Here is a 144,179-nt window from a genome sequence, read left to right as displayed (position 1 = left end):
GGTGTGTAGTCGTTTTTATTTTCATTTTCCTGAAGATTAAAGTTATTTTGTATCTTTTTATATGATCATAGTCATCTCAATATCTTCTTCTGTGAAGTATCCACGTCTTTTGTTCCATGTTCAGTTACAAAGAATTTTTATTCTACTGTCGTTAATTGAAGTATTTTATAAATGTCAATTAAATTAAACAGGTTGAAAATGTTGTTTAACTCTTCTAAACACTCACCAAGTTTCTGTCTAATTCCTCTATCAGTTACAGAGAGAAAAGTGTTTAAATTTCTAAATATAATTTCCAAATATGTCTTTCCTTAGTTCTGTCAAATTTGAAGCTCTTTTATACAATGAAGATACATTTAGAGTTTTGACATCTTCTTGATGAATTGAAACTCTTTACTATAAAAAGTTCCTAGTGTTCTGGCATTCAGGAAATGTCTCCTAAAAATCTCCTTTTTTGATTTGAATATACCAGTTCATGTTTCTTTGTATTAGTGTTTTTTAAAAATATCTTTTTCCATCTTCATTTTTTAACTAATCTATAAGTTTAAAGTGTATTAAAGTATACCTGTTTTAAACAGCAGATGTTTGGGCCTTGCTTTTTTTATCCAGTCTGACAGTTTCTGACTTTTTAAAACCATTAATCAATTCACATTTAATAAATTATTAATAATAGTGGATTTAATTCCATCTCCTCAATATTTGTTTTCTAATTGTCCCATGTGTTATTTTTGTCGTTCTTTTATCCTGCCATTTTTGTATTAATGTGTTTTTTTGTTTATTTAACAATTATTTTACCCTCATTAATATTCTTATTTTTTAACTGTATATGTATGTATAGATTGTTGTGATAAGATTATAAAATATTTCTCAGATTATCACAGATGCTCGTGAATTAACACAAGTTCATGCATAACATGAGAAATTTGCAGTAGTATAAGAAGTACACTCTTGTTTACCCTTCTTGTAATTATACCATATTGTTCATTTCACTCTACATGTTATGTTTCATAGGATTTTGTTATTTTGTGCTATACATACCAATTGTTCCTTAAATAAACTGTAAAAATTGTCTTTTATTCTTACTCATATATTTATCATTTGTGATGCTCTTCATTTCTTCCTAAGGTTTACATATTTCTTTAGCTTAAAGAAAAAAATGTAAAGCATTTTTTTTGTAATGTGAATCAGCTGGTGACAAATTCACTCACTCTAATTTATGATTTATCTATGTCATTCATTATTGAAGGATATTTTATTAGGAATGGGCTTTTAGGTTTTTGGTTTGTTAGTTTTCCAGTTCACTAATATTTGCTTTACTGTGTTCATTCTGTTTATAACTTTTGTTTCTGTATTTTTTTAAATTCTAGCATTTCCATTTAGTTCTTATAAATTCTGATTCTCTAGCAAAGTTCATTATTTTTAAAAAATATATTTTGAAAAAATATTAGCGATTGTTTTAATTTTTGTCAAAAATCTAGATTACTTACAATAGATTTGTTTCTATTGTCATTTTTTATGATTCTAAATATTTGCTTCAATATTCTGGTAAATTTAGCAATTTATTTTTTATTAAATGTAAGACTTTGTGTATGATAAATTGTAAAGATGCTTTGGATAAAGTAATTTTCCTTTAGAGAGAATTTTATTTCTTTGGCAGGGAGCTACAAAAGTATTGGAAGATTACTTTGAGGCTATTACTAATTTTTCCTTTACTTACAGGGCATCTTTAATTACCTCAGACCTCTCAATTTAAAGCCTGAAGTGTTTACTTGGGTCCTTCCTACTTGCGGGACTTGAACTCAGTAGTGTCTGACTGCTGAAATTATACTCGATGTTATATCTGATGAGCAAAAGCATTCTGTTTATTTTCTCAGAGGCTGGTCCATTTATGTGAAACGTATTATTTGCCATATGCCTCAGGAAAAATTTACTGAAGAACGTTGGGTTCATTTATCAATGCCCTTTCTTTCCCCCTGGGATTATTGTTTCTGGGATCTTTGCCACCTTTAAAAACTCAAACTCCAGTTTTGTTCCTCCCAAGTCCAGTGAAAGTGCAGAAAATATTATGCAGGGTTTCTTTTTTCCTGTTAGATTTCATTGCCCTTAGGTGTGAAACAGCAAATACTCTAAGGACAAAGAGATGTAGAGAAGTTTGGCTTGGATGAATGTACTACACTTATTGCCAAGATCCTTGCCCCTTAAGTCCTGACTGCCTTTGAAGTGTATTTGAAGTTTTCAAACACTTGTTTTATGTTTTTTTCCAAAATTTATAGGTGTTCTTTGTGGGGAGATCAATCTGAAACCAGTGATGGAGTTCTGTATACAGGCTGCTACCTATGGAGTACTAGCCACAGGGGAACAAACTCTCAATACATTCTTACATATTGAATAAATGAAAGTTGTTTTTTCCAACAAAACCAACAACAAAAATAACTATATTTCTCCATGTTTTATTGCTACAAAACACATATTTTTAATATGTAGTCTTATTTCTGTATTTATGTTAATCTTATATAAATTTTTGCTGCATAACTAATTAAAAAGAGAAAAGAGAGAATATATCCACGTACTCCCAGGTTCCAAGGAACTTACAAACACTTTCTACAATAGTTAATTAAATAACCTGGTTTATACTCTTCTTAATTGTTGTTTTAAAAAATGATGACCCTAGATAATTATGTCTCTATAGTACATTTACACACTTTCAAAGAAAACTGTCAATGAGATAACCATTTATTCTTTGCAGAGTCTTAAAACATTCTTCAATATATGTTTATTAAGTAGGTCTATGGAGAGTTATTTCTATATTTAAATGGACTTTTGGACTATCTATAATAATGTGAGTGTGTGTGTGTATGTGTTTGGATGTAGATAATTTATATTGGATGAGATTATAAAGGTCTGCATTTCTATGAATTTCTCCAATTTTCTATCACTAAAATATGTCAAGAAAATGTATTGGGTGGACAAAACACTTGTGGAAGTTAAACGGTGAGTATATAGATTAAAAAATATATTGCCATATTATTCTTTCTCCTGAACTCACAGAATATTTTGGATGCAGTTTCTGGGAGAATATTACTTCTTACATCAGATATTAGATGCAATAGTTATGGAAATTCTCCCCCTGGATAACTCCTTTCTCGTTCAACACCAAATTACCATTACCATAACAGGTGTGTCAGCTAACCAACATTCTTAAAGCAAATGGGAGTTATGCAATCTTTCACTCACTATCATGCAAGATAAGATGCAATCTCATACACATGCTTGAATTCTAAATCTATTGATGAAGATTGTATTAAAACTTAACAAGAAGAGTCAAGGATTACATTTCCAGGGTGGAATGAATGTGAACTAACAACGTAATGCAACATTAAAAAATAAGTTTAGGGAGACCTTTAAGATGGCAGAGTAGTAAGACGTGGAGATCACCTTCCTCCACACAAATACATCAGAAATACATCTACATGTGGAACAACTCCTACAGAACACCTACTGAACACTGGCAGAAGACCTCAGACTTCCCAAAAGGCAAGAAACTCCCACGTTCCTGGGTAGGGCAAAAGAATAGGGATGGGACCTACACCAGTGGGAGGGAGCTGTGAAGGAGGAAAGGTTTCCACACACTACGAAGCCCCTTCACTGGTGGAGATGGGGGGTGGCGTGGGGAGGCTTCAGAGCCATGGAAGAGAGCACAGCAACAGGAGTGCCAGAGGGCAAAGAGGAAAGATTCCCACACAGAAGATCAGTGCTGACCAGCACTCACCAGCCCGAGAGGCTTGTCTGCTCACCCGCCGGAGCGGGTGGGGGCTGGGGACTGAGGCTTGGGCTTTGGAGGTCAGATCCCAGGGAGAGGACTGGGGTTGGCTGCATGAAGACAGCCTGAAGGGGGCTGGTGTGCCAGAGCTAGCCGGGAGGGAATCCAGGAAAAAGTCTGGACCTGCCTAAGAGGCAAGAGACCATTGTTTCTGGTTGCTCAAGGAGAGGGGATTCAGAGCACCGCCTAAATGAGCTCCAGAGATGGGTGCGAGCTGCAGCTATCAGCATGGACACCAGAGACGGGTATGAGACGCTAAGGCTGCTGCTGCAGCCACCAAGAAGCCTGTGTGCAAGCACAGGTCACTACCCACACTTCCCCTCCTATATCCTGTGCAGCCCGCCACTGCCAGGATCCCATGATCCAGGGACAACTTCTCCGGGAGAACACACGGTGCGCCTGAGGCTGTTGCAAAGTCTTGCTGGCCTCTGCTGCTGCAGGGTCGCCCCGCATTCCGTACCCCTCCCTCCCCCTGGTCTGAGTGAGCCAGAGCCCCCTAATCAGCTGCTACTCTAACCCCATCCTGTCTGATCAAAGAAAAGTCACCCTCAGGCGACCTACATGCAGAGGCAGGGCCAAATACAAAGCTGAATCCCAAGAGCTGTGTGAACAAAGAAGAGAAAGGGAAATTTCTCCCAGAAGCCACAGGAGCAGCAGATTAACTCTCAACAATCAATTGATGTACCCTGCATCTCTGAAGTAACTGAATAGACAATGAATCATCCAAAAATTGAGGTGGGGGACTTTGGGAACAATGGTAGACTTGGGGTTTGCTTTCTACATCTGATTGATTTCTGGTTTTATGTTTATGTTAGTTTAGTACTTAGAGTTTATTATCATTGGTAGATTTGTTTATTGATTTGGTTGCTCTCTTCCTCCTTTTTTTAAATTTATGGATATATATATATATATTTCCTTTTTCTCTTTGTGAGTGTGTATGTGAATTCTTCTTTGTGTGATTTTGTCTGTATAGCCATGGTTCTACCATTTGTCCTAGTTTTCTGGTTTGGTTGCTTTCTTCTTTCTTTCGTTGTTTTTTACTTTTTAAAATGATTTTTACATTTTTATTTTTAATAATTTTTAATATTTATTTTAATAACTTTTTAATTTAAATTAATTTAAGTTTTTCTTTCTTTGTTTTTTTCTCCCTTTTCTTCTGAACTGTGTGGTTGACAGGGTCTAGGTGCTCCAGCTGGGTGTCAGGCCTGTGCCTCTGAGGTGGGAGAGCCGAGTTCAGGACATTGCACCACCAGAGACCTCCCGGGTCCATATAATATCAAATGGCAAAAACTCTCCTAGAGATCTCCAACTGAATGCTAAGACCCAGCCCCACTCAACGACCAGCAAGCTACAGTGCTGGACATCCTGTGCCAAACAACTAGCAAGACAGAAACACAACCCCACCCATTAGCAGAGAGGCTGCCTAAAATCATAATAAGGTCACAGAACCCCAAAACACACCACTGGACGTGGTCCTGCTCATCAGAAAGACAAGATCCAGCCTCAACTACCAGAATACTGGCACTAATCCCCTCCACCAGGAAGCATAAACAACCCACTGAACCAACCTTAGCCACTGGGGGCAGGCACTAAAAACAACGGGAACTACGAACATGCAGCCTGCGAAAAGGAGACCCCAGACACAGTAAATTAATCAAAATGAGAAGACAGAGAAAAACACAGCAGATGAAGGAGGAAGGTAAAAACCCAGCATATTAAACAAATGAAGAAGACAGAGGCAATCTACCTGAAAAAGAATTCAGAGTTGTGAGCGTAAAGATGATCCAAATCTTGGAAATAGAATGGAGAAAATACAAGAAACGTTTGACAAGGACCTAGAAGAACTAAAGAGCCAACAATGATGAACAACACAAAAAAATGAAATTAAAAATTTTCTAGAAGGAATCAATAGCAGAAAAATTGAGACAGAAGAACAGATAAGTGAACTAAAAGATAAAATAGTGTAAATAACTACTTCAGAGAAGAAGAAAGAAGGAAAAGAATGGAGGACAGTCTCAGAGACTTCTGGGAAAATATTAAATGCACCAACATTCAAATAATAGGGGTCCCAGAAGCAGAAGAGAAAAACAAAGTGAATGAGAAAACACTTGAAGAGATTATAGTTGAAAAAATCCCTAATATGGGAAAGGAAATAGTTAATCAAGTCCAGGAAGCACAGAGAGTCTCATACAGGATAAATCCAAGGAGAAAAACACTGAGACACATATTAATCAAACTATCAAAAAATAAATACAAAGAAAAAATATTAAAAACAGTAAGAGAAAAACAACAAATAACATACAAGTGAATCCCATAAGTTTAACAGCTGATCTTCCAGCAGAAACTCTGCAAACCAGAAAGGAGTAGCAGGACATATTTAAAGTGATGAAAGGGAAAAATCTACAACCAAGATTACTCTACCCAGCAAGGATTTCATTCAGATTCGATGGAGAAATTAAAACTTTACAGACAAGGAAAAGCTAAGACAATTCAGCACCACCAAATCAGCTTTACAACAAATGCTAAAGGAACTTCTCTAGGCAGGAAATGCAAGAGAAGGAAAAGACTTACAGTAGCAAACCCAAAAGGATTAGTAAATGGTAATAGGAACATACATATCAATAATTACCTTAAAAGTAAATGGATCAAATGCCCCAACCAAAAGACCTAGACTGGCTAAATGGATACAGAAACAAGACCCATATATATGCTGTTTACAAGAGACCCACTTCAGACCTAGGGACACATACAGACTGAAAGTGAGGGAATGGAAAAAATTATTCCATGCAAAGGGAAATCAAAAGAAAGCTAGAAAAGCAATTCTCATAGACAAAATAGAGTTTAAAATAAAGTCTATTACAAGAGACAAAGAAGGACACTACATAATGATCAAGGGATCAATCCAAGAATAAGATATAATGATTGTAAATGTTTATGCACCCAACATAGGAGCACCTCAATACATAAGGGAATTACTAACAGCCGTAAAAGGGGAAATCAACAGAAACACAATCATAGTAGGGGACATTAAAACTCCACTTTCACCAGTGGACAGATCATCCAAAATGAAACTAAATAAGGAAACACAAGCTTTAAATGACACATTAAACAAGATGGACTTAATTGATATTTATAGGACATTCCATCCAAAAACAACAGAATACACTTTCTTCTCAGCTGCTCATGGAACATTCTCTAGGATAGATCTATCTTTGGTCACAAATCAAACCCTGGTAAATTTAAGAAAATTGAAATCGCATCAAGTATCTTTTCTGACCACAGCGCTATGAGACTGTTTATCAATTACAGGGAAAAATCTGTAAAAATCACAAGCACATGGAGACTAAACAATACACTACTTAATAACTAAAAGATCACAGAAGAAATCAAAGAGGAAATCAAAAAACACCTAGAAATAAATGACAATGAAAACATGACAACCTAAAAACCCATGGGATGCAGCAAAAGCAGTTCTAAGAGGGAAGTTTATAGCAATACAAGCCTACCTCAAGAAACAAGGAACATTGCAAAAAAACAACCTAACCTTACACCTAAAGAAATTAGAAAAAGAACAAAAAAACCCACACTTAGCAGAATGAAAGAAATCATAAAGATCAAATCAGAAATAAATGAATAAGAAATGAAGAAAACAATAGCAAAGATCAATAAAACTAAAAGCTTTTTCTTTGAGAAAATAAAAAAAATTGGTAAACCATTAGTCAGACTCATCAAGAAAAAAAGGGAGAAGACTTAAATCAATAGAATTAGAAATGAAAAAGGAGACGTAACAACCGACAATGCAGAAATACAAAGAATCATGAGAGATTACTACAAGCAACTATATGCCAATAAAGTGGACAACCTGGAAGAAATGGGCAAATTCTTAGAAAAGCACAACGTTCTGAGACTGAATCAGGAAGAACGAGAAAATATAAACAGACCAATCCCAAGCACTGAAATTGAGACTGTGATTAAAAATCTTCCAACAAACAAAAGCCAAAGACCAGATGGCTTCACAGGCGAATTTTATCAAAAATTTGGAGAAAAGCTAACACCTATCCTTCTCAAACTGTTCCAAAATATAGCAGAGGGAGGAACACTCCCAAAAATCATTCTACAAGGCCACCATCACCCTGAAACCAAAACCAGACAGAGATGTCACAAAGAAAGAAAACTACAGGCCAGTATCACTAATGAACACAGATGCAAAACTCCTCAGCAAAATACTAACAAACAGAATCCAGCAGCACATTAAAAGGATCATACACCATGATCAAGTGGGGTTTATCCCAGGAATGCAAGGATTCTTCAATATACATGGATCAATCAGTGGGATACACCGTATTAACAAACTGAAGGATAAAACCGTATGATCATCTCAATAGATGCAGAAAAAAGCTTTTGACAAATTCAACACCCATTTATGATAAAAAATTTCCAGAGAGTAGGCATAGAGGAAACTTACCTCAACATAATAAAGGCCATATATGACAAACCCACAGCCAACATGGTTCTCAATGGTGAAAACCTGAAACCCTTTCCACTAAGATCAGGAACAAGACAAGGTTGTCCACTGTCACCACTATTATTCAACATAGCTTTGGAAATTTTACCACAGCAATCATAGAAGAAAAATAAATGAAACTAGTCCAAATTGGAAAAGAAGAAGTAAAACTGTCACTGTTTGCAGCTGACATGATACTATACATAGAGAATCCTAAAGATGCTACCAGAAAACTACTAGAGCTAATCAATGAATTTGGTAAAGTAGCAGGATACATAATTAATGCACAGAAATCTTTTGCATTCCTATACACTAATGATGAAAAATCTGAAAGAGAAATTAAGGAAACACTCACATTTACCATTGAAACAAAAAGAATAAAATACCTAGGAATAAACCTACCTGAGGAGATAAAAGACCTGTATGCAGAAAACTATAAGACACTGTTGAAAGAAATTAAAGATGACACTAACAGATGGAGAGATATACCATGTTCTTGGATTGGAAGAATCAACATTGTGAAAATGACTCTACTACCCAAAGCAATCTACAGATTCAATGCAATCCCTACGAAACTACCGATGGCATTTTTAACAGAACTAGAACAAATAATTTCACAATTTGTATGGAAACACAAAAGACCCCGAATAACCAAAGCAATCTTGATAAAGAAAAATGGAACTGGAGGAATCAGGCTCCTGAACTGTAGACTATACTATAAAGCTACAGTAATCAAGACAGTATGGTACTGCCAAAAAAACAGAAATATTTATCAATGGAACAGATTAGAAAGCCCAGAGATAAACCCACGCACATATGGTCATCTTATTTTTAATAAAGGAGGCAACAATTTATAATGGAGAAAAGACAGCCTCTTCAATATGTACTGCTGGGAAAACTGGACAGGTACATGTAAAAAAATGCCATCAAGACACTCATTAGGACCATACACAAAAATAAACTCAGATGGATTAAAGACCTAAATGTAAGGCCAGACACTCTAAAACTCTTAGAGGAAAATATAGGCAGAATACTCTATGACAAAAATCACAGCAATATCCTTTTTGACTCACCTCCTCGAGAAATGAAAATAAAAACAGAAATCAACAAATTGGACCTAATGAAACTTAACAGATTTTGCACAGCAAAGGAAACTATAAACAAGACAAAAGGACAATGCTCAGAATGGGAGAAAATATTTGCAAATGAAGCAGCTGACATATTATTAATCTCCAAAATTTACAAGTAGCTCATGCAGCTCAACATCAAAAAAAACCAAACAACCCAATCCAAAAATGGGCAGAAGACCTAAATAGACATTTCTCCAAAGAAGATATACAGATTACCAACAAACACATGAAACAATGCTCAACGTCACTAATCATTTGAGAAATGTAAAACAAAACTACAATGTGGTATCACCTCACACCACTCAGAATGGCCATCATCAAAATATCTACAAACAATAAATGCTGGAGAGGCTGTGGAGAAAAGGGAATCTTCTTGCACTGTTGGTGGCAATGTAAATTGATACAGCCACTAAGGAGAACAGTATGGAGGTTCCTTAAAAAACTAAAAATAGAACTACCATATGACCCAGCAATCCCACTAATGGGCATATACCCTGAGAAAACCATAGTGTCCATCGAAGGATGAATGGATAAAGAAGATGTGGAACATATATACAAGGGAACATTACTCAGCCATAAAAAGAAACGAAACTGAGTTATTTGTAGTGAGGTGGATGGACCTAGCATCTGTCATACAGAGTGAAGTAAGTCAGAAAGAGAAAAACAAATATTGTATGCTAACACATATATATGCAATCTAAGAAAAAAAAGAAAAATATAATCATTCTGAAGAACCTAGTGGCAGGACAGGAATAAAGATGCAGACATAGAGAATGGACTTGAGGACACAGGGAGAGGGCAGGATAAGCTGGGACGTAGTGAGAGAGTGGCATGGACTTATATATGTACTACCAAATGTAAAATAGATAGCTAGTAGGAAGCACCCGCATAGCACAGGGAAATCAGCTCTGTGCTTTGCGACCACCTAGAGGGGTGGGAAAGGGAGGGAGATGCAAGATGGAGGACATATGGTGACATATGTATATGTATAGCTGATTCACTTTGTTATAAAGCAGAAACTAACACACCATTGTAAAACAATTTTACTCCAATAAAGATGTTTAAAGAAAAATCTGTTTAAATATCATGGAAAAGCAAATCATGGTATAGTAGAGGAATATTGTAGAAACCTTGAAAATAATTGTTACATAAAAATTAAACTAAAATTAGGAATAAAGTGCAAAAATGTTCATAATGCAAAACAGATAATCTATGCTTATTAATATTATTTAAGATTGTTGATTACAAAATGGTCAGACATTTTACATAATTATAATAGCTTGCAAGAAATGAGTCCATATTTCTAGAAAAAGAAAGAGTAATATAATTTTCTAAGCCCTAAATACGGTTATACCAAATTTAAAATTCTAATATAGTATTAGCACATTACCATGATTTATGAAAAGAAATATTTTCATAGGTCAGTCTTCATTTTCAATAAATAAAAAAATTTAGAAATTTGCAAGATCTCTTAAACATTAAGATTTAACTTTTAGCTTTATACTTAAGCTGCAAACTGTTTTTTTCTCATTTTATTTTGCTTTTTATGTTTATTGATGATGCTTTTTACTAGTTTTCTTTTTAAGGGAACAAATATGGACTCTTTCTCTTGAACTATGGCAAAAGTAATATTCTGTTCAACGACCTTGCTTAAAATTTGTTATGTAGCGATGAGCTTGCAGAATTTATTAGAAGACAAAAAGAGAGAAAGTGAATATCTGGATGGGAAAAAATTCCTGCAGACATCTCTATCCCTGGTGATTTTTGCTTGGTTTCCAAAACCTATGGAAAACAATTAAGAGAAAAAGTATAAGACTTGTCCTAGTGGAAGTTCCAAAGAATACCCTCAATTAATGCTAAATCACAAAGAATTATAGTCCTTAAGAGTAAACTAGAAATGAATTCATTCCTCCAAGAGACAGCAAAGACATTTACCTTTCTAAAAACTTGATACTGAATTTAAACAGAAAAAATTATCTGCACAGAATTTATACAATTTATAAAAATGGCATTTTTCTATGAGATTAATTTTCTGTAAATGTATTGTAGATGGAATTATGTATGCATATTCTGTTAAAGGCATATTTTTAAAATGTTTTCATGCAATACTTTTACCTATTGTTTTGCTGTAAGGCTATTATTGCTTGTTCCTCACTCCAGGGGAAGATTAATATTTGTACCTTCAAGTGTGATGCAGGCTTCCTTTTTATATTTAACTTTTTAATCTATTGGAATACATATTGATGTTTGGTATGATGAAGGGATTGAGCTTTATTTTTTTCACAATTGATTTTCTGTTGGATCATTTTTTTTTAGATGGTATTAAAATTATGTGTGGGTAAGTTAAAAAAGAATTACCTAGCAAATATTCAGAGTTTTCTTTAGTGAGTTCTATTCCCTTCTGTTCATTTTATTCATAGGTATATGTTTGCACTTATGGCTTATTTCATAGTATGTAACTAAATGTTGGGGGTTTATAGAAAGCATTTACATTTTTTTTATTTTGTACCATATGATACAGTACAATATGCTTACTTCTTATAGCTGCCTACATTTTTTGGTTTGCTTTTTTTTTATTTTTATGTTTTTGGTACAATAAATACCTCACTGGTTCTTTTTTATTTTTAAAGATATTTAATGCTAGACTAAAGTTTTACTACTCTTTTATTGTCATTTGGGTTGTGTTTAGTAACAGAAAAGTACAGTTCTTTTCCTGTTTTCTTTTCTTGCTTTGTTTATCTATCTTTATTTCTCCTTTCCTTGATAATAATGTCACAAACCTTTCTTTTTCTGCTTTTTTGTTTATGTATAATTGTTCATCATTTCCATTTATTTTTGCATGTATGGTTGCTTATTCATTGTGCTTTGAGCATTTTGTAGACAATGTATAGTTTTGGGGGTTTTTTAAACCAAATCTGAGAATCTTATTCACTTAAAGTTTAACCCAGTGTCCTACTGAATAAATTTAATTGTACATGGTCAGATTCTTTCATCACTTTTCTTTTTTTTTAATGTTTCACTGTTTCCCTTAGTTTCCATATCTTACAATAAGCAGAATAATGCATTTTTTAAAAAATACATGTAGTATAGTCTAAACTAAAAGATCAATATGAAGGTGATGTACAGATACTGTGAAGAAAATGAGATACTTTTAGTGACTACTATTTGAATATTAGTAAATTTCTTAGGGGCAGGCTATATTTTTACATTTTAATTAGATTATAGCTAGGTCATTAACTGCAAAATAACTAATATCTCTTTTAAACATATCTACATGGAAAATTTGTCTTAAAATTTTCTTGTCAACAACTAAGGGACATTAATATTTTTAATGGACTAATATTTATTTCATGGCTGAATATGAATATCAATGAAATGAGGATTTTAATAAGTTGTTTTCATATTGTACAAAATACTGGTTATCATATTGAGGAAGGTAAAACTAATAGATCATATCCTTAAATGTGTTATAAAATTATTGGGAAAAATAACTTAATGTTTAAAACCACACTCTAAGTAATTTAAAAGATTTTCTATTGGGGGTTGGGGATATAGACTAGACATAATGTTAGATTTCAAAGAAGAAAGGACATAACCATAAGGAGAGATTTCACCAGAACAAGTTTGTGAAGTACCAGAGTAGGAGCTAGTTTTATTATGCCATTTAGTTATTCAGTCCACCCTTGAATAAACAGCTTTTCCTTGACTGCATGAGCTCCTTTGATGGCGGAAAGGACAATCTATTATCCTTGTATACTATGAAGACACAATAATGTTGAAAGAACAATTATATCAATACTAAATATTAATTATTAAAAATAAAAATATTAACTATTTAAATATTTTCTACAATATATTTGTTACCACCAACAATATTACACTCTAAAATGGCATAAAAATAGCTGCCAGAAACATATCTTGACTTTTTTTTATATTAAGGTCCTTTCTTTCAGTAAAATTATACCCATCTTGATGAGAAATGATTTCTTGACATCCTTATAAAAATTCACATATATTATAGCTTAAAATATCAACATACTATCCTTATTAAGAACAGAATGCTTAATTTATTCCAAAATGATTGACATTAGTAATTGACAAAAATGAAAATTATGTCTTCTTTAAATATCTTTGGCCGGATGGTTGTGGGGAAGTTTAAAAGAACATGATCATCTGTTACCCTTACAAAAATATGAAAACAGTAAAAGCACACATCTTATGTTGAAGGAAAAAATTAAATTTTCAATCAGCATGTTGTGAATGAGATTAGAATTTCTTTCAGAGAAAGCAAATCAATGAAAGCTGTATGTTATATCCTGTTTACAGCACCTGCTTCTCTGAGAATTTGTTTTTTTTTTTTTTTTTTTACATTTGAAGGAAATTGGGAAATAATAAATACAATTCAAAGAGGAAAAGAGCTGATTTGTTTATTTAAATTTAAATACCCCCCATAGCAAATTTTACATAAAACAAAAAATGAATCAATGGTTCAACTTGTATGGTTTATTTTTATATTCCCATAGCTTTCTGCATCACAGAGAGTTGTTGTTTGATAGCTGTCTCTAAAATTATACTGAACTGAGAGTAAATAAATATTAACAATAATCTATTAAAATATTCACGTTCTGTGCCTAAATTTTTATGATTATTGGACAACCAGATGGAGTTATTATAGAACTGAAATGAATAAAACCTGAGGACTGAAGAGGTTTATCTGCTTGATCTTTCATTCATAATCTGACTTAATCCATTGCTCACTTACAGCAATTTATAGAAAATATATACGATAAAGTAGAAATAAATAATATGCTCTCAAGATTGTGGGAGTATAAATATAGGAGATATAGCTTTTAAGAGTTAATTTGCTATTGCCAGTAGTCTTATTGTAATTAAAACTTAAACAAATCTACTTGTTTTTTTCTTACATCACTGGAAATTATTCCACAATTAAATGACTGATGAATAAATGTTGACATTTTGATTTTATCTGCAACATGGTACTATCTAATCAATAATTGTTCTTATGTATCACTAAATATGTTCAAATCCTAATTTGTAGTATGCTACCAACAAAACCTGAGACTTCAGACTCAATTTGAGCCCATTAAATAGATCCAGGAAAGCTAAATTGTCAATCTACAGTTTATTTTTTATATATATTTATCGAATTTTGCAATAATGAAGAAAATAGGAAGTACATTACAAAATAATGAGAACATGATCAAATAAGGATCATACTTAGTAACCAATTGATTTCACAGAAACAACCTTTAATTTCAATTACAAAGTCTCTAATTTTGTAATATCTAATTAGTTCCATAGAATATGGAAAGTTAATATTGGGAAAATGCTGAAAGGTCTTTGGAATTACAACTGGGAGGTCAGCCTGCTAACTACCTTATATTATCAGACTTGGGCAATCAGTAGATGATTTCGTAGGGCAATTCCTAGGGCTTTTCAAAGCCTGTTGATTATAACAATATTCAAGCTTGCACACAAAGATCTGAGCACCCGGTTCATAAATATTACAATCAACTTCATATTGTTTTTAAGGAAAATTCTAGTCTTTCTTCAGAAGTTCATTCCACTTGGGTGGCTTTGAACTCTATGTTTATTAATGGACTGAATCAAGACCTTTCCCTTCTAGTAAAAAGGACTTGGATAGAATGGGAAACTATGTTTTCTCCAGATTTAGGTAATCTGGCAAACCAGATTTCTCCACCTCCAAAGAAGACCACCAAAATCCTTGATCTTCAACTCCAGCAAACAAAGGCTCTTAAATAAAATCAAAACCCACTTTGTTTCTGCTATTATTGCAAAGAGCTAGGATATTGAAAAGAGATTGTTACAAATTCAAGTACTACAGGTACCTTCAGCCCTCTAACCAGCCTTTCCAATGTCCTCCCAATTATCAATGACGGGCTTCAAAGAGATACAGGAGATCTTCCCAATCTTCCCTCTTAATCAGCTTGGAGAAACATCTCTCCAGATTTGGGATGAATCTTTTCCTGTCCTAGTTTGTTTGGTTTTTTTTTTTTTAATTTTTATTTATTTATTTATTTATTTTTGGCTGTGTTGGGTGGTCTTCGTTTCTGTGTGAGGGCTTTCTCTAGTTGCGGCAAGTGGGGGCCACTCTTCATCGCGGTGTGCGGGCCTCTCACTGTTGCGGCTCACAGGCTCCAGACGCGCAGGCTCAGTAGTTGTGGCTCACGGGCCTAGTTGCTCCGCGGCATGTGGGATCTTCCCAGACCAGGGCTTGAACCCGTGTCCCCTGCATTGGCAGGCAGATTCTCAACCACTGCGCCACCAAGGAAGCCCCTTCCTGTCCTAGTTGACACCAGAGCTGCACTCTTGGTGCTCAATCCCTCCCACTGCTATAAAACAGCCCCCTCAGAGTTGAAATACTATGGATCTCTAATGAACCTAAGACGTTCCTGTCTCTGAAACTATTCCATTTTAATTAGGCCCTTAGAGATACACATACTTTTCTTCTTAGTTCCTCCAGCCCTACCCATTTACCAGGCTGAGATTTCTTAAGTATCATGTCTGAATTTCTTTCTACCAAAAGGTGAAAATAATTTTAGAATTTAAACAGTAGTCATCAAAGTAAGGAACCAGGTGAATTAAATGAAATTTTGACATCTTTTATTTGTTCCATTTCTGACTGTACTAGAGCAGATTCTGGAAACACTAATCTTTTGTCCCTATTGAATCAGCTACCACCCTCCTTACAGGAAAAATCTCCAACTGATATTGGCAAAATTCACAGCACACTTCCCATCAAGATTCAACTAGATCACTCAAAACCTCCTCTCAGAATTAATCAGTACCTTATAACTAAAGAAGCCCTTCAAGGCATAAAGCTCATAATAGAAGATCACAAGGATCAAAGCCTCATTATCCCTTGTACTAGTCCCTGTAACACTTCTATTTTACCAGTGAGAAAAGTCTAAGGGCCAAAGGTGGAGGTTTGCCCAGGACCTCTGAGCAATAAACAACACTGTTATCCCTCAAAACCCTATTGTTCCTAACCCTCATGCTTTCCTAACATCCATTCCTTTCTGAAACAAATTCTTTACTGTAATTAATGTATGCATTTTGTTTCTTGGTATTCCAGTTGATGAAGTTGGCCAATACCAATTGCCTTCCATTGGAAAGGAAAACAATTTATGTGGACCTTATCATTTTTCCCAAATCCCAAAGGTTGATCTCCATGATATAAAGTTCCCTTGGTGTTATAATTTGTTGCATTATGTAGATAAGTTTCTTCTTTGCTCTCCTTCTCACAGGAGCAAGCCTCCTCACAAGAAGACAGTATCCACTTGCTAAAGCTTTTAGTCTTAAAGGAACATAAGGTTAACAAAAAAAAATTGCACTTTGCCCCAACCCAGGTTTGATATCTAGGGTATCTGATATCAGAACAAGGGCTACCTAGATCCAGATAGTTAACATGGTGTCCTAGGTTTCCCCAAACTGAAAACTAAGAGCCAACTGCCAGGTTTTCTTGGGCTAATTGGCTATTGCCAAAATTGGATTCCAGATTTTTCTTTTATGGCCAAATCTTTGCATGTTTTACTAAAAAGCAATAACTCTGACCCAATTTTATGAGAAAATTTGGATGATGAAGATTTAAAGCCTTAAAGGAGAGTTTGATGAAACCACCTGCCCTCAGACATCCCAATGATCAGGTTCATTTTTTGGTTTTGCATATAAAAATGAAGGGAATGTCCTTGGGGTACTCACCCAAAAATATACAGGGACCACCGTCAACCCATAGGGTATTATAGCCAGCAAATGAACCCTGTGGCATGGGGATTCCCCCTTACTTTAGAGCCATTATTACCACTGAACTTTTTGTAAGGCTACCAAGAAAATCATTGTGGGAACACCTTTAAACATCTTTGTATCTCATGTATTAGAAGTTCTCCTGAATTTTCACCACACTGAACATTTCTCAGCCAACTGCCTTACCTCCTATGAAGTTCTATTGTTAACTGCTCTTTGAGTAACCTTTTTACATTGAAATAACCTTAACCCTACTACTCCTCTCCCTCTGTCACCAACAAAGTCTGTCATGACTGCTTAATGCTGATGGACCACCTCCTGACTCCTCATGATGATCTACAGGAAATTCCTCTGGGAAATATTGACTTCTCGTGGTTCACTGATGGTTCTTATTTAAAAGGTGATGATGGCAAATATTGTGCTGGGTATGCCCTTGCAACTCCTTTTGATGTTATTGAGGTAGCACTTTTACCTATGGATACTTCAGCCCAACAGACTGAATTTTACACACTTACATGGGATTTGTACTTTAGCCAAGGACAAAACTGCCAATGTTTATACTGATAGTAGATATGATTTTAGAGTAGCTCATGATTTTGCAATGTCGTGGAAGCAACATAGCTTTCTGACTTCCAGTGGAAATAATATTTAAAATGTCCCCTGTATTCAGGAATTATTGAATGCAATACTTTTATCTGCCACTGTAGCTGTGATTAACATTCTGGTACATTCTAGACTTGACTCTCTGGAAGCTAAGGGTAATCAGCTTGCTGACATTTCTACAAGTAATGCTGCCCTTAAAGTGACCAACAGCAGCTAAACCTCTGTCATGGTTCAAAGGAATATTTCCCCAAATAATAATTTAGTATAAATGGCTAGAGAAGCCCAATGATTGGCCTCAGAAAGGGAAAAACAAGATGGAAAATTCGACAATTGTTCATTTGATAAAAAGAGAAAGCTCTGGTTTGGACCAAATAACAAACCAGTTCTACCGCAGGCTCTAAAATTCCCACCCTTCACCATGGTACATGCATTAAACTATTTGTCTACTGACAAAATGATAGCCTTCGTGAATCAATATTGGTGGGGAAACATTAACAAAGGTGCAAAAAGTGCCTACGTACTTGTTCCACTTGTCTAAATTACAAACCAGGGTAGCCTGTTCATACTGCTCCTGGAGATTGTAAACAGCCTAATGGGCAATTTGAGGTCTGGCAAATGGATATCATGCAACTTCCTCCTCTAATGGATATAAATATGTTTAGTCATCATCTGTATGTTTTCACTGTGGACTGAAGCCTTCCCTTGCAGACAGGCTGCTGCCTCTTCTGTGGCTAAAGTCCTTTTGGAAAATATTATCCCTCCCTGGGGAACTCCTGTTGAACTTCATAGTGATGGAGGAAGTCATTTTATTGGCCTGGTACTTTGACAAATCTGTGCTGTTTGGTCAATTTTACACACCTTCGCTAAGTTTCCCACCCTCATGCTTCTGGCTTATTTGAACACATTAATAACATCATTAAGACTCAATTGGCAAACATTGTAGAGGTCCTCCAAATACTTTAGCCAAAAACATTGTCCTTGGTCCTTCTAAATCTTAGATCTGTCTCTTTTGGAACTTACAATCTCTCCTTCTTTGAGCTAGTCACAGGATACCCAATGCCTTTGACTTCTGCTTCTCTTGACCCACAACTGATACAAGGAGAGATACTCCAATACTGCCAAGGACTAATTGCTTCTATTAAAAACAACTGTGTTTTGGTAGAGCTATCTTTTTAGAGTGTGCCCTCAAGAAATGAAGACCTTAAGCATCACACTTTGCAACCTGGAGATTTCACCTATTGGAAAATACACCTCCAGAAAAAGTTTCTTCAATCTTGCTGGAAGGACTCCTATCAAGTACTACTAACTAACCCCTGTGCCACCAAACTGCAAGGAATAGACTCTTGTATTCTCATGACACACATAAAGAAAGTACAAAACACTGACTGGACCTGCACATCATCTGGTGACCTGAAAGTAAAGATTTCCTGGAATTGAAGCAGATGACATCTGATGACAGCTTTCCCAAGATATCTGGACCAGGCCTGTTCAAAGTGTGTCACCAAACTTTGATGGTGATGTAATGCTTCAATGATCTTCAGTATCTATGATCTTGGTAACATATGGATGTTAGATGAAAAGTGCCTGAGAGCTCTCCCTCTACACCTCTTGTTACTCCCATATAACTTCAATAGGTTTCCAGTTTTTGCACTATACCTCCTACATGGGACACTACATCCAGGACAAAAAGCCCCTGAAACCAGAAAAGTTGACTCTTGATCAATGATCATTTCAGAGAAAGATCTCCATCAGAAAGGGAAAATGTTAAATATTTAATAAACAAAAACCTCAATTAACCTCCATCCAGAGACTAGAAAGGGGAGCTCTCATGCCCTGTAATGATAGTAGAGTCCCACAGGAAGAAGGAATTCTCTTCTTTGCAAGGACTCAGCCAACGAAAAGCCATGGGCTCCTTGTTTACTACAGCCCTCCTAGCTTCCACTTCCTCCTATTAAAGAGTTCTCCTGCCCCTGCCATGTAGGAACTTGCACGTGGCTGACTATGGTTGCAGATCCTGAATGATAGGGCTCTGGTGATCCCAAATAAACCCATCTTTCCTGGAGAAGTATCTGGCAGTCTCTTTGTTTTATATCAACAGTACATGCATGACACTATACATACATACTAGAGTATATGTTATAAAATAGTGTGTAGTACATGATAGTACTTTTAAGTACCTATCTATCTATCTATCTATATCTATCTATCTATCTATCTATCTATCATCTATCATCTCCTTAGAGGAGAGACCAGAAGGATAAGCATTAAAATATTTAGAATGGCATGTCTCTGTGGTTGAATTAAATGTGATTTTCTTTTTAACATTATTTTTAATTGCACATTTAAAATTTTTTTTCCCATTAAACACGCACTAATTCTGAAATAAATGGGTTATAATTTTAAAGTCTGGTTAATATATTCTCAAGGAATTGACTTTGAAAATATAAACATAAGTGTTTGTTTCCTATTAAACAGAAATGCTCATGAATTTTTTTGTTTGTTTGTTTGCACTTGTTGTGGCAGTTAATTCTAACTTCAGGAATAAATCTACTTCACAAGGGTAGGTGTCACCTATAGACAGTTAGTCCTCTGGGTAAAATAGTAACTTGTAAATGACAATAAAATTTAGTGAAGAGAAGCTTGTTACCGTTTATTAACTCACAAATCACAAACAAAATGTACTGCTTTATGGACTATTGTAATGGATTTTATGCATAACCTTGAATTAATAGATGCTCCTTTTTCTTAAGAGATGTTAGTTTACCATTTTGGGTTGAATTTATCTTGCAATACTTCTTTCAAAGCTCTCTATGTTTCTGGAGAAGTCCCTTCCTGACCTCTGCTTTCATTTAAGCTAGCTTTGTCTTCTCACATACACTCAATTAAACTCTTTGTTCCCTTTATCCTTTCCATTATTGTCGTTAATAACACTGGAAACTCCCAACTTCATTTTCTCAGGTAATTGAATTGGTGAATTATTTTCTCATTAATCTGGATATTTTTAAATGACCCTTCCCTTTAATGCAACTTTCAACCTTAATGCCTTTTGTCTCTTTCCCACAATTAAACTGGACATGATTTCTTAGAATCTTGAAAGTAGAGGCTTGGAAAAGCACCACTGCTTCTCATGAGGTCAGTAAAGCTTAGTATACTTTATTTTTGCTTGTAAATTTCTACTTGTTTTATACTTTCTAAAGAACCTGGAATTAAAGAATGAAAGGATATTTTTCAAATCTTTCTTCTTTCTTTCACATTTATGTCATCCTGTAGCAATCTGTAGGGGAAATAACAAATAACTGAAAAAAAATATTCAAAGGGACCATGTGAGTCAGGGAATTTTATATTTTACAACAGTTATAAAATTATTAAGTCAATTTCCAAACTGTTGATGCAGTTACTTTTGAATTTTTTTAATATGCATATTAACTTCAAATTACTACATTTTATTCTTTACACTTACATTGATATTTTTATTTTACAGGCATACCTCAGAGATATTTCATTTTACATCCAGACCACAGACATAAAGCGAATATCACAATAAAATGAGTCACACAGTTTTTTTTATTTCCCAGTGCATATAAAAGTTATGTTCACACTATACTGTAGTCTAGTAAGTGTGCATTAGCATTATGTCAAAAAAATTACACACCGTAATTAAATAATACTTTATAGCTAACCATGATCTGAGCCTTACGCAAGCTGTAATCTTTCTGCTAGTGGAGGGTCTTGCCTTTAACGTTGATGGCTGCTGACTGATCAGGATGGTGGTTTCTGAAGGTTGAGATGGTTTTGGCAATTTCTTAAAATATAAAGCAATGAAGTTTGTCACATTGATTGACTCTTTCTTTCATGAACAATTTCTCTGTTGAATGTAATGCTGCTTCCTAGCATTTTACCCACAGTAGAATTTCTTTTGCAATTAGAGTGAGTCCCTTCAAAACCTGCAGATGTTTTATCAACTAAGTATATGTAATATTCTCAATCCTTTGTTGTCATTGCAACAATCTTCACAGCATCTTCACCAGGAATAGATTCCATCTCAAGAAACCACTTTCTTTGCTCATCTGTAAGAAGCAACTCCTCATCCATTCAAGTTTTGTCATGAGATTGCAGCAATGTAGTCAAATCTTCAGGCTCGACTTCTAATTCCAGTTCTTTTGCTAGTTCCACCTCATCTGCTGTTACTTTCTCCACTGAAGTCTTGAACCCCTCAAAGTCTTCCAGGAGGATTGCAATCAACTTCTTCCAAACTCCTGTTAATATTGATATGTTGACCTCTTCTCAAGAATCAAGAATGTTCTTAATGGGATCTAGAATGATGAATCCTTTCTGGAAGGTTTTCAATTGACTTTACCCAGATCCATCAGAAGGATCACTATCTATGACAGCTATAGCCTTACAAAATATATTCCTTAAATAATAAGACTTGAAAGTTGAAATTACTTTGTGATCCATAGGTTGCAGAGTGGATTTTATGTTAGCAGGCATGAAAACAACCTGAATCCTGTTATGCATCTCCATCAGAGCTCTTGGGTGACCAGTACATTGCCAAATGAGCAGTTAACATTTTAAAATCAACTTTTTTCTAAGCAGTAGCATTTCAAAATAAATCTTTTTTTTTTCTAAGCAGTAGATCTCCATAGTAGGCTTAAAATATTCAGTAAACCATGCTGTCAACAAGTGTGCTGTCACCCAAGCTTTGTTGTTTCATTTATAGAGCACAGGCAAAGTAGGTTATCATAATTCTTAAGGGTCCTGGGATTTTTCAGAAGGTAAATGAGCACTGACTTCAACTTAAAGTCACAGCTTCATTAGACACTAACAAAAGAACCAGCCTCTCCTTTGAAGCTTTAAAACCAGGCATTGATTTCTCCTCTCTAGCTATGAATGTCCTAGATGACATCTTCTTCTAATTTAAGATTGTTTCATCTACATTGAAAATCTGTTGTTTGTGTTACCACCTTCATTAATTATCTTAGCTAGATCTTCTGGATAACTTGCTGCAGCTTCTACATCAGCACTTGCTGCTTCATCTTGCACTTTGATGTTGCAGAGATGGCTTATTTCCTTAAACCTCATGAACCAACCTCTGCTAACTTCTTCTGCAGCTTCTTCACTTCTCTCAGCCTTCATAGAATTGAAAAGAGTTAAAGCCTTCCTCTGGATTAGGCTTTGGCTTAAGGGAATGTTGTGGCTGGTTTGATGCTCTATCCAGAACACTAAAACTTTCTCCGTATCAGCAATAAGGCTATTCATTTTCTTACCATTTGTGTATTCACTGGAGTGACACTCTTAACTTCCTTCAAGAATTTTTCCTTTGCATTTACAATGTGGCTAACTGTTTGGTCTCAGAGGCTTAGCTTTCAACCTATCAGCTTTTGACATGCCTTCCCTGAACACTTAGAGATTTTTGTAGTGTTATTAATTAACTTAATTTCAGGGTTGTTGTGTCTCAGGGAATAGGGAATCCCTAGGAGAGGGAGAGAGACTAGGGAATGGCCAGGAGGTGGAATAGTTAGAATACACACATTTATCTATTAAGATCACCATCTTATAGGGGTGTGGTTTGTGGTGCCCCCAAATAATGACAATAGTAACATTAAATATCACTGATCACAGATCACCATAACAAATATAATAGAAATGAAAAAGTTTAAAATACGGTAAGAATTACCAAAATATAACACAGAGACTCAAAGTGAGCAAATGCCGTTGAAAAAATGGTGCCAATAGGCTTGATCAAGGCAGGGTTGCCACAAACCTTCCATTTATAAAAAATGCAATATCTTCAATGTGTAAAAGAGAAAAACACAATAAAAGGAGATCTGCCTGAATGTGGAAGCTAATTTGAATAATTCTCAGTAAACAGTTGGCTTTCAGCACATGAATTTCAAGTATTGGCTCATTAAGCATCAGGATTGTTTAAGCCAGTTTTTTGTGCAGTTAGTGTTTTTAAACCCTGTGTGCTACATATACCCTGGTTTAAACCGTTGATTCAAAATAAATAATGTTAGCTCATTATGTGAAAATAAAGAAACTGAACTCAAGTTACTTTAATTCTACTTGAGCATTTAAAGATTTTAATTATGTTTACAAACTAGAATCCTGAAAAAGAACACAAAGTGTGATAAAGATTTTGCTGAATTGAGCAAAATCTATTCATTAACATTTATTTTTAAAATTCTAATTGTTTAAAACAAAGGATATAACAAGAGAATAGTGATTGTTCATAATTATTACATGATTTGTATTAAAATTAAATTTTTCATGTAGATGACAGAGGTGTTAAAAGTGATTGGCTCAGGTTGTATATATACTAGGTAGGCACTAAGGCATAACTCATTCAGGAGTTTGATGTAAGTAGTGTAAGTATAATTGTGTGGCTGGTATAAGGGATGAATATCCCAGATTAGTAGGAAATGAGATTGTTAAAGTAGTCAGAGGGTGTATATTAATATTGTGTCCAGCCCATAATTTAGCAAGCCTTTTCATTGATTGATTACTTCATTTAATTATTCATTCCTTCAATGGTTATTTATTGAGTCTGTATTATATTCTAGGTATTTGCCTCAGCATTGAGAATACAGATATGAGCAAGAAAAACTCAGAGCCTATGTTCACTGTTCATGTAGCTTAACTTTCAAAATTATACATAACAGAAGTTGAAAAACCACATAGTTGAAACTACTAACTACATAGATATCCAATGTAACTAATAAAAGCACTCCTGTCTATTGATATGATTCAAAATACAAATTTATTAATTTTTTAATTAAAAAGTAACTTCATGTAAGGTCATATGACAAAGTAGGTGACTTTTGTAATCTCAGGGTAGCAACACATTTACTATAAATATATGGTTAGCAGTTTTTACCCCATGTCAGCTGTTCAATTATTGGTCTATGTTTAAAAAACAGTATGAATTAAATTCTATATTGTCAGAATTAGAATATTTTTTAAAGTCTAAATATCTAGGTTGATTAGGCCCATTAACTTATTGTTAGTAAAATTGGCTTTGAAACATCACTTGCCATATCACCTCAATTATATACTTAAATTTAGGACATTATTTTTATGTCTCATTATACTTTCTCATAGCTATGGTATTGAAACACTGAATCATTTTTACACAAATCTTCTAAAATGATGTCATATTAAATTGTATGGCTCTGTTGTTTAAAATTAATATAAAGCATTTAAAACATGAAAAAAAGTTTGCGGGCAATGTATTTTCACTCTCATAGAATTGCCATAACTGATCTTAAGTATTAAATGGTCCTTAAGATAAAGTTTGGGCAACTACCTAGGTCACCACACAATTATGAGGCCTTCTAGAGAATACCTTTACCTAGTCTTCATTTAATCATTTCTGACTTCTGTAAATTGATCCTGAGCACTTACACAACCTTCCCAATAAAACAATATCTCCTTTAACTATTTTAACACCAGTATAGAAAGCAAGTATGATTATGCATAATGGGAAAAAGGAGAGCAAGCACACTTTAAACGTTGTGTGATTACTGAGGAATTCCTGTCGTTCCAGTGGTTAGGACTCTGCACTCACACTACCAAGGGTCTGTGCTCAATACTTGGTCAGGGAACTAAGATCCCACGAGCCCTGAAGCACGAAAAAAAAAAAAAAAAAAAAGGTGTGTGTGATAACTTGTATAAGAAGGATTGGGTTTTTTTGTTTGTTTGTTTGTTTTGTTTTTTGCCATATAATGATGTGTACCTAACAAAAATTGTCTAACCTCAAGCTATTTTACTACTAGTATTTTCAGATTCATGTGTCCCAAGCTGTACACAGGCTCATGCCTTTCAAAGATAAGAACATTGCCTATTCCAGCATCTCACTTGTTTGCAATTTCAGACCAACACCTGTACACATCAAATTTATGAATATCTATGTGAAACTATGACCAAAAGCAGCCTCCAAAGTTCTCTAAGAATCTTACCTAACCATTCCCTTTAGAGACATGAGTAAGAATCAGGCAAGTTGATAATCTCCTTTGCTCAATCTAGTCAGCTTTGTTTGGTCAACAAGTTTCCCAGACTGACTTTGTATGGTGACATGGGGAGGAGATGGGGGCTTCATTGTTGAATCTCACCTTTGAGAAAATCATTAATTGACTCACTGTGTGTCAAGCATTTGAGCCAAACCTGGAATTAAGGAACTTCAATCCAAAATACCCTCAGCCACCTGTTTTCTCTCTCTCTCCATTGTTATATGGGTCTGAATAAACACTACACTCATTTTCTAGTTGAAGTCAGCTACCCATCTTTGCCCCATCTGAATTACACATTATGAAATTGCTGGAGAAATTGAGAAAACTAAACTGACATTTGCTTTTTTTTTTTTTTTTTTTGCTGCACCACGCCGCATGTGGGCCTTAGTTCCCCAAGCAGGGAACGAATCTGTGCCCCTGCATTGGAAGCTCAGAGTCTTAACTACCAGACCACCAGGGAAGTCCCAACATTTGTCATTTAAAATCCACAAAACTCAACTGCATACACAAAACTACCTAGAAACCCTGCTACTATGGCCCAGTAAGTTGCTTTTTTATTTTATTTCATGACATATGTTTTTCTCTAAAATCTTGCAAATCTTTCCTTCCTTTTCTCTCATTGACAACTTCAGTTTTTCACTGAGAAAACAGAAACACTTGACAGAAATTCATCACCCTTCCCATGGAAATAATCTTCCAAATCATCTATCTGTACAAAATATTTCTGTCCGTAACCATGTACAAAATGCCCCTGCTTCTTACAAAGTTCACTTCCTCCATAAGCAAGTTATGACAAGTCAAATAAAAATGCCTGGAAACACGAAATATTTGTTTCTAAAATACTTGTTTTAGAATAACTGTTCTTGCCAAGGAGTTTATATATTGTTATCTTTGTCTGACTCATTTTTTAGAGGTAGGACTCAGTATTTTTATTGAAAAGGAACACAAATTATTTGTTTTTTTATTGAATTTGAACTAAATCTGCCTAAACTTTAATCAAAAAGTAACTTGTTAAAAGAGAAAAAGAAGCTAAAATTTCAGGTCACGACCTTGCACTTTTAGGAAAGTACATCAAGTTAAGTATGCTGCACTGAACATTAGATTGTCCAATTGAGAAATGTTAATTTTAGAAATTTATCTTAACATTTGCACTGTTTAATTGGTAATAGTGATGTGAAAGACTGAATGTTGTTCTTTTACCACAAGTCATCTGTTTTAGTAAAGATTCAGCTAATGCCTAAGAGTAAGGAGCTTCTTAAAGTGAATTTATAAAGTTCCTTTGTCATTTATAAACTAAAAGCTTTTCTAGTCATAGGCTGTTACTTTGTTATGTTCCCTTGGAATTTTCCCTCATTAAAATACATCTCTTTCACACTCCACATCTTGTGTGTGTATATTTGCATACTGATACATATGCATATACACATACACATGATCCACATAGATTTTTATAAAATCATCCAAACTAATTAACATATATATTTGCCCAAAGGGTTGGGTCTTAAAAGAACTTAGTCCAGACAGAGACCCAAAATAAATATTATCAACTCTAGTCAAGAATTTGGTAAACCACTTATGGGTTAAAGTAGTGCATCTCAATTGTTAAAATGTTTATCTCTTAAACTTCAGTTTCTAATATACAAATGTCAAGTACCTCCAAACTATTAAATCCAATTTAACAAAAATAATTGGTGGTCAGTGGAAGACTCCAAATTTAATGTATTGGTCATATTTCTCAAGCTCAATTCCCTACTATGTACATCATGGTAAATTATTTTGTTGCCTTAATATAATCATATAATAAAAAGTAAGGGGGGTAGAACTATGAATACTTTAAGAGACAATGGATTTGTTTTTATACTAATAAAGATTTGAACTTATGAGATTGAACTATGTGGAGCCAAGAGCTTTATGGTCAGAAGTACATTAAAAAATGGGGTTGATTCAAAATTTATCTTAAAATGTAATAAAACTGATAAATACAGAAAACCAACTGAAATATACCACATTTATTTTTAAATAGCCACTATAATGATGAATACTAAATGAGTAAACATTTGTTAGAATATATGTATATATTTTCTATAAAGTGGGTTACAGGAATTATGTTTGACATTGATTGTCTCATGAAAAAACAGTGCTTTTACAATGGATTTGATCCAAAAAGGTAGACTGTAAATTAGAAGTGATCAATGTTATTAACCTAACATGTAACACAGATCACTTCAATTAAAATGCCTGGGCTGTGGAATTTGTTTTCTCATCAGTTAAATAATTTTAAATCAGTAAAAGTAACATCTGAAATAGTAAATTTCCATCATGTGTTATAGTAACCCAGCAGGAAAGACTTCTGAATGCTACTCTGACTCAGAAACAGCCACCTGGATGCCTTACTGAAGTCTGTGCACAGTGAAGACAAAAGAGACTGCCTATTTTACAGTCCTCTGATTCTCTGGCATTCTTGGTGGAGGAATGGTGTGTTTGATCATATTTTCTGGTGGAGGAACGAAGGAGCCACCCTAATGAGTCAAGGACTTCGTGGAGATGCCAAATTGAAAGCTTTGGCAAGGTTTTTTCATAGTAAGTCAGAGCAAAGATCTATTAAAAAAAGGGGGAAAGAATATGAACATGGCAACATCTAGTCCTATGTATAATTGGAATCAGCCAGAGAAATGGCACTGAACTGAAGTATTTTTGTATTGAACAATTTCTCCAAAAGCTTTGTAACTGGACAAAAAATATCATATATTGTTACAGAGATATATTGTAATCTCTTTCTTAGGAAGTGCTTACTTGCTTTGAAATAATTTTTCCTACAAGTATGTAATACCAAAGCATGATAATTTTAAGGATTTATACATTTTCATGGGAGATACTCAAATCTGGGCTGTCCTCTGAAAACATTTTCACTTAATTTTTTTGCTTTTTTTTAATTATTATATGGAGTAAGATAAGAGAACGATTGTGTATAGGAAAAGATAAAATGTATTATTTATATAAATATTATTAAATTATACAATTTCACACTTAGAATATGTGTGATGATAAAGCATCCCTTAGTTTTCTGAGATAGATTTATTTTTTCTTTAATATAAAGAAATTCCTAGCTATTGAAGCACTGTTTATAGTAACAGGAATTGTATAAATCATAATAGATTAGCAATAAGTGAGATACCAGGGTGTAAAAATACTAACATTGTAAGTAACATTGTCTCCAATCTCCAATAACATATAAAAGCAAATTTGGAAAGGCAGTAATCATGTTTGGCGATATCTTACCATTTAACATTTTGTGATGAATGCAATCGTATACTTCCAACTCTGAAAATTTTAATATCTTAACTTATATAGAATTATGAACCATAACCTAAAGATTTTAGTTATGAAGCAGAATATACCAAAGTACAGCTCAATTATACTCTTTTGTCAGATCTTTTATTCCATGGCCTGCTTTTGTGCCAGTTAACAAAATACATATTAGCCTGAAACATAAAAATAATGATAACCATGTGAAAACAGCTATATTTTCTATATGAAGAAACTGTAGTTATATAACTAGTACATTGTGTTTTGAGAGGTATAAAAATACAGCCTAGAGTTGTTGATTATGTCAGGTCAGAAAACAATGATTCTATCACAAACAGTGATTATTGTCATTATTCTTCACATGGGATCCTGAGGCCAAATGACTCAAAGCGTGAGACCTGTCATCTACAATTGATTTAACAAGGACAATACCAATAAAGGACTTACATTCACATTGTTCATTTTAAATACATGTCTCTAGGGGAACTCACAGACAGAAGTGGGTTGATAAATATTTCAAATAGCTTTTATCTAGTAGTTCTGAGAGTTTCTTATTGTCAATATCAAGGGCTTTAGGGAGGTGCTCTGCATAATAAATGTGCGAATACAGTTATAGAAAGGTCTTTGAAGGATAATGCTTTTTAATTTAATAGATGGGTTATAGGAAAAGGTAGTGAGCAGTTTGCCAAGGAATTTGACTCTATCTGATGAAACAGTACCAACTCTATGACTCAGAATGTTACATTATAAGTTATTTAGAATATTCTGAGAAGTGAGCCAATCACAGAAACACCTGAAACATCAATATTGAATCCATTTACATAAATCAAATTCAAGGAGTCTTCTAATCTTAACACATACACCAGCAACACTCATGCTGAGGCCTTGTAGAGGGGGTAGATCACTAGCATTTGATTAAAGGGATATAATTTCACATAGTTGGATGCTCATTTTAGCAGAACTTGATATATTGGACCTGAAAGGCTTTAGGCAAAGTAAGAGGAAACATAACAAACGTAAATAAACTTAAAACCTGTATTAGCAATATATTGCACAACCATGGTAAGTAAGGTGTCTCACATAGTGAAAAAAACATTTCCTCTCATTATTCAATTAGCCAACCGTATTTAATCAGCCAACTGTCAATTTAAACAGGCTTATGGAATTCTCTGTGAAGAGGCTCAGTCTTTGGAAATGGTTGAAGATCTCAGTGATCACCATCTATTGAAGATGAATGGGAAGACTTCAGGCTACCATCTAAGTTTTGCAAATAGAAAGGTTGCTTTACCTGATAAAGCCACATTCTGTGCTTTCCTTTGAGGTGATTTACCAGGAATATATGCTTGAATGTGTGTTTAAAGTCTATAGTCAGTTGTTTTAAACAGGAAACATTTTCTGAGAGATAAGTACAATTGACCTTTGAACAACTCAGGGGTCAGCGGCACCGATCCTCTGCACAGTCAAAAATCCACGTGTAAAGTGTCGTTGGTCCTCCATACCCTTGGTTCCTCCATATCCGTAATTCTGTATTCGAGGATTCAAACAATTGTGGACCAGGCAGTACTGAAATATTTATTAATGAAAAAATTCCTTATATAAGTGGACCCCTATAGTTCAAACCCATGTTGTTCAAGGATCAACTGTATTTTTAGGCAACACAATGGCTAATAGAAAAATTGAAGTATTTCAAATAGCTTTGGCTCCAGATGACTTTTTTTATTGTAAATATATATATTTTTTCAGAGTTGAGCATTGGGAGTCATTCTTAGTATGAGGGAGCAATGTATTTACCAACTAATTAGTGTTACCATTGTAAGGTTGTTATCATGCGTTTGTATTAGATATTATGATATTGTGAATTGCTCAAATTAGATGTTAGGCATTCGGCAAGTTATTTATCCTATTTATTATCTATCTGATATTTAGCTTTATCTAAAGCACTGGCCATAGTAATTATAACTGATAACCATGAGCATCGGAGGGTAGGGTAATTAAGTGAATCAGTTAGTGGAGTCCTGCTGATTAGATGTGGGCAAATTTTAACCTTCAGAATAGAAACTGGAGCTAAATGTGAAGGTCTAGGTTAAACTTGGATAGGCATTACCTTCTGATGAGGAAAACTAATTGAAAACAGGTAAGATGATCAAATAAATGACATGAATGTGGTGGGAAGTAATGTGATTTCCTTTTTTTTATTATTAATTAATTAATTAATTTATGGCTGTGTTGGGTCTTCGTTTCTGTGCGAGGGCTTTCTCTAGTTGTGGCAAGCGGGGGCCACTCTTCATCGCGGTGCGCAGGCCTCTCACTATCGCAGCCTCTCTTGTTGTGGAGCACAGGCTCCAGACGCACAGGCTCAGTAGTTGTGGCTCACGGGCCCAGCTGCTCCGCAGCATGTGGGATCTTCCCAGACCAGGGCTCGAACCCGTGTCCCCTGCATTGGCAGGCAGACTCTCAACCACTGCACCACCAGGGAAGCCCTGTGATTTCCTTTTAATAGAGAAAAGCTGTCCATCTATTTTTTTTTTTTTTTTGTAGAAAATTTTATTTTCCCAAATGAAATCTTATGAAGAATAATACATAAATATACCAAGCACATGAAACAAATTAGTTCTGGTTTAGCAAGGAGGAAGGACTACATGCTACATCACTTCAATTTCTCCCCATCTCCCATCATCCAACACTTCCTACAATGGACTTTTGTATCCCTTTAGTGGGAAGACAGTCCTACATGTTGAGAAGTACATGGACTTTGGTGCTGGTCGAATAGTTGCAAATATTAGCTCTGACACATTTGTGCTGTGTGGTCCAGACATACATAAGCTACTAGGGCTTCTTTTTGCGCATGGGAGGATAGCAATGATGTGGTGAAACTGGCTCATGGTAATCATCATCACCACCATCATCATCAACATTTGTGAAGCACTTTTCCTGTGTGCAATGGAATAATGATTAAATGGGCAGTGGGAGCCTGACTGCCCAGGTGAGTAGCCTGGGTCTTCCATGAACACCTATGGTACGTCCAAAAACCTGCTACACTTCTACCTGTTTCAGGTTCTCCTCTCTACAAAAATGTAGCTAATTATCTAGAGCAGTGTCTTCCCACATGTAAGTGCTCCCTGAGCTCTGACTTTATCATTATTACTACTGGAGGTATAATTATTGCTCATATCTTATGGACTTTTAATGAGGGTTAAATGAACTTATACATAAGGTGCTTAAAAGAGTGACTTGCATGTTTTAAGTGTTCCATGAATGTTACTGTAATTTACATGAATTGTTTAATTGTCACAACAGATGAATTAGGTGGTTATTATTATCACAACGTATATTATGCATAAGACAAGTGGTAGTTATTAAAATAATGTCAGTCAGTTTTAACTTTTACCACTTTTTCAATGAGAGCTTTTTCCAGTCTCATAAATCACTATTTACATGAGGAAAATCTATCCTCCAAATTAGCAACATTTAACTTCATTTCCACATTTTTCAGTTAAGGAATGGCATGTGAGTGGTTTAGTGCAATATTGTACAGTTAATAGTTGAGGAAAGGATGGAAACTTATTCTGCTGACATAAAACGGATCAAATTATATCTGAAATCAGACTGGACATTTTTATTGAGAAAAAATCTGCTGTCTGAAGCTGGGCATTATTTCTACCAGTATATTGGTATTTGGGGCATAAGAATGTACCAGTTTTGATATTGGAAAGGTAGTTCATCATTCAGTGAAGTAATAGGCAATTCACACATCACCCAAACATGCTGAAATAATAACAGTAGTTCAGATCCTCTAGGTCGGAGTCCTTGCATTTGAACCCCAGATGGGTGACTTTGGGGAAGTTACTTAAACTTTCTGCATATCAGTTTCTTTATCCTAAAAAAGGGATTAATAATGCAAACATAATTTATAGAAGCTTTTGTAAGTAGAAACAGCACAAGGTAACTATTCAATAAGCAACAATTATTATTAAAAATGTTATTACAAAATCACTTTTGTTACATTATTAACAAATTTCTTTCCTCCAAAACCTGTATACATTTTAAAGTAGTTTGTAATTTTAACTTTCTATTGTCTTAAAAGAGAAACAGTAAGTGATAAACTATATAAATATGAACATTAATAAACCATGGCATATAATTTATAAATAAATACTTTGTGACTTAGTAGAATGGGGCACACACATTATTAAACCACTAATATATTCATATTGATATTAAATAAAGAACAAACTACTTAAGAGCAAACATTGTATAATTTGATTTTGTAGCAGTAAAAAAAAATCTATGTGAGTATATAAAGTCTATATACATATATGATTATACAGCAGTGGTATCATCTGTTAAAAGGGTTTCTTGATTGTTTTTATTTTAATTTTTAGCCTTTCTTTGTTGACAGAATTCTTCAGTTGGTGTTACAGATAATCAGAAAAAATAAAACTATTATTTAAAAAGTTTTATTTTATTATAAAAATATACATGAGTACTTCTGAGCTGAAGTTTCATATTAACTTATTTATTTTAATTTTTTACATGCATGTGAAGAAAGAAACCATCTTGTTATAATTAAAAGTCCAGTCAGATAGGAATAAAGTTATTTAAATAGTAAATTTGCATTTTGCATCTCATATGGTAATATGGGCTGCACCTGTAGTTTGAGTCTTTTAAAAGTGAAATGTTGGGTTTGTCTTAAAATGTATAAAGTAAAAATATAATATCTCATAAACTTATTGACAGTTTTATAATGTAATTCACATTTGTAGTAACCTATTTTGCTTTTAAGTAGTGTGACCACTTATTTTTTATTTCATATATTTCATATCAAGTGATTTATGCCTTTCCTAAATATATATGTGGTGGTAATTTGTACTCTACAGCTAAATTTCCTTATTACTAAATATCCTTTTCTTAAAAATTACAATGATTTTCCTCTTAGGACTTTAAGAAACTCTCACAAATACCAACTCATATTGTGTAAACGATTTAGGGCATTATTTTATTTTATTTTATTTTTTAAATTTTATTTATTTATTTATTTATTTATGGTTGTGTTGGGTCTTCGTTTCTGTGTGAGGGCTTTCTCCAGTTGCGGCGAGCGGGGGCCACTCTTCATCGCGGTGCGAGGGCCTCTCACTATCGCGGCCTCTCTTGTTCCGGAGCACGGGCTCCAGACGCACAGGCTCAGTAATTGTGGCTCATGGGCCCAGCTGCTCCACGGCATGTGGGACCTTCCCGGACCAGGGCTCGAACCCGCGTCCCCTGCATTGGCAGGCAGACTCTCAACCACTGCGCTACCAGGGAAGCCCCTAGGGCATTATTTTTAATCTTGAGATAAAGATACTCTGTTGGATCTATTCTGGATCGTAAAACATAAAGAGTCTGACTTCCACACTGAAGTGTCTGGCCATTTCTATAATTGTCTTGTAATAAACATTTAAACACATGTACAAGATCGTAAAAATACAATAATCACTACAGTGTATTCTTAGTTGAAATGCATGTAATAACACAGCATGGTTACGGACTTACTTTGAAACCGTCTCCTTTAAATGGATTTTATAAGAATTACCGAGAGAAATAACTTGTCTCACAGTATACTACTGTCTATGGGGACGATTTTCTACCACTGTTTTATGTGTGACTCACTTCCAGAATCAGGTCTTTGTGGTATTTTCAATAATCATCCTCTTCAAATAGGGAAGGAGAAAAAACCACCTGGACAAGAAATGTAAACAGATTTTATTTTCATAAGGTTCAAAAAAGGTAATCTAATAACATAACCAGATAAAATATATTGTGCATTATTTCTTAATTAAAATCACAAAGTGCTGTTTATTTGATTATATAATCTGTGTTAATAACATGAGGATTTGGATTTGGATTAGCATCCCAAAGTTAATTTAAGTGAAACTCTCCTTTCTTCTCCAAGGTACCAACTTGGCCACAACTAACCAAATCGCTCAAGCCCAACACCTAGGGCTGGTCCTTAGTAACTTCCCTCTCAGTCCCCCACACAGTCAAGCAATCAGCAGGTTCTGCTGATTTTAACACCAAAATATATCCTGACTGTCCACTTCTATTTTTACTGTCACCTCCCTAATCCAAGTCACCAGCACCCAGTGTCATCTTGTACCATCTGAAATAGCCCTCTGCCTCCTTTCCCTGCTTTTTTTTCCTCCTTTTTTTAATTTAAATTTATTTAAACTAAATTAAACAAACAGTCACTCATTCCTCCCACCCCTCACCCCCTGACTCAGGCAACTACCAGTCTATTCTCTGTATCCATGGGCTGGGTTATTTATTTATTTATTATTTGTTAGATTCCACATATAAGAGAGATGATATGGTATTTGTCTTTCTCTGTTTATTTGATTTAGCACAATGCCTTTGAGGTCCCCCTGCTACTGTTTTTGTTTCTTTATAATTTATTCCCAGGATGATATTCTCAAATGTACAGAAGATTGTAAAATTTCTCTGCTTAAACTTCCTTTGATAGCTCACTCTGAGTAATCACATTTAGAATGAGATCTAAATTATCCACTTCATCACAAAGATCCCTGTAAACTAATTTGGGTCTACATCTCTAATCTTATTTCCTGACTCCCTCCCTCTCCCTCCCCTCCCCCCATCTTAGTATCTCTGTTCCTTCCATTGTCACACTCTTAAGCCACACTCTTTTCTTTTATGTCCCTCCTCTATGTAGCCACACTGCTTTCTGCCTATGAAAACTTCATCTTCATAGTTCTTATTACTCACAACATATACACTTACCACATCTCCTGAAACATTACAGACTCAGCCAGGCAGGACTGATGGACCATCTTTTTTTTTTTTTTTAACATCTTTATTGGAATATAGTTGCTTTACCATGTTGTGTTAGTTTCTGCTGTATAATAAAGTGAATCAGCTATATGTATACATATATCCCCATATTCACTCCCTCTTGTGTCTCCCTCCCACCCTCCCTATCCCACCCCTCTAGGTGGTCACAAAGAACTGAGCTGATCTCCCTGTGCTATGCAGCTGCTTCCAACTAGCTATCTATTTTACATTTGGTAGTGTTTATAAGTCCATGTCACTCTCCCACTTCATCCCAGCTTACCTTTCCCACCCCCCACCCCCCCGTCCTCAAATCCATTCTCTACGTATGAGTCTTTATTCCTGTCCTGCCACTAGGTTCTTCAGAACCTTTTTTTTTTTTTTTTAGATTCCATATATATGTGTTAGCATATGGTATTTGTTTTTATCTTTCTGACTTACTTCACTGTATGACAGACTCTAGGTCCATCCACCTCACTACAAATAACTCAATTTCATTTCTTTTTATGGCTGAGTAATATTCCATTGTGTATATGTGCCACATCTTCTTTATCCATTCATCTGTCAATGGACACTTCCATGTCCTGGCTATTGTAAATATAGCTGCAATGAACACTGTGGTGCATGACTCTTTTTGAATTATGGTTTTCTCAGGGTATATGCCCAGTAGTTGGATTACTGGGTCCTATGGTAGTTCTATTTTTAGTTTTTTAAGGAACCTCCATACTGTTCTCCCTAGTGACTGTACCAATTTACATTCCCACCAACAGTACAAGAGGGTTCCCTTTTCTCCACACCCTCTCCAACATTGTTGTTTGTAGATATTTTGATGACAGCCATTCTGACTGGTGTGATGTGATACCTCATTGTATTTTTGATTTGCAATTCTCAAATGATTAGTGATGTTGAGCATTGTTTCATGTGTTTGTTGGCAATCTGTATATCTTTTCTGGAGAAATGTCTATTTAGGCCTTCTGCCCATTTTTGGATTGGGTTGTTTGTTTTTTCATATTGAGCTGCATGAACTGCTTGTAGATTTTGGAGATTAATCCTACATCATTTGCTTCATTTGCAAATATTTTCTCCGATTCTGAGGGTTGTCTTTTCATCTTGTTTATGATTTCCTTTGCTGTGCAAAAGCTTTTATTTTTGTTTTTATCTCCATTCCTCAAGGATGTGGATCAAAAAGGATCTTGCTTTGATTTACGTCATGGAGTGTTTTGCCTATGTTTTCCTCTAAGAGTTTTATAGTGTCTGGTCTTACATTTACGTCTTTAATCCATTTAAAACAATCTTGAGAAAGAAAAATGGAGCTGGAGGAATCAGGCTCCTGTACTTTAGACTACACTACAAAGCTACAGTTATCAAGACAGTATGGTACTGGCACAAAAAACAGAAATATAGATCAATGGAACAGGAAAGAAAGTGCAGAGATAAACCCACACACAAAATAAGAGATAAACCCTTATTTTGACAAAGGAGGCAAGAATATACAATGGAGAAAAGACAGCCTATTCAATAAGTGCTGCTGGGAGAAGCATCAAGATAGTGGAAGAGTAAGATGTGCAGATCACCTTCTTCCCCACAAATACATCAGAAATACATGTACATTTGGAACAATTCCTACAAAACACCTACTGAAAGCTGGCAGAAGACCTCAGACCTCCCAAAAGGCAAGAAACTCCCCATGTACCTGGGTAAGGTAAAAGAAAAAAAAAAGAGACAGACAAAGAATAGGGATGGGACCTGCACCAGTGGGAGGGAGCTGTGAAGGAGGAAGGGATTCCAAACACTAGGAAACCACTTCACAGGCAGAGACTGCAGGGTGCAGAAGGGGGAGCTTCAGAGCCATGGAGGAGAGCACAGCAACAGGGGTGCAGAGGGCAAAATGGAGAGATTCCCGCACAGAGGATCGGTGTGGACCAGCACTCACCAGCCCAAGAGGCTTGTCTGCTCACCTGCCGGGATGGGCGGGGGCTGGGAGCTGAGGCTCTGGCTTCAGTCGGATCCCAGGGAGAGGACTGAGGTTGGCTGCATGAACACAGCATGAAGGGACTAGTGCACCACAGCTAGCCGGGATGGAGTCTGGGAAAAAGTCTGGAGCTGCTGAATAGACAAGAGACTTTTTCTTGCCTCTTTGTTTCCTGGTGCGCCAGGAGAGGGGATTCAGAGCACCACTTAAAGGAGCTGCAGAGACGGCACGAACCGGGGCTATCAGCATGGACCCCAGAGATGTGCATCAGATGCTAAGGCTGCTGCTGCCACCACCAAGAAGCCTGTGTGCAAGCAAAGGTCACTATCCACACCTCCCTTCCCAGGAGCCTATACAGCCCACCACTGCCAGGGTCCCGTGATGCAAGGACAAATTCCCTGGGAGAATGCACGGCGCACCTCAGGCTGGTGCATCATCATGCCGGCCACTGCCGCCGCAGGATTGCCCTGCATCCGTATCCTTCCCTCCCCCTGGCCTGAGTGAGCCAGAGCACCCAATCAGCTGCTCCTTTAACCCCATCCTGTCTGAGCAAAGAACAGATGCCCTCAGGTGACCTACACAAAGAGGCTGGTCCAAATCCAAAGCTAAACCCCGGGAGCTGTGCGAAAAAAGAAGAGAAAGGGAAATTTCTCCCAGCAGGTTCAGGAGCAGCGGATTATATCTCCACAATCAACTTGATGTACCCTGAGTCTGTGGAATACCTGAATAGACAACGAATGATCCGAAATTGAGGAGGTGGACTTTGGGAGCAACGATATATTTATATTTTTTCCCGTTTTCTCTTTTTGTGAGTGTGTATGTGTATGCTTCTCATGTGATTTTGTCTGTATAGCTTTGTATTTACCATTTGTCCTAGGGTTCTGTCCGTCCATTTTTTTTTTATTATTACTTAAAACATTTTTTTCTTAATAATTATTTTTTAGTTTTTATTTTAATAACTTTATTTTATTTTACTTTATTTTATTTTATATTCTTCTTTCTTTCTTTGTATTTTTTTCTCCCTTTTATTCTGAGCTGTGTGGAGGAAAGGTTCTTAGTGCTCCAACCAGGCATCAGGGCTGTGCCACTGAGGTGGGAGAGCCAAGTTCGGGACACTGTTCCACAAGATACCTCCCAGCTCCAAATAATATCAAATGGTGAAAATCTCCCAGAGATCTCCATCTCAACACCAAGACCCAGCTCCACTCAATGACCAGCAAGCTACAGTGCAAGACATCCTTTCCCAAACAACTAGCAAGACAGGAACACAACCCCTTCCATTAGCACAGAGGATGCCTAAAGTAATAATAAGACCAGAGACACCCTAAAACACACCAACAGACCTGGACCTGCCCACCAGAAAGAGAAGATCCAGCCTCATCCACCAGAACACAGGCACTAGTCTCCTCCACCAGGAAGCCCACACAACCCACTGAACCAACCTTAGCCACTGGGGACAGACACCAAACACAACAGACACTACGAACCTGAAGCCTGCGAAAAGGAGACTGCTAACACAGTAAGTAAAGCAAAATTAGAAGACAGAGAAACACAGAGCAGATGAAGGAGCAGGGTCAAAATTCACCAGACCAAACAAATGAAGAGGAAATAGGCAGTCTACCTGAAAAAGACTTCAGAATAATGATAGTAAAGATGATCCAAACTCTTAGAAATAGAATGGAGAAAACACAAGAAACGTTTAACAAGGATCAAGAAGAAATAAAGAGTAAACAAACAGAAATGAACAACACAATAAATGAAATTAAAAATTCTCTAGAAGGGATCAATAGCAGAATCACTGAGGTAGAAGAACGGATAAGTGACCTGGAAAATAAAATAGTGGAAATAACTACTGCAGAGCAGAATAAAGAAAAAAGAACGAAAAGAATTGAGGACAGTCTCAGATACCTCTGGGACAACATTAAACACACCAATATTCGAATTATAGGGGTCCCAGAAGAAGAGAAAAAGAAAGGGACTGAGAAAATATTTGAAGAGATTGTAGTCAAAAACTTCCCTAATATGTGAAAGGAAATAGTTAATCAAGTCCAAGAAGCACAGAGAGTCCCATACAGCATAAATGCAAGGAGAAACATGCCAAGACACATATTAATCAAACTATCAAAAATTAAATACAAAGAACAAATATTAAAAGCAGCAAGGGAAAAAGAACAAGTAACACATAAGGGATTTAACCCATAAGGTTAACAGCTGATCTTTCAACAAAACTCTGCAAGACAAAAGGGAGTGGCAGGACATATTTAAAGTGATGAAAGAGAAAAAGATACAACCAAGATTACTCTACCCAGCAAGGATCTCATTCAGATATGATGGAGAAATTAAAAGCTTTACAGACAAGCAAAAGCTAAGAGAATTCAGCACCATCAAACCAGCTTTACAACAAATGCTAAAGCAACTTCTCTAGGTAGGAAACACAAGAGAAGAGAAAGACTTACAATAATAAACTCAAAACAATTAAGAAAATGGTAACAGGAACATACCTATCTATAATTACCTTAAATGTAAATGGATTAAATGCTCCAAACAAAAGACATAGACTGGCTGGATGGATACAAAAACAAGACCCGTATATATGCTGTCTACAAGAGACCCACATCAGACCTAGAGACACATACAGACTGAAAGTGAGGGGATGGGAAAATGTTATTCCATGCAAATGGATATCAAAAGAAAGCTGGAGTAGCAAATCTCATATCACACAAAATGGACTTTAAAACGAAGACTATTACAAGAGACAAGAAGGACACTACATAATGATCAAGGGATCAATCCAAGCAGAAGATATAACAATTGTAAATATTTATGGACCCAACATAGGAGCACCACAATACATAAGGCAAATACTAACAGCTGTAAAAGGGGAAATCGACAGTAACACAATAATAGTAGGGGACTTTAATACCCCACTTTCATCAATGGACACTAAAGAAGATGGACTTAATTGATATTTATGGGACATTCCATCCAAAAACAACAGAATACACATTCTTCTCAAGTGCTCATGGAACATTCTGTAGGATAGATCATATCTTGGGTCACAAATCAAGCCTTGGTAAATTTAAGAAAATTGAAATTGTATCAAGAATCTTTTCCGAAAACAACACTGTGAGACTAGATATCAATTACAGGAAAAATCTGTAAGAAATACAAACACATGGAGACTAAAAAACACACTACTTAATAACCAGCAGATCACTGAAGAAATCAAAGAGGAAATCAAAACATACCTAGAAACAAATGACAATGAAACCCCAAAGACACAAAACCTATGGGATGCAGCAAAAGCAGTTCTAAGCGGGAAGTTTATAGCTATACAAGCCTACCTTAAGAAACAAGAAACATCTAAAATAAACAATGTAACCTTACACCTAAAGCAATTGGAGGAAGAAGAGCAAAAAAACCCCAAAGTTAGCAGAAGGAAAGAATTCATAAATATCAGATCAGAAATAAATGAAAAAGAAATGAGGGAAATGATAGCAAAGATCAATAAAACTAAAAGCTGGTTCTTTGAGAAGATAAACAAAATTGACAAACCATTAGCCAGACTTATCAAGAAAAAAAGGGAGAAGACTCAAATCAATAGAATTAGAAATGAAAAAGGAGAAGTAACAACTGACACTGCAGAAATACAAAGGATCATGAGAGATTACTACAAGCAACTCTATGCGAATAAAATGGCCAACCTGGAAGAAATGGACAAATTCTTAGAAATGCACAACCTTCTGAGAATGAACCAGGAAGAAATAGAAAATATGAACAGACCAATCACAAGTACTGAAATTGAAACTGTGATTAAAAATCTTCCAACAAACAAAAGTCCAGGACCAGATGGCTTCACAGGCGAATTTTATCAAACATTTAGAGAAGAGCTAACACCTATCCTTCTCAAACTCTTCCAAAATATAGCAGAGAGAGGAACACTCCCCAACTCATTCTATGAGGCCAACATCACTCTGATACCAAAACCAGACAAAGATGTCACAAAGAAAGAAAACTATAGGCCAATATCATTGATGAACATAGATGCAAAAATCCTCAACAACATACTAGCAAACAGAATCCAACAGCACATTAAAAGGATCATACTCTATGATCAAGTGGGGTTTATCCCAGGAATGTGAGGATTCTTCAATATATGCAAATCAATCTACGTGATATACCATATTAACAAATTGAAAGAGAAATACCATATGATCATCTCAATAGATGCAGAGAAAGCTTTTGACATAATTCAACACCCATTTATGTTAAAAACCCTGCAAAAAGTAGGCATAGAGGGTACTTTCCTAAACATAATAAAGTCCATATATGACAAACCCACAGCCAACATCATCCTCAATGGTAAAAATCTGAAAGCAGTTCCACTAATATCAGGAACAAGGCAAGTTGCCCACTCTCACCACTATTATTCAACATAGTTTTGGAAGCTTTAGCCATAGCAATTGGAGAAGAAAAAGAAATAAAAGGAATCCTAATTGGAAAAGAAGAAGTAAAGCTGTCACTGTTTGCAGATGACATGATATTATACATAGAGAATCCTAAAGATGCTACCAGAAAACTACTAGAGCTAATCAATGAATTTGGTAAAGTAGCAGGATACAAAATTAATGCACAGAAATCTCTTGCATTCTTATACACTAATGATGAAACATCTGAAAGTGAAATTAAGAAAACACTCCCATTTACCATTGCAATAAAAAGAATAAAATATCTATGAATAAACTTACCTAAGGAGACAAAAGACCTGTATGCAGAAAATTATGACACTGATGAAAGAAATTAAAGATGATACAAATAGATGGAGAGATATACCATGTCCTTTTTTTTTAATTTTTATTTATTTATTTATTTATTTATCCATTTATTCATGGCTGTGTTGGGTCTTCCTTTGTGTGCGAGGGCTTTCTCTAGTTGCAGCGAGCGGGGGCCACTCTTCATCGCGGTGCGCGGGCCTCTCACTGTCGCGGCCTCTCTTGTTGCGGAGCACAGGCTCCAGACGCGCAGGCTCAGTAATTGTGGCTTACGGGCCCAGTTGCTCCATGGCTTGTGGGATCTTCCCAGACCAGGGCTCGAACCCATGTCCCGTGCATTGGCAGGCAGATTCTCAACCACTGCGCCACCAGGGAAGCCCCGATATACCATGTTCTTGGAGTGGAAGAATCAACATTGTGAAAATGACTTTACTACCCAAAGCAATCTATAGATTCCATGCAATCCCTTTCAAACTACTACTGGCATTTTTCACAGAACTTGAACAAAAAAAATCACAATTTGTATGGAAACACAAAAGACCCCAAATAGCCAAAGCAATCTTGAGAAAGAAAAATGGAGCTGGAGGAATCAAGCTCCCAACTTCAGACTATACTACAAAGCTGCAGTAATCAAGACAATATGGTACTGGCACAAAAACATAAATATAGATCAATGGTACAGGATAGAAAGCCCAGAGATAAACGCACACACTTATGGCCACCTTATCTTTGATAAAGGAGGCAAGAATACACAATGGAGAAAAGACAGCCTCTTCAATAAGTGGTACTGGGAAAATTGGACAGCTACATATAAAAGAATGAAATTAGAACACTCCCTAACACCATACACAAAAATAACCCAAAATGTATTAAAGACCTAAATGTAAGCCAGACACCATCAAACTCTTAGAGGAAAACATAGGCAGAACACTCCATGACATAAATCACAGCAAGATCCTTTTTGACCCACCTCCTACAGAAATGGAAATAAAAACAAAAATAAACAAATGGGACCTAATGAAACTTAAAAGCTTTTGCACAGCAAAGGAAACCATAAACAAGGCGAAAAGACAACCCTCAGAATGGGAGAAAATATTTGCAAATGAAGCAACTGACAAAGGATTAATCTCCAAAACATACAAGCAACTCATGCAGTTCAATATCAAAAAACAAACAACTTAATCCAAAAATGGGCAGAAGGTCTAAACAGACATTTCTCCAAACAAGATGTACAGATTGCCAACAAACACATGAAAGAATGGTCAACATCATTAATCATTAGAGAAATGCAAAACAAAACTACAGTAAGATATCATCTCACACTTGTCAGAATGGCCATCATAAAAAAATCTACAAGCAAGAAATGTTGGAGAGGGTGTGGAGAAAAGGGAACCCTCTTGCACTGTTGGTGGGAATGTAAATTGATACAGCAACTATGGAGAACAGTGTTGGAGGTTCCTTAAAAAACTAAAAATAGAACTACCATACCACCCAACAATCCCACTACTGGGCATATACCCTGAGAAAACCATAATTCAAAAAGAGTCATGTACCAAAATGTTCACTGCAACTTTACTTACAGTAGCCAGGACATGGAAGCAACCTAAATATCCATCATCAGATGAATGGATAAAGAAGATGTGGCACATGTATACAATGGAATATTACTCAGCCCTAAAAAGGAATGCAACTGAGTTATTTGTAGTGATGTGGATGGACCTAGAGACTGTCATACAGACTGAAGTAAGTCAGAAAGAGAAAAACAAATACCATATGCTAACAGATATATATGAAATCTAAAAGAAAAAAAGAAAAAAAAATGATCAGAAGAACCTAGGGGCAAGATGGGAATGAAGATGCAGACCTACTAGAGAATGGTCTTAAGGATACGGGGAGGGGGAAGGATAAGCTGGAACAAAGTGAGACAGTGGCATGGAATGGACGTATGTATATACACTACCAAACGTAAAATAGATAGCTATTGGGAAGCAGCCGCATAGCACAGGGAGATCAGCTCTGTGCTTTGTGACCACTTAGAGGGGTGGGATAGGGAGGGTGGGAGGGAGGGAGATGCAAGAGGGAAGAGACATGGGGATATATATATAGGTATAACTGATTCACTTTGTTATAAAGCAGAAACTAATGCACCACTGTAAAGTAATTTTACTCCAATAAAGATGTTAAAAATAAATAAATAAAAAAGCATATCATTGACCTTACAGTAAAAAAAAAATAAAAATAAAAATAAGTGGTGCTGGGAAAACTAGACAGCTACATGTAAAAGAATGAAATTAGATCACTCCCTAACACCATACACAAAAAGAAACTCAAAATCACGGCCCATCTTAATTAGCAATCCTGATCCTGTGCCTTTTCATCACCAACAAGGCAATTGTCAGCCCAGATTATTTGAGCATTTTTGTCACCCTTAAGCAGAATGTAAGATTTTGAAGACAAGAGACAATTTTTATTTTTTTTCTCCATCTTACTGTGGTTCCTCCTTACCTGCCATTTAACTTTCCATAGTTTTTGTTACTCTCAGTCAACTGCAGTCTGAAAACATTAAATGGAGAATTCCCGAAATAAGCAATTCGTAAGATTTGAATTGCACACCATTCTGAGTAGTGTGATGAAATCTCTTGTTCTTCCCTCCATCCTTACTGGGATCCCCAGCCAACAGCAGCATCCTGGCTCAGTGATCCGGGATCACCTGAAGCAGATGGTCCTCCTTCTGACATATCTTCAGAAGGTCAGTAGTAGCCTAACACTAGCTAACAATGCCTACATCATTCACTTCATTTCAACTCATCACATAGGTGTCTTATCACATCATCACAGGAAAGGTGAGTAGAGTACAATAAAGTATGTTGAGAGAGAAACACCACATTAATATAAGTTTTATTACAATATACTGTTATAATTGTTCTAATTTATTATTAGTTTTTGTTGTTAATCTCTTACTGTTCCTAATTTATAAATTAAGCTTTATCATTAGGTAGGTATATAATGGAGAAAACATTCTGCATATGGGATTCCATACTAAATGCAAATTCAGATATCCACAGGGGGTCTTGAAACCTCATGGGAAAAGGTTGTCTAGGTATATGCCAAGTACATGTGCTACAGGATGCTGTGTGAATATGTGGACTGTGAGAATACACTTTAGAACTGCTGAAGAGGAAAGACCCAGGTACAATTTATATGTTCAGACATTTCAGATTTCAAATATAATTGATCTTTAATTTGCCTAAAATATCCAAAGTGGATTTAAAACTGAAGACAGCCCATATTTTATGTTTAACAAAAAATTGCTTTATCTTATAAATTCTTTTAATTAAAATAATTAATGTCTATTAATGAGTATGTTTTTACATGATGAATAATATGTTACTCATCAAGAAAAATAAGTTTTTTAGTACTGAAGGCAGGCTACTCCATTTTCCTTTGGGTTGATTATTTATATTTGTATTTTCATCAATTTACTTACTGAGATATGTAGAGTATGTGTAATATGGTTATGCAGGGTTGCATTTAACATATCTGTGGAAAATGATTTGTTTTCAAAACAGTAGTATTACTGTTAATGAGATTTAGAGCAAAAATTATCTTAAGTATATAGTGTTATAAAACTTTACCCTCTACCTGTGTCCTAGCGGAAGACTCTAACATCATCCCTAAAACCACTCCCAATCCTTTCTGCTACCCATTTTCATTTTCTGTCTTCATTTAGCTTTTTTACTTTAAATAATAATTATTTTAGTTTTCTTAAATATTTTATTCCACTATTATACTTCTGTTTTATCATATTTTATACCTTCTAGAGCTTAAAGATTACTTATTTTAAATTTCCCTAGACTGTGTTCTAATTATATATATATATATAAATAAATATATATATACACACACATATATATATATATATATACCATAGATTTTTCTAATGTAACACTCTTATTGTGGTTTGTTTCTGAATTGAATTTCTAAAATGTCCATAGGGCTTCCCTGGTGGCGCAGTGGTTGAGAATCTGTCTGCCAATGCAGGGGACACGGGTTCGAGCCCTGGTCTGGGAAGATCCTACATGCCGTGGAGCAACTGGGCCCGTAAGCCACAACTACTGAACCTGTGCGTCTGGAGCCTGTGCTCCGCAACAAGAGAGGCCGTGATAGTGAGAGGCCCATGCACTGCGATGAAGAATGGCCCCCGCTTGCCACAACTAGAGAAAGCCTTCACACAGAAACGAAGACCCAACACAGCCATAAAAATAAATAAATAAATAAATAAATAAATAAATAAATAAATAAATAAATAAATTTAAAATGATGTCTGCAACCAAAACTACACCCCTGGTTAGAGTCACATCTGTTCAATTCAGCTCCCCTTCATTTAAAAATAAAATAATATAAAATAAAATGTCCATAATGTGGAGATTTGTGGTTGAGTATAATTTAATTACCATTTATCTCATTACATATTATATTTTTATGAAGTATAAGAATATATAAAATATTTTATTTTATATATTTATTTGTCTAAATAGACCTTTTGTATTGAATTGCATTCTCATTTATGTCCTATTATAAGACAATTGTTAAATGCATTCTATTGACATTTGAAAAGCATGTACATTTTTTGCTGATAATAAATTTATCAATATCCATAAATATCTATTTTAACCAGATTTGTATTACACATATATAAATATATAGTCATCCATATTCATTATGATGTCAAATATATAGTATTCACTTTTGCTACTGTATCATATATAATGCTGTTATAAAGGTCTTATGTGAAACTTTTCCTATAATTTTGCTCTACTACAATTAAGATCCATGAAGATCTCCAGTGACCACTATAATTTTTCTGCCTAACTTCTCCTGTCCCCTGAGCATTTAAAATCGTTGCTGGGCACCTAGAAGATGCATAGTCTGGACCGCACACTCTAGGCATCCCCACTGCAGCGAGCTGGACAGTGGCTTTACTCTGGAGATGTAGGCACACATCAGCTCTACTGAGAGAAGGGAGCATTTATTGGCCATTATTTATAAATGTTGTCATTCTTCCATCCCCTCTTTAACTCAAACAAACACAATAAATCAAAAATTCCCTTGTCTTTTCTGAGATATTTTCTTTTGTCTGAAGGAGCTTGTGAGTTTCTTATTACTAATGGTTTTCACAATCAAGTTGATCTCATCCAATGTATATCTTCCAAAATTTCTGTATGACTAAAGTGTTATTTTGCTCCTTTTCTAGTGCTTCTTTAGGGATTTTCTAATGTATATGTTCCTTCTTTCACTCTAGTAGAAGTTGATTTAGAAATGAGGTAAATGTAAACTTTCAATCAACCTCCCTGAATCAAAGGCCTCAAATCATATGGGAAAATGATGATCTATGGGAAAATGATGATCTATCTCCTCATATGGTCCTATGAGACCCTACATGAACTGCCCTCTTTGATGTCATCCACCACTAATCTCACCACTGCCTCACCCTGCTCATCCTATGACAATCACACTGACCTCTAACTTGCAATAAGAAAGCAGGCTCTCTACTGCTTCAAGGCTTTGAATTGACTCTTCCCTCCACCTGAAATGCTGTTTACCGATATCTGCATGGTTTATCTTCCACCTTCTGTAGACTTGTCACTTCTCAGTTTCTCAGTAAGCCTTATCCTGGACATACCGATTTTAATATAAACTCTCTCCACCAATAGTCTGGCTCACTTATGGTCAATATGGGACTCAAATGCCAGAAGTTTAAAAGAGTTTACAAGAGAAGAAATGCCTAGAGATAAGCATTAATAAGATGAAAAATGATGAAAATAATGTAGTTCTAAAGAAATCTGATAATATTCTAAAAATCATTTTCAGCAATATAATTGCTCAGTTAGGACTACAAGGTCTACAAGGTTTTAAATGAAAAGAAATTCTCAGTACATACATAAAAGACTAATGATTTTCTTTCTTTGGAAATATCAGGAAAAGAAGAAGGAAAATGTGATAAAAAATATGATAAAAATAAAACACATATACCACTTGCTTGAACATATTTACATGAAAAGACCGAGATGCAGCATGTATGTGGTGAGAGCAGGATTTATACAAATGCAAGTTATTTTATTTACAAGTTAAAGAAGCAAACCCAAGATCATATTATGCATGAAAGCGTCCTTATTTTTAACTTTGCTAATAAAGCACATTTATTTAAATTGTTTCATTTGAGACAAAAGATATCCAGTTATAACAGGAACAATTGGACTTTAAGGAAAACAAACACACAAAAACACTCATAGTTTTCAATCTAGTTTCTAAGCAAGAACATAACTATTTTATATTCTAAATGTTTCCAACTTCTTCTTCATGAGATACCATTTTATTTGACAAAAGGTGCAGATAAAGCGATTTCTTCAGACTTCTAGACTTCTGAAGAGAGTTAATACTGTAAGGAAGCTATAAACTCTGTATTGCATGTTAGCCGTTCAAGTATTACTTTGAATTACAGCGTTTTCAAAAGCTGACAAAAATCTAATACCATCTCTTTGAACTGGAGTCACTCTAGTTATTCTCACCAATATTTCCTGGAGGGAAGATGATGTAGTGTGCTTAAAAATTTTGGACCAAGGACATAATGATTCCTCCCCGGCATTCAGGTATTAAACATGAATTATAGAAAGTGATTATCCTTGTCACCTTGCCTGAAGTAATGATGTTCTGTTTTTTACAGAGCTATCAAAAACCTGCTGTGTCAGAAATGAGGATGATTTCAGGTTATTATCAAGCATAGAAATGTAAGGTCTTGATTTAAATCATACATTTTGAAGATCACTGAAAACATGCAAAGCTAATTTAGAATTTTATACTGCATGTTTTACATTTGACATAAAAATTAGTACTTATCTTTTAGATATTTTATATCATCTAAGGTTACTTTAGACAATGTCTGAGCAAGTGAAACTGCTGGTGTGAGTCTAGGGGAAGGAAAAAAAGAAAAGACTGTCTTAACTAAATTACTTAAATCATTCAGACAATAGAAGAAAGAATCCTTCAGATTATTTAATAAGGCTCATGAGAAACAGAGGTAAGAAACATCACAAAAACCAGATATCCTTGGTTTTATTGCACTTATTTCCCTGTATATGAGCAATTGCCTGACAAAGTAATGTTTGCATACAGTAGAATTTAACAGTCTTAAAGCAAGATTTGTAAAGGTTTGTGACTTGCAAATAAAACCACTTCAAATTATTTTTGGACATGTAATTGGTATGACATTTCAATTCTGGTCTCATCTTACTTTCAGCATTCCATTTAATTATTTTGCAATACTCTAAGGATATTTTATTGTATTATTCTGTTAAAAAATGATATTCAAGTGTGTTTCAAAATATTACCTGGAAGAAAAAGGGCAAATATCCTTTTCATAAAAAACAATAAATATACGTTCATTTTCTGCTATGAAGAAGTAATTTTGCCTTCATCCCCACAAAAAAATGTTTTATAAAATGTCACAGTTTAGACTGCACGTATGCAGTTGAACAAAAGAATTAAGTGATCTAGAAGTAATACATCAGTGAGTTGTGGAATGATGAAGGACTATCAGGGGAAAAAGAAATAAACATGTAATGCCTCCAAAATCTTCTTTCATTTTTTTCTCTTCAAATGGAAATAAAATTTAAGGTATAGAAATTTAGAGTCATTGCCAGTTTGTTTGCTTTATTTTCTTTGAGAAACTAGTTGTTTCCATGGTTCAAATGATGGTTCAAGGGAATTCGTACAAACAAGAAATGTTCCTTTTGAAACAGGACAATTAATCCGGAAAATTTTTTTTTTATAAATGAATCAATTTAATTGAAAGTCCATCTTTTGTAGTGAATATTACCTTATAGTCTATGCAAAAGGTGTGATAAAGTTAAGGATCTTTAGAAAAGATGGTTATCCTGGATTATCTGGGTGGGCACTCATTGTATTCACATGTGTCCTTATCAGAGAGAGGCACAAGGAGTTTTGGAACAATTACACAGAAGAAAAGACATATAGAAGATTACAAAATGGCTGTGAAAACAGAGCATCTGTAGTCACGAGAAGCTAGAAGAAGTAAGGAATGGAATCTCCCCTAGAGTATGATGGTGGAGTGCAGCCCTGCCAACACCCTGATTTTGTACTTCTGGTCTTCAGAACTATGAGAGAGAAAATGTCTATTATGTTAAGCTGCTTACTGGTAGTGATTTTTTTTTTTTTTTTTTTAATGGCAGGCATGGGAAACTGATACAGATTTTGGTACCAGAAGTGGGTTGCTGAGGCATGACAAAAACCTAAATGTATGGAAGTGGCTTTGGAATTAGATAATAGGTCAGGGATCAGAAGGAAGTGAAGAGTATGGTCCATAAACCTTCTATCATCTTAGGGGATGCATGTACGGTCATAAACAAATGTTGCTAAAAATATGAACGGAAAGACTCTCTTGGTAGAAGCTCAGAAGGAAATGACAAACATGTTATTGGAAACGGAAGGAAAATCCTTGTCTTATGGAGGCAGAAAACTGGCTGAACTGTGTCCTCTATTTGTGTGGAAAGCAAAACTTGTAAGTGATGAACTTAGATGTTTAACTGAGGCGATTTCCAGGCAGTATTTAAGGCGCAGCCTGGTTTATTACTGCTGCCCATGGTAAAAGGCAAGAAGAAAGAGATGAATTGAGAAGGAACTGTTAAGCAAAAAGTTTGCTGGACTCCAAAAATTCTCTATGCAGGAAACAGGCTGATAAAACCACTCACAGGCAAACATGTGCTACCATTCAAAAAACTGTAGGAATAACTCTGAGGGCAGAACACTGGGTGTAGAGGAGTGAGCTTCATGCCACAGGAATCAAGCCACAGGACCAGAGGGCTGAACCGCAAGACACGCTGGGCTATTCTCAGTCCTGGAAACCTAGTGGATTTGCCCTGCTGGATTTTGAAATTGGTTGGAACTTGTAACTCCTTTCTGCCTTCCATTTTCTCTCCTGGAATTGGAAGGTCTGTAACTGTTATACTAGGTCTGTTCGTCATTGTATTTCAGGAACACATAATTTGTTTTCTAATTTCATAGGTCCAGAAAAGGAGAGGGATTTTTCCCCAAGATGGATAATATACAGTCTCACTCATACCTAATTTAGATGACTTAGATGATGAGATTTGGGACTTTTAAATAGATGATGTTTAGATGGGATATTAATATTGAATTGACGCTGTACTCATTTCAGACTTTGGGTATGTAGGAGTGAAGTAAATATATTTTGCATGTGGGATAGATGTGAATCTGGGGAGTAAAAGGATGGAGTGTGGTAGCTAAAAATAGCACCCCCCCAAATCTTTCACATCTTAATTTCCAGAAACTGAATACTACCTTATATAGTAAAAGAGTGAATATTTACTTATATGTCAAAACGTGATTTTGTTAAAGATATTTAGAGGAGGCACTTATCCTGGATTATCGCTATGGGCAGTATATTCAATCAAATGTATCCTTATATGGGAGAAGCAGCAAGAATTTTGAGATGACACACAGAGAAGACAGGGAAGAGGAGGAGACAATAGGACAATAGAAGCAGAGGATGGGGTAATGTGGCCACAAGCCAAAGAATGTGTGCAGCCACCGGTACTGGAAGAGAATAGGAGCAGATTCTCCCAACAGCCTCTGGAGGGAGTGCCATCCTGTTGACATCTTGGTCTTCCAGCCTTCAGACCTGTGAGAGAAAAAATTTCTGTTGCTGTGAGCCACCCTTTTGTAATAATTTGTTAAGGCATTCGTAGAAAACTGATACAGATTTTGTTGTTTTATGTGCCTGTGGGACCAGCTAGAGGAGTCTGAAATTTGTAGGCCGCAGCGTCGGGAAGGGTGGGCTGGAAATTTAGGGGCATAAGTTGAGGTTACAGTCCACAAGTGGAACTTCTTTCTCAGGGAACTCTCAGCTTTGCTCTTTAGGCCGTTCAGATGATTCGATCAAGCCTGCAAGATTATTGAGGATAGTCTCCATTACTCAAAGTCAACTGATTGAAGATATTACTCACATTTGCAAAGTATCTTTAGAACAACACCTAGATAAGTTTTTGTTTGTTTAACTGGGTACTATGCCAACCTAAGGTGACACATCAAACTGATCACCGCACTGACAGAACAGGTATAAGCACAAAGAGGACATTACAGATGGACAATGTTCCAGAGTTTAGGAATGCTGGAAATATAAATGGAAATGTTTCTTCCTAAAACTCAGAGGAAAAGGAAAAGGATTACTCTGTAATAGATAAAAGACAAAGGATGCCTAAAGTGTGTTTTGATTTTTTTATTCATTTCTAGCTCAAGCTTTGGTGACCCCCTACAAAGAAGTGTGTGTGAAATTATAATGTTGGTCTGCTGAAAGTATATGTAAAAACTTTTACTTCTTCCACTTCCAAAGCTGGAAAATATGCAAATGAAACCCAGAAAAAGCATGGGGAAATGAAATTTTACACATGGTTCTGACATATTATATAGAATGGTAAAAATGAAGAATGAATAAGGATTACTAGAGAATTGTTATTTTTCAGCTGTTTTTTTAAACATAGATAAAGCAAAGAGACTACTCGCTCTTCAGTGTTTATTTGCAGAGCTGCATGCAGTGCTATCATGGGATTCTCTTACTAGTGTTATATTCTTTAATAATAGTTGGTGGATAGAAGAGGAAAGTTTGCCTTCACTCCTGCTGCACCATTTTGCAACATATCTGAAATACAGATATCCAGAAACAAGTAAAAATAGCTAGTTTCTAGTGTGATATTTTGCCCTTAACACAAAAATGTATAAAATAGGAAAAGGCAAGAAGCCCTAGAATAAGTTCAGATGCCTTGATTAATAAGGGTTCACCAACAGAATATTTCCATTTTGAACTCTGCCTTTGTTTAACACCCTGAGATTTTATTAACAGCCCAGAGCAACACATGATAGTAAGACTTTGGATGCATAGAGGTATGATTTCTTTTGCAGAGGATGAGAAGCTTGATTATGAAGGAGAATGGGAAAAAAAGAATCTGCATGATGCCTTGACAACAGGAGAATTCTGATATAGTTCAAGTTCAGGAGACACAACAAATGAAAGTTCAGTATCCAGAAATTTATTTTCTTAAAATTCTGTTTGACAGTATGTCTCTTGGAGTTACCCTAAGGTGTATGCACACCTCAGTTCAGGCTACTGACCCAGAGGAAAGCAGGTGGGAAAGTCAAGGAAAATGCAAACAAGAAGGAACAAACTAAATAGACCAATTTAGATAAGAGGCAGAAGTACAGACAGATTCCTGAATTAAGGAGGCCATTGCAAACGAGCCTAGCAAAAGAGTTTTGATGGAACAGGGCCTTGCCGTATTTCTTTCCTTCTTTAGTATAGGGTCAAGTTCATCTGAGGAAGGCCTAAGGAGATCTGACAAAGTTCTGAGAGACGACATGGTTTTCTACAGCTTAGCATCTACATTTCTTTTCCTTTCTTTGTTAACTGAACAGTAGACTGGAAGCCTTGGGGAAGAACAGAGATGACTCCTGACAGTTCACAGGATACTTTCTTGGCTCTTTTCTCTTCCTATCCACCATGACCTCAAGAAAAGAAGATATCTACTCCTTTGCTTTGACTGAAACCTCCTTTGACCCATTGAAAATTGGACTGGGCACACCCAGATGAAGTGGAGTCTTTCCAAATGTCCACCTGACCTCTCCATTCCCAATGGGACCCAGCATTCTGTACTGCTCTCCCTGAAACGATTTCCCAAGGAAATTAGTCAGACTTATGCAAAATATACAGGGTAAGCAGAGAGAATAGCTATCAAGTCTACTTTAGAGATATATAAATATTACCTATGATAGGGTAGCTACTCTGTGAAAAGATATTCAGAAGACACGGCTCAGGAAAATAAAACCTTTAAATAGCCTGAAAGTAGAGTTTTCCAGCAGAAATTGACAACCGTATTTATACTTAACGAAATGAGCTCCATGATTGCAGATTTCAAGACCTACCTGAGGCATAGACCCTTTTGATATTAAAAACAGTGAAAAGAACGTGTACATTGTCTGGCCTAGAACTTGCCGGCCACTCCCAGTAGTGATTGTCATGGATAAAGATGATGCTTTGTGGGCTACAGATGCAGCTAAGATCCAAATCTGTCTGGTGTAAGTTTGTTAGTGTCTATAATTGTGCCACGCCATTAAATGCTTCCACAGGCAATGACCGCAGCCCTTCAAAAACTCAGAACACATTCCACAGGCATTATGGTTAATTGGCAGGTAACAAGGTTCTTCACTACATTACACATGTGTGTAACTAGTCACAGATCAAGAGCAGACTCAGGAAGCATTACGGATTGTCAAAATTAATGCCAGTGCATCCTGAACATTCCTCAAATCAGACTTCATTTCTCTCCTGCAAAACTCAAGAAAGAAACCTAGTGTCTGATCATAAACTCTGACACATTATATTGAGGTGAGAGCTAGAAGAATTTTGAAGAGGTTCTTTTCCTCTCTTCACATTCACTCTCTCCTTTATTTGACACATTTGACACTAAGTGTCTACCTTGTGCCAGGTACTATCCTAGAGTCTGGCAATGTATCAGTTAAGAAAAGAGACAAAAATTCTTCACCCTAGAAACTTACATTCTATTTGGTAAGCAATAATGTACAAAATAAATATGTCATATTGGGTGTTAGAAGACGATACAGGCTATATAGAGCACAGCAAAGCAAAGAAGTGTGTAATAAATACATTCAATAGAATTACAATATAAAGCATGTTCAATGCCCCAAATTTGACAAACACAATTTAATATTTGGATAGCTAATTCTTTGCTATCTTGAAACTGATCCTCACCTTTAATGTCTAATCTATCACATTGATTTACACAGCATCAAGTCACTGAGGCATCTACATTGGAAACTATTTGGGTCTCAGACTGGCTTATCTGTTAAGTCTCTTATATAATTCTAATATTAGACTCAAAACATGGACAGATTGATGCAAATAAAAAATTCAGGTCTGCCTTAAGTGCAAATTGAGAATCTTATCATTATGTAGTCGGTTTGTTTTAGGTCATTTGACACTAAAAGTAAAGAGCAATCTTAGAGAAAAATACCATCTATTGAAGACTAATGGTTGGTCTTGAATAAATGGGTGTTTGCTCAATTTTTTGACTGTATCTTAGCACCTTGTCTTTTTTGTTTGTTTTATTTTGTTCTGCTTATGTGTAGCTTGTATGATTCCCTACCCTGTTACCATACTGTATAGGTTTAGAATTATTTCAGGAAACTTACATCCATATAATAGAAATTTCTTCTGCAGTCTGCCAGTGGATTTTCAGTTTACACATAAGTCCTCCAAATGTCAAAGCTGTCCTTGAAATGTAGGGCACCTTACTATTAGAGACATCTCCAGCTAACTCCAATGTCGGAGAGTAATTATACTGTGTCTCCCCTTAACTATCTTATGTCCATATCATCTCTGCCTGGAGGAATGTAGTTTAAATGAATATTGTTGGCCACTTGGAAGAGAAAACAATGTTTCATAAGAATAGACATTGTAAAGTTTCATCTCTTTTGCCTTGGATGCAATGTCTTGGGAATGGTGTCATGAAACAGAGACATATTTTGGATCTGTGTTTGATTGTATGTGGATCTCAGGTGGATTTTATATTATTTTTTTTCAATTATTTTTTTTCCTAAAGTGTAGATAAAACTTTTCTTGTGCTTGAAGTATCTCTCTTCAAGACGGAGAGCAACTGTATCGATAGATAAGCTAAAGGTCAGCATTTTAGGAACCTGATCTTTAAAATCATTGCCTTATTTTGTCCACTTCAACCCTCAATAACAACAAACTGATGAAAATAAAATTGATTATGATCTGCCCTTATATTAAATTAACCTTCATGTATTGTTAACGTTATAATTAATAGTTTACAACTCAAAGTTATAATCATTTAATCTATTTCAGTGCAATTTCTATCACATTAATTAAAAAGCACACTAAAAGACAAAATATTATAAGAAATTGCCATTAGTTTTTTAACAAAGGTATATTTAAATATTGTCCATTGGTTAAAAGAGTGCATTAGAAATAAAACACTTAAAGAGATAAAGCATCTATTTTTTTCAACTAAAGACTTGATATAAGATATCACAGTGAATATTCAACTCAGACAAGTATAATTTCCATTTATTTCCAGACTGTAATTGTATATTGTAATAAGTTGTAATTCTCACAAAAAATTTAAAAAATATAAAGGAATTACTTGCTCCTTTGTTTCAAAAATAGAGAATTAAATGCTACATAGTCATTAGATGTAGATAGCTGAGGTTGTATCTGAACAGTAGAATCTTGGTTTATAATTAATTGAAAAACATATTCGGTGACATTGAGAAAGAAATGATTATTTCAGGAAAATCTCTATGAATCACAAGTTTAGATTGCAGAGTAAGAAAGAAAATTTAACTTATGTAACATTCCTGCCTTCCAAAGCTTGATAAAACCATACATAAACACTGCTATGTGAAATTATAAATACATTTCAAAAGAGTTGTAGATTTTCTTTAAAATTCTGTGTGGATGCTTATTTTTGTGCAGATAGAACCTTTGAGAGCAGATTTATGTAAGTAGTTGTTTATACTTTTAAACAAGCCAAATGCATTTCAAAAATATTTGATCATTGCCAAATGCTTGAATAGTTCATATATTAAGAAACACTGTAAATACCTTTGGGTTCTCTCTGCTTGTTAGGCCATATCCAATTTTCTTGGTCCAATGTTTTTAGAGATTTTTATTGCTTCCAAATTCAGCATAAAAATTACTTCAACCATATGCCTTTGAGAACATACAGTTTTAGCCTCTGGAGAACTGAAACACAGTCTAATTTTTTTACTTAAAGAGGTAAAAGGAGGATATACATACGTTTGTTTTCTACTTAATATCTCAAAAGATAGAGATCTTCCTTGTTATACATTAGTGATGATGTCTAACTCGCAAACTGTTTGTACGTTCAAATTGGGGTAAATAATTAAAGAATTATCTAGGTAAGGGAAACAGTGGGTCTTCTTTTTCTCTATTTCATGAACATACAAAATGCAAGCAACTTTTTAAGGTATGAGTTATCCACACCAGAGGTCACGGTCTCCAATTATCTTTGCTCATCATTTACTTGGTATTATTTTAATTAGTAACCTCATGATCATGTTTTTGTTGAGTTATAACAATACCGTTTTACCAGACACAGGGAGTTTCTTTAATTCTACTAAATGAGGCTCTTCCTGGTTCTTTTCTGTCTCATTATGTTCTGTCTGCACAGGACTTTCTCTGGCTTTTTCATATTGACTGAGAAGCTTCCTGGGTGGAATTATTATTGGCTCTCTTGAGGGAAGATTTAATCCCTATTTCTGTTGAGCAGGACTCTTCCTGGCTCTTTTATATTCAAGAGAGAACTTCCTGGATGGAAGTGTTCTTGGCTCTTTTAACTGGAGATTTATTCCCTGACAGAAGCAGAATCAGAAACACCCCGTTCTTTTGTGAGGCTTTTCTGTTTTTCCTTCCTCCTTGTCCAGGGATTGCTCAGAGCAAGTCTTTCAGCTTCTCAACAAGGGCTGTATGAGAGACCCAGGTGGAGGCTGCTTTCTCCTACCTTGCTCCTTTCTCTATCTGATCCTGTTCTCTCATAAGTAACCCTCAGATACTGGGCACCCTCCTTCTACCTTCCAGCAGACAATGTGTCAGCACCATGGCACTAATTCTGTTCCAAACCTTCAAAATACTAAGGGTAATTTAGAACTGCAAATGTCACTTTTGGGCTCTTGCAATCTCCCCAGGCTTTCCATCTTTGAAGAGCCCTTGAGTATCAGGGGCCCAGAATCATCTCCTCTAAATAATGACCTGTTTTATTTACTTGATATGATGAAGCAAAAAAAAAAAAAAATTCTTCTCCCAGTCAAATTTCAAGCAAGCTCTTCCACAACCTTAATATGCCTTATCTGAAGTTACCAAATCACTTAAAGGCCATATCTGTCTTCCTCCAATGCTCTTTTTCCCTCAAATCTAAGACATTCTTACCCTCAATTCTTTCCCTTTCTTTCCCTTTTGCTCCTCCAAATGGGATTCTTTCTCCCCCACCATGATGTACCTAATGAGCTTTACACAGTACTATTTCTCTCTTGCCCTCACACAAGTTGTTTTCCCTTTAATAATTTATCCATCCCTGCAAGGACACTGGAAACTATGGCATTCTTTCATTCAACTCATAACACAATCTCACAACCCTAATTTGATTGCTGGTTATGTGCCCTCTTTCTTATGGAAGCCTCAGGGTTCCTCCAAATTCCTGTATCTGCCTCATATTTAAGGGGATTCTTTGAGTTATCACTAAAGGACGGACCCTTTACCTTTCCACTCTAGACTTCAAAAGGAACTTCTTTCAACGTCAATGCTTTTCAAAAAAGTCAATCTATTCTTCCACCAGAACAAAAAAGAAGGCTCTTTCATAGGCCTAAGTATTTGCATTCACATCTACTTTCCACACATGCAAATACCTATCCTATTATCACGGAAGGCAAGAGTACACATTCTTTGTCTTGTTATATAAATCTAATAGACCAAATGATTCCAAACATAATTTTACCTAGTATGCTTGGGACTGACATCCTATAAACAATAATTTATCATTTTCCTCTTCCCAACTGAATGAGACATCTCTATCAAAACAGACCATATGAATACCAAGATGCAAATCTATGAGACAGTTATTTCTATAAACTTGGACAGCCTCTACTGAGACATATTTTATTGTGGCAGCCATGCCTATTGATATCTGTCAACTAATTGAGCTGGACTTTGTTATCTAGCAAATATAATTAGCCCTTACTAAATCTTTAGACAGACTGCCTTCTTTTCTTACCTTAAACATTCTGTTACATCTGATTTAAGTTTTTCAGACACTAGATGAACCACAAAGTCAACAAAAACATGTTATAACCACAAGCTTAGGCACAGAATCCTAGCACTGGACCTTCCTTTGTCACCAGTTTTTCAAGAAGAGGGTAAGGAAACATAAAAGCAACATGGGCAAAAACAGAAAAATAAATGAAATAAATATTTTTTAGGTATTTAGAAATACTAAAATTAAGAAAATATCTCTCCTTGTATCTCATTTAATAAAGTATCATTAATAAGGTTATTTTTCAAAGGGACATAGCATTACATTAGATATTCAAAAAATCACTTCCTTCTATACAATAGTCATAAGTCTTTGTAGTTTAAAGGATGCAAAAGTTTTAGTTAAAATTAAGGAAATATTTTGCTTTGATCTTTCCATGCTTAAAGTATTATTAACTCATGGAGAGAATTGTAAAGTTTCTTATATTTTTTTAGATTTAATGTTTTATTTCTCTAATATGTTTATGATTATATTTTTTGAATACTTTACTGTTGCTAAGGTGACTTCAGTTATGTTTAGGTGACTTTTATTTGAAGAATACATTTTTAGTTTTATAGTGAGAATTAATAAACCTAAGAGATTCCAGATAAAATATTTGAATTTCCAGTAAAATGACTCGTGTAGAACATTCAGTGCTTTAGGAGAAGCTGCCTTACTTCAACCTATTGATATTCTGCCATGTTTTCATGCGGGAAATACTTTTTTTCCCAAATCTCTCTTTTGTATTTGCCAGCAGACAGCACAAAAAGAGAACTAGTTTCTCTGGGAGTAACTATGCTAAAGACATTACCTTCTTCGCTTTATGATGAACTGAAAAGTTCACATTAAGAGGCAAATCCTTCATTTTAAAACATTAACCCATATAGTACTTAATAATTGAAGCTTATGTGATTTAGAGTTCAGAAATGAATTAAGTGCAAAAATAGATTCTTTCCCCACTTTCCTTTGGTGATACCCTGGATTGATTGGTCTTCATTTTAGAATTTTGTCTTTTAGGACTTTGTTCCAAGAGAGTCCAAGAATTACCAATAATTACTGAATCCAATAGCATCTTCTCCTTACTTAAATTATTATTTATCAATTAAAATGTTACTAGTGAAATTGAAATGTGATTGCATTTTATATCTATTAGAAAATTTGAGAGATTATTTTTATTCCTATTCTGTAATGAAGACACTTAAAATATGTTAAGAAATCTGTACCAAAAAATGTAATATATTCCCATAGTGGAGCAAGGGTGTTTCCAGTATTCCTAGGAGTAGAGATTGGAAAGAAAATTGTATGACCCAGAAATTCCAACATAAGTATATTCCCTGGAAAATCTTGTGCATATGTTCAACAGGAGATGTATAAACAATGGTCATAGCATCATTACTCTTAATATCCCCAAACTGTTAACACCAAATATCCATCCAGAGTAAAATAAGTAAATAATTATTGATGTAGAGTAATTAGAATTAATAGATTGCTGTTGTAAACAAAAACAAAAAAGTTAAAGAAGTAGGACATGAAACAATGGATAAGTTTTTATAAAAATCAAAAGCAAACAATACTTAATAGTATTGCTTAGGAATGCATACATGACATGCAATAATAAAGAAAAGTGAAGAAGTTATTACCGTAAAATGGGATAACGACTGGTTCTAAAGGTAAGAGCGAAATTTATGACTAGGTTAGGATACACCAGGGGATCCAAGGTCCTGGGAATTTTCTTTGTCATAACTTGGGTTTTTATACAGCTGTTTGCTTTATAATTAATTGTTAAACTGCACTTTCACATTTTTTGCCCTTTTCAATATGTGAATTTTCTGACACAATGAAGAAAAATTGCAAGTTTAAATGGGCCTATTTTTATAAGTAGATTGAAATTAAAAAACTAAAATTGACCACATGACGTGATAATGGAAGCAACATTTTTAAATATGCAAAAAGGAGGAAGACTTTTCTGTGAGACAAGAGCAAAGGCTCGTTTCTCACTCTAAAGCAAACAAATAACAGAGGAAAAAAATCGATAGGATAGTTTAACACTATCTGAGGAAAAATGAAAAAAAAAAATATCTTACTTTTCTAAAATTACATTATCCCTACTTGCTTTCAGATGCAGGTTTAAACAGCTGGTTTATTCTGAACGTTTATTTGCTAACTAAATTTGATATTTTTTTCTACTTTGCTACACTGCATACAGCTTCTGTATTAACTTGCTAGGGCTGTCAGAACAAAGCACCACAAAATGAGTGTCTTAAACAACAGAAATGTTTTGTCTCATGCTTCTGGATGCTAGAAGTCCGAGACTAAATTGTGAGCAAGTTTGGTTCTTTCTGAGAGCTGTGAGGAATAATCTAATCCATGTCTCTCCCCCAGCTTCTGGCAATCTTGGGAGCTCCTTGGCTTGTGAAAGCATCACGCTTATCTTTGCCTTCATCTTCATGTGGCCTTCTCCCTGTGTCTGTGTCTTCTCCAACTTTCCCTTTTTTATAAAGACACCAATCACATTGGATTAGGGCCCACCCTAATGACCTCATTTTAATTTGTGACCTATCTCCAAGTAAGGATCACATTCTGAGGTACAAGGGGCTTAGATTTCAACACATAAATTTTGAGAGGGCACAGTTCAACCCATAACAGCTTTCTTTATTTTCTTCTATGATTTTCCATCTGGAAATCTCTTTCTCATTTGTTCCCAACCCAAACACATGAAAAGGTCTTTTTTCATTATTTTTCCTGCCACCCACCTGTATAATCATTGACCTAATGCACTTGAGTAAATTTTGTGTGTATTGAATCAAAACAATTAGCAATATAATTTTTTTTACTTGCTACTAAATCTCTTCTTTTGTCATTTACTACTGTCGACTGGCAACTATTAAGAGATTTCTCAAATTTCCTAAAGAGAGATCTATGGTAGATCAAAATCCACACAAAGATTTTGCAGCTAATGAACAATATAAAGGTGATTCCCCTGTTCCTCTTGATATTCTCATTCTCACTATGCTACACATTTTTTTAAGAAGTGCTTATTTTTTTAAGTTTTTATTTTTTTTTAATTTTTATTTTATATGGGAGTATAGTTGATTTACAATGTTGTGTCAGTTTCAGGTGTACAGCAAAGTGATTCAGTTATACATATATCTATTATTTTCCAGATTCTTTTCCCATTTAGGTTATTACAGAATACTGAGTAGAGTTCCCAGAGCTATACAATAGGTCCTTGTTGGTTATGTATTTTATATATTATAGTGTGTGTATGTGTTAATCCCAAATTCCTAATTTATGTCTCCCCCCCACCTTTCCCTTTTGGTAACAGTAAGTGTGTTTTCTAAGTCTGTGAATCTGTTTCTGTTTTGTAAATAAGTTAATTTGTATATTTTTTTTTAGATTCCACATATAAGTGATATCATATGATGTTTGTCTTTCTCTGTCTGACTATGCTACAATTTTTAATGACTACTTGTATATTTTCTAAATTAAATATATTCCCTCATCTCAAATTCTTAGGTCTTATGAAATTAGCTATTACCTATTATTTTTGTTATTTATTCTGACTTATAGTCTTAAGGCAACATCCTACTTCTTCTTTTACTATCAGCACCATTATTTCTTTAGAACAACATGTTTATTGACAGAGATGGATCTATTAGATCGCTTCATCTAGTGCATGTTTATGAAAAAGTAGGGGTCCCTTTTGTTGTTTTTGTTTTTGTTGTTACTTCAATGTTGTAACTGTTTTGAAGAATGCTCATAGGACCTAGAGATTTACCCTGAAAACATCACTACTGAAAAGGTAGGCTTAGTTACAAAGATCAATGTATTGTTATCAGAAACTCTTCTTGACAAATTCTTTTTGACAAGGCTTTATATTCAAATTAACTGAAAATAACAGGCTTCCACCATTCCATACGATACTAATGTGCACTGTCAGGTCCACTTAGGACTCCTTCCATAACCTTTATAAGAAAGTAAATAAGTGGATTTTAAACAGACTGAGTAGAACTTGATCACTATGTCCACCATATCCCCACAACAAACACCATGATCTCTTCAGCCTCAGTGTGACTGGGATTTCATTTTGACTTGTTAGATAAAACTAATTATCCTTTTTGATACTGAAAATTCTACCAGAGTTAAAATCCTTATCAAAGACACTGGTCTAATTTAAACTAATACATGCTTAAAGGTGACATAGATTAACAACCTTCCATATTTTAAAATCTATGCAATGCTCCATTTCCTTATGGGGCATTTATGCAGTATTTTTGAAATTATGTTAGTGTAGTAATTCAGAATTTTATTTAAATGGCTGAAACTACATTGTCTCTTGTGAGAAATGTCATGTAAAAAAGATACATTGCTATGGGGTAAGTTATTGCACAGAAACGTTTGCAAATGGATTATATAAAAGTAAAAATCTATAATGTATTTTGAATTCTGTAGAGATAAGGCCTGGGTCGTTAGTAGATATACAGTGTTATGCTCTATTTTTCCAGTATTTCTCAAAATATTTCTTGGGTTAATCAGTTGATCAAAGATTTGAAGAATAGTGTTTAGGTAAAAAATTTGAAATATTTAGCAAAATTCTGTGGCCTCTGAGTGACATTTATTACCTATGACAGGATATGTTTATTTCTTCATTTAATATATTCCCAAATAAAAATAGGATAGAGTTCTCTTCAGCTCATGCATTCTATTATTACATGCCATTGAAAGCCATTTTTTTTTTTTTAACATCTTTATTGGAATATAATTGCTAGGCATTGTTGTGTTAGTTTCTGCTGTATAACAAAGTGAATCAGCTATATGTATACATATATCTCCATATCTCTTCCCTTTTGTGTCTCCCGCCCACCCTCCCTATCCCACACCTTAGGTGGTCACAAAACACCGAGCTGATCTCCCTGTGCAATGCGGCTGTTTCCCACAAGCTATCTATTTTACATTTGATAGTGTATATATGCCAATGCCACCCTCTCACTTTGTCCCAGCTTACCATTCCCCCTCCTCGTGTCCTCAAGTCCATTCTCTATGTCTGCATCTTTATTCCTGTCCTGCCCCGAGGTTCTTCAGAACCTTTTTTTTTTTTTTTTTTTCAGATTCCATATATATGTGTTAGCATACAGCATTTGTTTTTCTCTTTCTGACTTACTTCACTCTGCATGACAGACTCTAGTTCCATCCACCTCACTACAAATAACTCAATTTTGTTTCTTTTTATGGCTGAGTAATATTCCATTGTGTATATGTGCCACATCTTCTTTAACCATTTATCTGTGGATGCACACTTAGGTTGCTTCCATGTCCTGGCTATGAAAGTCATTTCTATATCTTAAATAAAGAGTAATGAAATGCCCCTACCTCTGTATCTCTTTGTGCTTATTATGCTTTTGAATGGTCAATGAATGATGTAGTACTATTTCGCTAACTGTGATTTTCTTAATGTGTTTCTGAAAGTAAAAGCTTTTCAACATAAACAGTAATGTATAAGATTTATTCTACTGAATCCTTGGTCAAGTTAAGAAAGTCTCATAGAAAGTATAAGTTTCTTCACCATCTTTTCTGGGAGGATTTCTATTTACTTACTTTTATTAATAAATGATATTATAGGGCTTCCCTGGTGGTGCAGTGGTTGAGAATCTGCCTGCCAATGCAGGGGACACGGGTTCAAGCCCTGGTCTGGGAAGATCCCACATGCCGCGGAGCAACTGGGCCCGTGAGCCACAATTACTGAGCCTGCGCGTCTGGAGCCTGTGCTCCGCAACAAGAGAGGCCACAATAGTGAGAGGCCCGCGCACCGTGATGAAGAGTGGCCCCCGCTCGCCACAACTAGAGAAAGCCCTTGCACAGAAACGAAGACCCAACACAGCCAAAAAATATATATAAATAAATAAATAAAAATTAGAAAAAAAAAAAATGATATTATATTATATGAATCATCAGCTCTAATATGTTTCTAATTTCATTGAAATAGACAATTGTTATTAAACTTGTGCTTGTGGATTCTTTTGAATCCTTATTCAGTAATAATTTGCCTTATGTACTTTGGGCCTTTTTATACTTTATAACACAAGACAGAGTCTAAACCGTGATATGAGGATCATGAAGGTGCAGCTTACTTATGATGAATTTATAAGATTCTATTAACTCTTTAAATGATATGTTCATTATAATAGGTTAATAAAAGCAGCATAGCATTATTCACTAATTTTATTACACCATGATATCTTGACTTTATTGCTCTGTAAATATGAACATTAGTGGACTCCCAGTTCACTCCAGCCTTTGCTACCCATTAGCTGTATGACACTAAACAACCCCTCAAATTCCTTTCAGCATCAATATCCATTGAACAAGTTGGAGTGGTAATACCTACTGCAATATTAGTACATCATATAAGATTACATGTGTATGTATAAAACATTACATGTTGTATGTAAATATATTTAATAAAGACTGGTTGGTACATGAATATAAAATAGGATGGTTTTTAAGTCTGTCAGTTGAATATGCATTCCTACTTGTAGCACTTAGTTGTTGAGTTCTTGGTATGTATCAGATACTCTGCTAGGCAGCAGGGATTCAAGAGTTCACAAGTCAGACATGGCCCAGCCAACTGTAAAATGTTAAAATGATGACATCAGGGATGGAATAACCAAGAGTATGGGTCTGAGTTGATTTCATGGTTTACCATTTTGAAGTCACTTAGTATATTCCATGACAAAGAATTAAATATAATAAGTATATCCTATCTGGGATTTCAAAGTAACACAAAGAAAATCTGCCAAGGAGATCAAACAACAGGGATGTAGCCCCTCTTCTCTGCACTCCAACAACCCTCCTCTCCAGTTTTAAATTCTATTGCCTAATTAGATACTGGAATTAGAAATAAGAGTCTTTGTAAAAGATTTTAGAGGGCAAATTTTTATGGTTAGTTATTGGAATATATTGGTTTTAAAGCACACTTAAGCAATTAAATGGTAGTCATAGACAATAGATTTTAGCAGATGAAAAAGGTATATTAACTCTTTATGGCTTTGGGGAAACAGTTTAATTTACTACACTCCATATGCATTAAATCGACCTGAAGGAATAAGTGTTCATCAAAAGTGTTAGTAATTAATACTTGGACATAATACATTTTATTTTAATAAATATGACTCAAACTGGTGACTGGTCAAGTTATTTGTTCTCTGATTACTTCACTGTTCTCAGCATTTCCTCATTGGTGTAAGGCCAATATAGTTTTTAAAAATACTTCATAAATTCTAAGTGCTGGAGATAAAATAGCTATTATAATTATCTGATGAAGTTAGAAGTTTATATCAAGTAAACTATAATATAACATATTATCATGATATAGCGAAATTGAATTTAGAGCAAGATAAAGCAAGTGTTCTTACCTATTTCTTATACATACAATCCCAGCTATGAGACCCTGGGCAATTAAATTTATGAACTTGACTGTGGAGATTATGATATCTATATTGAATGTTTTTGTATAGAACAAATGAAAATCTAATATTTTGTCTGGAACATAGAAAGAGTTCAATAAATACCCAGATTTCATATCTTTTTTTCCTGTGATTTGGTTCTATAACCTTTAGGCCAAAATGAACTTTATTCAATATTTTGTTTATGTTTTTTCACTACATAAAGCTAAGAATCACTCTGATGGACTCTCTTGTTCTTACTTTATACTTATCTAAATCAATGTTATCTTTCTTATTGTGATGTGTGCTAATGCTTATAGTTTATTCCTAAAAGTATTGTTTAAATTCTGACTTTTCACCCCAATTATGCTTCTGAGCAATATTGTCTCAGACTTACTAAGATCCTATTTTTGATTATGCTTATGTTCAATAAAGGACTATCACAGACATTTCTTTGTTTTCTCAGTTATTATGAAATTAAGACGCTTACTGGAAAATAGCTAATGCTGTGTCCTTTGATTATACTTGACAGGAATTGTCTTGTTAGGTATTGTGTTAGTTTTATTTCTCTTATTTCTTGTCTTCATTATACCTTTGTTTGTGAAAACAAGTACAAAGGCGTTCCATTGAAACAGATTTTTCATTTTTTCAGGAGGACAAGCAAGACATTTCTAGGAAATAATATGTCGCTCTCTTGTTCTCTTCAGGTGTGCTAAATAATTCTCAGACTCCTTTTCATGGCTTTCTGATGCAAACTTACACTTTGCCCCTTTGTCCCTCTGTCTTTACACATATGTCTGATCTCAGCCAAATTCATAGATTTGGGTACCTCTCACTCAGCTTATATTTACCCACTACCATATATATATATATACATATATATATATATATATATTTTTTTTTTTTTTTTTTTTTTGGCTGTGTTGGGTTTTCGTTTCTGTGTGAGGGCTTTCTCTAGTTGTGGCTAGCGGGGGCCACTCTTCATCACGGTGCGCGGGCCTCTCACTATCACGGCCTCTCTTGTTATGGAGCACAGGCTCCAGACGCGCAGACTCAGTAGCTGTGGCTCACGGGCCTAGTTGTTCCGCAACATGTGAGATAGTCCCAGACCAGGGCTCAAACCCGTGTCCCCTGCATTGGCAGGCAGATTCTCAACCACTGTGCCACCAGGGAAGCCCCCACTACTATATATTTTTAAATGTTCCTTCTTCACTTAAGACTTCCTTTCCCACTTATGTCTAGTCATACTTTGTTCAGTTTCCCCACTGAGTTCACATCTTAAGGTGACTGGATTTGCAGTTAGTAGGCTTGATTTATGAACTCTAATAGTTTCTAACATTCTGGAAATTAATAATGTCATATGTAATTTTGCATTGTTAAGTGAGTAAAGGGAGAAGTGTTTCTATTTGCCAGTAATGAACAAACATTTGTTAACACATGGGACATTTCAATAAATAGTGTTGGGCTACATGTTTTTGGATACAGTAGAAGTTTCAAAGACAAAACAGAAAAAATATTTAATAAAAAAATTACCAAGTAGGCTTATAGGATGCTAAGGTATCTAAATATTAAACACCAAAAACTGAATAAAATTTTAGCTGTCCAAATTTTTTTTCTGATATGAGAAAGATGATTTCTCTTTTCCTTTTGGATTATGCCAACATTAATGTTGTCAGTTCAAAACAAAGCTGAAAGAAAGAGTACGGAGTGATGTCAGCATTCTGGTAGCATAAGACTTCCCTCATTTTGTTCCCAATTTAACAACTAACATTTGGCATCCATCCAGGAGCAAAAGTGTCTCTGAGGGAGTCATGGGATTCAGCACCATAAGCCAAGGAGTCTGGGGTGAATCTTGTCCACATGTGCATCAAGTAATAGGTAGATAGAACATGGTACAGGCTGTGAAACTGCCACCAATTCATCATTTGCAGTTCAGGTTTCCTACCCTGACACTGGTTCCCAAGAGGTGTCAGCTGGTAAGTCTCTGTTCCCGTGAGCACAACCCCCATATGCAGCTATCTGTTTCTCCAATCTTGGGAACAGTAGTTTGCCCTGTGTCCTCCCCCATCCTATGGATCCAAGAAGAGTTGTTGTTTTTTCACTCTGCTCAGATTTTTATTTACAGTTAAGATGGAGCAGTGACTTCCAAGCTCTTTATATGCAAATCTGAAAAAACCTTATGGGTGTTAATTAGATGTAAGTATATGCAATGAATAACTTCTTTCCATAAAAAAAAATATGTATCAAATCACTTTCTCTATATTCATGTATAAAATTTAAACAGGCTACGTGTGTATGTGTGGCAACTTTCAATCCTAATTTAAAAGGAAGCTTAAGCTAAACTATCCTTTCATTTAATGATTAATATCATGTCATGGGATAGATAATCCTAGTTTGAATAGCAAAAATACTTTAATTCATAGTGCAAGTTAAAAGAAAAACTTTTTTTTAAAGTTTACACTTTTATTTAAACTTTCCAGACTTCAGATAAAACTGGTGAATATAGAAAGAACAATAGACGGATAGACACATAGGTAGGAAGAGGATAGAGTAGCTAAATAGGTGGAAATTAAAAGGGCATCAATTAGAAAGGAAAACAATACTATGCAGTCACAGGAAAAAATAACCAGAATAGCCTTTCCCTGTACTTTTTTATATCTTCATACAGTATTATGTAGGTCAATACATTTTATTTTTTCCAGTGTTTTAAATGTTGAATAAAACTATTTGCTCTGCATATAAACATTTTCTTCATTAATATACTTATTGTGACATGATTTTTTTTAAATTACTCATACACATATTTGTAAGAAAATATCAAAACCATTTGTTTATTTTACCTAAATTCCAAAACACTCTAGATGACAAAAAACAAAACAAAAAAACATTATGTATACCTACAAAATAAATGAATGACAATTTATTTATCATTTATTATTCAGGACAACCAATTAAAATATTTATTAAATAAGGGCTTCAGATGCTAAAGAGGCTATTACACAGACAATAGCCATAATTTTTGAAATCTTGAGAGATTTCTTTATGATAAATCCATTATAAAAGTTTATATATTATGGTGACTGAAAACATAAAAAGATAGATGAAAGTTATAAATGTTCACACAGGTCCCCACATTAGACAGAAATGTGGGAATGGAATTCTTGTGAAAGTTTATTTTGTAATCTTAAATTTTCCTAAGATTGTTATTTAGAATTTAATTTTGTTTTGCATTAACATCAAAAATTCCTTCCTCCACCGTATTCATCCATAATTTCTTTCAAAAAGAACCACTATTAACAGAAGGTCTAAAATGATGTGACCAATGAGGGCTTAATTTCTAAAATATACAAACAGGTCATATAATTCAATAACAAAAAAACAAACCACCCAATCAAAAAAGTTGGCAGGAGACCTACATAAAGATTTCTCCAAAGAAGACATACAGATGACAAATAGGCCCATGAAAAGATGCTCAGCTTTGCTAATTATTAGAGAAATGCAAATCAAAAGTACAATGAGATACCACCTTACACAGGTCAGAATGACCATCATTAAAAAGTCTACAAACAATAAATGCTAGAGAGGGTGTGGAGAAAAGGGAACACTTCTATACTGTTGGTGGGAATGTAAATAAGTACAAGCACTATGGAAAACAGTATGGAGGTTCCTCAAAAAAGTAAAAATAGAACTACCATATATATGATCCAGTAATTCCACTCCTGGGCATATACCCAGACAGAACTATAATGCAAAGAGATACATGCAACCCTATGTTCATGGCAGCACTATTTACAATAGCCAAGACATGGAAACAACTAAATGTCCATCAACAGATGAAGAAGATATGGTACATATATACAATGGAATAATACTCAGCCATAAAAAAGAATACAATAATGCCATTTGCAGCAACATGGATGGACATAGAGATTATCATACTAAGTGAAGTAAGTCAGAAAGAGAAAGACAAATACCATATGATATCACTTATATGTGGAATTTAAAATATAACACAAATGAACCTGTCTATGAAACAGAAACAGACTCACAGACATAGAGAACAGAATTGTGGTTGCCAAGGGCAGGTGGGGGGGGGGGGAGGGGAAGGTATTGGGAATTTGGGATTAATAGATGCAAACTATTATATATAGAATGGATAAACAACAAGGTCCAACTGTATAGCACAGGGAACTATAGTCAATATCCTGTGATAAAGCACAATGGAAAAATAATATGAAAAAGAGCATATATATGAATAACTGAGTCAGTTTGCTGTACAGCAGAAATTAACACAACATTGTAAATCAACTATACTTCACTAAAACTTAAAAAAAATGAAAAAAGAAGGTTTACACAGGAATTATATTTTGAGCTACACTTCTGGAAAAGCATACCTGAGGCTTAACATCTGAAATGGAGACCTAGAGTTTTAAGCAATGCAACAAAGGTTGTAAACCTCTACTTGATTTTAAATGACTGCTATGAACCATGCTTTATGCACCAGGCACTATGCAATGTTCTGAAAGATAAAGATTAACCAGACTTTGAGGGACTTATATTTTATTTGGGAGATAGAAATATAAAGGAATAATTATCATACAATGAAATAAGTGACATAACAGTAGAATGAACTAATTGCTACCAGTGGAACAGGATAAAATGACTATTGAGTAATACCTACAGGGTTTTCATATTTTCAAGTGAAAGGTAAGTTTTGCACAGGTCCAGGGACCACTATGTAGAGAAGATGGAAACCACTCCAGGCAATGGATTAACCAGATTAAAAGCAAAACTATCAAAGTGCACTGCATATGCTTGCACAGGTTTTGCAATAGTGCCACAGTGGTTATTCTCAAATTTAGTGTAGAGATTCTTTCTTACATAAGTAAATAAAATTTTCTGGTAGATTATTTAAATTTCACAAGCTTCTCACTCTAAATCTGCATTTCATATCCTAGAGATATGACTCTCTAACTGAGATTCACTATTTATTATTATGAAAGGTGATACTAATAAGATTGCTTTTCATGTGCAAATGTTGTTGTGCAGAAATAAAAAAGAACCATTTGGTTACAACAGATAGTGGCATAAGTTATGCTTAAGTCACCCAGACTGTGAAGTGTTAATGCAAGAATAAAAATTGTTCATAATTCTGTAGAAGATACAGTGTCATACAAAATGTTTAGGTACATATGTATAGTGCTTACATCTGAATTCTAAAACAATCATACTGCTAGTACAAAGTGGACAAGAAATGGTAAGGGTAAACTTTGCAAGAACCTTAAAAGTCACTCCATTCGAGAGCGTATTCTTTGACATCTTCCCCCTTTTCCCTCATGCATGTCATTTCCCTCTCCTCCTCCTTCTCCTTCTCCTCCTTCTTCTTTTCTTCTCCTTTTGTCATTGTCAATGCTTTTCGTGCCTCCTATAAAATGCCTTATAATTTAAAACATGCTGAAATCAGCTATTAGAAGTTTATTTATTTTGTATTTGTTGCTGCTGTAAATATGTTTTCGGCTATAATTTTTTTAACCCTCACAACACATGAGGCAGGTATTCTTTCCATTTTCTAGTTGAAAAACACTGAGGTGCAGAGAATCCAAATTCTTTCTTGAGTTTTTTGATTGATCATTGTCATTAACTATCAGATTCACTATGCTAATTGCCTGATTTTCAGGTATAACATCAAAGTTTTGAATGGAATTATGTCTCATATAATCAATAGTAATTAGCAGTTATGTTAAATATAAAGTATTTTTATGCTATAGTGAGTTTGATAAGATTAAATCTATCTAATGTACAGGAATTACTGTTTCAGGATTGCACAAATGTTTAATTTATAAAGGAAATGTAGTGCGGTAAAGGAGAACAAAATAATTTGCAGTAAATATAACACATCCTAAATAATGATATACTTTGTTTAAAATAAAGTAAAAATATGGATGTCAAACATTTTCATTGCTAAACATTATCAAGTGAAGGTAGCTAAATTATGACAGAATGTCAGACCATAAGAATCTTTAATATTTATCTACTTAACCCTGCATACATTTTTGAATCTGTATACAAACATATACTGTATATGTATACACATATGTATTCACTCAGAGTTGCAGCAAATAATTTTCTGGCAACTTTTCAGGGAATTTGGTAATTAGTATTACTACTTCCTAAGGTTAACTCAGGTTTTTGTTGCACAGTGTTAATTTTTTGAAGGAGAGCATGGTCTTCCTTTCTAAGCAATGTCACTGTAGCCAAGAACTTCACTGTTCTTGGTTTTCACCCATGATCTTTTATGCACATCTTAGTTCACTATGGCTAAGATGAATCTTCTGTAGTCAAAAAACTGAATCCTCTCTGACGTAATTTTAAGAACAGAAATAAAAATGACATGAATAAGTTAGCAAATGATTTTTAAAAGTTATCAGTGAAGAAGACATATGACTATTATGAAAGCAGAAAATAAGAAGTAAGAAAATAAGAGTGTTAAAAAGATTACTAAGCAAAACTGAGTTTATAAAAGGTTAAAGTGACAACCAGGAAAACGTTGTTGTACAGAATGGTAAAGAATGTGAAAATATACACAGGGATCGAGTAGCATTACACTATATTCACCTGTGTGTATCCATAGCTATTAGCTCTTTTGCTAATAGCTAATTAGCTATCAGTTAATTGCTATTTTTCTATTAGCTTTTAACTCTGTTGCTTATTTTTATATGATTACTTTTTATTTTATGTAAAACTATTTTATTACAAACTCAGACTTTTTATGATTTTTATAAAATGAATGAATAACAATGTCTATTTCAATTATCTTGATATGTTGATAACAACCTTTATTTATGATTTCAACCCTCACTAATTTATGGCTTAAGTGATGAGATAATGTTAACATTCAGTTGGGTTTTCATCTTCTGGTTCTCTGTAGACATAACATGATACAGCAGTTCATTCACATGAAGTAAAGTGAATGTCTGCATGGCTACTCAAGAACATACTTATCAGGACTTGTGAAATATTCTGGAGATGGTTGTAACCTCAGTAAAGTTAATATAGAAATTTTTAAAAATAAAACATATACACTCACAATTTGACACTAGACAAAATTAGACTATTTTCAAATGTATCTTTTGTTGCGTTTTTGTTCTGGAAAATAAGCTTTTATAAAGAGATTCATTATTTTCCAAATATCCAAAAACTTTTTTTTTTTTTTTTTTTTGCTTTGTTTTGTTTTGTTTTTACTGCTGAGAGTACTGTTGAAATATTTTTCTTGGTGTCTCTTCGAGTAGATCTTAGTGGATGGTTTCCATAGACAACACTATGTCACTGATGAAAGAAGCTTTTCAAAGCAAAAGAAACACTTATTCCATGTTTTATTTCTGAAAGAGTTTGTAAAATAATACAACATTTAACTATCTAAAGTTACCTCAAAATAACATATTCTAGGAACAACTATTTTCATTCAAAAATGTAAAACACATGAGTTCTAATTTTGGAATAAGACATTCTCTAGCTGATGATTTCTCAATGCAATTATGTGAGCAAACCATGGTGTGGGATCAGGTATATCAGTTATGAGAACCAGCACTTAGTTTTAAGTACTCTTAAAAAAGGAAAGGCTAACGGCCTCTGGGTAAAACACCTCTAATATTATGCCAAGTGACTAGAAAAAGAAATGTGAAGATGCAAAATCACTTTAGGATGACCACTGGGTCATCCTGATATGGAGATGAAAACTAATAAAATATGAACTGTGACAATGTTTTGAGACTCAGGCTACTGTTCCTGTCTGGGTACCTCCTGCCTGAATGGTGGAAAGCAAGTAATTAAGTGGTGTATGAACATTCAAGGACTCTGTTTATGTGGCTAAATGTTTTCTTTATTTACAGCTTGTTAGTGATAAGTCAGCATGAGATAAGAACTCTCAGAAGACTCAGGTCTTGATTTTTGGAGGCTTTGCCATGAGTCTACTACACCCCAGTTGCTCACTGGTGACCATTGTTGAGACCAGGGCAAATAGGTAGGCAGAAAACAAAACAAAAAAGCTCTTCCACTGGCAATTTGTCATAAATTGGTTTTGTTTGTTTGATTTGCATGAGTTATAGTATTAACACTAAGACCTGGATCACATTTTTAAGAGTTATGCTACAATACAATTGAAGCTATAATCCACATTTATATCTTATCAAAAGAATGACATCACTGTACATTTGAAAATGAGAAACTATTTCATATATCAGTTTTTTAAACATTTTATTTTGGAATAATTTTATATTTGCAAAAAAGTTGTAAATTTAATACAGAAATTCGGGTATACACTTCAACCCAGTTTCCTTAATGTTAACATCTTACATTTCACGGTACTTTGTCCATACCAAGAAATTCACATTAGTATAATACTATTAACCAAACAAGAGAATTTATTCAGATTTCACTAGTTTTTCCGTTAATGCCATTTTTCTGTCCTGGTGTGTAATCCAGGATACCACATTGTATTTAGATACATCAGTAATTTCAAGTTCCTTTTGACTTTTGTGTAGTTCTGGTCAAATTTTGAAGTCTGAATTTATGAGCTACACCTTCTCCAGGACAAGGTGAATTTTAATTCCATGATACCTGACAATCTTGTCAACTGAAAAGGTACATTTTACCCATGTTTGAACAAGCTGATGAGTGATGAAGATGATTTTTCTATGCCATGGGTAAAAACATATTTCATCTGCTTTAAGATATGCTATCTGTAGTTCCTATGGATTTCTTATTTTTAGCTGTTTTTATATAAGAATACATAGTAGTGCTTGAAATCAAAGAAATTTTGATGTCTATGAGGGTACTTTCCCTTTTCCTTAGATATTTCCAAGTTCTGTGGAAATAATTTAGTGATGTTAAATAGTTTAACTTATCTAGGGAAAAAATACCTTCCCTGTTTCTAATTTGTATCACAAAAGTCTATACTCCCCCATCATCTCAAACTTGCTTTTTTCAAATTCTCATTTGCTGTTGCTGAAATCATTATTGATGCATTCTCTGAAATAAAAACACATTAAATCATCCCAATTACCCTGAACTCCTTCCTCCATCTTTGGTTTTCACATAATGTCTGTAGTCAGATATTTGTAATTCCAGTTCAAAGTTTTATCTATACTAAACCCTCATCTCCAGGAGGCTTTAGTATGGCTCTTCATTCCCTCAGTTCAGGTCTCTCTCGAATCTTCCCTAAATGAGTTTAACAAACCCCTGCTCTGATTTCCTGGCATTAAAATCCTTAACTCAGGCTTCTTTCATAATTTAAAGAAGAAACTTCTTTCATAAAGAAGTATAAAGCCATTTGGAGAGATAGTAAAATGGACAGTGATATTTTACTGGCATAATCAATACAGATTGATCTGATGAGGTGACATTTGACCAAAGACCTGAAGAGAGAACATAAGTGAAATTTATAGATTTCCTGAGGAAAGTGCCTTCCAGACGTCCAATTTAGCATTCCACAAAGACCTCAGGGGTCTACTGGGCATTTAAGGAAATCAAGGAGGCCATTGTGTCTACAACAGGCTGAGCAAGAAGAGCCGTGGGTAATGGAATCAGAGGAGACAGGGTTGAGAGTCATCAAAATATTGAAGAGATGGTACGAGTTTGTGGTTTTACTTTTGGTGAAATGCGAAACGATAATACGGAATTCAACACAAGATGCCACAATATAAATTACATAGTAATACAATCACTGCAGCTGTAATGTACATTGAAGGTGGGTGTAAGTAGAAGAGGCCATTATGAGAAATGTTCAGATTCTCTCTCTCAATCTACAAGGTCTTTGGTGGGAAAATGAACCCTGTATGGTGAAGTCCTAACAGCTGTCTTACTAACTATTTTAAGTGTGAAATTGATCAGAGGAGAAAGGCTAGAGATATATCTGAGTATAGTTAGAATAATATGCAGAATACGGTATTTAAAGTCATAGTACTTGAGGAGATCTCCAAAGAGGTTGTAGAGAAATCCAAAGGTAGAGTCATTTAGGGGGTAAAAGTTCAGATAATGCAAGATAACTTGCAGTATTGCAGTTTCTATGGTGACCTTGTGAACAGAGAGTAGGGACGATAATGTCATTGGTGCCTAAATGCAAATGATAGTTTTGAACTTGTGAGTAGTAGTGAGGTAGCAAGGATAAAGAAAGGAATTTGCAAGAATCACACAGTTTGATGTGTTCCCCTGCGTTTGCTGAAGGATATGTAGAGATTGGGGTGGGGGCAGCTTCATGTGTACATGAGCGCTTTTGTGGATCTTCAGCTCAGTCACTCAATAGGAATGTGAAGACTGGTGAAGCAGCTGGCTAGGACTCTACCCTCCCTTACCTGGCAATTGACTTAGTAGGCCCTTTTCCTATTTTCCTTTCTCTGGTCCCAGTTTTTCCTAAGGACTCTGTTTATTGTCTTATTCTCTATATTACCCTTATGATATTATACCTATTTCCATGGTCTCATCTGCCACCTCAATGCTTAGAACACCCACCCTGCCTCTCTGTTTTAGATGTTTCTACTAATCTTGACCTGACATCTGTCAAGTGATGACTCACAATACTGTTATGTAAATGAGTTTAAAATGAACTTCTTTTTGCAAATTATTAAATCAAAGACAGAACACACACTTTGGAAATGAATAAAATATTTGAACACACACATATCATTAAAAGGGCCATTAATTATGTAAAAAAGATGCCCAACTTATTTCATTCACTCAGGAAAATGCAAACTAAAACCATATTTGATTAACTACTACAAATTCAGCAGAATGGCTAAAAGGAAAAGATAAAAAAATTCCAAATGATGACAAAGATGTAGAGACACTGGTATCCTCATCTGTTGCTAGGAGGACTTTAGTTTTTCCTTGCAACGAAGAAACAGATTCTAAGATCATGACCAAACAGAAACACATTAAGAGGGAATGGGTAATTCAGAAGATAAAATGATGTTTACCAGGTGAATTTTTCTACTGACTTACTTATTTGTCTTTACACTTAGAGTTGAGTCTTACTCAGAAAACAGGAATCACTATAATAGTTGGCCATAGAAGCAAGTAAAAATTTTAAAAGTATATGCACAACTCCCAAATCATTGCGGTTTATATTAATTCTGAAACTTTGAGAATAATCCATGATACACTGACTTTTTTAAAATTTAATAAAAAGAGGAGGCTGTGAAATCTAGGTCCCCCCCAGCCACTTCCCCTCCAGTGACAGATTTATTACCACAGACTTCAAGACACTCATTATAGGTGCTTTAGAGTTTTACATAATGAGACCAAGACAAGGGAAACATTCCAGAGTTGTATTATCATTATTACTATTATTATTGTTATTATATCGTTTAAGCAATTAGAAAGATAATTTAGAATAGCTAAAATGAGTACTCTCATTACAGGAAATTCTCAGGAATGGTAAGCAAAACTTCTAGACATTTTTCACATACACCATAAAGTGTTTATAATAACATCCTAATAGGATATAATTTAGAGGACTAATAGAAATGTCACAGACTTATATGTCTAATGGAGATTACTAAAGGTCATTTGGCCCATATTCTCCTTCCTTTAGGAATAGTTAAACCTAAATCTTCCCAGACGACTCTTATTTCTAAAAACACTCTGAGGCTCTATGACCTCAGTTTAAATATATATGCACGTTTTCCCTCTCTGAGAAATGTCTTGTTCATGTCTACTCTAAATCATAACACACCTATTTCAACTTACAAAGACTTTGGCATGAACCAGAACTAAATCATGTGTTTATGTTGATGAATAATGCTATGTTCTACTATTTACAATAGCCAGGTCATGGAAGCAACCTAAATGCCCATCAACAGATGAATGGATAAAGAAGATGTGGTACATATATACAATGGAATATTACTCAGCCATAAAAAGGAACGAAATTGAGTCATTTGTTGAGACGTGGATGGATCTAGAGACTGTCATACAGAGTGAAGTAAGTCAGAAAGAGAAAAACAAATATCGTATATTAACGCATGTATGTGGAACCTAGAAAAATGGTACAGATGAGCCAGTTTGCAGGGCAGAGGTTGAGACACAGATGTAGAGAATGGACATATGGACACCAAGGGGGGAAAACTGTGGTGGGGTGGGGATGGTGGTGTGCTGAATTGGGCGATTGGGATTAACATGTATACACTGATGAGTATAAAATTGATGCCTAATAAGAACCTGCAGTATAAAAAAACAAACAAACAAAACAACTAATACTAAACTTTCATTGGGTTATTTGTATGGAAATATGTTAATATAAATGTTTCAGACATTACATGAAATTTCTAAAAATCTTATATGTTCTGGTATAATGTTATAAGTCATAATCCTAGTTATTACCTTAAAATGTATATCTCAGAAATAACTAATTTTCTTGTCAACTGCCTTGTTATGAACTTTCATCAAATTTTTAACTGTGGTCATTTTTAAGTCTTTTGTCATTTACAGACAGTTCTGTGTGTACTCTGATGCTTTTGCAAATATGTTCCTATAAAAGGGTTTCATCTTTAAGAAATTCATGGAAAAGACTCTGACAAGTACAGGTTTCTGGTAACTGACTGTACTGCTGAACTGAATGAATAAGAATTTTCAGAACTCTAATGAAAAACTGATGAACTCATAAAAGTGCTAACAAAAGATCAAGATGAAAAAAAAAATTAATTACATGGGACTGAGTCAACTGATGAGGATGAGTATAATTTTTGTGACTTTCTGTCTGAATTTAAAAAAAAAAATCCAACAAGGACTCAGCGGCAAAGAATATACAAATAAATTTTCACTGCAAAGTAAAGGAGCTGTTACAGTGGAGGATTACTGGACTGAATGTCAATATTATGACATAGTATGAGTGTGTTTCATGTATGGTAATTGCAATCATTGTTGCTTTTGTTGTGGTCATCCATGTACAATGCTTGGTGTCAGTCTATTTATCTCTTGTAAAAATAAAATACAGTGTGTGTGTGTGAAAAAAAAAATAATAATGCTATGTTCTGATTCATATTTAAATCACATATAGATAGAGTTCTATCTGTGGTAAATCATTTCATATTTTTGTTGTTTGGATGGTGGTCAAGGGAACTGCAGTAGCTGTGACAAAGACTAGCCAAGTGTTCACCAACCCTGATTCCTCTCACTTTGGTTACAATTATCAGCCCCCTTTGCTCTTGGATCAGGACTGTATAACTAGATATTTTACTTTTATTAAAAGTGGAAACAGAGAAAGAACAACAGAAACAAACTTCACAGTATCATTGCATTCAATTTTTCTTAAAAGGGGAAACTGAGGCTCAGAGCATTTAAGTGTATAACTTTAATCACACATTTAATAAATTGCAAAGCAACTAGCTGGAACTAGATCTTAGGTTTCCTAAAAATGCAGTATTTTTACCAGCATTCCACAGCATTTTTACATGAGATAACAGCTGTATTTTAGGTTAAGTTTAAAAACAAGTTTCAAAAATAGTATTGCAAAAACAACTCTGAACACAAAAGAGCATCAATAAAAGAGAAATATGAAAGAATGGAATCTATTGAGAAAAACAAAAACTGTATAACAAATGAATTCTTTACCAAAAAATAGTTATATACCAAAACAGACTGTGCCCATCATCACCTGGCAACTGTTCAAAATGAACAAAAGTTTTAATTTTTAAATACCTAAATAAGCAGATGTTTTCAACAGCTTCAAACATAATGGGAATCTAAACACAAGAAATCTCTAAAAATTGTCTTTGGAAGTAACCTATTTATATGCTGAATAAATTATAAACCTGTTTATATAGAAAGCCAATGAAAGCATGGTGGATACAGTTTCCTTTTGGCATGAGGTGCCTGTGAATTAACCATAGTTTAAAAGGCTGTGTGTGAAATAAACATCAGGGTAATGAGGTTTCATTATAGAAACATAATCTGAAAATGAGTTTACAAAAATGGAGGAAAGCAGATTTATTCTGAATACTTGAGTGTATGAAATGAATTGGAAAATAACGGTATCTGTAGACTGCCCAGGGCATGTCCAAAGGATAGCACACATATTCTGAGTAAGAAGACTCTGGCTTTCTAAAAATATGGTTTGCCCCAAAGGCAAGCTTTTGAGTAGCTTCTCTTTTTATTATTTTTTTCTCCCTTGTTATTTTTGTCAGTGTCATGGATTTTCATGCTGTCTCTTCACCAATAAACTTTGAAATCTATGTTTCAGCCCCGATATCTGCAAACCCATACAGCCAACTGCTTTATCAATATAACCACTCAGATGTCTAGTAGGTATCTCGAAATCATTGTATGAAAAACAAGTTCCTGTTTTTCCTCCTCACCCTCAACTTCATCTCAGAAAAAAACAACTTAGACTTCTCACTCCTTCAGGTAAAATGGCCTCATGTCATTCCTGACAGCTCTCTCATACCACATGTTCAGTGTCAGAAATACCCGTTGCCTCTGCCTTCAAAATATCAAATATCGGTCAAATCTGACTACCTTTTAACCAGCTCTTCTGCTAACATCCTGATTCAATCACTATTATTTCTCCCCTGGGTTATTTCAGTAGCCTCCCAGACTGGTTTTACTATTTCTAAACTTGCTCCTATTTAATTTATTTTCAAAGGAGAAGCTATAATAGTCCTCCTAGTAATTCACACTATGCCACTCATGTGCTCAAAATCTTTCCCTGGTTTCTCTTTTCCACGCAGAATAAGAGCCAAGTTGTTTCCTTACATTGTCGCACAAAGCATTCCATGACGTGGCACCTCTCACCCCTTTTACTTTAATGCTTATTACTCTTCCACTCATTCACACCACCTTTGTCATAGGGACTTTATTTTTTTTTTTTTGGTCATTTGTTGACCTTACAAGACACACTGCAGCTACTCAGTTTTGTTCCTGCTATTTTTCCTGCTTAGAATGCTCTTTTGCTAGATGTATACATACTCTAGTCATGGGCTCAATAGGGCTCAAATGAAGATGGAGTCCGGGTTTCTTTAAAGAGGAACTAATTACTAAGGTTTAGGCAAGGTACAAGGGAACACTTCAGCAAAAGGAAAGATATACTTCCTATTTCCTTTCTCCACTAACAGATTAAGGTATTTTATTTATTATCTATTTTATCACTCTCCCAACCAAAAACAAAAAAAACAAAAAATAAAATAAAATTTAAAAATTTAAAAAATCAAATCAAATCAGGGACACCAGAAATTGACTTTCTCTTCTGTCTACTTTTCTATCTCCAGCATTTGGTACAATGTGAATAATACAGTAAGCTCTCAATAAGAAGAATGAGAAAGAGTAATAGTAGTAGTCCATACAACCATAGCCATCAAGGTTGCTGTCACAACCCTGGTAGCTGTAGACATAATACTTAAAATGTACCAGACATTGTTGTGTCAAGTGCTTTAATTGCATTATGTTTCTTAATCTTTATTACAACCTATGAAATAGGCACATTTATTTTCCTCACTTCAAGAGATTAGGAAACCGAGGTCCAGAGAAGTAAAACCACACAGCCAGCACCTAGTGAGGCCAGATGGCAAATCAGGTAACCTGAGTGAAAGTCCATATTCCCTTTTGATGCACTTGCTGCTCCTTAGTTGACACTACTTGACTTTCTCTCCCTCTACTACGTAAGAATCTTACTTTCACATCTACAGTGTTAGTCAGTGATCTTGTTTATATACCAGGTCCTGCAAACCCTTTGTAATCATTCCCCAGTGCTGCCATTACAAATTACCACAGACATAGTACATCAAAACTATAGAAATATTATCTGACAATACAGTTCAGGAAGCCAAAGGCCAAAACCAGGGTGTTGGCAGGGGCCATGCTCCCTCAAAATCTTTAGGGAGGAAAGCTGGTGGCTTGTGGCAGAACAAGAGAAATCTCTGCCTTTATCTTCAGATGGCCTGCTCCCCTGCATCTCTGAGGGTCCTTTTCTGTCTCCTTTAAAGATATTCTCATTGGATTTAGCATCTACTCTAATCCAGTATGATCTCACCTTGATTCTTACCTTAATTACGTTGAAAAGACCCTATTTCAAAATAAGGTCACATTCTGAAGTTCTGGGCGGAAAGGAATTTGGGAGGAACAATATTCAACCCATTAAGTCCTCCTTTCTAGGGACTGAGACTTCAACCTTTTAACATGGTCTCCTTTCCAGTCAGTGAGGATTGACTGCCTTCAGAAGAAAGCATATCTGCTCTGAATAATTACACTATCACCTAAATTCCCATGCTATCTTCTGCTAGGTATAGTCCTTTCTATTCTCTCTGGGATTAAGATTGACTGACAATCCTCTTCTCAGAAACAAATCGCCCTGTCAAGGTCCCAAATGAGAATGCATATTTAATAATAAACACTTTATACTTGACACTTCCATTTTTTAACAAACAAGGAGGTTCTGATATCTTAAAAAACCTTCAGCTAAAGGTCTACACAATGTTAGATGGTTTTTTAAACCTATGGCTTCATAAATCCTGAAAGGAAGCAAACTCCAAAGCTGGGGCATGTTCTGAGGGCATGCTGATCTTAAGTAAAGCTGAAGTTTCAGAGAATACAAGAGGCAAAACTTAGGACCCTTGAAAGGTGGGAAGAAAGTTTAGTGAACTCTGTGGAAAAATTGACCTTCAAAATTCTATACCTCTCAGCTAAGAATGAACTAACAATATCCATGCCACAAAGGGTCATGGAGAAAAGAATTATGCCTTGAAAATTCATAATCATAATCTTGTCCTCATACATACATCAGAATTTCAGATTAATAGTAACCAATTTCAATATATTTCTTGGGCATTTAATTTATGAGAAACTACTGAAGAACTTAAGATCACTAAAATTACCAATTAATATGAATGCATATTTATTGTAGCAAAATAATTTATTTACTGTAGCAAAATAAATACTTAAAAATCAAAAGCAAATCGAGTTACATGTTTTTCAGTTGTCTTGCTAATTGGTTGGATACATTTAATATAAATTGGAATATTAAGAGTGTATTTGAGACTGTGCTGCTGAAAGAGAAGTGAGATTGAAGTTCTCACTTTCCAGACAGAAAAGTGGTACAGGATAATCAAAAGAAATAGAGCCTCATGGTTCCCAAAGTTGAAGAAATTGGGTCTGCATCTGGACAGTTCTATAGAGAGTTGGCAATATTTCTGGAAAATAAAAATAAGTAGTTGATGTGTCCAAGCTAAATGGGACAATGGAGAGTCTCAAAACAAATGTCTGTGGCCAAGTGTGCCTGAAAAACAGAACAGAACTTGGTAAGTCAAGGGAATAGGTATGATAGATAGATAACAGGTGCTCACCTACATGGACTGGTGACTGTGGATAAACTGGATGTCCTCTGTTAACTAACAGTCTCAGAAAGTGTCATGAGCTTAACATAAGAGAAGGATAAACTACAACTCTTGAAGATATTCCAAGAATAATATACGTTAGTCTTGAAATAAGAAAGTATATAATTATACATATATGTGTATATATACATATATGCATATGTACATATATACATGGATACATACACATATACACACACATGCATACATAAAATAAAGTTTATATGTTTTAAGGATTGTATTCCTTCATAAAGAAATAGGCATTAGAATATCTAATGTACCCCTCAAATTGCAGATTGAGATTTATACATACTGTGTATGTGTGTGTATATATATATATGTATAAAACCAGAAATATATCTATAATATCTTGCTGGTATGAGAAAAAGCTATTCTTAGAAAAATGTATACAGTATGATTACATTGAGTAGGAGTCTTGATTTGGATCTCCTTCAGAACAAACTCAGAGACACAGAATTGAGTGCAAGTAGATCACTTGGGAGGTGATCCTTGGAAACACAAATGAAGATGCAGGGAAAGTGAGACAGCGAAGGGAGAGAAATCCATAAATTGTGTGATATGTGATCCGTTAATGATTCTGTTACAGGTAAGGAAAGGACAACTGGTCTCAATTCTGTTGGAGACGCTCTGAAATTGTCTGAAGTGTGCCTCATAATGTCCCACTGGAGGACAAGGGGGGAGAAGTGTTATCCACAGATTCTCCTCCCCTCCTTATGTGTAAACCCCACACCTGTCCAGTGATTGACAACATGTCTTGGTTACTCAAACTTCTATGGCACTAGCACAAGCTCTTACATCCGAGAGAAGAGAGACTCAAGTAGTTGAGGTAAGAAGTTGTCCAAGTGAGGGAATAAGTGCTACAGCAGCTTCTCATGAATGCAGGTTTCCCATGGACTACAGGGACCACTGGCCATGAAAGGCATGTGCTGCGGTGAGGGATGGAGGGATAAAAAGGTCCACATGTTAGTTGGGTTTAAAGCCGTTTTCATGAGCATGGAGACTGATATGAAAAGATACATTTAAATTTTCATCCTGTCATTTGGAGGTTAGAGAGTTTGATAAGTTTCTTCATATACCTTTGCATTGTTTGACGTTGTCATAAGCATATATTATTTTTGATATTAAATATAATAGCCATCTACTTTATGGAAATGCTTTTACTACTTTGGGAGTCCATCCATTAAGCAAATAACAAATTAATAGACATATTTTTGATTTCTGGAATTCATAAAGTTTATCAGGATAAGAGGAGCTGTAATAAGGAAATTTAATGAGGCATTCTTTGGCAGATGATTCCATTACGGAGATAGAGATGGTGATGAGTAACCAAAATCTTACTTCCATTTTTGGGATGTTTTCTGGTTACTTAATCCTCACTCATGTGTTCAATTTTTAAAATAATATTGTTTAAAATATGCTAAGCTTTGTGACTGGGGCAAATGGAGAAAAAGAAGCACTCCAGAGAGTAGGATTAAATAGTTTTCATCCGTACTCAAAACAAGAAGCTGAGCTTTGCTGAACACAAGACTTTGTATATGTCAACAAAAATGTCTTTGATAAATGCTGCCTATGTTAATTAATATTTGGTTGACTGATTGAAGAAATGATTCAATCAATCAATTTTACAGATATGAAAATCTGGAAATAACTGTATTTCATTATGAGCTCTCAAATGCATAAACTATTAATTTTTAAAATAATGAAACTCTACACCCTTAGGACAAGGTAAATTTGCTTAAACCCTTAATCTCAGTGTCCCCCCACAAGGTTTGTGTCCTTTTTCACATCAAAGATAAATGAAGATCAGGCATTCCACCCTGACGCAGTCTTCCAATCTGTGACTTAGGTATCTGGATTCCTTCCATGGTGTTGCTTCTTTATTTTGAAATCTTCGTTTCCAGTCAAGGGGAAAAGGAGAAAGACTCCATGGAAGATAGGTCACATTTCTTTTTTTTTTTTTTTTTTTTTGGTCAGGCCTGGAAGTGACTTTTATCACTTCTGCACAAATTTCATTAGCCAGGAACTTGCTAAACAGTCCCAAGCCAAGAGCAAAAGGAGCTGATAATTGTAAGTAAAGTGAGAGGAATCAGGATTGGTGAACACTTGGCTAGTCTTTGTCACAGCTACTGCAGTTCCCTGACCACCATTCCAACACCAAAAATATGAAATGATTTACCACAGATAGAATTCTATTTATATGTGATTTAAATATGAAGCAGAACATAGCATTATGCTTCAACATAAACATATGAATAATTTAATTCTGGTTCATGTCAAAGTCTTTTTTAACCATTTTTTTAAATTGAAGTATAGTTAATTTACAATATTGTGTTAGTTCCAGGTGTACAGCAAAGTGATTCAGGTATATATATATATATATATATATATATATATATATATATATATATATATGCTTTTTTTTTTTCCAGATTCTTTTCCATTGTAGGTTATTACTAGACATTGAATATAGTTCCCTATGCTATACAGTAAGTCCTTGTTGTTTATCTATCTTATATATAGTGGTGTGTATATGTTAATCCCAAACTCCTAACTTATCTCTCCCCCAACTTTCCCCTTTGGTAACCATAAATTTGTTTTCTATGTCTGTGAGTCTATTTCTGTTTTGTAAATAAGTTCATTTATATCATTTTTTTTTAGATTCCACATATAAGTGATATCATATGGTATTTGTCTTTTTCTGTCTGACTTACTTCACTTAATATGATAATCTCTAGGTCCCTCCATGTTGCTGCAAATAGCATCATTTCATTTTCTTATATATACAAAATTCCATTGTATATATGTACCATATCTTCTTTATCCATGCATCTGTCGAAGGACACTTGGGTTGCTTCCAAGTCTTGGCTATTGTAAATAATGCTGCTATGAACACTGGGGTGCATGTATCTTTTCAAATTAGAGTTTCCTCCAGAATATGCCCAGGAGTGAGAGTCCTGGATCATAGGCTAACTCTAATTTTAGTTTTTTAAGTAACTTCCATACTCTTCTCCATAGTGGCTGAACAAATTTACATTCCTACCAACAGTGTAGGAGGGTTCCCTTTTCTCCACACTATCTCTCCAGCATTTATTATTTTTAGAATTTTTAATGATGGCCATTCTGACCAGTGTGAGGTAATACCTCATTGTAGTTTTGATTTGCATTTCTCTAATAATCAGTGATATCGAGCGTCTTTTCATGTGCCTGTTGGCCATCCGTATGTGTCCTTTGGAAAAATGTCTATTTAGGTCTTCTACCCATTTTTTGATTGGGTATTTTTTTTTTTCTGATATTAAGTTGTATGAGCTGTTTGTATCAAAGTCTTAATAAACTTAAATAGGTGAGGGTGATCTAGAGTAGATATGAAGAGGACATTTCTCAGAGAGGGAAAAACAGAATATATATTTATACTGACGTCATAGAACCTCAGGGTGTTTTTAGAAATAAGAGTCCTCTGGGAAGATTTAGGTTTAAGTTTTCCTAAAGGAAGGAGAATATGGGCCAGATGACTTTTAGTAATCTCCACAAGCCATATAAGCCTGTGACATTTTTACTAGCTCTCTAAATTATACCCCATTGGGAGGATATTATAAACACTTCTTCAGAGCGGGGTGATTACAGTCTCCATTTCCTTGCTGGCTGTTGGTCAGAGACCATTCTCGGCTTGCCCTTAGGTTCTTGCCATGTGGCTCCCTTTCTAGCCCTTTCAGCATAACAGCTTACTTCTTCAAGGCCATGGGCGAGCCTTCCTCTACTCTGCTAGTCTGCAATAACATAGTTATGGAAGTTAACCAAACACTTTTGCTATATAATTATAAGTAATCAAGGAAGTGCCTATCAAATTATATTCACAGATTTGGCTCACACTCAAACAAGGGGATTTTATAAGGTGTGTGATCAGGAACAGGAATCTTGAGGGCCACATTAGAATTCTGTGTACCACATAATTCCCTTAAATATTAGGGAACGTTTATCAGAGTGATTTTAAAACTAATACCAACTAAGGTATCTTCTCCTGATTTAAATTATTACTGATGAACATTTTAAGGTTTTAGATTTAGTCAAGAAGAGTGACAATGATTGACTGATGAATGACATTTCAACAAAGATTTATATTGTCTTAAAAAGATGCATCAAATAGAAAAAAAATAAGATATAGTTTTAAAAAGTAAGAAAATTAAAAAAAAAAAAAAAAAAAAAAAGTAAGAAAATTAAAGCAGGGACAATATTACCATATAAAGGGTGTATTTTGAGATTTTTATTTGAATTTGGACAAATCTGTAAGACAAAACACCCACCTACTTTCTACCACAATGTTAATAAGCTTTTGTTTCAACATTGGCCTGGCCTTTTGAGAAAATCAGTCAAATGATACCATCGTTTGTAAAACAATAACATAGTTGATAGGAAATTCTTGAGCTCATATTTTGGAAAAATAATACCTATAACGCATAGGTTCCTAAAAAACACTGCCATTTAAAAAGTGAGCTTGAAGAGACATCATTCATTATATCTACTATTTACTGAGCTCCTATTATATGGTTTGGCAGCATTTTATATAAATTATATTGTATATTATATAATATATATAATTGCTGTTTTTCATAATTATTTTGTCAGGAATAATTATTGTGACCATTCTTTCAGGTGGGGTAACACTTCAACAAATAGTTTGCTCAAAATTCACACAGCTTGTGAATAGTTAACTCAGGATTTATATCTAAGATTTCATAGATTCTAAGTCCACTTCTCATAGCTACTGGAGAGTAGATTTCTGCATCTGCGGATCCAAACTCTGTTGTTTTTACTATTTACAGGGAAATGGGAGATCCTAAAGTAGGTCATTTTGGTTAATTTAAAAGAGCAGTTTTCTGCTTTGCATTTCTCTGATGATTAGTGATGCTGAGCATCCTTTCATGTTGGAGAGGGTGTGGAGAAAAGGGAACCTTCTTGCACTGTTGGTGGGAATGTAAATTGATACAGCCACTATGGAGAACAGTATGAATGTTCCTTAGAAAAAAAAAAAAAAAATAGAACTAACATATGACCCAGCAATCCCACTACTGGGCATATACCCTGAGAAAACCATAATTCAAAAGGAGTCATGTACCACAATGTTCATTGCAGCTCTATTTACAATAGCCAGGACATGGAAGCAACCTAAGTGTACATTGACAGAAGAATGGATAAAGAAGATGTGGCACATATATACAGTGGAATGTTACTCAGCCATAAAAAGGAACGAAATTGAGTTATTTGTAGTGAGATGGATGGACCTAGAGTCTGTCATACAGAGTGAAGTAAGCCAGAAAGAGAAAAACAAAAACCATATGCTAACACATATATATGGAATTAAAAAAAAAAAAAAAGGTTCTGATGAACCTAGGGGCAGGACAGGAATAAAGCTGCAGATGTAGTGAATGGACTTGAGGACACAGGGTGGGAGAAGGGTAAGCTGGGACGAAGTGAGAGAGTGGCATGGACATATATACACTACCAAATGTAAAATAGATAGCTAGTGGGAAGCAGCCACATAACACAGGGAGATCAGGTCGGTGCTTTGTGTCCAACTAGAGGGGTGGAATAGGGAGGGTGGGAGGGAGACATAACAGGGAGGAGATATGGGGATATATGTTTATGTACAGTTGATTCACTTTGTTATACAGCAGAAACTAACACACCACTGTAAAACAATTATACTGCAATAAAGATGTTACAAAAAAAAAAAGGAGCAGTTTGTAATAAACATCAAGGCAATTGTGGCTGAGCTTTGCATTTAGCTAGGGAATAAACCAAGTACAAGTATAGAATCTTAATAGGTTTTTTTAATCTACTTGACATAATATTTAGATGGACCCTCATTTTCTTTCTTATGTTTTAAAAAAATGCTCTGTAATTTAATCCACCAATTAGTTGTAAGACGGGTGTTTAAACACTAAAAGGAAGTATTGGATATATTAGCAAATATGGGGGCTCTGATTTATGGTACAAAAACTCTACCATACAAACCACCTGGAAACAAGAGTAAAAAATCCATGAATCAATTCAAACAAGTGCTCCAGTCTCCACAAATGTACTCACCAAGTGCAAGATAAAACTCCAGTAAAATGGAGATTTATACTATAAGCACATGCACAATAATCGCAAATGTTTTAAGAAAAATTTGATTTGGGAATCTTACTTATAATTTTTATATTTTTTTACTTTTAGAGGGGAAGTGGTATCTCGAGAGTCTTAGAAGGAAAAAATTTCAAGGTATGGGTATTATTCTACTTGAAGAGAGTGATATCAGGTGTTAATACTGATAAAATTAAAATTGTTGGATCTTAGCTCCCCGACCAGGGATTGAACCCGTGCCCTCAGCAGTGAAGGCATAGAGTTCCAACCACTGGACTGTAGGGAATTCTTGAAAAATACACTATTGTTTTCACACTCAGACTTTCTTGGATAATGATATCAAGTATATTTAAACAACTGAAATTAAAGGGATATCATCCTGTAGCCATTAGAGTAATCCTTCCTCTGTAAGGAAAGGAATAGAGATCATTTCAACAAAGTCAGTTGTATAGCTAACATTTTAAATGTCTATTTTGAAACCTTTATAAATGCTAATGCACATCCATTGATAGGCAATAGATCAATTTATAGATGTAAATTAAGAATTATAGGGAAGCAAGGGCAGCAATCAACAAAGATTTTTTTCATACATGACTTTTAATAAAGAGGGTAAAATGAATAAAACCAGAATATACTATTTTTTAAATCCTATTTCCAGATTATGTCCTCAGATCAGCATATTTTCAGTCTTCATTGTGACTGCTTTCATTAGTGCTTCTAAAATGCTGAGGAAAATTGTTTCTGTGTGGGATTAAAGCCTGGGTGCCTAATCAATTAAGCAAGTGAAAAAAATATTTACCAAATAATTTTATATGTAAGAGACAATGAGGTTTATTCAAAACAGTAAAAACCACTGGAGTCACACAGAAGTCCTAGTTTTGAGGCTCATGTCTGGAATACCTGAGCTGTGTTACTTTTCAGCATCGTATTATTCAATCTCTCTGAGCCTTTATTTCTTCATGTGTAAAAAAGGGCAACCACCCTACCTATTTTAACATCCTGGCATATGACAGCAGTAATGTAAAAATCTTCTGAAAGTGGTAAAATCCTTTTAAATTGCATCTTCATGAGAAATAAAACCTATTGTAAATACTATGTTAAATGAATCAGTAAGCAATTCTGTGAACAATGAAGTCATTCCTTGGTATTCAGGAGGGATTTTTGTTCCTGGACAAGGGAGGGAGGGGGAGAGAGAGAGAGAGAGAGGTACTCAGCTTGACTTGACATCACCTTTGACCATTCATGTGCAAAAAACAGCCTAAAATATTTCCTCTTGAGAAAGAAACCAAAAATATTGAATAACACAAAGGCTTGAAAATATGAGTCAATAATACTTCCTTGGTAACTGGAGAATTCACAGTAGGCTTTTAAAGGAGAAAAATGAAAGGAAATGGACAGTAATGAAGTACTGAAAACTCATAATCAATGAAATATTACTTAATGTTAGATTAAATTTTGGAGAATATTTTATTTGTAACCTTCTTACCTATTTTTATACATCAAACTTCAAACAAATTCACTTACTGCCTTCCAAAAGCTTTAGTTTTTAATTCAGAAATAAACCATGATTTTTAAAGAAAACTGACCATAGTTATCTCTCCTCTTCCACGTAAGAATGAGTGAAGAGTAGTCATAAGTCTGGAGTGTTATCCCGTGTAGGTCTTTCCAATTAGAAACATGAAGCAACATGAAAAGTACCCCTGAAGACCAGAGAGAAATAATTTACAAACTCAGCTTCCAGATCTCTACTAGAATACTATACCAGGAAGATTAATTTATCTATCCTAGTTAAAAATCTATACTAAAACAAACTTTGGCATCATTTGGAGGAAGGAGTTTTACCCATACTTGAAACTAATGTCCTGAAAATTGGATTACCGATGTCAATATAACTTACCATTGGAGCTGAGAACTAAGGCCAACTGTATCAGAAAGATTTAACTGTTTCATGAAATTCTTGCCCAGGTAAATAAGATTATTACCCAATAAATAACTGTCCTACTTGTTTTTAAAATTCTGTTAGACAAATTAAATTGGGGAAGAAGTTTGCTCATCTTGGCAAAGAGCGCTTGTATCTGGGCAGCAGTTTGCTCAACTGGGTAATGCATTGGCTCGTCAGTTTTCTCACCTCAGTGTATCTGCCGATCATAAACTAATATGTCAGAGATTCTTCTCAATCTCACCTACTTTCCACTCTAAAAGACATCATAAGCCACCTGAACCCAGATGACAAAGTGTATAAATACCCTTAACTTCCTGCATTTCAGACACTGACTCTGACAAGGTTTTGTTTTCCCTTCTGCAGTAAGTTTAATAAACTTACTTCTAGGTGATCAACAGTTTTTTCTTTCTTTTTTTAATGGAGTATAGTTGATTTAAAATATAATATTACTTTCAGATGTACAGCATAGTGATACAAATATTTTATAAATGTACTCCAATTAAAGTTACTATAAAATGTTGTCTATATTCCCTGTACTGAACAATATGTACTTGTATCTTCTTTATTTTATAGAGTAGTTTGTACTTCTCAACCCCATACCCCTAAATTGCCCCTCCCCACTTCCCTCTCCCAACTGGTAACTACTAATTTGTTCCCTATATCTGTGAGCTTGTTTCTGTTTTGTTATATTTATTCTTTTTTTTCTTTTTAAGATTCAACATAAAAGCGATAACATACAGTATTTGTCTTTATCTGTCTGACTTATTTCACTTAACATAATACCCTCCAGGTCCATGCATGTTTTTGCAAATGACAAAATTTCATTCTTTTATATGGCTGAGTAGCAGTCCATTGTTCTCCTTTATCAATTCATCTGTTGATGGACGCTTAGGTTGTTTCCTTATCTTAGCTATTGTAAATAATGCTGCTATGAACATTGGGGTGCATGTATCTTTTGGAATAAGTGTTTTTGATTTCTTTGTATATCTACCCAGGAATGGAATTGCTGGATTAAATGGTAGTTTGATTTTTCATTTTTTGAGGAATATCCATACTGTCTTCTATAGTGGCTACACGTGTTTACATTTCCACTAACAGTGTACAAGGGGTCCCTTTTCTCCGCATCCTTGCCGACATTTGTTATTTGTGGGTCTTTTTGGTGATAGTCATTCTGACAGTTGTGAGATGATATCTCATTGTGATTTTGGTGTGGATTTCTCTGTTAATCAGTGATATTGAGTCTCTTTTCATGTGCCTGTTGGCCGTCTCTGTGTCTTCTTTGCAAAAATGTCTATTAAGGTTGTCTGTCCATTTTTAATTTTTTTTTTTTGATATTGAGTTGTGTGAGCTGTTTACATATTTAGAATATTATCCCTTATTGGTCATATGAGTTGCAAACATTTTCTTCCATGCAGTGGGTTTTCCTTTTGTTTGTCAGTGGTTTCCTTTGTAGTGCAAAATATTTAAGTTTAATTAGGTTCATTTTTTTTTTGATATTTTATTTGCTTTTGTGTTAGGAGAAAGATCCAAAAAAATTGCTAAAATTTGTATCAAAGAGTGTTCTGCCTGTGTTCTCTTCTTAGAGTCTTATGGTTTCAAGTTTTACATTTAGATCTTTAATCCATTTTGAATTTATTTTTGTATATGGTGTGAGGTAATGTTCTAGTATCATTCTTTTACATGTAGCTGTCCAGTTTTCCCAGCACCACTTATTAAAGAGACTGTCATTTCTCCATTGTGCATTCTTGCCTCCTTTGTTGTAGATTAATTGACCATAAGTGTGCAGATTTATATCTGGGCTCTTTATTCTATTCCATTGATCTACATAACTGTTTTAGTGCCAGTACCCTACTCTCTTGATTACTGTAGCTTTTTACTATAGTCTGAAGTCAGGGAGTGTGATACCACCAGCTTTGTTGTTTTTTCTCAAGATTATGTTGGTAATTAGAGGTATTTTGTGTTTTTTGGTATTTTGTGGTATTTTAGGGTTTTCTATATATAGTATCATGCCATCTGCAAATAATGGCAGTTTTACTTCTTCCCTTCCAATTTGGAAGCCCTTTATTTATTTTCCTTGTCTTATTGCTGTGGGCTAGGACTTCCAATACTATGTTAAATAGAAGTGGTGAGGGTGGGAAATCTTGTTTTTTTCTTAATTTTAGAAGAAATGCTTTTAGCTTTTCACCATGAGTGAGTAAGATGTTAGCTGTGGGTTTGTCATAAATGGCCTTTAAAATGTTGAGATATGTTCCCTGGATACCAAATGTGATGAGAGTGTTTATCATGAATGGATGTTGAATTTTATCAAATGCTTTTCCTGTGTATATTGAGACGGTCATGTGATTTTTACCCTTCCTTTTGTTAATGTGGTTTACCACATTGATCACTTTGCAGATACTGAAGCATCTTTACATTACTGGAATAAATCTCATTTGCTCATGGTGTGTGTTACTTTTTATATATTGCTGAATTTTGCTTGATAATATTTTGTTGAGGATTTTTATATCTATATTCATCAGAGAAATTGGCATGCCATTTTATTTTTTATGGTGTCTTTGTCTGGTTTTGGAGTCATGGTAATGGTGCCTTCATACAATGAATTAGGGTGTGCTCAATCCTCTTCAATTTTTTTGAAATAGTTTGAGAAGTATAAGTGTTATCTCTTTTCATGTGTTCGGTGGAATTCCCCAGAGAAGCCATCACATTCTTGAATTTTCTTTTCTTATACTTTTCTTTATTACAAAATCAATTTCACTACTAGCAATTGGTCATTCAGAGTGTCTATTTCTTCCTGATCCAGTCTTATAAGATTGTATGTTTGTAGAAATTTGTTAATTTCTTCTAGTTTATAGTGTGTGTTGGCTTATAACCATTCTTAGTATTCTCTTGTGATTTTTGTATCTGATATCTGTTGTTATTTCTCCTCTCTCATTTCTCATTTTTGTTTATTTGTGTTCTCTTTCATTTTTTCTTGATGAACCTGGCTAAAAGTTTATCAGTTTTGTTGTTCTTTTCAAAAAAACAGGTTTTGGTTTCATTGATCTTTTCCATCATATTTTAGTCCTATTTTATTTTATTTCCTCTCTAATCTTTATTCTTTTCTTCCTTCTGCTGACTTTGGGCTTTTCTCCTTTTTGTATGAGATTTTTTCTTGTTTCTTGAGGTAGGAATATATCAATTTCTTCCTTTATGCCTGTTGATATTTGCTTTATATATTTAGGTGCTCCTGTATTAGGTGGATACATATTAACAAGTGTTATATTCTCTCCTGTATTGATCCCTTTATCCTTATATTATGTTCTTCTTTATCTTTTGCTATAGACTTTGTTTTAAAGTATATGTTGTCTGATATGAGTATTGCTACCCCCACTTTCTTATCATTTCCATTTGCATTATATTCCTTTTTTCCATCCCCTAACATTCAGCCTCTTTGTCTCTTTATCTCTGAAGTAATTCTCTTGTAAGCAGCATATAGATGGTTCTTATAGTTTTCTCCAATCAGCCACACTATGTTCCTTGATTAGAACATTTAATCCATCACTAAAAGTGATTATTGATAGGTATGTACTTTTTGCCATTTTGTTACTTGTTTCTGTTTTTGTAGTTCTCTGTTCTTTTCTTCTTTTAGTTTCTTCCCTTGTGGTTTGATGATTTTCTTTAGTGTTATGCTTATATTCATTTTTCTCCAGTTTTTCTGTATCTATTGTACATTTTAAATTTCTGGTTACTATGGGGTTTATATATGTTGACCTATAATTATATCTACTTGTTTTTGACTGATAGTCTTTTAAGTACAAACTTATTCTAAAATATCTACATTTTTTTACTCTCTTACTCTGCATTTTGTGTTTTTGATATCATATTTTACATCTCCATATTTAGACTTTTAATGATTATTGTACTTGTATTTGATTTTACAATTATTTTTCTTTTTATCTTTATACTAGCTTATTTAAGTGGTTGATCTTCAGCCTTTACTATATATTTGCCTTTACTAATGGAATTTTTCCCTATAAGTACACTTATAGATACTTATGTCTTGTTATAGCCTTTTCTTTTTCACTTAGAGAAGACCCTTTAATGTTTCTTTTAGGGTAAGTTTAGCATTGATGAACTCTTTTAGTTTTTGCTTGTCTGAAAAGTTCTTTATCTTCCCTTCAATTCTAAAGGATAATCATACTGAGTAGAGTATCGTAGGTTACAGGTTTTCCCCTCCCTTTCAGCACTTTGAATATATCATCCCACTCCTTTCTGACCTGCAAAATTTCTACAGAAAAATCAGTTGATAGCTTTATGGTGGTGCCTTAAATATGACTCTTTGTTTTACTCTTGCTGCTTTTAGAACTTTCTCTTATATTTAATATTTGCCATTTTAATTATGAAATGTCTTTGTGTATGCCTGTTTGGGTTCATCTTGTTTCAGACTCTCTGTGCTTCCTGTACTTGGGTATGTTTCTTTTTTCAGGTTCAGGAAGTTTTCAGCCATAATTATAGCAAATACGGCTTTGGCCCTTTTCTCTCTCTTCTCATTCTTGAACCCTTATAATGAAAACATTAGTATGCTTGCTGTTGAGACTTCCCTAATTTTTTTAGTGTTTTTCTTTTTGCTGTTCTGACTAGGTGATTTCTATTATTCTTTCTTCTACCTATAAGATCACTTACGTGTTATTTTGCATCATCTGGGCTGTTGTTCATTTCTTCTAATGTGTTCTGCATTTTACTTACTGTATTCTTCAGTTCTGACTGATTCTTTTATATATGTTCTAGTTCCTTGTTAAAATTCTCACTGTGTTTATCTATTCTTTCCCCTAATTCAGTTAGCATTTTATTATTAATGCTTTGAAATCTTCATCTGGTAAATTGTTTATTTCTCTTTCATTAGTTTTTTCTTGGGGATACTCTCTCGTTCTTTCAATTAAAACAAATTTCTCTGTCTTCTCATTTTTTCTATGAAATTAGGTAAACAGTTACCTATTGCGGTCTTGAAGAGGGTCCTTTTGTGGGAGCATCTCTGTACCATCTGCATGTGCCTGGGGTTTGGTGAGAGAGCTGGATCTGATGTGAGCACAGGTCACGTCTTTCTCCAGTGTGTGCTGGCAGCTATCACCTTGGTAAGATGTGGAGCTAGAGATGCAAGGGTTAGGGCCAGAGTCAAGTGTGAGCTGGGGCTTATCCTCTGCTTAGTGGCTAGTACTACCTTATTGGGGATAGGGTCAGATCCCAAGTTGCTAGAGCAAAAGCCCTGAGGTTCAAGTCTGAGCTGGCTCCATTTCCTTAAGTTCATGCTCTTTCCCCTCCCAGTAGTCACCCTCACCCCAGAGGGGAGCAGTGCTTGAGCAAGAGAGGCTGACATGGGTTCTCAGCATGTATCTGAGCACAGAATGTGGTGGTTGTCCGTCAGAGTCTCAAAACACTTCTGAATTGCTGCCTCTGCAAATGCCAGTAGTGGCTGCCCCTGCCATGCTCAGATTTTGCCCTGGGTCCAAGCCACCTTTGTCCCTTACAACAAAGCCTTCCCCTGGACCAGCCACTGCAGCTGTTGCCCTAGTGTCAAGCTGTATCCTGGAGCAAACAGGGCTGGAGTGGCACTAGGCTCAGGTTGGGGCATGTGCCACGGCAGTCACAGGAAGCTGCCTTGTGTCCTGTACAGTTTCAATCCACCCCCTTTGCCCTGTTTTAGGAGTAAGCAAGCATGTACATGCTCCTCTTGAGCAGGGTCCAGGCTTCCCAAAGCCCTCCTGTTAGTTCCACCTGTACCCCAACTGGCCAGGTGGACTCGTCTTCCCAGTGTTGGACACCAGGACTTGGGTGCCCTACATGTGGCTCAGACTGCTCATTCCTCAGGGAGGATCTGTGCCTGTGTAATCCCCTTCCTCTTCTGATCACGTCCTGATCTGATCACTTCTCTCCCCTCCCTACCTTATTCCAGGTCTTTCTGTCAGTCTCCAGTTAGTTTTCCATGAGTATTATTCCACATGTAGATGTATGTTTTATGTTTTTAGGGGGGAGGTGAGTTCCATAAACTTCTATTCCAGCATCTTGGTCTTGTCCCCACACAATTTTATAATCCTTTCTTCTAGTTCTGTGCAAAATGCTATGTTATTTTGGTTTGTTTTTCTTTTGTTTTCTTTTGATAGGGATTACATTGAATCTGTGGATTGCCTTGGGTAGTAGGGTCGTTTTAACAATATTAATTTTTTTAGTGCTTTTGTAGGGCTTTTTGTGAGCAATTTTATAGATGACAGTTTTTCCCCCATAGAAGTCATTTATTTTCCTTTCAATGGACTCCTTCCAAAATATTTTCATAAGCACGCTTGCCTGACTGCATTTTTACAAATTGGCTCTACTGTTAGTAAAATGAAACCTCATTTTGCTTACCTAAGAAATCTGTCAAGTTTATGTATTTTACTTAAGAACCCATTTTTCCAGATAAGATTTATTATGAAGGATTGTGGCCTTTATACGTGATGAAATGAAAAGAATACTGTTAAAATTATTGTTGTTCAATGGTGAAAAGTTCATATTTTCATATACAAGGAAAAAGAAGACCAAGGAATTATTAGCTTACCTGAGTCATCCAAAATATTAATGTTTCCTCATTCCAGTGTTCTCCAATCAACTTTAGGACAAACTTTTTTTTCAGTTCCAGATAGAGGTCTCCTAAGACAGTATGCTCATATAATATACACTAGTTTCCTATTGCCCTGTTTCCCCATTGGTTTCAGTTACATAGAGAATGAGACAGTTCACGCATTTTAGTACCTTTATGTAAAAAGAATGCTATTAATGAGGAATCTGCCCAAAATAACATCATAGAGTCATTTTTGGTCCTAATACTTTATACTAACTCTTTATACTACCTTTTTACTCCAGCTCTAATTACTCACCTTCATCTTAGTTAAGTTCTGATTAAGCAAAGACTCATTGCCAAAATAATTTTAAGAGTAATTGGTTTAATCATGAATACCTAAAAAGAGGTTCTACACTCATATATTTAACTTAAAATAAAATCCACATAGTTTCCATTTCTGAAGTAATTGCTGATTTCATTTCAGTTAGATTAAAATACAGGCTTTTAATATTATGCTATTTGCAATAGTTAAATTCATTTGCTCTTCTCTTTAAAATGTGAAATATGTTGATAATTGACAGGAGAAATGGTCAAAAGTTTACTCACACAAAGTGGATACTACATTTTTTTTTTTCTGACAGATACTATAGTGGTTTCTGAAATCATTTGAATCAACATTTGCTTTTTTTTCTTTAAGCCACCATTATGATACATTTCCCTTGTTACTCATTAAAAGAAAATGGAGAAGAATACACTGTGTGTGTATATATGTGTGTGTATGGGCATATATTTATATGAGTATATATACAATAGATATATAAATATTTATTATATGTAGGTTTTCCAATATTTTTAGAAGTTTAAATAACTTGCCGTTTTAAATAAATATCAATGATGAGCAAAATAGAAATGACACATATTCTGATGATAATGTACTTTGTTTCCTAATTTCATTCTACCTCTGAAATCACTAACTTCTTTGGTTGGATTTATATTTTTTGCTTTTTTTTTTTCCAGGTAAGGTTTGAGTAAATGTATCTCTTTTAAGTTAATTAAAATGAGAATGTGTTAATTTACTTCTTCTCATTACATAAAAATATTATTATAAAGAAATTAAACATACATCTTATCAATGACAAAAGAAATATATATTTCTTAATATTTAGTTTACTTGGGAAATAAAATTTACCAAGTAAAAATTTTCCAGTTAAGCAAATACATGTTAGAAAACACCACTCATGCATACACACTTTATCAATGATATTTCATCCAGACATGACTATTGTAAACATTCTGTTATATATTTATTTAACAGCGTATTCTGTTTAATAGAATGCTGATGTAGAGATAGAAATACAGAAATTCATTTCTTTAGCTGCAAATTCTGGTCATTTGTATCTTTTTCTCTACGTAAGAACGTTTTGCACATTTTCGTTGCTGGCATTATTAACATAATTTCAGTAGGATTATTCCTTTTTAAGATCACTTTATTTAACTGATAATATCTATTGATTGTGTTATAAATTATATTTAAAATAGTCTAATGTGGTCATTGCTTTGTTCCACTGTATATGTTATCAGGATCATTATATCTAAATCTTTGTTCCTATCATTGATTTTTTCTTTAGACTAAATTCCTAGAAGGGTATTTCTCAGTGAAAAATTGAGCACAGATATATGGCTTTTGATAAGGCAGCTAAATAGCCCTTCAAAATGGTTGTACCATTTCACACTTTCAAAAGCAATGCTATATTAGGAGTCATAATTTGTGATAATTAGAAACATATATGTTCCAATGTGGTACATTAATCAGTATTTAGTTTATTTTAATTTTGACTTAATTTTTATTAGTGACTTTACACATTTTTTCATATCTGTTTCACTATTGTATTTTAATTTTTGTGAAATTATTTTCAGGGATATTTGTGCCTTCTTGAATTTAGAAACTATAAAAGGACATATTCATATACTAATATTAACACTGTGTAGCATTGTGTGACTATCATCATATTTCCATGTCATATGGATTATTTTTTTTCTGCTCATTGTTACATTTTCACTTAAAAAATTAGAGCAGTGTTTTACAGTAGTGCACTAAAACTCAAAAATTATGTGAATATTTCTATTCAGAATAAAATAATATCAACAAACAGTAAAAACAACTGTGTGTATAAATGAAGAATTGTGAACTTGTATCCACATAGAACAAAGAATTTATAAACATGATGATTTTGCAGAAGTAGGTGAGAAAAGAGGTATGTATAAAAATATGAATATCTGAAAACTGGCTTTTATTGAAATGGCAAGTTTTTCACCCTTACTGTTAGCACTCTGAGGAGACACTACTGACATAAGTGACTCTATTACAAAGAATTTATAAAACCACTTGAAATATCAAGGAGAGTTGTCTTGCTTAGAGAAAAAATCAGATGAGATGCATGCAATAGGAAATGACTTAATCCAGGGGTATTGTCAGTGCCAGTTACATCAGTGGAACCACTGATTCAAAAAGTATGAGTGATTTCAAAGAATATGTGTGTCAAATATATGAGAGCTAAGGTCATTTTTTGGTTCTTTTTAGTACAGAAAATTTGCACTACAAATGAGTTAAGTTACTTTAGATTTGAGTTTGGGGTCATAGGCTGAAAAGATGCTTTGGGAAATATTGAGGGAGCACCAGTTACATTTATGAAAGAAAGGGTGTTGTCATATCAATAAAATTAGTTGTTTCCCATGCTGAACCTCAGAGTGTTACTTCAGAAGAAATAGCTGAGGGGCAATTCTGACTCCTGACCTTGATTAGGTAATGTGGAATACTACCCGTTATCCAATCCTCGTCACTCAGTTGCTATGTTTTCCAGACTCTGAGGAGAACCATGTGGTGAATAAAAGCCTGTCTTCTCTCATTGGTGCATGAGAGGAGTAAAGGTGATTATATGAGTTTCTGAGTTGAGGAATTAAATTACAAAATATATATTTTCACGATGTGACAAAGCCATTAAATCATTATGATAATGATTTCAAATCATCTCCTTGGAGAATCTTGTTTCTTGTCAATGCATCATGTTTTTGAATAGTCAGAAACATTGTTCCAGAGCATTAAATTCTAGACTTTTAATATTTGAGGTGATATATCAAGATTCCTTAAAATGGTCTAATAGGTGAGAGATTGTTTCCTACCCTTTGGTTATTTGCTTTAATTTTCAAAAGATAAATAAAGCTACATGAGTATGCGTATTTATGGCATATTCAAAAGTGTTAATAGAACATAGAAGCCAAATGTAATGGAAGAGTAGATTCAAAATCTACCCAGTGCTTTCTTCAAGTTGAGATATTCAACCTTTACATTTCTGCATATATATTTTTGAGTGTTGTGGAGTCGAGTGTAGACTATGCCCTTCAGTGAGGAATTGATCCTTTATATTTCAGGCTATAGTCACTCCAAATGTGCATTTAACTACCTTAAAAATTCAAAATATGTCAAGTCAGCAATAATAGCAATGGCATCAAATTCTATTTCACAACACTTATATTCAATGAAGAATACAAAACTAATGTGCCATTGTGGAATGAAGGTTGTTTGCTCAATACAGCATTTCCTTCAGTCACAGGAATCATGTTTCTTCTGTTTTTTAATGGTAGTTCATCATTTTGTTTTTAGTATAAGTTCAAGATTGACCTTAAACCCTGAAATAATTATCTTCATCAATACTATCATTGTTTTTGTCACCCTTACATTATTGAACACTTTTAATGGTCACTATCCTGAGTCCTGATGTTCATTATCTCATTTAATAAAACCAACAAAAGAAAGAGGTCTAATCTTATTCTGTCTTACAAAGGAAGTTTTTTATCCTTCAAGTTAATGAAGTCTCAGAGCAAATGATTAGTGGAAGAAGTTGAATAACCTTGGGGAAATCTGCTTCAGTAATATACAACCTTGTAGTCCAAATTTTCATTATTGTTGTATTCAGAAAGTTGTCATTTTTTATTGAATATGCTTAACTTGTTATATCAAATTAATTGTGAATTAGTAATATATAATATTTTTACAATAAGTAAAAGAGCATGGATTTATCTATAATTTCTGAAACGAATGAATTAATTTTTCCTGTTCTTGAAACTCCCTATCTTTATGATAAGTGCATTTATAGAGGATTTATGTTTCCTTGCAAAATATGTAGGATGCGAGTCACTTTCAAACACGTCAACAGCGTTTTACAAAAGTTAGAGCCTGTGTATATTTTATTTTACAAGTTAACGTATTCTCAGATCTAGGACATGATTTAAAAGATGATGTAGCTATGTCCCTGCACACCAAACCTCCTGAGTCACTAATGTCATCATCCGGTGGGAAAGAGTGGAAGACTTTAGCTGTCAGCTGAAAATAACCTTATTCTTTTTCTTTATCACCTCTCAACTTGTTCTGTACAAGTTATTGCTCTTTGCCGCTGCATGAAATAGCAGGCAGGTTCTGTTACTTTGTTGATAACTTGGACCACTGATCCAAAAACAAAACAAAACACTAATAATTAAGGCAAAACCACACACCAAGATACACTGAGGTTCTATCTTCTACACCCAAATGTTTCTTTTTAAGGATTTTTTTTTTCATGTGGACCATTTTAAAGTCTTTATTGAATTTTTTATAAAGCAATATTGTTTCTGCTTTATGTTTTGTTTTTTTGGCCACAAGGCATGTGGAATCTTAGCTCCCTGACCAGGGATCAAACCTGCACCCCCTGCATTGGAAGGTGAAGCCTTAACCACTGGACCACCAGGGAAGTCCCAAATACTTCTGATCTGAATGACTTGGTGAAAAAATAACTGATTGTGAGAAACTTTATAATAAAAAATAGTATTTATTATACTTACAGTGTTTGCTAGGCCCTGTGACCAATGATTAAAGTAAAAAGCTGAAAGGATGTGCTCTTTCATAATAAGAGTTTAAAGAAGAGTGATTTTCAGCTTAAAATGTAGTTTGCTATTTTGAGACAATAACTTTAAAATTCCAATGTACATAATAATACCATGAAAATATCTTGTTAAAAGCACATGTAGAAGGAGGAGCTTCAAGATGGTGGAAGAGGAAGACATGGAGATCATCTTTCTCCCCACAAATACATCAGAAAAACATCTACAAGTGGAACAACTCCTACAGAACACCTACTGAATGCTGGCGGAAGACCTCAGACCTCCCAAAAGGCAAGAAACTCCCCATGTACCTGGGCACAGCAAAAGAAAAAAGAAAAAACAGAGACAAAAGAATAGGGATGGGACCTGCACCAGTGGGAGGGAGCCTGGAAGGATGAAAGGTTTCCACACACTAGGAAGCCCCTTCGTGGGCGGAGACTGTGGGTGGTGGAGGGGGAAAGCTTCGGAGCCACGGAGGAGAGCGCAGCCACAGGGGTGCGGAGGGCAAAGCAGAGAGATTCCCACACAGAGGATCGGTGCCGACCAGCACTCACCAGCCCGAGAGGCTTGTCTGCTCACCCGCAGGGATGGGTCGGGGCTGGGAGCTGAGGCTAGGGATTCAGTGGGATCGCAGGGAGAGGACTGGGGTTGGCAGCGTGAACACAGCCTGAAGGGGATAGTGCACCACAGCTAGCCGGGAGGGAGTCCGGGAAAAAGTCTGGAATTGCCTCAGAGGCAAGAGACCATTGTTTTGGGGTGCGCAAGGAGAGGGGATTCAGAGCGCAGCTTAAACAAGCTCCAGAGATGGGCATGAGCTGCGGCTATCAGCGCGGACCCCAGAGACGGGCATGAGACGCTAAGGCTGCTGCTGCTGCCACCAAGAAGCCTGTGTGTGAGCACAGGTCACTCTCCACACCGCCCCTCCTGGGAGCCTGTGCATCCTGTCATGGCCAGGCTCCCGTGATCCAGGGACAACTTCCCCGGGAGAACACACGGCATGCCTCAGGCTGGTGCAACATAATGTCGGCCTCTGCCGCCGCAGGCTCGGCCCTCATCCGTACCCCTCCCTCCCCCCGGCCTGGGTGAGCCAGAGCCCCTGAAGCAGCTGCTCCTTTAACCCCATCCTGTGTGAGTGAAGAACAGATGCCCTCAGGCGACCTACATGCAGAGGTGGGCCAAATCCAAAGCTGACACCGGGAGCTGTGCGAACAAAGAAGAGAAAGGGAAATCTCTCCCAGCAGCCTCAGAAACAGCAGATTAAAGCTCCACAGTCAACTTGATGTACCTGCATCTGTTGAATACCTGAATAGGCAACGAATCATCCCAAATTGAGGAGGTGGACTTTGGGAACAATTATATATATATATATATATATATATATATATATATATATATATTTTCCCTTTTTCTCTTTCTGTGAGTGTGTATGTGTATGCTTCTGTGTGGGATTTTCTCTGTATAGCTTTGCTTTTACCATTTGTCCTAAGGTTCTGTCTTCCCATTTCTTTTTTTTTTTTCTTTCTTAGTATAGTTTTTAACACTTCTTATCATTGGTGGATTTGTTTTTTGGTTTGGTTGCTCTCTTCTTTGTTTCTATCTCTTTCTTTCTTTATTACTTTAAAAATTTTTTAATAATTATTTTGTATTTTAATAACTTTATTTTAATTTATTTTATTTTATCTTCTTTCTTTCTTTCTTTCTTTCTCCATTTTATTGTGAGCCATGTGGATGACAGGCTCTGAGTGCTCCAGCCAGACACCAGGGCTGTGCCTCTGAGGTGGGAGAGCCAAGTTCAAGACACTGGTCCACAATAGACCTCCCAGCTCTACTAATATCAAATGGCAAAAATCTCCCAGAGATCTCCATCTCAACACCAAGACCCAGCTCCACTCAATGACCAGCAAGCTACAGTGCTGGACACCCTATGCCAAACAACTAACAAGACAGGAACACAACCACACACATTAGCAGAGAGGCTGCTGAAAATCATAGTAAGGCCACAGACACGCCAAAACACACTACCAGACGTGGACCTGCCCACCAGAAAGACAAGATCCAGTCTCATCCACCAGAACACAGGCTCTAGTCCCCTCCACCAGGAAGCCTACCCAACCCACTGAACCAACCTTAGCTACTGGGAACAGACACCAAAAACAATGGGAACTATGAACCTACAGCCTGCGAAAAGGAGACCACAAACACCATAAGTTAGGCAAAATGAGAAGACAGAGAAACACACAGCAGATGAAGGAGCAAGGCAAAAACCCACCAGACCTAACAAATGAAGAGGAAAAGGCAGTCTACCTGAAAAAGAATTCAGAATAATGATAGTAAAGATGGTCCAAAATCTTGGAAATAGAATGGAGAAAATACAAGAAACGTGTAACAAGGACCTAGAAAAACTGAAAAGCAAACAAACAGCGATGGACAACACAATAAATGAAATTAAAAATTCTCTAGAAGGGATCAATAACAGAATAACTGAAGCAGAAGAACGGATAACAGACCTGGAAGGTAAAATAATGGAAATAACTACTGCAGAGCAGAATAAAGAAAAAAGAATGAAAAGAATTGAGGACAGTCACAGAGACCTCTGGGACAACATTAAACACACCAACATTCGAATTATAGGGCTCTCAGAAGAAGAAGAGAAAAAAAAAAGGACTGAATAATTATGTGAAGAGATTATGGTTGAAAACAACAGAATACACATTCTTCTCAAGTGCTCATGGAACATTCTCCAGGATAGATCATATCTTGGGTCACAAATCAAGCCTTGGTAAATTTAAGAAAATTGAAATCATATCAAGTATCTTTTTCAACCACAATGCTATGACACTAGATATCAAATACAGGAAAAATAACTCTAAAAAACGCAAACACATGGAGGCTAAACAATACACTACTTAATAACCAAGAGATCACTAAAGAAATCAAAGAGGAAATCAAAAAATACATAGAAACAAATGAAAATGAAAACACGATGACCCAAAACCTATGGGATGCAGCAAAAGCAGTTCTAAGAGGGAAGTTTACAGCTATACAAGCCTACCTTAAGACATAAGAAACATCTAAAATAAACAATGTAACCTTACACCTAAAGCAATTGGAGAAAGAAGAACAAAAAAGAAAAAAACCAAGTTAGCAGAAGGAAAGAAATCATAAAGATCAGATCAGAAATAAATGAAAAAGAAATGAAGGAAATGATAGCAAAGATTAATAAAACTAAAAGCTGGTTCTTAGAGAAGATAAACAAAATTGATAAACCATTAGCCAGAGTCATCGAAAAACAAAGGGAGAAGACTAAAATCAATAGAATTAGAAATGAAAAAGGAGAAGTAACAACTGACAATGCAGAAATACAAAGGATCATGAGAGATTACTACAAGCAAATATATACCAATAAAATGGATAACCTGGAAGAAATGGACAGATTCTTAGAAATGCAACCTTCCGAGACTGAACCAGGAAGAAATAGAAAATATGAACAGACCAATCACAAGCACTGAAATTGAAACTATGATTAAAAATCTTCCAATGAACGAAAGGCCAGGATCAGATGGCCTCACAGGCGAATTCTATCAAATATTTAGAGAAGAGCTAACACCTATCCTTCTCAAACTCTTGGAAAATATAGCAAAGAGAGGAACACTCCCAAACTCATTCTACGAGGCCACTATCACCCTGATACCAAAACCAGACAAATATGTCACAAAGAAAGAAAACTACATGCCAATAACACTGATGAACAGAGATGCAAAAATTCTCAACAAAATACTACCAAACAGAATCCAACAGCACAATAAAGGGATCATACACCATGATCAAGTTGGGTTTATCCCAGGAATTCAAGGATTCTTCAATATACACAAATCAATGAACGTGAAACACCATGTTAACAAATTGAAGGAGAAAAAAATATGATCATCTCAATAGATGCAGAGAAAGCTTTTGACAAAATTCAACACCCATTTATGATAAAAACCTTCAAGAAATAGGCCTAGAGGGAACTTTCTTCAACATAATTAAGGCCATATAAAACAAACCCACAGCCAACATTGTCCTCAATTGTGAAAAACCAAAACCATTTCCACTAAAATCAGGAACAAGACAAAGTTGCCCACTCTCACCATTATTATTTAACATAGTTTTGGAAGTTTTAGCCATAGCAATCATAGAAGAAAAATAAATAAAACTAATCCAAATTGGAAAAGAAGAAGTAAAGCTGTCACTGTTTGCAGATGACATGATACTATATATAGAGAATCCTAAAGATGCTACCAGAAAACTACTAGAGCTAATCAATGAATTTGGTAAAGTAGCAGGATACAAAATTAATGCACAGAAATCTCTTGCATTCCTATAACCTAATGATGAAATATCTGAAAATGAAATTAAGAAAACACTCCCATTTACCATTGCAACAAAAAGAATAAAATATCCAGGAATAAACCTTCCTGAGGAGACAAAAGAACTGTATGCAGAAAACTGTAAGACACTGATGAAAGAAATTAAAGATGATACAAACAGATGGAGAGATATACCATGTTCTTGGATTGGAAGAATCAACATTGTGAAAATGACTACACTATGTAAAGCAATCTACAGTTTCAATGCAATCCCGATCAAACTACCAATGGTATTTTTCACAGAACTAGAAAACAAAATTTCACAATTTGTATGGAAACACAAAAGACCCCGAATAGCCAAAGAAATGTTGAGAAAGAAAAATGGAGCTGGAGGAATCAGGTACCCTGACTTCAGACAATACTACAAAGCTACAGTATTCAAGACAGTATGGTACTAGCACAAAAACAGAAATATGTATCAATGGAACAGGATAGAAAGCCCAGAGATAAACCCACGCACATATGGTCACCTTATCTTTGATAAAGGAGGCTAGAATATATAGTGGAGAAAAGACAGCCTCTTCAATAAGTGGTGTTGGGAAAACTGGACAGCTACATGTAAAAAAAAGAAAGTAGAAAACTCCCTAACACCATACACAAAAATAAACTCAAAATGGATTAAAGACCTAAATGTAAGACCAGACATTATCAAACTCTTAGAGGAAAACATAGGCAGAACACTCTATGACATAAATCACAGCAAGATCCTTTTTGACTCACCTCCTAGAGGAATGGAAATAAAAACAAAAATAAACAAATGGGACCTAATGAAACTTAAAAGCTTTTGCACAGCAAAGGGAACCATAAACAAGGCGAAAAGACAACCCTCAGAATGGGAGAAAATATTTACAAATGAAGCAACTGACAAAGGATTAATCTCCAAAATTTACAAGTGGCTCATGCAGCTCAATATCAAAAAAACAAACAACCCAATCCAAAAATGGGCAGAAGACCTAAATAGACATTTCTCCAAAGAAGATATACAGATTGCCAGCAAACACATGAAAAAATGCTCAACATCATTAATCATTAGAGAAATGTAAATCAAAACTACGATGAGATATCTCACACTGGTCAGAATGGCCATCATCAAACAATCTACAAACAATAAATGCTGGAGAGGGTGTGGAGAAAAGGGAACCCTCTTGCACTGTTAGTGCAAATGTAAATTGATACAGCCACTATGGAGAACAGTATGGAGGTTCCTTAAAAAACTAAAAATAAAACTACCATATGACCCAGCAATCCCACTACTGGACATATACCCTGAGAAAACCATAATTCAAAAAGAATCATGTACCAAAATGTTCATTGCAGCTCTACTTACAATAGCCAGGACATGGAAGCAACCTAAGTGTCCATCAACAGATGAATGGATAAAGAAGATGTGGCACATATATACAATGGAATATTACTCAGCCATAAAAAGAAATGAAATTGAGTTATTTGTAGTGAGGTGGATGGACCTAGAGTCTGTCATACAGTGTGAAGTAATTTAGAAAGAGAAAAACAATACCATACGCTAACACACATATATGGAAAAAAAAAAAAATTCTGAAGTACCTAAGGGCAAGACAGGAATAAAGACACAGACCTACTAGAGAATGGAGTTAAGGATACAGGTAGAGGGAATGGTAAGCTAGGACAAAGTGAGAGAGTGGCATGGACATATATACACTACCAAATGTAAAATAGACAGCGGGAAGCATCCTCATAGCACAGGGAGATCAACTAGGTGCTTTGTGACCACCTAGACGGGTGGGATAGGGAGAGTGGGAGGGAGGGAGACGCAAGAGGGAAGAGATATGGGGACATATGTGTAACTGATTCACTTTGTTATAAAGCAGAAACTAACACACCATTGTAGAGCAATTATACTGCAATAAAGATGTTAAAAAAAAAAAAAGCACGTGTAATAGATGATTAAAATGGGGTTCTTTTTGTCGGGATTTTGTCACCCGAAATGCTGACTTAATATTGTGTAAACATAGCATATCATGCAGCCCACAGTGAGATGAGGAAACAGGTTAGCAGGGACCATCTTATCTTGTAAGGCGAGGCTCTGTGAGACAGAGTTGCCTAAAACTATGTGAAGGACTCATTTAGAGAGCACAGTCAGTCTCACTTAAGGAAAAGCAAAGAATCTTGTCCTATCCTTAGACTAAGTGAGGGTGCTCCATGGGGACCACTCACAGGTTTGCCCCCTCAAGTGTGGTTGAATGAGCTGTACCCATCTGACAGGTCTAATTGTGAGACTGGGTGGGTGTTGACTGGGTAGAGTAGAGATGGGGCTGCATTTGGAACCAGCTGTATTTCCACTGATGTTCGTGCAAAGACATGAAGGGTCATCTCAAAAGGAAAATGATCCCGAAAGAAGAGAGGACAACTGGAAACACAGAGGTCGAGGTTGACACCTCAAGTAGCCAGATCCTAGAAACATACTGCCCACGTGAAGGAAATCCCATCAGAGGTGACCACTTCAGGTCCTGGGTACCCTGCAAAAGAACCCATGAAAGAGCGGGTTATGCCGGGCAGCGGAGAAGACACTGAACCACGTGACGGTGGTTGGATTCAGGCTGGTGTGCACCTCGACTTTCGGGGGCTTGAAGCTTATATAATTTTGGAAACCCTCTTGAAGGAAGAGGTTACAGAATCCCTAATATCAAATTAGGTATAAAATAAATATTTGCTTAGAATGAGTAAAAAATTCACGATAAATTACAGTTCTCCAAGCTGGTTCTCATTTTAACCACCTGCTAACTGTTTTTAACAAGATTCCCCAAGGATGTTTCAATGAGCTAATATTTTTAAATTGCTTATTCAGAATAACAAAATACAACTTCAACTGAAAAATTACTTTAAACAACTTACTGTGATAGACCGCAGCATTTCACTGTTTTCCTTTTGTCATCTGTCATAAAGCCTAGCAAGTAGGTAGTTCATAAGCAGTAATAATTATTATGAAGGTTCTCTAATAAAATTGTTTTTCTTGAAAAGTTCAAGTTGGAAGCATTAGAGTATAGAAATTTAGCCATACCTGTTAGTGTGTTTTTTCAGTGGCCTGAAAGTTCCAAGCACTACCTCTGAAAAGAGAGGCCTTGCTTAATTTTCTAATTTGATAAATAATATATTGTGATATATTGTAAAATTGCATTATTTATTTTAAATATAGTGTCTTAAAAGTGCAAAAGAAACATTATTTAAATGAATAATTAAAATTTATTTTGAAAGACCTATTTGAAAGAAGGCACAAAGTGAAAGTAAATTAAAATGTAACACAACTAAATAGATTGGTGAATCTACATTTTTGAAATTTCTAAATGTAAATTATTCATCCAAAAGTATATAATTTACATAAATGTTTCCATTAATTTTCCTTTGTATATGATTTTCTCTAGATTATTATTTAAGGAAATTTTACTCACTTAGTTCAGATCTGAAAAAACAATGTAAACATTTTATCCACTGGGATTAATCTTTGATCCCACTAGGATAACTTTAAGATAGCATTTTAAATTCTTATAAAATATCTTCTATGGGCTTTAAATTCAAAACATACATATTCTTCATATTGTTTCTTGATTTTTTTTCCTTTTTTTTTTTTTTTGACTTTCACATTTCCTTTTATTGTTTTAAACTTATTGTTTTGACATGATTACAGACCCAGATGCAGTTATAAGAAATGATACAGAGATCCCAAGTATGGTTTAACCAGTTACCAATGGTAACGCCTTATACAGTATAGTACAATTATCACAACCAGAATATTGACATTAATACTGACAAGAAACAGAACATTTCCATTACCACAGGAATCCCTTATTTTGCACTTTATAACCACAACCACTTCCTTCCTGCCCCACTTCCTCTTTACCTCTGGCAGGCACTAATACATCCTTCATTTCTATGACTGTGTAATTTCAAGAACTATGCATAAACAGAATCATACAATTTGTAACCTTTTGTAATTATTTTTTTTCAGTCAACGTAAATCTATGGAGATAAATCCAGGCTGTGGTCTGTGTCAATAGTGCATTCCTTTTTATTGCTGAGTACTATTCCATGGTATGGATGTATTACAGTTTCTTTGTATTTCTTTTTTTCCTTTCGTTTATTGAAGTATAGTTCATGTACAATATTATATAATTTACAGACATACATTACAGTGATTCATAATTTTTAAAGATTATACTCCATTTATGGTTATTATAAAATATTGGTTATATTCCCTGTGCTGTACAGTGTATCCTTGTAGTTTATTTTATACATAATAGTTTATACCTCTCAATCCCTTAGCCCTATTTTGCCCCACCCTTATTCCTCTCCCCAGTGGTAACCACTAGTTTGGTCTCTAAATCTGTGAATCTGTTTCTTTTTTGCTATATTCAATAGTTAGCTATATTTTTTAGAGTCAACATATAGTGATATCATACAGTATTCGTCTTCACAGTTTCTTAAACCATCACCCACTCAAGGTTAACCCACTGAAGGACAGTTAGGTTGTTTACCAAGTTTGACTGTTACAAATAAAGCTGCTATAAACATTTTTGTTACAGGTGTGTGTGTGTGTGTGTGTATTTTTCCATCTATTTGAAATAAACTCACAGGAGTGCAATTGCTTGGTTGTATGCTTAGTGTTTTAAAATACTACCAAACTGTTTTCCAGAGTGGCAAAACACACACAGAGCAATGTCTGAGTGGTCCAATTTCTCTGCATTGTCTCCAATATTTGGTGTTTTCAGTGTTTTTCATTTAAGCCAATCTAATAGATATGCAGTGATATCTCACATAATTTTGTCCTGCTGACTAGTAATGTTAAGCATCTTTTCATGTGCTATTTGCCACCTGTCCATCCTTTATGGTGAAATGTCTCTTCATGTTTTTGCCCATTTTCTAATTGCAATTTTTGGTTGTTTACTGTTTTTGACAGTCTTTTTGTCTATTCTGTGGTTTGAATATATTTTCTACCAGTCTGTAGCTTGTTTTTTCATCCTATTAATCGTACCATCACAGAGCAAACATTTTTGGCTGCTTTTTAAAATGTTTGACTCTAATTTATCAATTTTTCCTTTTATAGATTCTGCTTTTGGTGGCAAGGCTAAGAAGTATTTGCCTAGATTTAGATACCAAAGATTTACTCTAGTGCATTTTCTAAGAGTTTTAGAACTTTACATTTAACACTTAATCATAAGCACTTTGAAGTAATTTTTACATGACTGTTGAATTTTGACAAATGTTTTTTTATATATCAGTTGATAAAATTATGTGACTTTTCTTCTTGAGCCTGTTGATAGTATGTATTGCATTTACTAATTTGTAAATTATGAACTATACTTGCATCTCTTGGAGTAAACTTGGTCACGGTACATAATTATTTTATGTATTGCTAAATTTCATTTGCTAAGATTTTGTCAAAGACCTTTGCATTTATATTCATGAGAAATACAGATCTGTATTGCTCTTTGTTTATACTTTGCTTGTCTGGTTTTGGTATCAGGTGATACTATCTTCATAAAATAGACTGGGAGTGTTACCTCCTCTTCTATTTCCTGGAAAAGAAAGATTGTGTAGAATTCTTCATTAAATGATTGGTGGAATTGTCCTATGAAACTATCTGTGATTGGAAATTTCTATTTTGGGAAACTTTCAATTACAAATTTAAAATGTAGAGATTGCTGCAAACAGTGCATGAAGATATCTTTGTTACTGTATCCTGAGGGTATTTATTATGATCATATGTTCTTTTTAAATTAATTGTTTTATTGTAAAAAATAAGTATCTCCTTAGTTTTATTATCACACGTTTCATTATTAATGAGCTTGGATATTTTATATGTTTGTTAGTCATTCATATTCATTATTCTCTGCCAGTTTTCTATAAATTTCCTTTATCCATTTTATTGAGGTAATGGTAAATATTACCTAACTGATTTATATATACCAAAAATTGTGATATTTTGTTTTATCTATAGAAACCATTTATCAATATTTCCATGTGCCTTTTAATTTATATTAACGCTTTCTGACATAAGGAAATACTTTTACTATTATTGTAGTTGTCTATGTTTTTTAATCTACTTTTAAAAAATGCTTTTATTTTTAAAAAGAGTATTAATTCCTGATATGTAAAACAATATGGAAATAACTCAAAAACATTATGTTGACTGAAAAAAGCCAGGCACAAAAGAGTATAAAGAGTCCATTTATATGAAATTCTAGAAAAGGGAAACTAATGCAAAGTAACAGAAAAACCAATGGCTACTTGGATCTCAGGTAGGGGGTGGGAAAGGTTGACTGTAAATGTGATGAGGGATATTTGTGTGTGTGTTGTGTAAATTGATTATAAGTGCTCATTACACAGATATGTAGATTTGACAAACTGATCCATCTTTGAGCATTTTGTTCCATGCCAATTATGCCTTATAAAACTATTTTTTATTTTTTTAATTTATTGTTTATAATTTATTTGACTTTAGTCTACTTAAGTTTCGTTAATGTCCTTAATGCTAAATGTGAAAAACAGTCTCACTACCAGTTTATTCTTTAGGCAAAATTGCTTTTCACACATTTAAATGGTCCTTTCACTAACAAGGAAATACTTATAAATTGTAAAACGTTGTTGTCTGCTAAGTTTTACCTCTACCTTCACAGTAGTAAGAACCCAGCCCCACATGAGTTAATGTTCTAAATGTGTTTATTTTTCCACTCAAAATTTCTGGAGACTGTAAGATCTTTCAGTCTTTCAAACTCCCATGCTTTGAAATTATCACATTTGCTGAAAGCCTTCCAATTTTGTTTGAATTGAGTATAAACCTTTCAGTTCAGAGAAACTCTGTACCTTTTCACAATTCTACATTTTTTCAAAACTCTTCCCATGCTACAAGTAGCAAGACATAGATGGTTTACTAGATCATTCTCTACATTAGCATAATGAATAATATGGTACAAAGTAAAATATTGTTGCAAAGAAAACCTGCAACAATAGAGTTTCCTAACAGGTAACAATTTTTTTTTTTTTAAATCAAAGATAAAATATTCTTCTTTCCAGTAACTAGAGGCTACCCTGACCTTTCCAGTCACTCTAGGAGAAATTGAACCATTAATACATGTTCAGCCACAAGCATCCTTGGATAAGTTATATCTTACTGTCCTCCCATTTCTTCTCATATAGTCTAGACATCACAATATGACTTAGACCTCAAGCTCCCTGACAGTGTAGCTCCTAAAAGTACAGAGAAAACAGCAGAAAACATCTTTCCCCACATTCTCTATTACTTCCTGGACACACATTACTCAATGCCTGCTAACCCACAAAGGAAAGAAAATATGCAATCTGGAATAGGTCTTCAGGTGTTGTCTCCTTTGTCTTCCATCTTCAATGTGCTGCACTATCTGGCATCAGGCCCAGAAAATCGAGATTTACTTCCCTTTCTTTGAAGCTCTCTATTTCCTCTTGGTAGGGATACTCATCAGTAAGCAAATATTCTTTGGCTCAATTTAGCTCCCAGGGACCTAGACTGAAGCCCTCCATGACACGAGCTTTCTCCCCAGTGTGTTTGTATTAACGTGTTCCTTCCTCTCACCAATACTCCTTCAGAAAAATGCTCCCTCCCTAGTAGTGTTTTCAATGGACAGAAATTAACCCTTATCAATCTTCAGTCCTACATGGTAGTGTTTAGATACTTTCCGTTAGTCCGTTAGCTCACTAGTTTCACTTGTTTGTTCAATAAATATTTACTAAGCTTCTACCTGGCCCTCTTATAGGTCAATAAACAATGCAGAACTCTTGCTTTCATGGAATGGCCAATCTAGTGGATCCTGCAAATGTCCTTGTGAGATGGCTTCAGACAGGCAGCATGCTGGGATGTAAGAAAGAAGGAGCACAAAGAACCACACTAGCCCATGCAGGTTTCCTGCTCTCAAAGCTCTCTTTATTACCCTCTGGGTCCATTTCTCTCAGAGATAGGCTGTGTCCTTTGCTTCTTATATCCCCAGAAACATTGGGTTTAACTGCAGGTGTTGTGGGGATACATTTAAGAAATGTAGAGAAAGACCATATAAGGGAAATGACTCACTTGGTAGAAATCCAAGTCAGTAGTGTAACTGGAATGGTCTACATTACTAGCTTGGAGTACAAACACAATCACCTCACTTTTACTTATTCAGTTTACTGCTTGAGCACCCACCTTCCCTCAGGAAGCCCCCTTATTTTCCCAGGCCTCCCCCAACCCCCATACTTGGGCAGGAACTCTAGGGAAGAGAGAGTAAAGCAGGAAGTGTGACCAGTCCACGAATGCCATGACTTGAGTATCTGCCACATGAAGTTACAGGTGGTCGGTCCTGCACATTCTGATGGCAGAAAATATGTTCATGGTTGCTATGATACTCTTATTGATTCAGCGCTTTTCTTCCCATCACCCGAGCAGCGTCCCCCTGAGCTCTGAGGACAATATTCTTTTAGATCACACACACATGCTCAGCCATTTCCCCTAATGCTTAGCACAGTGTCAGGTGGGCCACGTTGGAGAAGAACCCAGCCACAGCCTCCTGAGGTGCTGGAATAAGTCTTCCCCATGGAGCTTGATCCACTCCCCCTACATGGGACCACCTCAGCACATCCCAATAAGGGATCTCCCAGTTTCACATAAAGGGGAAAGACAAATGTTCCTAAACAACAAACACACACCCATTTTACATACCTACACCTAAACCTACACACAAACTTTCACTGGCAAGGATTGCCTGTTTGCCTTAAATTTTCATAACTTAGAGGGTCTTTTAAGTCCCTCTCTACAATGAAGCAGTATCTTCCAAGGGAGTGTTCTTGGCTATACAATAGAAGTGGCACCTCATTCCAATATTAATTTTTCATAAAGAAAAGTCTGCTCCTCAAGAGTATGGTTATTGAGTGAGGCCAAACAATCATTATTCAGGGCTTGAATGTTCATGGGGAGGAGAGTTAATTAGCTATTTGACTCTCCCCCAGCATCTGGTAGTTTTACCCAGCACTAGAAATTTTCTTTTTATTTGTAACACATGTAACTGCAAAGGATTAATATCCAAAATTTCGAAGGACGCCAATGGTCAAGAAAGGATCAGTGTCGTAGAAAAATGGGCATTTCACACAAAGGAAACATAAATGGCTAATAAGCCTTATTAGGAACCTTGGAAATTCACGAGAAAAAACGATGACATCTATTTCACACCTACCAAGTGGGTAAAAAATAGAAATTGGACAAAAGCAAGTGCTGATGTGGAGGAATGGGCATGCTGGTAGGAGAGGGAGTCGCCTCAACTCCTTGGGAAGACAGTGGGGCTCACCGGCCACTGACCTGTTCAAACAGGCCGTGTGTTCGGCGGGTCTGAGTCGTGATGTGTTCATCCAATCGGCGTCTCCAGCAGGGGACGAGCAAGGTCTTTCCAGGACGGGCGGGGGTGAGCAGCCCATTGCCCTGAAGGAGGCCCGATGCCTCGAACACCAAGGAATCTCAAAAACCTTCCCAGCCCCCATGCATCAGGGGTGTGAGCTCGGGGAGAAGCTAGTGCTTCCCCAGCTGAAACGGGTACGGTGGGCAGTCTCACGTTGGCCCCAGCGAGCCTGCCGTTGGCAGTCACGGCCCCAGTGGCCCCTGGCAGTCTGAGTGGTGCCAGCCTGTGTAATGACACAGGTGACTTTGGAGGCACTGGGACTTCCTCCTGGCTCTCTTGGACCACGTGCTGTGGGGTCCCAGCTGCCATGTTGTAAGGACACTCGAGTTGTCCCGTGGTGTGGAGAGGCCCCGTGATGAGGCGCTGTCACCTCCGACCACACCAGCGTTGACCGGCCAGGCAGAGCGAGCGCGCCCTCCGGCCCCAGGCCAGCCTCGGACAAATCTTCCTGCAGCCGTAGGAACCATCCAGTGAAGCTGCTCCCTGACCCTCAGAAACAGTGTGAGATCATAAATGTTCACTGTTTTTAGCATCTGTGTTTTGGAGTGATTTGCTATGTAGTTATAGATCACTGAGAAACCTTGTCAAACGCAGATTCTCTAACAATCCGCTGCCCGAGGCCTAGGATTCGGCACTCTAACAAGATCCGGGTGATGCCAGCGGGCAGGTGTGTGGTCCACGATGAGGAGGATTAGACTCTGACCCCACTACAATGAGAGGCGTCGCACGAAACAGTGCAGCGTCAGCAGACCCAGCACCGCAGGAGTGGACGCAGCAGCCAGACTGCGAGGACAGCCGAGCACAGCAGCGGTGAACGACCTGAGCGCCAAGCCTGACGGGGGGGAAGGATACATGGTGGACTCTGGAAGATTCTGTGGGTCTGGGGCCTCCCGGTGAGTTCTGGTTCCGTTTAATTCAGTTTGTTCCCCGCACTCCAGAAGGTTCTGTGAGTTCTGGTTCCGTTTAATTCTGAGTTTGCTCTGTCGACTCCAGACAAGTTAATTTTTAAATGGTGAAAACATAATCTTTAAGTAGCTAGAAGTCATATAAATAGAACAGGCATTCTAATTGTTTAAATGTGATTTCACTCTTTAATCATGGGACTTCATTTGATTTAAGGTTAGGATTAAGATATCATTTCTCTCTTTCTCCAAATAGTTCAATTTCTAATCAATTCTTATTGAAAAATCAATGAAGTTATGATGGATATTGGTTTTTAAAATGTAGACTATTATAAGTTACATTGATAAATGCCGAGTTGAATGTCTATGGATTCTCTGACATGGAATGAAAGATTTAGTGTACAAAAGTTATTTTTTGGAAGAGGGGGTAGTGAGTGGTGGTTGAATGTCTTTCTTTAGATTCTTAAGCAAACAGAATTTAAAAAAAGATTAATGACGGCATCTATAAGTGATATAATGATAATTGATAGGTACTATGTTTCATCAGTGGCATATAATGCTTCGTGGGCGCTGTTCTCTTGGGGAATTTGTGTCATAAAAGCCACTGTGTCTATACGTACAGTACATACAAACATTAATAAACATCCGCATATTGTTTGAAAATATATCCTTCGACAAAATATAGGATAAGAATTAAAATTAAACCGAAATTAGTTTAATGAAGATATGTTTTCTATCAGAGAGAATTCTGAATCCATATGGACATAAAAATAGCTTATTTGCATTTTTCAGATTAATCAACAAAACTGTCCTTTGAAAATGTCAACAATCGTGAGGTTGATTTCATAGGGATTTCCCCACATACATCATTCTACCATAGAGAATATCTTTTTATAAGCAGAACCTCATAGTTTAGAAACCTCTCAGCATTGATCATCATGTTAGAAGAAAATTATGTTCCTTAATAAATAAGAATCAATTTTAGAAATAATTTAGGTCTTCCATTAAATATTTCTAAATCATTTTAATAAACAAATGTGTGTGAATATACAATTTTGCTTCTATAGAAGTTACTTTATGAAACTGATACTTTTTACTTAAAATTCATCACATATTATTCCCACATACAAGATATGTAGAAATATCCCTACAAAAAACTCTATATAAATCTTTGAGAGTATTTCATGTGTCTTTTTGATGAAAAATAAAGTGATATTCACAACTTATAAGGTGCCAGTGAGAAAATCTTGGTGGTTTAAATCTTTGTAATGCTTTTTATGAGGGGAGCAATTTCCTTCCTACTCTGCCCTTCTCTCTCCACCCTCCATCATAAGTATCAACAATATGGTGAAGAATAGATGCTACATGAGTCACTCATCCTGAAATAGATTCTGTGAGAACCTGCCTAATGATTTTACTGTTCTGAGCTCTGTGTGATACTTCTCTTAATGACTAGAGACGTATTTAGAGACTAATTTAGTTTCAAGAGTTTCTTTTATAAATATCTTAAACTTGCCAAACTGATAAAATAATATATAGAGAATCTGAGATTAGATATAATAGAGAAATATGTGTTTTTCTTCAAGATACACTTTTAAGAAAATTAACAACTTTCCTTATGATTATTTGATATGCTTTCAATATTTATTATATTAAGGAAAGCAGTAACTTATAGTGAAAATGCATTGGGCTTGAAGCGGGAGGACCTGGGCTTTAATCCTTCTTCTGCTATTTACATCAGTGTGCTTTGTGGAAATATGTGTTAAAGGCTGTACATGAACATCTACACAATGGCAATGAGTCAGTAGGGCATTGAAAACTACACATGCTTTCAGGTCAAAAAGCATGACTTTGGAGGAAAGATGCAGCACTAGATTGGGATCTAAATCCTCAAAATTCAGTTCTTCATCTACAAAAGTGAAAATAACAAGTGAATAACAAATAACAACAAATAAGCAAATGCTCAATAAATTTTATGCTGGATTTTGTTTTTCTTCTACTTTCATCCTTTAAGAACTTTAAGTAATTAATATAAACTTTATTATTGTTTCTTTGGAAAAATACCATTACTTAAAAGGCACATATTTGCATCTTAAGGGAAAAAATTTTAATGTTTTTGGTTGCTTTTAATATGGGATGTTGGATAATCCTGCTACCCACACTCTTTCACACTGACTGACGGTAGCATGAAAAATTAATGCATATTTGGATAAGATCTGGTATATTTCATGTAAGTTTCTGGTATACTTTATGTAAAGTTACATAGTTTATGTAAATCTAATAAATATTGGTTTAATATGCTCACTTGAAGGTAGCAGATTTTATGAGACAAAACAGATTATGAGTCCATAAATTTTTCTAGAGTTTAAAATACTTTCAACATTTAACGGCATTAGGGGAATTCACTAAGTCCTAACTAAAGTTTCTAAAATATAATGCTGTATATTTTATCTCTTAGTATTAACAATAAATATTTCTATTTCATAAGAAATATTTATTATATTTTAAATGGTCTTTAATAAAATACTATTTTGAGTTCTTTTTTAGGCCTTATGAATTTGGCTTTACATAATTTTCCCTCTAAAAATATTCAACAGTCTAATTTTTAATTCAGTAAAATAGCAATCTCTGTTAGTTTTGCAGAATGTATGTATGAAACTTGTCAGAAATAGTCACCACATATTTAGATAAATTTGTCTTGGCTAAAACTCATTCTTGAATTTTATCTTGAATATTTTTCATATTGTTTTGATTCTTTATTTTGTTAGCTAGTATCATCTTTTTCTCTCTTAGAACAACATTGGCTAGCACAATATTTTAAATAATACAAGTGTTTAAGAAATATTTATTGAAAGAATAAATAAGCAAATAATGAAATGATTAGAGAGGGGAATACATCTTATTTAGAGCTGAGAAAAAAATATTTTTCCGTTATCTGTCAACATAAAGTTTAAACCACTGGATAATGTCGAACACTGCATGCTCAGATTCTCTCCCTCTCTGCCTGTCCCATGTTACTAAGGAAGATAAATGGAAAATGTGCTTTCCCTTTTTGCCTCGGTGCTATTTCTGACCATGAAAACTGTCACAGTGATCAATTAACATTGTGGATTTCTTTCTTCAGTGCAAGGGACAAGACAGCTATTTTTGAAATAAGTTCTATCTTTCTGTTACAGGCACAATGAATGATTAAAGGTATCAGCACTGGAAATTATTAAACCTTTGCCTAAGAATATAGGCAATCTTAAAGTTGACTTACTATGATAAAAAAAAAAGTAGACATTTCACCTCATCTGTCTACTCAGAATGTACAGGGTATGATATGATGGTCATAATGAAAGGCAGAGGTTATTTTTTTTCTACTTTCAGTGGAAATTTATTTTATGGAACAGAGAAACACATTATCCCAACTCTTAAAAAGTAAGAGGATGAATCTTGTGAAGGACTATAATCCCTTCAATCTTGTCTTATATGAAACTTCTAAATATGTCTATTTTTCTTTTTTTTTTTTTTTTGTTTTACAGCTGAAGGTAAAACAAAAATCACTGTCTTACTAACACATTAATTCTCCTCTTCATAAAACAAATTTTGCATTGTTTTGACCTTTCTGGGAGAACATACAGAGCTGACCCTTTAACAAGTTGCAGGGGGCACCAACCACCCCCAACCTGCAGTTGAAAATCCAAATGTAAGTTCACAGCCAGCCCTTTGTGTCCCCAGTTCTGCATCCCAGGACTCAATCAACTGCAGATCATATAGTAATGTAGCATGTATGTAGTGAAACAAGTCTGCAGAGAAGTGGACCGGTGGAGCACAGGTTGTTCAAGGGTCAGTTGTATTCTTACTCAAAATCAAGAGCAATATCAAATTGTTATATGCAGTGAGCATATAATCTGGTTCTGTTATATATAAGTTCATAATCCTAGATTTTTCTATGTATATTTAGGTGGACTCATACTTTTCTACAAAATGTCATCCTGGAAACATAACTAAGCTTGAATATGAGAGATTTGAACACCAGGTTTACTTTTTATTAATTTAAGACTTAGAATTCCAAATTGCTAAAATGTGATTTATTATATAAAATAATATAAAATGCACAAATTTCTTTAAACGAATTTTAGCAAGAGGATTATTTTCCCAAATGAAATATTGTCTAGATGCTCAATAGGTAAAACAGATAAAGTTGGTGGAAGTAGGAAGCAGGTGGTCAGGTGGGAAGTGAGGGTTAGCTTCCTCTGCTTTCCCCTGATCTCCCTCTCCCATCTTTAGATCTAGAGACTTCTGAAAGATAATTTAAAAATCATTAGAAAACATATTCGGAGAACTATGTGTAAACTGTTGTTCTAAAATAGCATCTAACAGGTGTGCGATAATTCAAAGGAGGGACTCCTTTTAGTCAAGTATTCATTGTCAGAGCCCCTGCTCTATAATTTATAGTTTAATTTTCAAGGAAAAGTTTCAAGTCTAAGTTTATTTCTACTCTCTTTGAATTTGGACTGGGCTGTGATCTGCTTGACCAATAGAATATGGGAGAAGTGATGTCATGAGGTTTGGAAAGGTAGGCCTTAAGCCATCTGGAAGCTCCTATATTAACACTTTTAGATTATTTCCTTGTGGCCACAGCAACTTGAGAGAGCTTAGAATGAATGTCCACTTGCAGCTGAACCAGATCCCTAGTTCACCCACCAACTAAGCACAGCAGCATGAGAGTCTAGGTAGGGTGGTGGCTTTCCTGTTGGCTTATGACTGAGGGGTTTCCTAAGACATGGGCTGGACAGATGCACAGGGGCCTTTTGGCTAGGGGACCCGTGTAACCATCAAGATTAGTCAATGTGACTAAGATCGTCAGCGTGTCTGCTTTTGTGGGTCCATATACAGCAGTCAGTATACCCAAAGCATTATAATTTCTAGAGACATCAAGGTCTCAAAAGGTCTGTGAAACCAAACAGGTAATTATAGTTGATCATAATCATATGTCTGCACTTCTAGGTTTAACCAAACTGTCAGCATATCAATAGAATACATTTGCCAGCAAGAAACAGAAGCTTTGCCTAATAATGGCTTAAATAATGAGAACAATTTGTTCATAGAAATGTGAATCCAAAGTTAGGACAGATATCATATCAGTGGATCCAGCCACTAAAAAATATTCTAGAAGTCTGTGTTCTTGTCTCCAAACCACCACCCAGACTGTTACTTTATTCTGTGGCTGATTGCTTCCTGATCATAAAGTGGCTGCCAGGAGAAACTGGGGCTAAGACTTCCTCATTTATCAAAAGTGGAAATGAGTTATTTCTGGGGGAAAAAATGGTTAGGAATTTTGTGAAATTCTCCAGGAACTGTTTTGTCTCATTCAGCCTAGTGGGTGTAACCTGCCCCCAGGAAAGCAGGTGGCTTTGCTCTGAGCGATAGGCAGGGTTCAGAGGGAGTTTGCCTGTAATCGTGGGGGCAGCCTGAACAGAACAGAATGTGGAGGCAGATGCCTGAGGAAGAGGAGGACAATGAATGCCAGGCAGTGAAACAACATTCATGGTAGTCTTTTCATTCTCTCTCGCAGAAGTCTGCAGTGGTCAGTATTTCAAGTGTGTCAGTCTGTGTAGAATAGCCCGTCTGCCTAGCTCATCTTTAGGTCTAGATTGCTATTTCTGAGACTGAATTTCTCTCACATATATTTTTTTCCTTTTTATATTGAGGTATAATTGACATATACATTATATTATTATCAGGAGGACAACATAATGATTCAATATTTGTATATATTGTGAAATGATCACAGTAAGTTTAGGGAACATCCATCAACACACATAGTGCAATTTTTTCCTTGTGATGAGAGCTTTTAACATCTCTCTTAGCAACTTTCAAATATGCAATAAATTACTGTTACCATGAGGTATATTACATTGCCATGACATTTATTTAATAACTGGAAGTTTGTACCTTCTCATATATTGTTGAATGTGGATAATGTCTTATAAGTAGATTCTGAAGAGTGTTTAAAGGTATTTAAAGATATTAAAGAAATATCTTAGAATCATTTTAGAACACAGGCTTTATAAGCTAGCATTGGCCTTCAATCCAGGGAACTCAGCCCTTTTAGTGGTCAACTCTCCCCCCTAACCCCAGTTCTTCATCCAGGTTTTGAAGGAGTGGTGAGTCGTCCCAGCCACAGATCCTGGATTAAACGTGCTCCTGCTTTTCCAGCACCAGCCATCTCATCCTATGCTTCACTCATCTGAACACAGAGCTTCTCCCAAAGTGACCACCCCTTTCTTTCTAACCTCCACAATGACTCTGTTGCATAAGGCCTAAGGATCCCAGATTCTGTGGTCTTCACAGCCATTCTCCCCAGCCACTCTGGGTTTGGATAGTGAAGGACATTATGAGGCATTATCACAGGCCTTGGAGTCAGATTAAATGGAACGAGTCATTGAGCCTCCACATACTGGCTCTCTCACCCTAGGAAACACACTTAATCTCTCTAAGCCTGCTTCCTCATCTGTAAAAACCGATGTAATGAGAGCACATAGTCATCATTTTTTATGTTTAAGTGAGTTCCTGCAAGTAAAGGCATATTAAGCACCATGCTTAGCACAGATCAATGGCGGGGTACCTGCTAATTGGTATTGGGCCCACTATCTCTTCCCTTCTCTCTCTCTCTCTCTCACTCTTTCTCTCTCTCTCTCTATTACACACACACACACACACACACAAACACACAGTGTTACACATACATAGAATGTTCAGATATGTCTTCCCAAGGTCCCAGACTTGCATTGTTTCCATGTCATCACTGGTTGCAATGTTTATTGATTGGATTCAGTAAGTGAAAACCCAACTCAGCTAAATCTGGGGAAATATAATAAAAACCGTGACCAGCTGAGCCTCAGAGAAACATGGCTGAGCACTTGATGTAGACAGACAACACCACAATTTGCTCAGTCAACTAGATTTTAAATCTCACAGTAGTTATTTACCACTCCCTCTTCTCTACAACCAATTAATTTCTAAATCCCACAGATTTTCATTCCAGAAACTCTTTCCCATCTGTCCTTACTCTTTGATTTCCAAGGCTATCATTCCACTGCTGCTCGACATTAACTCTTTCCCAATCTAGCTTATGGCCTCTGCTAATATTTGTGTGTGTTTTGTTTTGTTTTGTTTTGTTTTGTTTTGTTTTGTTTTGTTTAATTCCAACACATTCTACAGATCATCAAAAATTTCATTGCCTCTTTTTATTTGACATCGACCTTATGTAGCTGGCATAATAAATTTTTTAGACAACGAAGGTCAGTTTGGCTTGTTGAATCATAGTAGTTCTTTTTTCTTAATTGAGGTATAGTCAACCTACATCAACATTTTGGTTCCAGTTGCACAATACAGTGATTTGATTTGATATTTCTGTACATCACAAAATGATCACCATGACATGTCCAGTCACCATCTGTAACCATACAAAGATATTAGAGTATTATTGACTATGCTCCCCAAGCTGTACATTTCATCCCTGTGACTCATTTATTTTGTAACTGGAAGTTTGTACCTCTTAATCTCCCTTACCTATTTCCCTCCTCCTCCAACACACATCCCCTCTGGAAACCACCTGATTGTTCTCTGTAACTATGAGTCTGTTGTGTTTTGTTATGTTTGTTTATTTAATTTATTTTTTAGATTTCACATATAAGTGACATACAAGTATTTGTTTTCTCTGTATGATTTATTTCACTAAGTATAATACCTTTAGTTTCATGCATGTTGTAATGGCAAGATTTCATTCTTTATAGTAGCTGAGTAGTATTCCATTGTGTATATGTAACACTTCTTCTTTTTTTTTTTAACATCTTTATTGGAGTATAATTGCTTTACAATGGTGTGTTAGTTTCTGCTTTATAACAAAGTGAATCAGTTATACATATACATATGTTCCATATCTCTTCCCTCTTGTGTCTGCCTCCCTCCCATCCTTCCTATCGCACCCCTCTAGGTGGTCACAAACCACCAAGCTGATCTCCCTGTGCTATGCCTCTGCTTCCCACTAGCTATCTATTTTATGTTTGATAGTAACACATCTTCTTTATCTAATCATCTATTGACAGACACTTAGGTTGCTTCCATATCTTGGCTATTGTAAATAACACTGCAATGAATGGAGTGATGTATATATTTTTCAAATTAATGTTTTTGTTTTCTTCAGAAAAATACCCAGAAGTGAAATTGCATATGGCACTTCTATTTTTAATTTTATCAGGAACCTTCATACTGTTTTCCACAGTGGCTGCACAAATTTGCATTCCCACCACAAGTGAACCAGGATTCTCTTTTTTTTCCACATCCTCACCAACACTTGTTATTTTTTGTCATTTTCATAGCAGTCACTCTGACAAGTATGAAGTGATATCTCATTGCTTTGCATTTCCTTGATGTTTAGGAATTTTGATCATCTTTTCATGTGTCTGTTAGCAATCTATATGTCTTCTGTGGAAGCATGTCTATTCAATCCTTCCCTTTTTTAAATCAGGTTGCTTGGTTTTTTGATTTTGAGTTGTATATATTTTGGATATTAACCCCTGTTGGTCATATCTTCTGCAAATGTGTTCTCCCATTCAGTAGATTGCCTTTTCATTTTTTTTTTTTTTCTTTTGATAGTTTCATTTGCTGTGCAAAAGCATTTAAGTTTAATTATGTCCATTTGTTAATTTTTGCTTTTATTTCTTTTACATTAGGAAACATACAAAAAAAAACATTACTACAACTTATGTCAAAGAATGTTCTGCCTATGTTCTCTTCTAGGAGTTTTATGGTTTCTGGTTTTAGGTCTTTAATCCATTTTGAGTTTATTTTTGTATATAGTGTGAGAAAGTGTTTTCTATACACTAAAAATGAACTATATCAGAAAGAGAAAGCAAGAAAATGATACCATTTAAATCACATGAAAAAGAATAAAATACACGTGAATAAACTTAACTAAGGAAGTGAAAGACGTATACTCTGAAAATGAATTAATATTGTTAAAATGTCTATATTATTCAAAGAAATCTGCAGATTTAATGGAATCCCTACCAAAATACCCATGGCATTTTTTCACAAAACCAGAACAAATAATCCTAAAATTCATATGTTACCACAAAGGACCCCAAGTTGCCAAAGCAATCTTTAGAAAAAAAGGAACGAATCTGGATGTATCACACTCCCTGATTTCAGACTATACTACAAAGCTACATTCATCAAAACAGTATGGTACTGGCATCAAAACAGACACATAGATCAATGGAACACAATAGAGAGCCCAGAAATAAACCCTTGCACCTATAGTCAATTTATCTATAACAAAGAAAGCAAGAATACACAATAGAGAAGACAGAGTCTCTAACAAGTGATAATGGGAAAACTAGACAGCTACCTGTAAACAGTGACATTAGAATGTTTCCTCACACCATATACAAAAAAAGCCATTAGATTTTAAGGCTTGAAAACAACTGTCCTTGACTCTATACTCTCTGGGCCCACTGGGGTGACAATATCACTCTGAAGACCATAGGTGGCAGACCTACCCTCTTGGCACTGGGCAGAGACCTCACCCTCTCTGCTGGTGGCACCACCCTGAGGTATTGGGAAGGGGAGCCTGGCCCAGTGAAATGAAGCAGGGAACCTCACCCTCTGAAACCAAGGAGTAAACAGCCTTCCCATTCCAGCTGTACGCTCTGAGTCTGTGGTGGGTGTTTCAGCCCTGATGATCTTCTCTTTTCTTGTGGAAAAAAATGCATATTTTCAGCTGGATAACTCTATTGTTCTGCTCTGTAGAATCTCAGAAGACCCAAAGCCTTCCTTTATTTCATCTATTTTCTATTCCCTTTTGTTCAAACAGGCAATATCTCTGTTGGTGTAACCCCATCTTTGTTTCTGGCTTCTGTTGATATGGCTGATTAACATCATGGATAATGTCTTTATGGAGTGATTGTCCAAGCCAACCCTTTAATGTATTCTCCATAACTTTCTTTTTTCTTTTTTTTGCTTTTGCTTAACAATTCCTTCTTCAATTCATCTCTCTCCTCTCATGTTTTACTTCAAGCAGTAAGAAAAACCCAGGATGCATTTTCAAGACTTTTCTTAGAAATCTGCTTGGCTAAGTACCCAAATTCATCACAAACCTTCTACTTACCCCAAACCATTAGAATACAATTCATCCAAGTACTTGTCATTTTATAACAAGGATCACTTTTCCTCCAGTTTCCAACAGTATATTCCTCATTGGCATCTGAGACCTCTCTGGAATCACCTTTCAGGTGCATATTTCTACTAATATTTTGTTCATGATGATATATGTATCCCCTAAGATGATAGACACTTTCTCTACAGGTCTCCTCTTTTCTTTCTGAGCTCTCATCACAATCACCTTTAAGGTTTATAATTTTACCAGCAGTCCCTTCAAGACAACATGAACCTTTTCTGGGATCCATGTCAAAACTCTTCTAACCTCTACCCATTACCCAGTTCCAAAGCCACTCCCACATTTGTTACAGCAGCATGCCACTCTTGGAACCAACATCTATATTAGTCTGCTTGGGCTGTGAAAACACAATTCCACAGGCTGGGTGGCTTAAACAACAGAAATTTATTTCTCACAGTTCTGGAGGCTAAAGTCCAAGATCAAGGTGGTTTCAGGGTTGGTTTCTGTTGGAACTTCTCTCAGTTTGCAGATGGCACTTTCTTCATGTGTCCTCACATGACCTTTTCTGTGCTCTTCCAGAGGAAGATAGAGCTCTGGTATCTCTTCTTCTTGTAACTGATGAGGGTCCCATCTTTATGACCTCATTTAATCTTAATTACTTCCTTAGAGGCTCTGTCTCTAAATACAATTGCATTGGGAGTTAGGGCTTCAATATGTGAATTTTGAGGGAAATAATTTATTACATAACAGTATGCTTTAAAAGTCCATCCTGATTTGAAGATCAGAAACATATTCATTCATAATTTTTCAGAATTTTCCAAGATTTTAATTATTACCTGCATTTTGTTTTAATCAGTTTGGACAAGGTTATGCTATGGTAACAATTTTTGAAATGTAAGCACCTTAATAAGTAAAGTCCTACTCCTCAGTTTTTGTAAGTTTTTCTTTAAATTCCAAACCTTTGCAAAGTCTATCTCATTCACACACAGAAAACAAGAACTGGAGGATTGTGCACTAGCTCTGAAATGCTGCGGTCAGAAGAGACACACTGTACCACCTGTAAACAAGATTGAAAATATAGATGCTGTGTAGTAAGTGGCTTTACCACATTTTTTCTGATTATAAAAGAGTACCTAAATCATAATCTTTTTGAATTACTGAAGGTAAAATGTGAAAATTGAAACATTTTAATACCAATAGCTTTCTTTTTCCAGTTGACTGTATATGACATAGTTTAAGCCAATTGTCCCCAAATACCATTAATTGTGACTAATAGCAGTAACATTTTATTGGCTTATATTTATAATATATGCATATTTAAGTTGTATTCTATAAGTTACATAATAGTAGAATATTATGTTAATTATACAACATAGACAAAAATAGAAATTTAAAATGATTAACATATAATTGAAGTTCTAATACGTCTTTCTTCATTCCCATTAAACATATCCAAGGTTGGAGACAGCTCCACTAAGGGACCTCATTTTTATGAAAATTTAATGTAAGAAGGCAAAGAGTTGCTGACAACACCCTTTCATTTCTGGCTAGGCTACCTGAGGAGCCTCTGTCCCTCAGCGTTCTCAAGAATAGAACTGCTACTGACCAAGAGGGGGCAGTGAGTCTGCTGCCTCATGTACCAAATGAAAGAAATGCTAGATACCCTTCTGATGCTACCCCAAAAGTAGAAGCCAGCAGTGGGGATGAGCAAGCTGTCATTATATCTGTTTTTGGTCCATGTGTGCAATTCTGATTAAAGAGACCTTCATGCGCTATGTAAGCCAAGATTTTGGCGGTAACTCTATAGGGCTTTTTGAGACTCATGCTCAGGCCATTTTATTTCTGCAAATGAGAGCATCGGTGGTACCCCCTGACCTTTCTCTTCCCTGTTCATGTCAGTGATTGAAACGAAGTCGGTGGTTCTGAAAGACCCACCCTGAAGCTTTGGTAAGCTGAGCATTTGTTCACACATCTGCCTGCAGCTGTCTCCAGAGAATAGCCACTTGTCTCTCTTCTCCACTTTCCAAATATCTTGAGAGCACTCTCACTTCACACTGTAACCCAGAACCATATGGCCAAAAATAATCCTGGAAAAAGCAGAAGATTTCTTATAGTAGTGCATGAGTGAGTGAGTGACGCTCTGAGGAGAACAGCCAGTACAACTCAGAACCCACATCAGAGACAGTGGGCCACCTGCATTGTGCTATAGTTAGTTCACTGATACTGCCCAGCAGAGTGTTTTCTGACTTTTCTTGTGTGGTTTTCTCTGTGGATGGTGTTTGAACAAGAACCGTAGGGGACAATGAAGCCCACCAAGCAAGCTGCTCATTTTACAAACCATTTCCCCTCCTGCGTGTCTGTGCTGTTTATTTCACTTGGCCTGGCTACATCCTTCTGCTTTGTAGTGAAGGCAGCAGGCAACATTTATAAGATGTAATTTTAAAAACATGTGAATTTATTCTTCTAAGAATTAAGTTTTGAAAATAGATATCTTATTGCTAAATAAGGATAAATAGGTAAATTGTTTACATCACTCCAGTATAAAATATATAATTCTGTTATTCAGAAAAGAGTGAATTTAGTGTAGACTGCATGATTACATCTTGAAATGCAAAAAATTAACTTTAATACTCATCTCAATAGGAGGGCTACTAACTGTCTCAGTTCTAATTCATGGCTGCCTATAATTTCAACTTGACTCTCCATTATCAAAAAAATACTGCTGTGAATCCTTATTACCAAAAGCAATTGAACACCACAAAATGGCCAAAATGTAAATAGGTAACATTAAAGAGAGAAAAATAAACCACTCTACATACACATACATGCTATAAGAGAAATATTCAAATTAATCTTCTCCCCAGGAGCTAATAAAATATACTATTTAAAACATAAAGTAATTGGGAAAAGAATATACGCCCTGTTTAAGGTCAGCACTGCCATTATGCAAAATGTAAAGAGCCTTCGAGGATATATTAAGGGAGATGTAAATCAATATACTGTTTCTAGGGTGACGTGATTAATTTGTGCAACAGGTAGGATATATATATAAACTTCATGACATTCCTTTTATAAGAACCCATTTGCATGCACTTCCTATTAAGTTTGTGAAAGAAAAAATTCTGTAGTAAGATGTTCTCAAATTATCTATAAAGTTTATGCAGACATTCTAAAATTATTGTTTATATACCAGCTCTGTTATGCAAATAAGTTCCACTTCTTCAATTTTCTGGATTGGTTCCATGAAGACATGACTATAAAATTCCAATGAGGTCTTATTTGTTATAATAAAGTATCTAGAATCCACCTCAGTGACCTAGAATTCAATTCAGACAAGCTTGCTTTTTAAAAAAAATACAATATTATTGAAAGCATCTTAAAATATACTTACAGAAAAACTAAATTATGCTTTTTTCTCCTTTGACACTGTACTAGCTCAGTTGCAATTTGCTCATGAAAAACTAGAGAATATATACCCCTATCATAAGAAATATTTTTAAAGGTCACATACAGTAGTTAACTGGTAACCACAAAAATTGAGTCCATCATTTGCTAACTCTTCTAAAGCATGACTTTTAGCTCCTTCTTCTCTCCCCCATATGCCCAATATTTCCACTCCAACATTTAGCCCAGCATTCAGCCCAGCATTCTTACTACCCCCAATCCCCCCACTCCAGGAGCTAAAGCAACCAGGAGAAAACTTCCATGAATTACCACCACCATATTCAACATCACTGAGCCTCTCTAATAACAGGTGTTGCCCTCTCTCCTGTGTCTTTAGCTAAACTGCACTAAATCTCATCCTTGTTAACCCTCTTAAGGGCTATCACTTCAGCAATTTCACCATCTCCCATCCACATCCCCAAGCTTTCCTTCTCTTCTAGATTACTGTGGTAAGCATATATGCATTTTGTATTACTCTCATCTTATCACCCTTAAGGACCCTATGGCATCTTTCCCTACTGGCCCCTTTCTCTCCTCCTCAGCTTCCAGCAACATTTCTCAGTTGGCTGGGCGGAGTATACTTCTATCTCTTATCACTCAATGCCATTCTCTCTTAAGTGCCATCCAATTGGGCTTTTGTTTCCACCACCCTGTAGAGGGTTCCAGAAGTGTGACCTCCAAAGTCCAATGGTCAAACCTAAAGTGTTTGTTACTTTATCTTTCTGAACTGGTTAACTTTACCAAGAAAAATGATTCTTTCTATCTGAAAATACTTGGTTCACTTGGGTTCCTGGATACTATATTCTCCTAGTTCTCCCCTTGCTTTACTTTCAACTCCTCAATCAATCAATTAATCTCTCTTTTTTAATCAAGTTCTCTTAATGGTAATTTAATTATTTGCTTAATGAAACACTGCTGATGCCATAATTCCTAGCATAGCCATTGGCCAAATTGTGACTAACTCACAGTTTGATAAACACATTTTATAAAGGAGAAGTTGTGACAAAACACAGTATTAATTAGTTCATTGCAATCTAAAACAATGGTTTTTAATTTCCAGCCCTTTAGATCAGGTCAATAAAACAGGTCAAGTTTCCTCCCATATCTGAAATCTCAGGTACAAATAATGTTTAATACATATAAACTAGTCTGCTTATGCACCCAGTCTAGTTTACAGTTTGTAACGTAAACATAGATAATTTCTAATTCACACTGTATAGTTTTATCTAGTAGTAACCTTCCAAGCTCTATGAGATTATTTCTCAAAAATTTATGCCGAATATGTATTCCAAGTCTGTTATTAACATTTTGGGCCAGAAGTGAACTTTTGTGGGGGTAGAAAATGAGTTAGAATTTCTGTTGCTATGAATTGGCATGCAAGCTTTTATTCATATTCTACTCTTATATAAGAATCACAATACAATTAGGTGGTTAGTGTCATTCTCAAGAGGCAAACCCTTTTACTTTTACTCATAGGAGAACAGCTTAGAGATTATTTTTATTTTAGAAGAAACACAAAATCACTGAGTTGGGAAGAACAACAGAGAACAGCTAATCACTCCTCAGCATCTGGTTCTCAAATCTAGTTTCTTCTTCTTTTTTTCCAAGGTCATTGATACTTTACATCTATTGTGCTAGTATCCAGAACATTTGTTACATATTGGCAATTTCTTATTTCATTATGTTTAATGCTACTGATATTTCAACTAACATTGCCCAATCTACTCAGTTTTTTTTAAAGGATTACTTTTATTCTGCTCATAGCATAGGCCTTGTTCTACAATTATGCAGCTTTCTGAAATAGTACTGCTTTGGCATACAGACAATACAGCAATTATAAATCCAGAGATTCATTAAGACAATCAAAGAGTCAGAGGTTATTGCTATTTTTGGAGTACATAAAATTATTAATATAACACCAAAAAATCCATGAGGAGGCGAACAGAAGAGAAAATTTTAAGAGCAGTTTTTCATTTTTGTTTTGTTTTGTTTTTATGGCTATTCAGTTTCCATACTGTTCAGCACTTGGACTTTTCGAGAACTGAACCCGTGTCCTGACACCTCTGCATGAGTGCCCACAGTGGGTGGGTGTGCAGCCTCTATAGTCAGGCCCATCTTCTTGCTGGCTTTGCATTGATTACCTGTGTAAGCCTCACATATTAGGGGCCTCTTTAATTCTCAGGATTTTTCTTTTGAAATATGGGAAGAATAATACCTGGTTCACGGGGATTTTTTTTGAGGGTTGAATGAGATAATATATGTTAAGGGCCTAGCAGTGTATGATACTTAAGAAAGGGGAACTATTAATATTATTATTGTTTATATTATAGTAATAAAGCAGAAGTTTGGAGTACTTTAGCAGGTATCAGTAGTTGTATCAATGCTTTAAACCTTCAATTTCCCTTCCTATTTCATCCACATTTTCTTTTTTTTATTGAAATATAGTTGACTTACTATATTGTTAGTTTCAGATGTACAACGTATTGATCCAACAATTAAATACATTAGGAAATAATCACCACTATAAGCCTAGTAACCATCTGTCCCCATACAAAGTTACTACAATATTAATGAACATATTTGTTATGCTCTATATTACATCTCTGTGAATAATTTATTTTATAACTGGAAGTTTGTACCTTTAATTACATTCCCCTATTTCAGGCATCTCCTCACCCCTCTACCCTCTGGCAATCACCCTTATTTTCTCTCTGCCTAAGAGTCAGTTTTACTTGTGTTTTGTTTGTTCTTTGTTTAGTTTTTTTGTGTCCACTTATAAGTGAGATTATACAGTATTTGTCTTTCTCTGTCTGACTTATTTCACTTAGTGTGATACACTCAAGGTCCATCCATGTTATCACAAATAGCAAGATTTTATTCATTATTATTATTGAGTATTATTCCAGTGGGGTTTTTGTGTGTACACCATACGATATCTTATATATACATCCATCTATCAATGGATAGTCAGGTTACTTCTATATCTTGTCTATTGTAAATAATGCTGTAATAAAGATAGGGGTGCATATATCTTTTCAAATTAGTGTTTTGTTTTCTTTAGGAAAATACCCAGAAGTGAAATTGTTGGATCATATGGTAGTTCTATTTTTAATTTTTTGAGGTACCTCCATACAGTTTTCCACAGACTTCACCAATTTACAATCCCCAAAACAGTGCATTAGGGCTCCCTTTTCTCCACATCTTCACCAACTCTTTTTATCTGTTGTCTTTTTCATGATAGCCTTTCTGCCACCTGTGAGGTGATATCTCATTGGGGTTTTGATTTGCATTTCCCTAATAATTAATGATGTTGAACATCTTTCCATGTCCCCTGGCCATTTGTATGCCTCATTTGCAAAAATGTTCATTCAGTTCCTCTGCCCATTTTAGCTTTTAGCTTTTGTTTGTCTTCAGAATCTCTATCTCTCATACAATTTTGAATGTGGTAACTTCTGGGTAGAGTATTCTTATTTGTAGGTTTCTTATTTTTTTTCCTTTCAGCACTTTGAATATATGCGTATTCCCTTCTGGCCTACAAATTTCTACTGAAAAGTCAGCTGATAGTCTTATGGAACTTCCCTTGTATAATAAGTTGTTACTTTTCTCTTGTTGCTTATAAATTTCTCTGTCTTTAATTTTGACATTTTAATTATAGAATATCTTTGTGTGTACCTCTTTGGGTTCATCTTGTTTGGGACTTTCTGTGCTTACTGGACCTGTATGTGTTTCTTTCCCCAGATTAAGGAAGTTTTCAGCCATTATTTCTTCAAATAAGTTCTCTGCCCCTTTCTCTCTTCTCTTTCTGGGGCCCCTGTGATGAAAATGTTAATATGCTTGATGTTGTCTTAGAGGTCTTTTAAACTATACTTATTTTTAAAAATTATTTTTTTCTGCTCAGTTTGGGTTGTTTCCACTGCTCTGTCTTCCAAATTAGTGATCCATTCTTCTGTATCACCTACTGTACTGTTGACACCCTCAATTTTTTAAAAAAGAATTTCAGTTATTGTAGTATTCAGCTCCAATTTTTTAAAATATTTTCTAATTCTTTGTTGAATTTCTCATTGTGTTCATTCATTCTTCTCCTGAGATCAGTGAGAAACTTTATGATAGTTACCTTGAACTAGTTATAGAGTGGATTGCTTATCTCTGTTTTATTTAATACCTTCCTGAGGTTTTGTTTTGTTCCTTTATTTGGAACATATTTCTCTCTCTCCTCATGTTGCCTAGTTCTCTGTGTTTATTCCTATGTAACAGGTAAATCCTTTACGTCTTGGAGAAGTGGCTTATGTAGGAGATGTCCCATGGGGCCCAGCAGCATGCTCTCATCTGGCTACCAGCTAATGCTCCAGGAGTGTCCCCTATGTGGGCTGCATACACCCTTCTCTTGTGGTGGACTGACTGCTGTTGATACACTGGTAGATAGGGCTGAACCCTCCCCTGGCTAGCTGCAGGGCCCTGCCTGATGTGGCTGCTGTGGACCACTGGTGGACAAGATCAACACCCAGGACTGCTGGCTTAAGGCCCAGTGTCATGTGGCTGTTCCGTGTCCATTGGTGGGTGGGGCTGAACTCTAGTGCTATAATATAGGCTAGAGCAATGTTTGCACAATGGCACTTGATAGGGCCAGTGTTAGCACAGTAGAACAAGATCATAAAAATGGCTTCTGCCAGCCTCTGTGTCCCCAGGGATTCCTAGCTGCCTCCTGCCTCTCTGGGAGTTTCTCCAGGATCAGGGAGTAGAACTGACCCAGGTACCTTTCAAACTACTGTTTCTGCAGTGGGAGTCAGAGCATGTGAGATTTTGCATTCACCCTTTAAAAATGGGATCTTTATTTCCTATAGCCCTCAGGCTCTCCTGAGTGGAAACTGCTGGTTTTCAAAACCCAGCTTTCCAGGATCTCACTCCTGGTGCAAGAACCCCAGCTGAGGACCCCCATGTGGAACTTGGACCCATTGCTCATTGGGGAGAACCTCTACTAGTGTAATACCCCTCCTCTTTGCTCCACCATGTAAGCAGATATAGATTCATCCAACTTTCATATTTTAGAGTAGCAGTTTGCCTCCCAATTTCAGTTTTTGATGAGTCCAAGAAAAATAATTTATTTTCAGTTAGTGTAGGTATTTCTTATCCTAACGATGAAAGTGACTACATTTAAACTTTTCTCATGTTGGTTCTGAAATCAGAAGTCGCCATAATACCTTTTAATACCTCCCCTTGTATTCTATAAGTCTTTTATTAGTGGACTGTGTCTATTAGAGATGTGTCTTCCATTTAAGGAAAATCTATTGCAATGTGTCAATAAAAATATTTTGACATTGGTTTTCTTTTATTGAGAAATACAAATCTTACAACCTTAATTGTTGGTAGCTTCTCATAATGTTACTAAGTTATCATTTTTATGTTCATTTCTTATTTCTTTATGGAGATTCTCCTGCATTTATATTTATTCATGCCCTGATGTGTCAGCACATTCTTACTTTATTCAAATTATAGGTGACTAAAATAATAAATTTCAAGAGGGCTCCATTCTAAAAAATCTATAGAGCAATAGACTGGAAGCATAAAATAGAGTGAAGAGAATCATGTCCTGTTCGACTGGGAGATATATTTTACCCTTCAGCAGCATATTAGAAATGCATGTTTTAGAAAAGGAAGCAAACTACTACTGGACTTTCCTCCCATAAGACACATTTCTCAGCCATGAGCAGAATTTTCTTCTTGGCAGAGATGTTTTTTGCAAATGGAAAGCTCATGAGTTTAATTTATTTAGTATTATTCTTGGTACAAGTAAAAATTAGTACACAGAATTTTAAATTGCATTGTAAGAGTAAGCCATTTACTTCACAGGAAGATGTTGTTTGGTCGGGAGAGGTTATATTGCTCCATAATATTTGTCAATATGTTTCATTAGAATTTAAAAGTAAACTAAAAGCGTTGCTGAAATTATCTAAAAAATATGAAGTGGAATTGCCCAATATGAAACTTGTTGCCAGTCCAGGTTGGAAGTTCTGTTAAAAATCAATACAAAATTCTTCTATATTCAGCCATAACAAAGAAATATTAATGTTTACTTCTCATTTCTGGAATGTTCAGTGATCCTTCAGCTAACAAAAAAAAGGCATGATTTTATTTAATCAGGCAAGACAATATATTTTAAGAAGCATCAGAAAACTTTATGATTGATGAATCATTGTGAGACTTTGGACACAAAAGCTTTTAACCTGTTTTTTTTTTTTTTTTTTGCTTCATTTCAAACATCTAAGTAAAAAAAATACATATATATATAAATATTTAACTAATTTAATTATATAATAAACATATACATTATACATTCTGCTAATTTCCTCTATTTCCCTACTCATTGTTTCTGTATTTAAATTTTATTAAAGTGCTAAAAAACTATCAAAATTACAGTATCTCTGCATGGATTATCCTTTTGAGATTTTTACCACTAGACAAAAATAGGACCAGAAAAGTGTCCTGGGAATGAGTCTTAGGCTTTCCTTAATATTATGAAGAAATGTAAATTTATAGAGCTAACATGATAACACCTTAGCTCTCCAGAGCTCAAGAACAGACAAGCAGCGGTACATCAAGAAATAACCAACAGCCATTAAACCCCATGGAAGTCATTATAAAGCTCACACTTGCAGTGCTTTGCAGTGATCTCCAAAGAAATCAACTGGAAAATGCACAAGTAACTCAAAGTTCTTCAACATAGCATCAATACTGGGACAGCAGTGAAGCATAGATAAAACTCTGAAGAATTTAAACGATTTAGTGTTGACATAAGAGTCTCTTTAGGTGAACCATCCCCCAAAATACCAAGAATGCCTTTGCACTTGGAACTTGGAAGAATTCCATATAAAAAGAAATAATTCTCAAAATAATGGAAATTTAAATTATTTTTAAAATCTTATTTCATAAAAGTATGGGGAGGTGCAGCTGTTTCGTAATAGGAACTCTGGTCTAAAGCTACGGGTACAAGGCCTCTATGTTACACTCTATGAGCAAGTGAAACTAGATGAAGCAGGAAGAAAATAAAAGGATATGTCCCAGGCAGCATAATTCCTATAGAGTACTATGATGGGCATAATCATCGATCTCAAATGATGTCAACATTTAAATCACTGGAGCCTCCATGTGGCTGACAGGGTCTTGGTGCTCTGGCCTGATGTCAGACCAGAGCCTCCAAGAGGGGAGAGCTTAGTTCATGACATTGGACCACCAGAGACCTGCCAGCCCCACATAATATCAATTGGTGAGAGCTCTCCCAGAGACTGCCATCTCAACACTAAGACCTGCTCCACCCAATGGCCAGTGAGCCCAGTGCTGGACATCCCATACAAAACAACTAGCAAGAAAGGAACACAACCCCACCAATTAGGAGAGAGGCTGCATAAAAACATACTAAGTTCACAGACATGCCAAAACACACTACCAGACACGGCCCTGCCCACCAGAAAGACAAGATCCAGGCCCACCCACCAGAACACAGGCAGCAGTCCCCTCTACCAAGAAGCCTACAAAAGCCACTGAACCAACCTTACCCACTGGGAGCAGACACCAGAAACAATGGGAACTACAAACCTGCAGCCTGCAAAAAGGAGACCCCAAACACAGTAAGTTAGGCAAAATAAGAAGACAGAGAAATACACAACAGACGAAGGAACAAGGTAAAAACCCAACAGACCAAACAAATGAAGAGGAAATAGGCAGTCTACCTGAAAAAGAATTCAGAGTAATGATACTAAACATGATCCAAAATCATATTTGGGTCACAAATCAAGCCTTGGTAAATTTAAGAAAATTGAAATCATATCAAGTATCTTTTCCTACCACAGCAGTATGAGACTAAATATCAATTACAGAAAAATAACTGTAAAAAATACAAACACAAGAAGGCTAAACAATATGCTACTAAATAACCAAGAGATCACTGAAGAAATCAAAGAGGAAATCAAAATATACCTAGGAACAAATGTCAATGAAAACACGACGACCCAAAACTTATGGGATGCAGCAAAAGCAGTTCTAAGAGGAAAGCTTATAGCAATACACACCTACCTCAAGATACAAGAAAAATCTCAAATAAACAACCTAACCTTACATCTAAAGCAATTTGAGAAAAAAGAACAAAAAAAAACCCAAAGTTAGTGGAAGGAATGAAATCATAAAGATCAGATCAGAAATAAATGAAAAAGAAATGAAGGAAACAATTGCAAAGATCAATAAAACTAAAACCTTGTTCTTTGTGAAGATAAACAAAATTGGTAAACCATTAGCCAGACTCATCAAGAAAAAAAGGGAGAAGACTCAAATCAACAGAATTAGAAATGAAAAAGATGTAACACCTGACACTGCAGAAATACAGAGGATCATGAGAGATTACTACAAGCAACTATATGCCAATAAAATGGACAACCTAGAAGAAATGGACAAATTGTTAGAAAGTTATAGTCTTCCAAGACTGAACCAGGAAGAAAAAGAAAATATGAACAGACCAATCACAAGTAATGAAATTGAAAGTGTGATTAAAAATCTTCCAACAAACAAAAGTCCAGGACCAGATGGCTTCACAGGTGAATTCTATCAAACATTTAAAGAAAAGTTAACACCCATCCTTCCCAAACTTTTCCAAGAAATCACAGAGGAAGGATCACTCCCAAACTCATTATACAAGGCCACCGTAACCCTGATACCAAAACCAGAAAAAGATGTCACAACAAAAGAAAACTACAAGCCAATATCACTGATGAACATAGATGCAGAAATCCTCAACAAGATACTAGCAAACAGAATGCAACAGCACATTAAAAGGATCATACACCATGATCAAGTGGAGTTTATCCCAGGAATGCACGGATTCTTCAATATTTGCAAATGAATCAATGTGATATGCCATATTAACAAATTGAAGGATAAAAACTATATGATAACCTCAATACATTCAGAAAAAGCTTTTGACAAAATTTAACACTTATTTAAGATAAAAACTCTCCAGAAAGTAGACATAGAGTGACCCTCCCTCAACATAATAAAAGCCATATATGACAAACCCACAGCCAACATCATTCTCAGTGGTGAAAAACTGAAACCATTTCCACTAAGATCAAGAGGAAGACAGGGGACTTCCCTGGTGGCGCAGTGGTTAAGAATCTGCCTGTCAATGCAGGGCACACGGGTTCGAGCCCTGGTCTGGGAAGATCCCACATGCCACTGAGCAACTAAGCCCGTGAGCCACAACTACTGAGCCTGCGCATCTGGAGCCTGTGCTCCACAACGGGAGAGGCCGCAACAGTGAGAGGCCCACGCACCGCGATGAAGAGTGGCCCCCGCTCGCCACAGGTGGAGAAAGCCCTCGCACAGAAATGAAGACCCAACACAGCCAAAAATAAATAAATAAATAAATATATAAGAGGAAGACAAAGTTTCCCACTCTCACCATTATTATTCAACATAGTTTTGGAAGTTTTAGCCACAGCAATCATAGAAGAAAAATAAATAAAACTCATCCAAATTGGAAAAGAAGAAGTAAAGCTGTCACTGTTTGCAGATGACATGATACTATACATAGAGAATCCTAAAGATGTTACCAGAAAACTACTAGAGCTAATCAATGAATTTGGTAAAGTAGTAGGATACAAAATTAGTGCACAGAAATCTCTTGCATTCCTATATACTAATGATGAAAAATCTGAAAGAGAAATTAAGGAAACACTCCCATTTACCTTTGCAACAAAAAGAATAAAATACCTAGGAATAAACCTACCTAAGGAGAAAAAAGACCTGTATGCAGAAAACTGTAAGACACTGATGAAAGAAATTAACGATGATACAAACAGATGGAGAGATAGACCATGTTCTTGGACTGGAAGAATCAACATTGTGAAAATGACTATACTATCCAGAGCAATCTACAGATTCAAGTCAATCCCTATCAAACTACCAATGTCATTTTTCACAGAACTAGAACAAAAAAGTTCACAATTTGTATGGAAACACAAAAGACCCTGAATAGACAAAGCAAACTTGAGAAAGAAAAACAGAGCTGGAGGAATCAGACTTCCTGACTTCAGACTCTGTTACAAAGCTACAGTAATCAAGACAGCATGGTACTGGCACAAAAACAGAAATATTGATCAATGGAACAGGATAGAAAGCCCAGAAATAAACCCATGCACATATGGTCACCTTATCTTTGATAAAGGAGGCAAGAATACACAATGGAGAAAAGACAGCCTCTTCAATAAGTGATGCTGGGAAAACTGAATATCGACATGTAAAAGAATGAAATGAGAACACTTCTTAACACCATACACAAAAATAAACTCAAAATGGATTAAAGACCTAAATTTAAGGCCAGACACTATAAAACTCTTAGAGGAAAACATAGGCAGAACACTCCATGACATAAATCACAGCAAGATCCTTTTTGACCCACCTCCTGGAGAAATGGAAATAAAAACAAAATAAACAAATGGGACCTAATGAAACTTAAAAGCTTTTGCACAGCAAAGGAAACCACAAACAAGGCAAAAAGACAACCCTCAGAATGGGAGAAAATATTTGCAAATGAAGCAACTGACAAAGGATTAATCTCCAAAATTTACAAGCAGCTTATGCAGTTCAATATCAAATAAACAACCCAATCCAGAAATGGGCAGAGGACTTAAATAGACCTTTCTCCAAAGAAGATATACAGGTGGCCAACAAACACATGACAGAATGCTCAACATCACTAATCATTAGTGAAATGCAAATCAAAACTACAATGAGATATCATCTCATACCGGTCAGAATGTCCATCATCAAACAATCTACAAACAATAAATGCTGGAGAGGGTGTGGAGAAAAGGGAACTCTCTTGCACTGTGGGTGGGAATGTAAATTGATACAGCCACTATGGAGAACAGTATGGAGGTTCCTTAAAAAACTAAAAATAGAACTACCATATGACCCAGCAATCCCACTACTGGGCATATACCCTGAGAAAACCATAATTCAAAAAGAGTCATGTACCACAATGTTCATTGCAGCTCTATTTACAATAGCCAGGATATGGAAGCAGCCCAAGTGTCCACCGACAGATGAATGGATAAGGAAGATGTGGCACATATGTAAAATGGAATGTTACTCACTCATAAAAAAAACAAAATTGAGTTATTTGTAGTGAGGTGGATGGACCTAGAGTCTGTCATACAGAGTGAAGTAAGTCAGAAAGGGAAAAATAAATACCGTGTGCTAACATATATATATATATATATATATATATATATATATATATATATATATATATATATATATATATATGGAATCTAAAAAAAAAGTGGTTCTAATGAACCTCGGGGCAGCACAGGAATAAAGATGCAGATGTAGAACTTGAACTTGAGGACATGGGTAGGGAGAAGAGTAAGCTGGGATGAAGTGAGAGACTAGCATTGACATATACATACTACCAAATGTAAAATAGATAGCTAGTGGGAAGCAGCTGCATAGCATAGGGAGATCAACTAGGTGCTTTGTGACCACCTAGAGGGGTGGTATAGGGAGGGTGAGAGGGAGATGCAAGAGGGAGGGGATACTGGCCTATATGTACACATGTAGCTGATTCACTTTGTTAAACAGCAGAAACTAACACAACATTGTAAAGTAATTATACTCTAATAAAGATGCTAAATAATAAAAAATTAAATAAATAAAATAAAGTTAATGGGAAAAAATAAATAAAAGCTTGGCATATTTTTCCGGTTTAAATTTTCCAATTTATAATAAAATTATTCACTTAAAAGTTATTGAACTATTATTTC

This window comes from Balaenoptera physalus (genome assembly GCF_965194825.1).
Source record: "Balaenoptera physalus genome assembly, chromosome: 9".
Classification (NCBI taxonomy): domain Eukaryota; kingdom Metazoa; phylum Chordata; class Mammalia; order Artiodactyla; family Balaenopteridae; genus Balaenoptera; species Balaenoptera physalus.
This window is presented reverse-complemented; position numbering follows the sequence as displayed.